General features: G+C 48.1%; 6 protein-coding genes and 1 long non-coding RNA gene across 16 annotated transcripts; 4 read left to right on the top strand and 3 right to left on the bottom strand.

Moving 5' to 3' along the window:
- Nucleotides 1-3,800: 3,800 nt before the first annotated feature.
- On the top strand, nt 3,801-20,857 carry LOC140117293 (uncharacterized). Of its 5 annotated transcripts, none has more exons than XM_072133836.1 (8): nt 3,801-3,898; nt 6,886-7,051; nt 7,596-7,754; nt 7,839-7,962; nt 17,504-17,592; nt 17,807-17,962; nt 18,037-18,163; nt 18,927-20,857. In XM_072133836.1, exons 2-8 carry the CDS (start codon nt 6,974-6,976, stop codon nt 20,771-20,773), a joined length of 2,580 nt encoding a protein of 859 aa, XP_071989937.1. In that variant the 5' UTR covers nt 3,801-3,898; nt 6,886-6,973; the 3' UTR covers nt 20,774-20,857. The 5 variants fall into 5 exon arrangements, with proteins under 5 accessions (XP_071989937.1, XP_071989939.1, XP_071989938.1 ...); XM_072133837.1 differs by lacking the exon at nt 3,801-3,898 and adding an exon at nt 3,972-4,100; XM_072133838.1 differs by lacking the exons at nt 17,504-17,592; nt 17,807-17,962; nt 18,037-18,163; nt 18,927-20,857 and adding an exon at nt 10,170-13,770.
- Nucleotides 20,858-23,736: 2,879 nt separating this feature from the next.
- LOC140117300 (uncharacterized) lies at nt 23,737-29,510 on the bottom strand. Its single transcript, XR_011853001.1, has 3 exons — nt 29,359-29,510; nt 26,493-26,616; nt 23,737-24,078 (listed from the first exon to the last, which is right to left on the bottom strand). It is a non-coding gene; the product is annotated as an uncharacterized lncRNA (long non-coding RNA).
- LOC140117296 (uncharacterized) lies at nt 29,442-49,313 on the top strand. Its single transcript, XM_072133849.1, has 9 exons — nt 29,442-29,594; nt 31,263-31,401; nt 31,483-31,656; nt 31,743-31,869; nt 36,417-36,517; nt 42,901-42,970; nt 43,969-44,066; nt 48,207-48,276; nt 48,425-49,313. Exons 2-9 carry the CDS (start codon nt 31,267-31,269, stop codon nt 49,192-49,194), a joined length of 1,545 nt encoding a protein of 514 aa, XP_071989950.1. The 5' UTR covers nt 29,442-29,594; nt 31,263-31,266; the 3' UTR covers nt 49,195-49,313.
- Nucleotides 49,314-63,472: 14,159 nt separating this feature from the next.
- LOC140117295 (uncharacterized) lies at nt 63,473-74,528 on the top strand. 3 transcript variants are annotated; one of them, XM_072133846.1, is made up of 10 exons: nt 63,473-63,668; nt 65,638-65,776; nt 65,858-66,031; nt 66,118-66,244; nt 67,410-67,511; nt 67,842-67,957; nt 68,885-68,954; nt 69,962-70,062; nt 71,602-71,671; nt 71,781-74,528. In XM_072133846.1, exons 2-10 carry the CDS (start codon nt 65,642-65,644, stop codon nt 72,710-72,712), a joined length of 1,827 nt encoding a protein of 608 aa, XP_071989947.1. In that variant the 5' UTR covers nt 63,473-63,668; nt 65,638-65,641; the 3' UTR covers nt 72,713-74,528. The 3 variants fall into 3 exon arrangements, with proteins under 3 accessions (XP_071989947.1, XP_071989949.1, XP_071989948.1); XM_072133847.1 differs by having other exon boundaries at nt 63,475-63,668; nt 67,857-67,957; XM_072133848.1 differs by lacking the exon at nt 67,410-67,511 and having other exon boundaries at nt 63,474-63,668; nt 67,857-67,957.
- A 90-nt stretch (nt 74,529-74,618) lies between these two features.
- On the bottom strand, nt 74,619-98,653 carry LOC140117294 (uncharacterized). 4 transcript variants are annotated; one of them, XM_072133841.1, is made up of 20 exons: nt 98,110-98,653; nt 97,557-97,692; nt 96,885-97,076; nt 96,554-96,653; nt 96,048-96,109; nt 95,726-95,804; nt 95,552-95,637; nt 92,693-92,792; nt 92,462-92,581; nt 92,287-92,372; nt 90,004-90,103; nt 89,773-89,892; nt 89,599-89,684; nt 77,874-77,973; nt 77,669-77,749; nt 77,521-77,582; nt 77,207-77,309; nt 77,041-77,126; nt 76,610-76,673; nt 74,619-76,343 (listed from the first exon to the last, which is right to left on the bottom strand). In XM_072133841.1, the coding sequence occupies exons 2-20, from the start codon at nt 97,680-97,682 to the stop codon at nt 75,826-75,828; spliced, it is 2,271 nt and encodes a 756-aa protein (XP_071989942.1). In that variant the 5' UTR covers nt 97,683-97,692; nt 98,110-98,653; the 3' UTR covers nt 74,619-75,825. The 4 variants fall into 4 exon arrangements, with proteins under 4 accessions (XP_071989942.1, XP_071989944.1, XP_071989946.1 ...); XM_072133843.1 differs by having other exon boundaries at nt 77,207-77,285; nt 98,110-98,652; XM_072133845.1 differs by lacking the exons at nt 76,610-76,673; nt 77,041-77,126; nt 77,207-77,309; ... (1 more) ...; nt 77,669-77,749; nt 77,874-77,973 and adding an exon at nt 88,936-89,005 and having other exon boundaries at nt 98,110-98,443.
- On the top strand, nt 98,365-116,886 carry DNAJB13 (DnaJ heat shock protein family (Hsp40) member B13). The gene is made up of 8 exons (XM_072133852.1): nt 98,365-98,605; nt 100,680-100,783; nt 101,039-101,200; nt 101,344-101,501; nt 105,036-105,149; nt 105,224-105,337; nt 106,131-106,207; nt 116,695-116,886. The coding sequence occupies exons 1-8, from the start codon at nt 98,538-98,540 to the stop codon at nt 116,855-116,857; spliced, it is 960 nt and encodes a 319-aa protein (XP_071989953.1). The 5' UTR covers nt 98,365-98,537; the 3' UTR covers nt 116,858-116,886.
- A 575-nt stretch (nt 116,887-117,461) lies between these two features.
- On the bottom strand, nt 117,462-124,944 carry LOC140117299 (dicarboxylate carrier UCP2). The gene is made up of 8 exons (XM_072133853.1): nt 124,812-124,944; nt 122,356-122,515; nt 121,390-121,616; nt 120,005-120,212; nt 119,608-119,802; nt 119,424-119,525; nt 118,483-118,663; nt 117,462-118,361 (listed from the first exon to the last, which is right to left on the bottom strand). The coding sequence occupies exons 3-8, from the start codon at nt 121,513-121,515 to the stop codon at nt 118,247-118,249; spliced, it is 927 nt and encodes a 308-aa protein (XP_071989954.1). The 5' UTR covers nt 121,516-121,616; nt 122,356-122,515; nt 124,812-124,944; the 3' UTR covers nt 117,462-118,246.
- Between the last annotated feature and the right edge of the window lie 5,609 nt (nt 124,945-130,553).

Raw genomic sequence — 130,553 nt, 5'->3', positions numbered from 1 at the left:
GACTGCCTGCCCTATGCCATGGCACATGATGCTGGATTCTGGTACTAATACTGGTTTGATTTTAATCCCGCGTCATACCATTAGGCTTCCTGAAGGTCATGCTTGATGTCAAGGGAGTTGCCTTACATGGTAGCTAAAAGAGGCAGGCTTGTCCCATCCTGGAAAACTTATTTGCATGTTTTCCCAGAATCCCCTAGTGAAGTGTCCATGGATATAAGTCTCCACCCTCTACGAGTGGCCTTAACTGGCAGTGACCAAAAGGAGAACTCGTACTTCTTGAAGAAGGAGACTAAGTTTATGTACATCATCCCTGTTTCCACGTGTGATCCCAGGCTGTCACTAACATCACTGGCCTCCTTTTCGCCATCTATCCAGGGATCCTACACTACAGGTACATCGGGAGTGCCGCAGGGGAAACCTCCACTACATTGCGGGCTTCCCCCTGACTGGAGTGGATAAGGCCTGTTCACTTAGACCAAGCTGACAAGACTAGTGCTAGGCCACACATTGAGCCAACCACTCACATACCGGAAGAAGCTGTGCGTGTGTATATAGTATACGGGTCGGAGCTGTGTGTGTGTATGTAGTATACGGTGCGGAGCTGTGTGTGTATACAGTATACGATACGGAGCTGTGTGTGTATATAGTATACGGTGCGGAGCTGTGTGTGTATATAGTATACGGTGCGGAGCTGTGTGTGTAGATAGTATACGGGTCAGAGCTGTGTGTGTACATAGTATACGGTGCGGAGCTGTGTGTGTGTATATAGTATACGGTGCAGAGCTCTGTGTATATATAGTATATGGTGCAGAGCTGTGTGTGTATATAGTATACGGGTCAGAGCTGTGTGTGTGTATGTAGTATACGGTGCGGAGCTGTGTGTGTATGTAGTATACGGTGCGGAGCTGTGTGTGTATGTAGTATACGGTGCGGAGCTGTGTGTGTATACAGTATACTATGCGGAGCTGTGTGTGTATATAGTATACGGTGCGGAGCTGTGTGTGTACATAGTATACCAGTGGTGGCGAACCTATGGCACGGGTGCCAGCTGTGGCACTCAGAGCCCTCTATATGGGCACCCTTGCCATCACCCCAGGGCAGGGTTTGCCAGACAGGACTCAAGGCCTTTTGCCGTCCCAGACAGCCCAGGACCCTAGAAGGAAGCTACAATGATAATCCAAACTTCTTCTTCTTCTTCTTTCTACTGTATTGGTGTCCTCAGGTGCCTATACAATTTAAACCTCTGAAAACTTAGGAGTAATAAGTTACTGCTTAAATTGTCGCATTGGCACTTTGTGAAAAATATGTGGTTTTCGGTTGTAGTTTGGGCACTTGGTGTCTAAAAGGTTTGCCATCACTGTAGTATACGGTGCGGAGCTGTGTGTGTGTATATAGTATATGGTGCAGAGCTCTGTGTATATATAGTATATGGTGCAGAGCTGTGTGTGTATATAGTATACGTTGCAGAGCTGTGTGTGTATATAGTATACGGTGCGGAGCTGTGTGTGTGTATATAGTATACGGTGCGGAGCTGTGTGTGTATGTAGTATACGGTGCGGAGCTGTGTGTATATATAGTATATGGTGCAGAGCTGTGTGTGTACATAGTATACGGTGCGGAGCTGTGTGTGTGTATATAGTATATGGTGCAGAGCTCTGTGTATATATAGTATATGGTGCAGAGCTGTGTGTGTATATAGTATACGGGTCGGAGCTGTGTGTGTGTGTATGTAGTATACGGTACGGAGCTGTGTGTGTATGTAGTATACGGTGCGGAGCTGTGTGTGTATACAGTATACGGTGCGGAGCTGTGTGTGTATATAGTATACGGTGCGGAGCTGTGTGTGCATACAGTATACGGTGTGGAGCTGTGTGTGTATATAGTATACGGTGCGGAGCTGTGTGTGTATAGTATACGGTGCGGAGCTGTGTGTGTATATATAGTATATGGTGCGGAGCTGTGTGTGTATATATAGTATACGGTGCGGAGCTGTGTGTGTATACAGTGTGGAGCTGTGTGTGTATATAGTATACAGTGCGGAGCTGTGTGTGTATACAGTATACTGTGCGGAGCTGTGTGTGTATACAGTATACAGTGTGGAGCTGTGTGTGTATATAGTATACAGTGCGGAGCTGTGTGTGTATACAGTATACTGTGCGGAGCTGTGTGTGTATACAGTATACAGTGTGGAGCTGTGTGTGTGTATATATATAGTATACGGTGCGGAGCTGTGTGTGTATACAGTATACGGTGCGGAGCTGTGTGTGTGTATAGTATACGGTGCGGAGCTGTGTGTGTGTATAGTATACGGTGCGGAGCTGTGTGTGTGTATAGTATACGGTGCGGAGCTGTGTGTGTGTATAGTATACGGTGCGGAGCTGTGTGTGTGTATAGTATACGGTGCGGAGCTGTGTGTGTGTATATAGTATACGGTGCGGAGCTGTGTGTGTGTATATAGTATACGGTGCGGAGCTGTGTGTGTGTATATAGTATACAGTGCGGAGCTGTGTGTGTGTATATAGTATACAGTGCGGAGCTGTGTGTGTGTATATAGTATACGTTGCAGAGCTGTGTGTGTATATAGTATACGGTGCGGAGCTGTGTGTGTATATAGTATACGTTGCGGAGCTGTGTGTGTATATAGTATACGTTGCGGAGCTGTGTGTGTGTATATAGTATACGGTGCGGAGCTGTGTGTGTGTATATAGTATACGGTGCGGAGCTGTGTGTGTGTATATAGTATACGGTGCGGAGCTGTGTGTGTGTATATAGTATACGGTGCGGAGCTGTGTGTGTGTATATAGTATACGGTGCGGAGCTGTGTGTGTATATAGTATACGGTGCGGAGCTGTGTGTGTGTATAGTATACGGTGCAGAGCTGTGTGTGTGTGTATACAGTATACGGTGCAGAGCTGTGTGTGTGTATACAGTATACGGTGCGGAGCTGTGTGTGTGTATATAGTATACGGTGCGGAGCTGTGTGTGTGTATATAGTATACGGTGCGGAGCTGTGTGTGTGTATATAGTATACGTTGCAGAGCTGTGTGTGTATATAGTATATGGTGCACAGCTGTGTGTGTATATAGTATACGGTGCGGAGCTGTGTGTGTATATAGTATACGTTGCAGAGCTGTGTGTGTATGTAGTATATGGTGCAGATCTGTGTGTGTATATAGTATATGGTGCGGAGCTGTGTGTGTGTATATAGTATACGGTGCGGAGCTGTGTGTGTGTATATAGTATACGGTGCGGAGCTGTGTGTGTGTATATAGTATACGTTGCAGAGCTGTGTGTGTATATAGTATACGGTGCGGAGCTGTGTGTGTGTATATAGTATACGTTGCAGAGCTGTGTGTGTATATAGTATATGGTGCACAGCTGTGTGTGTATATAGTATATGTTGCGGAGCTGTGTGTGTGTATATAGTATACGGTGCGGAGCTGTGTGTGTGTATATAGTATACAGTGCGGAGCTGTGTGTGTGTGTATATAGTATACGTTGCAGAGCTGTGTGTGTATATAGTATATGGTGCAGAGCTGTGTGTGTATATAGTATATGGTGCGGAGCTGTGTGTGTGTAGAGTATACAGTGCGGAGCTGTGTGTGTGTAGAGTATACAGTGCAGAGCTGTGTGTGTGTGTATATAGTATACGTTGCGGAGCTGTGTGTGTGTATACAGTATACGGTGCGGAGCTGTGTGTGTATATAGTATATGGTGCGGAGCTGTGTGTGTGTAGAGTATACAGTGCAGTGCTGTATGTATGAGCAGCACTGGCTCCACCCCTGTACCGTGGCCTGGGTCCTGACTCCTCCCACCACATGACAGATCACATGTCTATGACATCACCGCAGGTCCTTCTCCTTCTTCTACCCTCAGGTCCTGTCCTCCCCAGAGTTTGGTGAGTTTTTACCACTTGGGTTTCTGAAAATTTTGGTGCAATTTCTCATAATTGAGGTAAAATGTTACCGGAGTGTGTGACCCCAGGCTGCGCTCATTGTATCGTCTGCGGAGGCTGAAAGCGGCTGCCAAACCACATCCTGGCCGGTCGCTGCCTGAGCTCACCCCTCACTGACACCTCATTCACTCTCATCTAGACTCCGGTAACTCCCGAATAATCGTCTTCCACTCACTAATCTCTCTCCTCTACAGTCTATTCCTACTGCAGCAGCCAGGCTCCTGTCTTAGACCAAACGCTACACAGATGCCTCCAGTCTGTGCCAATCACTGCACTGGCTGCCCGTCTCCTTCCGTATTCACTTTAAAATAATAACCCTCATCCACAAAGCTCTGCATAATGCTGCACCTCCCTGTCTCTCTTCTCTTATCTTAGTCTATCGCCCAACCCCTGATCTTCCATCAGCCAGTGACATTAGATTATTCTCTTCCTTAATATAAGCCTTTCACGTCTCCAGGACTTCTCCCGCGCTGCACCAATTCTCTGGAATGCCCTTTCCCGGACTCTCAGACAAATACCTACCCTCCAAAGCTTCAAACATGCTCCTAAAACCCCTTTCTTTAGGCACCAGGCTCCAGGCTTCTCTGCACTATATATAACAGTGATGGCGAACCTATGGCACGGGTGCCAGAGGTGGCACTCAAAGCCTTTTCTATGGGCACCCCAGGAAAGAGTTCACCAAACACTGAATCTTCCTGCAGTCCCAGGCAAATTAAGAGATGCTGCTCCCAGTGCTATTCGACACTTCGTTGGCTGTTTGGAAGTGCATGAAAAGTTAGAAGGTTTTGACAGAACTGCATTATCTTTGGAGGTCTGGACCCGAACGTTCTTCTTTTACAGAGAGACCCTGGAGAGAAGCTACAATGATTATCTGAATTTGTCCTCCTTTTATCAACTGGTGGCCTCAGGCGGCTGATACAATTGAAAGATGTGAAAGAAGAGGTAGCAATAAGTTACTGTTTAAAATTTCATGCTGGCACTTCACGGTAAATAAGTGGATTTTGGTTGTAGTTTGGGCACTCTGTCTCCAAAGGGTTTGCCATCACTGGTATATAAGATGCGGCTGGTGGATGATTCACATTAGTTAGTTCTGTTTCCTTATAAAGAATGTCTGGACCATTATATAAGTTTGCTACATACAGGGGGGACCTGGCTGCTACATGCAGGGGGTGGGAGCTGTGCACGCTACATGCAGGGGGGGACCTGGCTGCTACATGCAAGGGGTGGGAGCTGTGCGTGCTACATACAGGGGGGACCTGGCTGCTACATGCAGGGGGTGGGAGCTGTGCGTGCTACATGCAGGGGGGGAGCTGGCTGCTACATGCAGGGGGTGGGAGCTGTGCACGCTACATGCAGGGGGGGGACCTGGCTGCTACATGCAGAGGGTGGGAGCTGTGCGTGCTACATGCAGGGGGGGAGCTGGCTGCTACATGCAGGGGGTGGGAGCTGTGCACGCTACATGCAGGGGGGGGACCTGGCTGCTACATGCAGGGGGTGGGAGCTGTGCGTGCTACATGCAGGGGGGGACCTGGCTGCTACATGCAGAGGGTGGGAGCTGTGCGTGCTACATGCAGGGGGGGACCTGGCTGCTACATCCAGGGGGTGGGAGCTGTGCGCGCTACATGCAGGGGGGGACCTGGCTGCTACATGCAGAGGGTGGGAGCTGTGCGTGCTACATGCAGGGGGGGACCTGGCTGCTACATGCAGAGGGTGGGAGCTGTGCACGCTACATGCAGGGGGGGGGACCTGGCTGCTACATGCAGGGGGGGGGGCTGTGCGCGCTACATGCAGGGGGGGACCTGGCTGCTACATGCAGGGGGGGGGGGGCTGTGCGCGCTACATGCAGGGGGGGACCTGGCTGCTACATGCAGGGGGTGGGAGCTGTGCGTGCTACATACAGGGGGGACCTGGCTGCTACATGCAGGTGGTGGGAGCTGTGTGCGCTACATGCAGGGGGGGACCTGGCTGCTACATGCAGGGGGGGACCTGGCTGCTACATGCAAGGGGGGGGGCTGTGCGCGCTACATGCAGGGGGGGACCTGGCTGCTACATGCAGAGGGTGGGAGCTGTGCGTGCTACATGCAGGGGGGGACATGGCTGCTACATGCAGGGGGTGGGAGCTGTGCGTGCTACATGCAGGGGGGACCTGGCTGCTACATGCAGGTGGTGGGAGCTGTGTGCGCTACATGCAGGGGGGGACCTGGCTGCTACATGCAGGTGGTGGGAGCTGTGTGCGCTACATGCAGGGGGGGACCTGGCTGCTACATGCAGGGGGTGGGAGCTGTGCGTGCTACATGCACGGGGGGGCCTGGCTGCTACATACAGGGGGGGACCTGGCTGCTACATGCAGGTGGTGGGAGCTGTGCGCGCTACATGCAGGGGGGGACCTGGCTGCTACATGCAGAGGGTGGGAGCTGTGCGTGCTACATGCAGGGGGGGGACCTGGCTGCTACATGCAGGGGGGGGGGCTGTGCGCGCTACATGCAGGGGGGGACCTGGCTGCTACATGCAGGGGGTGGGAGCTGTGCGTGCTACATGCAGGGGGGGACCTGGCTGCTACATGCAGGGGGTGGGAGCTGTGCGTGCTACATGCAGGGGGGGTTATCACTGCCACGGACCAGATCTCAGTCCCAAGTGCTACAATATTTACTCTCCTCTCCTGACACTGATTGTCCTGTTTCTTCTCCATTGTCTCATCCTCCATTGCTCTACTGTGTCCATGTGTATACATTTGTGTTCTGTTCAGGTGTTACCTTTTATTGGGTAACTAAAAAGAATGCTATCAACAACTGAAGACTCTCAAGTTTGATCCATTTGGATCTCGGTGTGACTTTCCCATAGGCTCCACAGCCTTTGTTGTGTTGGGAATATGTATTGATGTATAAGATGACGGCTTCACCAACCAGTGTCCTCCCCTTTATGATTTACAGCTCTGTCACTTCTAGAAGCTTCCAGGTGATCCAGTTTTCTCCTATTGTTATCTGAAACCCCTCTTCTTCTTCTTCTGAATGGCCGAGGATGGATGAAGACCGGATCAAGGTCACCCAAAGAATATTAAACCTCGCCTTAGAGATCATCTACCTGCTGACCGGGGAGGTGAATGGCTTTTTTTTGGATTTAAAGGGATATCCTGAGATATTTTTCTATGGAATATCTAGGCCTGGGTGACCAATAGCAGATTGTTAGGGGTCGAAGCCCCCATTGGAAGAGAGTGCACTGCAGTTTAATAGTTAATAGCTAATTCTTGCTTGTCTGATAGCTATTTCTCTTTACATGCAAACTTTGTTTGGCCAGATCTGTATGTAAGTCATAGAGAAGAGCAGACCCCAAGTTTAGGTTTGGCAACTTCGCCAAACCTGCACATATTGCTTATTGGGCAGCTTTATGCCCCTAGCAACTAGGTCCGGCTGTGATTGGCCAGGTAGGCACCTTGTGGACACACCTCGCCTAGTTGCTAGCTGTATAAAGCTGCCGATCAGAGGACGCCAAAACTAAAGTTCGGTCCCAAATTGGGCTCAAATCTAGCAAGTCAAAAATCTCCCATAGACTGTAGATATCTAGCTGAACCCCCCAATATGGTAGGTATAAACAATTTTTCTTTCCATATATATTGGAGGTTTAAGTGTCTTTCTATACACAGGATTATACAGTAGTGAAGAAGAAAGGCTGCGTGACCCCCAACAACCATTTTGATATAGGATCAAACGGGACCATCATTAAGTCTCCCCCTCACTCCATGATAAATAAGCCGGAGATCTTAGAGCTCACCAATAAGATCACTGAGCTGCTGAGCGGAGAGGTGAGCGCTGCCGGGAATGCTGGGACATTGTACAATAACACAAGGGAGGGGTCTGGGTGATGACTGTGTCATTGTGTGTGTCAGGTTCCTATAAGGTGTCAGGACGTCACTGTCTATTTCTCCATGGAGGAGTGGGAGTATATAGAAGGACACAAGGACCAGTACAAGGACGTCATGATTGAGGACCACCAGCCCCTTGCATCACGTGGTAAGGAGAGAAGGTTTAAGGGTCAAATGCTGGAGGGGTCTGGGGTAGAAGCAATGACTAGACATGGCCGTACTTTCAGATACTTGAATATTATGTAATAGAAGTGGTGACTGTATTTCTGGATTGTATTATACCGGGGTTATACAGTGGTTTTTTTAGGCCACATTCACTATTTGGTACAGTTATTGACAGTGGCGGATTATCATATGGGCAGTCGCCTGGGGCCCTCAGATCTCGGGGGGCCCACGACTGCTCCAAAATGCCCTAGCTTCACTGGCCACTCCGTGCTGTCTGTCTCCTTTCTTCCTGGCCACCACTTACCACACCCAGTACCTCTGCCACTTTAACCTTTTGCCCTTTCTGACATGTGATGTAACTGTACGTCACATCTCGGTTATGACATCATGCAGCCGGCAACGACTGCTGGTGTTAACCCCTTAACTGCCACCATTTTGAATCTGGCCGGAGCCCCCCCCTGATGTCATTGTTGGGCATCGACCCTTTGCTATGACAGCCAGGACCCTAACACCGGGTTCAGAGGTTGTCATAGGAGGAACTGTAAAAGATGCATTGAATTTACAATATACTGCAATAAGTCATCAGACTTCCTAGGGTTAAAAATAAAGTTCAAATAACCCGTTTCCCTAGCACCTAGAAACATGTTGGGCATGCCCGCGATCCAAAAAGGCCAATCTTTCAATATATAGAAACGGTTATTCTCAGCGGTGAACCCCGTAACGGAAAATAGCGTCCAAATGTATGAAACTGCCTTGTTAAAGTCACGCAGAAAACGAGCCCTTATACAGCTCTGTACACTGAAAAATAAAAAAAAATATGGATTTTTCAAGAAGGCCCCTCTGCAGCCGGCAGTGCCCCCTCCACACCCCTCCATTTGGTGGCATAAAGAGTAAAAGAATCGCAATTTCTGGCAGTTAACCATTAATTGCGATCATTTCAGGGCTTGTACACGAGACAACTGCTGTACAAGTCTGATAAATCTCCCTCATAGGATCTAAAATAAAGTGCAGAACCATGGATGGGCATTTATTTGGCCTAAAGTTATCTAGAAGTAAACCTGCTGGCCAGGGTGGCCTGTGGAAGAGGGGTGGCCAAGGTTGTTGAACAGCCCAGGGCCTATGTCTACTTAATCCACCACTGGTTTATGGTACAGTTTTTGGAGCAGAATAGGGGTTTTAAAAAAAAAAAAAGAAATAAAAAATCCCAACCAAAATTTCCAGCCTAAGAGAGATATTATATAGTTAGATTATGTTAATCAAGTCCGACCTATAGTCTTAGAGTGTTGACCTAGAGCAATGGTGGTGAACCTTTTAGAGACCGAGTGCCCAAACTACAACCAAGTCCCACTTATTTATCGCAAAGTGCCAACACAGAAATCTAATAAGTGATTTATGCTCCCTGCTCTGTCACAGCTTTCATTCATATCAGCCCCTGAAGACACCAATAATGCAGAAAATAGAAGAAATTTGGATGATCATTGTATATTCCCTCCAGGGTTCCATAAACAGGAAGAATTGTCAGGGCCGGAGCAGGAGCTACAATGATAATCCAGATCTGCCCACACCTTCCCACCCCTCCAGTAGTCACAGGTAGCGCTGTCACTTTAACATAGCTCTGTGCACATCAAGTCCTGGGCTGTCTGAGTCATCTCTGGTGATGGCCTGAGTGCCCACAGAAAGGGCTCTGAGTGCCACCTCTGGCACCCCTGCCATAGGTTCGCCACCACTGACCTAGAGGAAGGCAGATACATTAAACCATAACTGATTGAATTAGCTATTTGCATTGTCAAAGTACTTAAAGGAACGCTCCAGCAAAGCTGATTCATTGAATTATAAATATTGCAGAGCCTTAAGGGAGGAGCTTGACTAAAGTGACTTCTCCCTTCAGGCCCGGCACCATGTAATATGCAATGGCTTGGCTTTGCTGGAGTGTTCCTTTAACATACATGAAGACAAGTATGTGCTGCTGGCAGGAACAACCAGGTTGCAAAAATACCCACTGTCCCATATCAAGAGAGAAAAATCTCCTCCCGATTGCAGAGCGGTCAACCGTTCACCTCCACAAGACCGACAGACCAGTCCCAGACCGACATTCATTTTGAGATTAATTCTAATTCCGCTGATGCCGTTTCTTTTTGTTAAAAAAAAAAAAAAGTAACAAAATATATATATTTTTCTTCACCTCGACAGAACATTCTGCAGAAAACCTCGTGTTATCGCCAAATTGTGAAGCAGCAGATTGTGAAGACGTCACTACAAGGAAAGTAGTAGATCCAAGTGTTATAAATTACAGAGAAGATGAAGCCTTCGGAAAGGCTGAAGTGGAAGACGACGTCCTAGAGGATAAAGTGAAACGTGAAGATGAAGTAGGAGGTGATGTCATCCAGGAAGATGAAGACGTTGTGAAGTGTAAAGTAGAAGATGACGACATCGTGGAGTATAAAGTGGGAGATGGAGACGTCGTAGAGTACAAAGTAGGAGACAAGGTCAATGAAGATAAAGACATTGTGGATTGTAAAGTGGAAAATGACGGAACAGAGTATAAAGTAGAAGAGTATAGAGCGCGAGGCGAGGTCATTGAGAAACATGAAGACCTCATGGAGTATAAGGTAGAAGATGAAGACTTTGTAGAGTGTAAAGAAGAAGAGTATAGAGCGCAAGGCGAGGTCATTGAGAAACATGAAGACCTCATGGAGTATAAGGTAGAAGATGAAGACTTTGTAGAGTGTAAAGTAGAAGAGTATAGAGCGCGAGGCGAGGCCATTGAGAAACATGAAGACCTCATGGAGTATAAGGTAGAAGATGAAGACTTTGTAGAGTGTAAAGTAGAAGAGTATAGAGCGCGAGGCGAGGCCATTGATGAAGATGAAAACGTTTTGGAGTATGAAGTCGGGGATGAGGATGTGGAAGATGAAGACATTGGAGAGTATGAAGAGGAAGATCAGGATTTTGAAGAAGAGGAAGACGTCACAGAGGATGAAGACGCCTTAGAAGCTGAGGTAGAAGATGATTTGACGCAGAACTCCATTACCCCTAATATCCTTCTCAGTAAAAATCCCATATACTATCCCCCTCATCATGAGGAACTTCCCGCTGACCGATCACTGACGCTCCCCACTAGCATGTCTCACAAAAACGGTAAAAAGCTTAAATGTAGCGAATGTGGAAAAATGTTTCCGAAAAGATCAAAACTGTTTTTGCACATAAAAAGACACAAAATGAAGAAGCCGTACCCCTGCTCAGAATGCGGCAAAAGTTTTATGTACAGATCGGGTCTCGAGCAGCACGAGAGAAGCCACACAGGAGAGAGGCCGTATACCTGCGGGGAATGCGGCAGCCGATTTCTATCCAAATCAAATCTGGGGAAACATCAGAGAATTCACACAGGGGAGAAGCCATTTTCATGTTCAATCTGCGGGAGATGTTTTATGCTGAAGTCGGTACTTGTTAAACATGAGGAGATTCACACGGGGGAGAGGCCGTTCTCCTGTACGGAGTGCGGGAAGACTTTTAGGCTGAGATCGGTTCTCGTCAGGCATCACAGGATTCACACAGGGGAGCGGCCGCACATCTGTTCAGTCTGCGGGAAAAGTTTTAAGATTAAGTCGGATCTGGGTAGACATCAGAAAAGTCACAGCGGGGAGCGGCCGTACGAGTGCGCACAGTGCAAGAAGTGCTTCAAGATGAAAGCGGACTTGGCCGCTCATACGAGGATCCACACGCGGGGGAAGCCGTTCCCCTGTGCAGAATGCGGGAAAAGTTATATCTCCAAATTCAAGCTGAAGGAACATCAGAGAGTCCACACGGGGGAGAGGCCGTACTCGTGTCCCACCTGCGGGAAAAGTTTCACCAACAATTCCAACTTTAACGATCACCAGAAAACGCACAGCGGCCTGAAGCCGTTTTCGTGCGCCTTGTGCTGGAGAAGTTTCACCAATAAATCGCATCTTTCCAGACACGAGAGAATTCACACAGGAGAGAAGCCATATTCCTGCTCGGTGTGCGGCAAGTGTTTCAGGGACAAATGTAAACTGGTGAAACACGAGAAAGTTCACACAATCCAGGAGATAATCATTTTATGATGAGGTTGTGAGAACTAGGGGATTAAGGGGGATTGTTGGAGAATTCACACAGGAGAGAAGCCACTCCGATCGGCGGGAATGTAACAAGGGGATCAAAATCTGCAATTCGCATAGAAAAGGTCGGCACTGACAATAAAGCATTAAAGGGGTTTTCACACAAACTAAAGTTAGGCCCTATACACGGGATAGGGCCTAACTTGCTGATCAGTGGGGGACCCCCACAGATCATGAAAACAAGGGGTCTACTGTGGTCCCACAGATCACGAAAACAAGGGGTCTACTGTGGTCCCACGTACCTCCGTCGCACCACTCGTCGCTCTGTCAGATTAATGGAGCAGACGGCTGCACCTGACCGTTCTGCTCCATTAATCTCTATGGAGCTGATGGAGATCAGTGAGCGCTGCGCTCAGCAGCTCCATAGAGATTATTGGAGCAGAAAGATGGAGATCAGTGAGCGCTGCGCTCGGCAGTTCCATACAGGTTAATGGAGCAGAAAGGTCATGCGCAGACATCTGCTCTATTAGGCTGATGGACCAGTGAAACCCCCTTGTTTTCGCGATCTGTGGGGGTCTCCGCGCTGAGACCCCACTGATCATCAAGTTAGGTCCTATCCCGTGAATAGGGCCTCACTTTTGTCTGTGGGGAAAACCCCTTTAAATAGGGTGGATTATTTGGGGGATATTTACCTGGATTGACCAAACCTATTGTGACCGGAATCCATAATGGGAAAAATAGTTTGGATAGAAGAAAAAAAATAGAAACTGTGTTTAAAGGGAACCTGTCACAAGCTTTTTACCCCATTAAACTACAAGCCCCCCTGGGGTAGTGGATGAAATGTCCTTTTCTAGAATCCCCTCTATTATGTGAAATCTCACCTGCTTACCTATACCTCCAAAGTCATGTGACACTGAGTGGAGAAGAGTCATATTTTACCTGAGATGAGTCAAATTTAGAGGTTACAGGAAGAATTTCCGGTAATCGGACCCGTACTAGCAAATTGGCATACTACGGGTCCCAGGTTGGAGATAAGTTATAGAAAATATACACGAACAAAATGCATATTCTTAGAAAGGGGCCGAGGAGATGATTTAGGAATGCCGCTTTGTTTTTTTTTTTTTTGTTTTTTTGGTTTGCTGTTATTTCATGTGACAGGTGTCCTATAACACATCAATAAATAGAAATTTAGTAATGCCCTCTAGCTCATTATATAAGAATCTCATCTTTCAGATCACTTCTACAGAACCAGGTAAGACTAGGATCTTTAGCTGCAACTCACATTTCCAACCGCGGTTCTGTAGATCACAAAAACCACAATCCTGAAAGATGAGATTCTTATTTTTAATATGAAACCAGTTTTGAAGTGACTCTCCCTGTGCAATTTCTAAAATAGGACACATCTCTGGTAAAATATGACTCTTCTCCAGTAAAATATGACTCATCTCTGCTCGTTGTCGCATTGTTTTTTTTAATTTTTTTTAATAGGTAAACGGATGAAATTTCACATAAATAATTTCTAGAAAAAACATTTCGCCCACTACCGAGGGGGCAAGTAAAATCCGGTGACAGGTTCCCTTTCAATTCAAAGGCGTGAAGCGGAACAGAAATGTATGGTGAAAATGTATGGACAACCCATGTCGTGTTTTGTTTTTTTTTTTTATTTTATTTTATTTTCATAAAGCATTAACCAAATAAAATTTTATTTAAATAATAAATCCCTGCAGCTTCAGTTATTCAGCTTCTGGCGCAAAAATATATTTATTAGTAAAAAATAAATGTCATATATTCACTACATCTGCGTTCACATGGTTGTTGTTTTTCCATACGCTGTAAGGACATGTCGGATGGATTCCGGGGTTTCCTCACAACGTATGACACAGACGTACCCCACTGAGTGCTTATACAGTGGGATACGTTGCTGGATGACTCCGCCCCCTCTCGAGTTCGGGGGGGAGGAGTAAATAATAGCAGTAGCTGGCAATTGGCTGCTGCTGATGCATGGGGCGTTTCCCAGTGATGTCACTGTCCTTATATGGACAGTGACTTCCCCGGCTCCTCCCTCCTGGTCAGGGGGCGGGGCTCCTGGATGCAACTCTACTCTGCATCCGCTCCCCATCGGCTTCTATGGCCTATACACGGAGCGTATACCAAAAAACGTGATGTGAACCCGGCCTAACGTAACAATTATTTATTCTAAATCCAGCACGAAACGTTTCTGGTCACGTTCACACGTTGCGCTTAAATAGTTTTTTGTAACACGTTTCAAGTGCTTTGGGGAGGAGATTCTCCCAAACGCTTGGATTCGGGCTACAAAACACAATCCAGTCGGAATTTGGGAGGAGCTCGGTCTGGTAGCGTGTTTACATGTAAACAATGCAAAACACCGGCTGCTCGTTACCGTTAAAACACACATGCGATTGGGCTAAGCCCCTCCTTGTTCTGCCTAGACACACCCTCAGGCAGTAAAATGCGACAGCTGAGGAGAGATTTGTCTGGTCACATTGGGGGAGATTTATCATAAATCTCTTATAGCAGAACTGTTCTAGTTGCCCATGGCAACCAATCAGAGCTCAGCTTTCATTTTCCCACAGCTGTTATTAAAATGAAAGCTGAGCTCTGATTGGTTTCCATGGGCAACTACTTTTACCTCAGAAACTTGACGATAAATCTCCCTCATTGTGTTTTGTGAACGCAGATGTCAGCAGCATTAAAAAAATTAGGCAAATCTCTTCTCCCCTGCTCTTTCTGTCTCCTATCGTGTTTCAGGGTGCGTTTAAAGGTGCGTTCTCACGTGGAGCTAGTGTAGTGTTTACGAACGTCATGCTAGAGCCCAGAGTCGGGCCTTAGGGCGCGTTCACACGTTGCGTTATGACCTGCGTTTTCATTGCATTTGAAACGCATTACAACAACTGAGGAGAGGTGATTTGCCTGATTACATCACTGTTAACATTTCTGTTTCCAAACGCACCGTATCCGCGATGTTTACACATGTGTTAATATTAGGAGGGCTTGTAGCTGTCAGTGATCACGAGGCTCGGGGCTCCGCCCCCTTTTCTTCTGATCACATGACTATGACATCATCCCAGGTCCTTTAACTATTACAGCTCAACATCGAGTCCTGGCCGGGTATTTATGTTGCTGTTGTGTTATGTATGTGATACATATATATATCTATAGTCGCCTCCTTCAGGCTCTATTCACACCTGTCCGTTTTGTTTCAAATGTTGCAACAACAAAAAAAAGATACAAAACTGCAACGTGTGAATGCAGCCTTGTTTCTGTTTGGTTTTTGTGCGTTTCTTTGTAACTATTTTGTGAAATGGATACAATTGAAAATAGAAAGCGCATTCCGCATTTATGGCAGGTTTTCCATGGAAACCCTGCAAAGGGTTAAATTCATGGCACAAAACCACGACGTAATTGTAACACTGCTGATATTTGGGGGTAAAAAAAAAAAACATAACATATTGTTTAGCCCCAAATTTGGGCTTAATTTATAAGAGTGGGGTGGATGGCGCTATAAATATTAACCCGTTAATTACTCTATTACTTCAGAAATCCATAACTTTATTTTTGTTCTTATTCTGTAAGGGACAAGCGTACATTTTCACCGATGTGACATTTGGGGGCCGTACGACCTTTTGATTGCTGGTGCGGGGAAATTGTGAAAATTTGGCGATTCGTTAATTTGGATGCTATTAGGGGGTTCACGGGTGGGGAGCTGTAGGACGAGCATGTGTCCAATTGATCCAATCACTGCTATGGGAGTGTCAGAAATTGCTGAGAACTGTTCCGTCCATAAGGGCGCGTTCACATGTTGCGCTTTGGTTGCGTTTTCATTGCGTTTTAAAACGCATTACAACAGCTGAGATGAGGCGATTTGCCTAATTACATTACTGTTAACGTATGCGTTTTGTTAACACATGCGTTAACACATGTAAATAGTAATGTAATTAGGCAAATCTCCTCTCCTCAGCTGTTGTAATGCGTTTTAAAACGCAATGAAAGCGCAACGTGTGAACGCGCCCTAAGGCCTAAGGTGGATAATGTATGAGGACACAGCATTAGGAGAAACTGCTCTTCCTCTTTTTTTCACTCCTTTCCTGTTTCAAAAACTGCATCTGAAAAACTGAATGTGTGAACGCTCCCTGAGGGCGCGTTCACCTGTTGCGTTTTGGTCGCGTTTTCATTGTGTTTGAAACGCATATAAAACAGCTGATGAGAGGTGATTTGCCTAATTACATTACCGTTTACATTTGTAAACGCAATGATAACGGTGCGTTAACAAAACACATGCGTTAACATCGTGTTTACGATGCGTTTTGTAAACGGAAATGCTAACAGTGATGTCATTAGGCAAATCACCTCTCCTCAGCTGTTGTATATGCGTTTCAAACGCAATGAAAACGCAGGTCAAAACGCAACGTGTGAACGCGCCCTTAGGCCGGATTCCCATGTGGTGTTTTTGTTGTGTTTTTAAACCCATCCAAAACGCCAAAATGCATATGTGTTTCAGTAGCAGGACACCTACTCATCCTGCTGCTCCACCCATTAGTGAGAACAGGACTCTAGATCGCTGGGGGTCCTGTTCTCGTGATGGGGGTGGCAGCAGTCAGATTCTCACTGATCAGCTTGTTACATAACCTGCAAATTTGGTAAAACCTCTACAACATTTGTAGCACCATGCGGATCATTCTAGTGCGATTTTTGGGCTACAAAATACAATTTTACCTAAACAAATCCATAACATCCAGAAGCTTCCCAATCGCTTCATGAAAACCCTGTGGGAAACTCCGTCAGATGAGTCACATTTGCAAAATGGTTACAAAAATCGCACTAGAAATGCGCTTCTTGGTTTTACCCCAAACAAGATTGGTTTGTTACACCTTAGGTTTATGCAAAACCAATCTATGAGGGTCAGACTCCTGAGACAATGGGGTTCATGATCCCTCTAATGGATGGAGCGACACCGTGGACCATGCATCACGCGGGACCTAGGTAATAGGAACGGCCAGTCTTGTGATAACCAGCAGGTGAACCTTCACTACTCACCATGTTACCCCCTTTCCTGTGAATAAGGGAATACATAGTGTATAAGCCCTTTATAGATGTAGCTTGGAGTCACTCTATTGTGCAGGATGGTGGACACCACTGAAGATCATGGGTCTGGGGTCTGAATCGGACCAAGACCACATCATTATGGACCTTTTCTAGACTCATGTTTGCTTAGGCTTCATCCTATGTTCTAGTTACCTTCCAAAATCTTCATTGGCTTCCTATGAAGTTGACTCTGGTGGGTGTTGGGTGATCCAGGTGGTGACGTCTCTGTGCACCAGGGTCTCCATACTTTATTATTAGGTTCTACATCCAATGTGCCTCCTGTATAATTTACAGAACCAGAAGCCTCTCACTTGATTTCTTATATTCTCTTCCTTCTCCTGAAAGACTCTTCCAAGATGGATGAGAAGAGGAACGAAATCACCAAAAGTATATTGAACCTCACCCTGGAGATCCTCAACCTGTTGACCGGAGAGGTGAACGTATATTTCTATGATCTTCATTGGATATTTTAATATTTGGATATTTGGTCTTGTATAAGGGTTTTATAACCTTCTGAGTAAAGGAACGCAGAGGAGCTGAAGGGCAGGAGATGTATAGAGCAGCCATTTATATATTATAGTAACCAACACATCAATGGTAAGAGGTCTAAAGTATTTCAGGGCACTAAATGTCTCTCTCCATACACAGGATTACACAGTAGTGAAGAAGACATTAGTAGGAGACAATGTGACCCCCAACAGCCATCTCCAGCCTCCCATCACCAGGTCTCCACCGCTCTCCATGGTACAAGAGCAGAAGATCCTGGAGCTCACCGACAAGATCACCAAACTGCTGAGCCGAGAGGTAACACTAATAGGACATTGTACAATAACACAAGGGAGGGGTCTGGGTGATGACTGTGTCATTGTGGGTGTCAGGTTCCTATAAGGTGTCAGGACGTCGCTGTCTATTTCTCCATGGAGGAGTGGGAGTATATAGAAGGACACAAGGACCAGTACAAGGACATCATGATGGAGAAGGACCACCAGCTGCCGACATCACATGGTAAGGAATCTTCTGCCAGGAACTTTGTGTCCTGGCATCATGTGGACGTTACTGTGACACGTGCCACCTACATAACATGTACCCACCATCATGGCTGTAGTCTCTTTCAGTAGGACAAAACCCAGGCCACTTGTCCAAAACTGTCCGGTAACATGACAAAGAGTTTTTTTTTTTTTAAATCTAGTTTTATTGGCTGTGTCTCGTTTCACATTGTCTGGTTTGTACGATGAAATGTCATCGGTGTGTCTGCCAGATTCTACTTTCGGTCTAGGGCTGGAAATTTGGCCTTCACGCTGACCCAACTTTTGCCCCTGATCCTTCAGCACTCCCCTTTGCCTGGACAGTGTGACAGCCTGTGAAGCCACAGCACCAAGGGGCTCTGTTAATTCCCCCTCATTAGCATCATTTTTATAGTTGATTTTAGACGGAAGGAGATCATGGCTAACAAATATAAGAATAACAGTAGGTGCTCCTGGTTTATCATGATGGATTTTATGGTAGATTTCCTTTGTTACATATTATTTGTGAGAATACCCCTTTAAGATACAATAACGGGATAGGTCAAGAACAATTGATCGCTTATGGTCCCACCTCTGGGAATAGTAATCCACTGACCCTATGGATATATATACACTTACACTCTTTATTCAAGCCCATGATAGGCAAGGAAACTGATCCATTTATTTTTGAGGAACTAAAGTCACATGCAAAATTAAAAATTCCAAAAATCATAAAAGCCATTTTTTTTTTTTTTCCCCAACAGAAAATTCTCAACAAAACTTGGAGGAAAACGTCAGGTTATCGCTAAATTGTAAATTGGAAGCCGAAGATATTGTACATTACAAAGTGGTAGATGATGACATCATTGAGTGTCAAGTAGAAGATGAAAACGTCATAGAATGTAAAGTAGAAGATGAAAACGTCATAGAATGTAAAGTAGAAGATGAAAACGTCGTAGAATGTAAAGTAGAGGATGAAAACGTCATAGAATGTAAAGTAGAGGATGAAAACGTCATAGAATGTAAAGTAGAGGATGAAAACGTCATAGAATGTAAAGTAGAAGATGAAAACGTCATAGAATGTAAAGTAGAAGATAAAAACGTCGTAGAATGTAAAGTAGAAGATAAAAACGTCATAGAATGTAAAGTAGAAGACAAAAACGTCATAGAATGTAAAGTAGAGGATGAAAACGTCATAGAATATAAAGTAGAGGATGAAAACGTAATAGAATATAAAGTAGATGAAAACGTCATAGAATGTAAAGAAGAGTATGAAAACGTCATAGAATATAAAGTAGAGGATGAAAACGTCATAGAATGTAAAGTAGAGGATGAAAACGTCATAGAATATAAAGTAGAGGATGAAAACGTAATAGAATATAAAGTAGAGGATGAAAACGTCATAGAATGTAAAGTAGAGGATGAAAACGTCATAGAATATAAAGTAGAGGATGAAAACGTAATAGAATATAAAGTAGATGAAAACGTCATAGAATGTAAAGAAGAGTATGAAAACGTCATAGAATATAAAGTAGAGGATGAAAACGTCATAGAATGTAAAGTAGAGGATGAAAACGTCATAGAATATAAAGTAGAGGATGAAAACGTAATAGAATATAAAGTAGATGAAAACGTCATAGAATGTAAAGAAGAGTATGAAAACGTCATAGAATATAAAGTAGAGGATGAAAACGTCATAGAATGTAAAGTAGAGGATGAAAACGTCATAGAATATAAAGTAGAGGATGAAAACGTAATAGAATATAAAGTAGATGAAAACGTCATAGAATGTAAAGAAGAGTATGAAAACGTCATAGAATGTATAGTAGAGGATGAAAACGTCATAGAATGTATAGTGGAGGATGAAAACGTCATAAAGTATAGAATAGAAGATGAAGTCGTTGTGCTGCAATATTTAGGAGAGAACTGCATTAACGTTCAGCCAGGACATCACCGCTCTGGTCTGTCGTATTATACTCCAAATCACGCAGAACAGTCTCCAGACCAGCCACAAATTGTCGCCACGCGTACAGGTCCCAAGCAGGGTGAATGGTTTGAGTGCGGGGACTGTGATAAACAATTTACAAGAAGGTCCGATCTTTTTGCGCACATCACAAGTCACACAGGGGGGAATCCCTACTGCTGCTCCGAATGTGACAGATACTTCATCCACAAATCCACCTTTGATCTACACAAGAGAACCCACACAGGGGAGAAGCCATTCAGCTGTGTGGAATGTGGGAGTTGTTATACCTCAAAATACAATCTGGCTAAGCACGAGAGAATTCACACAGGGGAGAAGCCATATTCATGTTCCGAATGTGGAAAGCGTTTTATTACAAAGTTTAAACTTAAGGAACATCAGCGAGTTCACACGGGAGAAAAGCCGTACGCGTGTCCGGAGTGTGGGAAAACGTTTACACACAAATCCCATATTGTTAGACATCAGAGAAGCCACACAGGGGAGAAGCCATATTTATGTTTAGAGTGCGGGAAATTTTTCGCTGAAAGGTCAGGTCTTGCCAGACATGAAAGAACTCACAGGGCGGGGAGGTCGCTCTCACGATCGGATTGTGGGGACGTTATTATAAGTCCAGAAACGAGTCTTTAGGGTCAGTGGAGAATCCACACAGGAGAAAAGCCGTTTTAATGTTGTGTAGGTGAAAATTTTTGGTAATAAAAAATGAAAAATATTTCCTTTTTTTCCATTTTTTTTTTTTGCAGAAGGCTGTTTTTAAATACTGTAATGCTGCGTCTTTCAGCTTAAATGACCTATGATTTTTGTTCTATTGGTCTGTATGATAGTAGAGATACCAAATCACCCACTGGTTTACTTACGTTGCACGGTATTTTACACTTTCTGCCAAGTAATTTATTTAGGTGCTGCCTTTTTCCAGCAGTAACAGATTTTTAAAGCCATTTTCCATTGCTGGTGCTGGTCTAGGGCTTGTTTTTTGTGGGAAGGGCAGTATGTTACTTGATATCAGACTGAGGCAAACACAATGGGGCAAATTTACTTACCTGGTCCTGACGCGATCCCCCAACCGGATGGTCCGAGGAAGATTAAGTCTGGCGTGATTGACGAAGCTTGTGCGCCCGAGTGCCTGCATCCGTCGCTTCCCTGCCGAGGTCCGCCGGAGATTAACTTCTTCTTACCGGCGCTTGCAAGTGTGAGTCTTGTGACACAATTCACACGCTCAGTCCGAATCCATCCGGTTATCTGACAGCCCGCCCCCCGATTTGTGTTGCGTGCAAGCCGGCGCCGATGCGCCAAAATACGATCGAGTGCGCCAAAATCCCCTGTTAAATGCGGCGCAAAACAAAAATCTTCGGGAAACCCGACGAAAATGTGCTCCACGGACCCTTAGTAAATGAGCCCCAATATTTGAAACACATTTTACTACATTAATTTTTTCCCCAAAATATAAGCCCCCCAACCAACATTGAAAACCGAAAAATAAAACCGTTATTAGGCAAATATAAATGATGTACCATAATCATAGTGATTATATATATATATTATATATAGGGTAAGGTGAACAGCCCAAAAAATGCTATTTTAATTTCCGCTACTCCTAAAATCTCATCAATCCGCTATAAACGCCCCAGATTATGCATCTCATCCTGTAAAAAAAAAACAACAAGCCCTTAAATGTCCAAAATGCTTCAGCCTGTAAAGTGCAACAACACTGAAAATCGCCACATCCTTTAGTACGAGACTGACTGACGCATATATATATATATCAATCAGTTTATAGCCCAGGTATATTGTTACCAATGGAAAAGGCACCAAAACAGACCCCTCCTTAACAACCTTTGACCTTGGGGTTAGAGGCAAAAGGGAGCAGGATTTGCTCTGCCCCTTGTATTCTGCACAGTTTATATTTCTGCCTAAATTTTTAGAAAATAATGGGAGATCGTTGGGTGCAATATCCTCAGTTCACCCCTTTCAGGTCACTTTCATCAGATTTTACGCCACTACTGGTCCTTTCTGAAATGGTGTGTTCTAGAATTCCCTCTTTTATGTTAAATCTCATCTATTTACCCATTAAGTCATGTGACAAAAAAGAAGAGTCATATTTAGCCTGAGAAGAGTCATGTTTAGAGGCTCCAAGGGGAGTGTCACTTCAGATAGCGCTATCTTCCGTTCTATATCACCTAGAAACCTGCAGTTGGTGTCATATTAAAGATAAGTATCCCATCTTTCAGACCATATCAGGCTTCCGGCTCGGCAAACAGGTTACACACTGATGACACATGGAACACAGAAACAAAACATGGATGAGTCGTTTGCAGACTGAGAACAGCAAGTGGACGTTGCCGTAGAACGGATTGAAAAATAAACAAATTGAAATTAGATCGATCTTTTCAGACGCAGCCATACCTATCAAAATATAAAAAGTATAATAGTGATGGAAAATAGTGCCAGTTGTTCATATCACCACTTTTTTGCCATCCATAAAAACTTGGATTAAAATGTTGTTCAGTTCTAAATGGCGTCAATGAAAACGATATCTCATCCCGCAAAAAATTACACCGCATTGCGAATAATTATATATATATATATGGTTTGTGCAAGGACCGGAATGAAACTTCATCCTAATAGGTTCACATCCGTGATCGGTAGTTGTGGTTGTAGCATGACCGGTCGTCATGTTACGGAAGGCCACGAGCTCAGTGTGGATCTAAGGTCCTAGGAGCGTAGTCATGTTACAAGAAAGCTCCGCCCACTAGTGATGTCATCACAAGCAGCACCTATTATATGTTGCACTGCACCCTCTTCCCTGATCACATGATCATGACATCATCACAGGTCCTCAAACTATCACAGATTAGGAGCGGGTCCTGTCCGGGTATTTATGCTGCTGTTGTGCTGTGTATGTGATCACTGATAGATAATAGATAATATACATCACTCAGGGCTCTGTTCACACTTGCCTTCCGTTGCAGAACGCAGGGGACCAGGACGAGGGCGTGCAGCTACCAGGAGCTGCGCGCCGAAGATTAAATGGTAGGCGGAGTAACGTGGCTACTGGGGTGTGGAGTAGCCGCCACTAGTAGCCTCATGTCCGGCTACTCCACGCCCCAGTAGCCGCATAAAAAAATTTACCTATGCCTCCAATAAAGTTTTGTAAAAGACACCCGGGACGTGAGGATTAGCCCAAAAAAGGGTTATCCTCACGTCCCATCCATCCACCTACCACCCGATCTACCTTAATAGGTAGAATCGGGTTGGTAGGTGCCCTTTTAGTACATTTTCTGACAGTTTAACCCATTAAAAATCTAGGCCACTGTGTTTATTTAGCAGTAGTTTAGTGGCTACAGATGGTAACTGCTCCTTCACTACCAGTCGCCAGCAGTTGGTGGAGAATCTGGAATATAGCAATACAGTTCTATACCAGCAGGAATAGCTGTATATGCCGTATGTATAGGATGTTATCACTGGAAGCAACAATCTGATCCAAGATGGCAACAGGTTAACACCTGCGATCAGTGCAAGCAATATGCAGCAAACACCCTCCCGGTATAGAGAGGGCTCAGCCCGTCAGCCATATGCCGACATAATAGCACGGCGGTTTGCGGCATGGCAATCGCTAAGCATGGCACATTCCGGGAGGCCTAAGACTGCAGGAGATATTCTGGATTTACATGGCATCCGAGGATGTCGCCAATGAGATGACGCGTCCTCAGTATTTACATGGTGAACAGTCCGATGACCCGGCTTTGCAAACATCAGCAGATCTCTCCAGGCACCTGATGCTGGATTTACATGTAGCGTTTGTTTAGCGTTTTTAAAAACACAATGAAAAGACTGCGAGAGACCGGCCCGATCCGATTGCATGTGTTCCAGTGTACATGGATCTGGGGACGTTTTTTTTGTAGAGATATTTATTATTATCATTTCATATATACAGCCTAGAAAAACAACAAGTGCAAAAAAAACCTCATAAAACACAAAATAAATCAATAAAATAATTATTTTTTATATCTTCTTACTACCTTAGTAACAGTGCTGTACAATAAGATTTTTAAATAATACTGTATATACTTAAGTATAAGCCAAGACACTGGCTATATAGGCACCAGCTATATATACAGTGGGGGATGGGGTGGTTAAAGGTGGGGGGGGGGGGCAGGCGCTGGCTATATACTGGACTGGGGGCAGGCGCTGGCTATATACTGGACTGGGGGCAGGCGCTGGCTATATACTGGACTGGGGGCATGGGCGAGCGGGCTGGCTGGCTGACTATATACTGGGGACAAGGGCTGCTGGCTATATACTGGGGTGGGGGGGCCGATGGCTGGCAAAGCTATATACTGGTGCGCAGGGGGCTGGACAGCTATATACTGGTGCGCAGGGGGCTGGACAGCTATATACTGGTGCGCAGGGGGCTGGACAGCTATATACTGGTGCGCAGGGGGCTGGACAGCTATATACTGGTGCGCAGGGGGCTGGACAGCTATATACTGGTGCGCAGGGGGCTGGACAGCTATATACTGGTGCGCAGGGGGCTGGACAGCTATATACTGGTGCGCAGGGGGCTGGACAGCTATATACTGGTGCGCAGGGGGCTGGACAGCTATATACTGGTGCGCAGGGGGCTGGACAGCTATATACTGGTGCGCAGGGGGCTGGACAGCTATATACTGGTGCGCAGGGGGCTGGACAGCTATATACTGGTGCGCAGGGGGCTGGACAGCTATATACTGGTGCGCAGGGGGCTGGACAGCTATATACTGGTGCGCAGGGGGCTGGACAGCTATATACTGGTGCGCAGGGGGCTGGACAGCTATATACTGGTGCGCAGGGGGCTGGACAGCTATATACTGGTGCGCAGGGGGCTGGACAGCTATATACTGGTGCGCAGGGGGCTGGACAGCTATATACTGGTGCGCAGGGGGCTGGACAGCTATATACTGGTGCGCAGGGGGCTGGACAGCTATATACTGGTGCGCAGGGGGCTGGACAGCTATATACTGGTGCGCAGGGGGCTGGACAGCTATATACTGGTGCGCAGGGGGCTGGACAGCTATATACTGGTGCGCAGGGGGCTGGACAGCTATATACTGGTGCGCAGGGGGCTGGACAGCTATATACTGGTGCGCAGGGGGCTGGACAGCTATATACTGGTGCGCAGGGGGCTGGACAGCTATATACTGGTGCGCAGGGGGCTGGACAGCTATATACTGGTGCGCAGGGGGCTGGACAGCTATATACTGGTGCGCAGGGGGCTGGACAGCTATATACTGGTGCGCAGGGGGCTGGACAGCTATATACTGGTGCGCAGGGGGCTGGACAGCTATATACTGGTGCGCAGGGGGCTGGACAGCTATATACTGGTGCGCAGGGGGCTGGACAGCTATATACTGGTGCGCAGGGGGCTGGACAGCTATATACTGGTGCGCAGGGGGCTGGACAGCTATATACTGGTGCGCAGGGGGCTGGACAGCTATATACTGGTGCGCAGGGGGCTGGACAGCTATATACTGGTGCGCAGGGGGCTGGACAGCTATATACTGGTGCGCAGGGGGCTGGACAGCTATATACTGGTGCGCAGGGGGCTGGACAGCTATATACTGGTGCGCAGGGGGCTGGACAGCTATATACTGGTGCGCAGGGGGCTGGACAGCTATATACTGGTGCGCAGGGGGCTGGACAGCTATATACTGGTGCGCAGGGGGCTGGACAGCTATATACTGGTGCGCAGGGGGCTGGACAGCTATATACTGGTGCGCAGGGGGCTGGACAGCTATATACTGGTGCGCAGGGGGCTGGACAGCTATATACTGGTGCGCAGGGGGCTGGACAGCTATATACTGGTGCGCAGGGGGCTGGACAGCTATATACTGGTGCGCAGGGGGCTGTGACCAATACATTTCCCACCAACGGCTTTTACTCCAGTCAATAGGTTTTCCTAGTTTTTGTGTAAAAATTAGGGGCTTATACTCGAGTACATACGGTACATATTTTTAAAAATTTAGATAGTATTCTTAAAGGCTACATGAAAGTGTTTTTCTGGGATCAGCAATTACAGGTGCACAGGATCCTCTCCCCTCTAGTCACACTCAGAGGTCAGCAGAGACCAGAACCTCCATGCTGGAGCGGAGTGAGGACTGAGGTATTAGTGCTTTTATCTTTATACCATCAGAGGCGACTAACAAAAAAACTCCCCCCTCTTACCACCACAAGTGGAACTATCTGAGGGTGACGCACTGGGGCGGGGCGCAGGCACTGGGGCGGGGCGCAGGCACTGGGGCGGGGCGCAGGCACTGGGGCGGGGCGCAGGCACTGGGGCGGGGCGCGGGCTGGTTCAGCAGGGGCTCCTTACCCTGGTTATGCTGCTGCTTTATTAAACTTGGTGACTGCATTTTTTTCAACATTATTAAAAAATAAATAAATAACCATTTGACCATCGCAAATAAAACAAAAAAATCCTCAACGCAGTCACTGATCTGAAAGAGAAATATAAGAAAGGTTCATAAGAGCAAAGGACCAAAATATTTAAACTACCATAACCCCCATGGCCCCATCCTCTTTACACAGCCTGCACCCCCCCCCCCCCCAAGTCACACACAGCCTGCACCCCCACATGTCACACAGCCTGCACCCCCCCCAAGTCACACACAGCCAGCACCCCCCCCCCCAAGTCACACACAGCCTGCACCCCCCCCCCCCAAGTCACACACAGCCTGCACCCCCCCCCCAAGTCACACACAGCCTGCACCCCCCCCCCAAGTCACACACAGCCTGCACCCCCCCCCCCAAGTCACACACAGCCTGCACCCCCCCCCCAAGTCACACACAGCCTGCACCCCCCCCCCAAGTCACACACAGCCTGCACCCCCCCCCCCAAGTCACACACAGCCTGCACCCCCCCCCCAAGTCACACACAGCCTGCACCCCCCCCCCCAAGTCACACACAGCCTGCACCCCCCCCCCCCCAAGTCACACACAGCCTGCACCCCCCCCCCCCAAGTCACACACAGCCTGCACCCCCCCCCCAAGTCACACACAGCCTGCACCCCCCCCCCCAAGTCACACACAGCCTGCACCCCCCCCAAGTCACACACAGCCTGCACCCCCCCCAAGTCACACACAGCCTGCACCCCCCCCCCCAAGTCACACACAGCCTGCACCCCCCCCAAGTCACACACAGCCTGCACCCCCCCCCCAAGTCACACACAGCCTGCACCCCCCCCAAGTCACACACAGCCTGCACCCCCCCCCCAAGTCACACACAGCCTGCACCCCCCCCCCAAGTCACACACAGCCTGCACCCCCCCCCCAAGTCACACACAGCCTGCACCCCCCCCCAAGTCACACACAGCCTGCACCCCCCCCCAAGTCACACACAGCCTGCACCCCCCCCCCCCAAGTCACACACAGCCTGCACCCCCCCCCCCCAAGTCACACACAGCCTGCACCCCCCCCCCCAAGTCACACACAGCCTGCACCCCCCCCCCAAGTCACACACAGCCTGCACCCCCCCCCACCAAGTCACACACAGCCTGCACCCCCACATGTCACACACAGCCTGCACCCCCACATGTCACACACAGCCTGCACCCCCACATGTCACACACAGCCTGCACCCCCCCCCCAAGTCACACACAGCCTGCACCCCCCCCCCCAAGTCACACACAGCCTGCACGCACCCCCCCATGTCACACACATCCTGCACCCCCCCCCATGTCACACACATCCTGCACCCCCCCATGTCACACACATCCTGCACCCCCACATCCCCCCATGTCACACACATCCTGCACCCCCCCATGGCACACACAGCCTGCACCCCCACATCCCCCCATGTCACACACAGCCTGCACCCCCCCCCCCCCAAGTCACACACATCCTGCACCCCCACATCCCCCCATGTCACACACAGCCTGCACCCCCCCCCCAAGTCACACACATCCTGCACCCCCACATCCCCCCATGTCACACACATCCTGCACCCCCACATCCCCCCCATGTCACACACATCCTGCACCCCCACATCACCCCCAAGTCACACACAGCCTGCACCCCCCCCCAAGTCACACACAGCCTGCACCCCCCCCCCAAGTCACACACAGCCTGCACCCCCCCCCAAGTCACACACAGCCTGCACCCCCCCATGTCACACACATCCTGCACCCCCCCCATGTCACACACATCCTGCACCCCCCCCATGTCACACACATCCCACATCCCCCCCATGTCACACACATCCTGCACCCCCACATCCCCCCATGTCACACACAGCCTGCACCCCCCTCCTCCCCCCATGTCACACACATCCTGCACCCCCACATCCCCCCATGTCACACACATCCTGCACCCCCCACATCCCCCCATGTCACACACATCCTGCACCCCCACATCCCCCCATGTCACACACATCCTGCACCCCCACATCCCCCCATGTCACACACATCCTGCACCCCCACATCCCCCCATGTCACACACATCCTGCACCCCCACATCCCCCCATGTCACACACATCCTGCACCCCCACATCCCCCCATGTCACACACATCCTGCACCCCCACATCCCCCCATGTCACACACATCCTGCACCCCCACATCCCCCCATGTCACACACATCCTGCACCCCCACATCCCCCCATGTCACACACATCCTGCACCCCCACAATCCCCCATGTCACACACATCCTGCACCCCCACATCCCCCCATGTCACACACATCCTGCACCCCCACATCCCCCCATGTCACACACATCCTGCACCCCCACATCCCCCCATGTCACACACATCCTGCACCCCCCACATCCCCCCATGTCACACACATCCTGCACCCCCCACATCCCCCCATGTCACACACATCCTGCACCCCCCACATCCCCCCATGTCACACACATCCTGCACCCCCCACATCCCCCCATGTCACACACATCCTGCACCCCCCACATCCCCCCATGTCACACACATCCTGCACCCCCACATCCCCCCATGTCACACACATCCTGCACCCCCCACATCCCCCCATGTCACACACATCCTGCACCCCCACATCCCCCCATGTCACACACATCCTGCACCCCCACATCCCCCCATCCCCCCATGTCACACACATCCTGCACCCCCACATCCCCCCATCCCCCCATGTCACACACATCCTGCACCCCCACATCCCCCCATGTCACACACATCCTGCAAGCCCACATGTCACACTGCTGCCTCTTCCTTACCTCTCCTCCTTGGCAGCACATGGCTGCTGCTGCCGCCTCTCCCCGGATCTCCAGGCTTCCTGTGTATACTCTAAAGTTGCTCCTCCCACACAAGAGCCCGGTCACATGATCATGACGTCATCAGAGGTCCTTTAGACCACCAGGAAATAGCATCTACCGTGCTCACAGTCCTACCGATTCCCTGCCTCTACTCATCCTCCGCCGCAGCAGCTTTTCTTGTATTTATTGTCCGGCTGGTAAGTGTCGCCAGAGTGCACAATCAGTGAGTGACGGGCGCCATTTTCTTGGTGGGTTATACATTTTATCTAAAATTTGTGGTGACCCAACCTCCCTCCCCTAGACCATCACCTACACATCCCCCCATAACAGTGTCACCTACACATCCCCCCATAACAGTGTCACCTACACATCCCCCCATAACAGTGTCACCTACACATCCCCCCATAACAGTGTCATCTACACATCCCCCCATAACAGTGTCACCTACACATCCCCCATAACAGTGTCATCTACACATCCCCCCATAACAGTGTCACATACACATCCCCCATAACAGTGTCACCTACACCCCCCCCCATAACAGTGTCACCTACACATCCCCCCATAACAGTGTCATCTACACATCCCCCCATAACAGTGTCGCCTACACATCCCCCCATAACAGTGTCGCCTACACATCCCCCCATAACAGTGTCACCTACACATCCCCCCATAACAGTGTCACCTACACATCCCCCCATAACAGTGTCGCCTACACATCCCCCCATAACAGTGTCACCTACACATCCCCCCATAACAGTGTCACCTACACATCCCCCCATAACAGTGTCATCTACACATCCCCCCATAACAGTGTCATCTACACATCCCCCCATAACAGTGTCACCTACACATCCCCCCATAACAGTGTCATCTACACATCCCCCATAACAGCGTCACCTACACATCTCCCCCATAACAGTGTCATCTACACATCCCCCCCATAACAGTGTCACCTACACATCCCCCCCATAACAGTGTCACCTACACATCCCCCCATAACAGTGTCACCTACACATCCCCCCATAACAGTGTCACCTACACATCCCCCCATAACAGTGTCGCCTACACATCCCCCCATAACAGTGTCGCCTACACATCCCCCCATAACAGTGTCGCCTACACATCCCCCCATGACAGTGTCACCTACACATCCCCCCATAACAGTGTCATCTACACATCCCCCCATAACAGTGTCATCTACACATCCCCCCATAACAGTGTCACCTACACATCCCCCCATAACAGTGTCATCTACACATCCCCCATAACAGTGTCATCTACACATCCCCCCATAACAGTGTCACCTACACATCCCCCATAACAGTGTCACCTACACATCCCCCCATAACAGTGTCACCTACACATCCCCCCATAACAGTGTCATCTACACATCCCCCCCATAACAGTGTCACCTACACATCCCCCCCCATAACAGTGTCATCTACACATCCCCCATAACAGTGTCATCTACACATCCCCCCATAACAGTGTCACCTACACATCCCCCCCATAACAGTGTCACCTACACATCCCCCCCCATAACAGTGTCACCCACACCTCCCCCATAAGAGTCACCTACACATCCCCCCCATAAGTGTCATCTACACATCCCCCATAACAGTGTCACCCACACCTCCCCCATAAGAGTCACCTACACATCCCCCCATAAGTGTCATCTACACATCCCCCCATAAGTGTCATCTACACATCCCCCATAACAGTGTCACCTACACATCCCCCCATAACAGTGTCATCTACACCTCCCCCCATCATAAGTGTCACCCCCCCCATCATAAGTGTCACCCCCCCCCCCCCCCCCCCATCATATTAGTGTCATCTTATTTCCGTCTCCCTCCCCCCAGGATCATGCCCGTCTGTACGGATCACTCCCGGATATCAGACTTCTTACATCGGTCGCTGATGATGCACAAGGACAAGATGGAGGTGACGGAGAAGATCCTGAACCTCACCCTGGAGATCATCTTCCTGCTGACAGGAGAGGTGAGGGAGAAGTCTGCGGGTCACATGACCTCAGCACATCAGACAGTCATGGAGATCTCACAGATTTCTGTCTCCATTCAGGATCTTGTCCTCAGCAAGAAGCAGGAGGAGGGATCCGCAGACGGCTGCCAGGAATGTTTATCAGAGGGACCCACCATGGATCAGACTGCAAGGGAGGATCATCCAGAACCTGAGGAGCCCAAAGAGGAAGAGACCCCAGAACCTCCAGAGACCACCCACAGCGCAGCTCAGGAGGTGCCACATTGTCTGCCCTGCACCCACCAATGTGATTGTACAGTGATAATTACAGGGACTGGATCCGTGTCTTCTGATTGTCGCAGGTTCCCGTGCGATGTGAGGATGTCGCTGTCTTCTTCTCCATGGAGGAGTGGGAATACCTGGAAGAGCATAAGGAGCAGTACCAGGACGTGGTATCACAAGAGAATAACACATCTCCTGCACCTCCTGGTATGAAATAACTACTGTCCCTAATATTATACCGTATTATACTCCAGAGCTGCACTCACTATTCTGCTGCTGGTGCAGTCACTGTGTACATACATGACATTACTTACCCTGTACTGATCCTGAGTTACATCCTGTATTATACCCCAGAGCTGCACTCACTATTCTGCTGCTGGTGCAGTCACTGTGTACATACATAACATTACTTATACTGTACTGATCATGAGTTACACCCTGAATTATAGTCCAGAGCTGCACTCACTATTCTGCTGCTGCTGCTGCAGTCACTGTGTAATAATAATAATAATAATAATAATCTTTATTTATATAGCGCCATCAAATTCCGTAGCGCTTTACAAATCATAGGGGACATATACAACTATATTACATTACAAAGAACAAACAGTCATATAGAACAATAGGAGTGAGGGCCCTGCTCACAAGAGCTTACAGACTATGAGGATGAGGGGGTGACACAAGAGGTTGTGTAATGGTCCAGCCATTCTTTATAAGGGAACAATATAAAATAATTTAATAAATAATTTACTAAACAACGATGTTGCTGCTTGAACCAGCCATCAGCCGCCATCTTATTTACAGGGTCCTAGGTGAAAAAGACTGCAGAGAAGCCTGGAGCTTGGTGTATATCTGCTGTTTGCCAGATAACAGATAGGATAGTACATAGGATGAATTAGTAAAGGGAGAGGTGACATTTCATGCAGTTAGCGAGTGTGATAGGCTTGCCTAAAGAGATGGGTTTTAAGAGCACGTTTGAAGCTTTGGAGGGTAGGCATTAGTCTCAGAGTCTGAGGAAGGGCATTCCAGAGAATTGGTGCAACTCGGGAGAAGTCCTGGATACGTGCATGGGAGGTTCGAATTAAGGTAGAGATTAATCTAATGTCACTGGCAGATCGAAGAGCACGGGAAGGGCGATAGACTGAGAAGAGAGAGGAGAGATAGGGAGGTGCAGCATTATACAGAGCTTTGTGGATGAGGGTTATTATCTTAAAGTGAATACGGAAGGAGACAGGCAGCCAGTGCAGTGAGTGGCACAAACTGGAGGCATCCGTGTAGCGTTTGGCCTGAAAGACGAGCCTGGCTGCTGCATTAAGAATAGATTGAAGAAGAGAGAGTTTAGTGAGTGGAAGACCAATTAGTAGGGAGTTACAGTAGTCTAGTCGAGAGTGAATAAGTGCAACAATTAGCATTTTAGAAGTTTCAAATGTCAGAAATGGACGGATTCTGGAGATGTTTCTGAGATGCATCCGGCAAGAGCGAGCAAGAGATTGAATATATGGTAAAAAGGAGAGGTCAGAGTCCAGCACAACCCCAAGACAGCGGCCTGCTGCCTCGGTGCTATAGTGATCCCACAGACCGAGATGGAGAGGTCAGGGGTGGTTTGGTTAGTAGATGGTGGAAAGACAAGAAGTTCAGTCTTAGAAAGATTAAGTTTCAAGAAGAGAGAGGACATGATGTTAGAGACAGCAGAGAGACAGTCACTAGTGTTCTGGATTAAGGCAGGAGTGATGTTACGTGCAGAAGTATATAGCTGGGTGTCATCAGCATAAAGATGATACTGGAAACCAAATCTGCTGATGGTTTGTCCAATGGGGGCAGTATAGAGAGAGAAGAGAAGAGGACCCAGGACTGAGCCCTGAGGAACCCCGACACTGAGAGGAAGATGAGTAGAGAAAGATCCAGAAAAGGAGACACTGAAAGTGCGGTCAGAGAGATAGGAAGAAAACCAGGAGAGTGCAGTGCCCTTTAGGCCAATGGAGTGAAGCATCCTAAGGAGGAGCTGGTGGTCCACAGTATCGAACGCTGCCGATAGATCCAGGAGAATGAGGAGAGAATAGTCACCTTGGGATTTTGCAGTGAGGAGATCATTGGAGACTTTAGAAAGAGCAGTTTCAGTGGACTGCATAGAGCGGAAACCAGATTGTAGGGGGTCAAGGAGGGAGTTAGCTGAGAGATAGCGGGTTAGTCGAGAATAGACCAGGCGTTCCAGGAGTTTGGAGATGAAAGGGAGGTTAGAAACTGGTCGGTAGTTAGTAGCATTGGACGGTTCCAGTGAAGGTTTCTTTAGTAAAGGGGTAACAATAGTATGCTTGAAAGAAGAGGGGACGACCCCAGAAGAGAGAGAGAGATTGAAAATTTTAGTTAGGTGAGAAGTGACTGCTGGGGAGAGAGACTGTACCAGATGTGAGGGGATGGGGTCACTGATGCAGGTAGTGGGGCGAGCAGAGGAAAGGAGCCTAGACACTTCTTCCTCTGTGACTGGCTCAAAGGAAGAGAGTGAACAAGATAAGGTATGGGAGGGAAGGGGATTGGAAGGGTGAGTGGATTGAGCAATTATTTCCTGGCGGATACAATCAATTTTGTCCTTAAAATAGGCGGCCAGATCTTCAGCCCCAAGGTCTGTGACAGGTGGCTGCACCTTGGGTGTTAGTAAGGAGTGAAGGGTATCAAAGAGCCTTTTGGGGTTGTTAGAGAGAGAGGATATGAGATTAGTAAAATAGACCTGTTTAGCGAGGTGGAGGGCAGAGTTATACGTTTTTAGCATAAATTTGAAGTGTAGAAAGTCTGCAGATGTGCGCGATTTTCTCCACAGACGTTCAGCAATCCTGGAGCACTGCCGAAGGAAACGAGTTTGTTCAGTGTGCCAAGGTTGCCTGCGTGTGTGTTGTATACTCCAGAGCTGCACTCACTATTCTGCTGCTGGTGCAGTCACTGTGTACATACATGACATTACTTATCCTGTACTGATCCTGAGTTACATCCTGTATTATACCCCAGAGCTGCACTCACTATTCTGCTGCTGGTGCAGTCACTGTGTACATACATGACATTACTTATCCTGTACTGATCCTGAGTTACATCCTGTATTATACTCCAGAGCTGCACTCACTATTCTGCTGCTGGTGCAGTCAATGTGTATATACATGACATTTCTTATCCTGTACTGATCCTGAGTTACATCCTGTATTATACTCCAGAGCTGCACTCACTATTCTGCTGCTGGTGCAGTCACTGTGTACATACATGACATTACTTATCCTGTACTGATCCTGAGTTACATCCTGCATTATACTCCAGAGCTGCACTCACTATTCTGCTGCTGGTGCAGTCACTGTGTACATACATGGCATTACTTATCCTGTACTGATCCTGAGTTACATCCTGTATTATACCCCAGAGCTGCACTCACTATTCTGCTGCTGGTGCAGTCACTGTGTACATACATGACATTACTTATCCTGTACTGATCCTGAGTTACATCCTGTATTATACTCCAGAGCTGCACTCACTATTCTGCTGCTGGTGCAGTCACTGTGTACATACATGACATTACTTATCCTGTATTGATCCTGAGTTACATCCTGTATTATACTCCAGAGCTGCACTCACTATTCTGCTGCTGGTGCAGTCACTGTGTACATACATGACATTACTTATCCTGTACTGATCCTGAGTTACATCCTGTATTATACTCCAGAGCTGCACTCACTATTCTGCTGCTGGTGCAGTCACTGTGTACATACATGACATTACTTATCCTGTACTGATCCTGAGTTACATCCTGTATTATACCCCAGAGCTGCACTCACTATTCTGCTGCTGGTGCAGTCACTGTGCACATACATGACATTACTTATCCTGTACTGATCCTGAGTTACATCCTGTATTATACCCCAGAGCTGCACTCACTATTCTGCTGCTGGTGCAGTCACTGTGTACATACATGACATTACTTATCCTGTACTGATCCTGAGTTACATCCTGTATTATACTCCAGAGCTGCACTCACTATTCTGCTGCTGGTGCAGTCACAGTGTACATACATGACATTACTTATCCTGTACTGATCCTGAGTTACATCCTGTATTATACCCCAGAGCTGCACTCACTATTCTGCTGCTGGTGCAGTTACTGTGTACATACATGACATTACTTATGCTGTGTAGCACATAGTAAAGCAGGATGAATGTATATAATGTATATAACTTTCCCCTGTTATTATGTTATGTTATGATTCCTTATTATCTAGTCTCGAGCAGCACAAATCTGATCTGAGATGCGCAGCATGGGGCGTCTGTGGCCATTGTGAAAACTTTAAAAACTAAAATCAATATAGTCTGTTTTCTATAGATTAGTTCCAAAATTCAGTTTGTTGAGTTCCGAGCTGGTCTAGTGTGCCACAGGTTTAATATTATTCTACCACCAATCTTCACAGCATGTCGTAAAGTGCGATGCAAAACCTTCAATGCACCTGACCTGTGAGCTCCCACTAGTGGCCATTTTGCAATTTTATTTTACTCATTACTGCCAAAAAACTGTGTACACTATTCATTTTTATGCATTAATGATGTCTGAAGGGCAGAGTATTTTCCACGGATTTCTACATTTTTAAAAAGCCATTTTGTGGGAGGAGCTAGAATTCAAGAGCCTCATCACATTTTGGAGAACTGTACTAATGTGTTCCAATTAGTTACTGATGTCCTAACTCCCAGGTTCCTTACATCACATTTTGTATATGCTCATACATGCAGGTGGAAATATATCTACAAACAACCCCGAAATTTGTATGAGCCCCCTTATTCCTGAAAGAGGATTCCTGGAAGAGAGTCCAACGCTGACATCAGAATATCAGGTACCAGAACCCTCTCTCGAAATCCAATTCTCCTTTGTGCTTATGTGAATGAATGTTTCTGCTAGACTCTTTTGCATCTGTTAAGAGTCAAGGAGGCGGGGCTATCTTGACATGTTAAACCTTTCAGTGCCCACAGCGGGGTGCAGTTATACTCTGTCGCTACCTTTTGTCCCCAGGTATAATAACTAATGTTTCCATAGTCTTTAGTAATCTTAGTGGACACTAGAGATGGGCGAACATGCTCGTCCGAGCTTGATGCTCGGTCGAGCATTAGCGTACTCGAAACTGCTCGTTGCTCGGACGAATACTTCGCCCGCTCGAGAAAATGGCATCTCCCGCCGTTTTGCTTTTTGGCGGCCAGAAACAGAGCCAATCACAAGCCAGGAGACTCTGCACTCCACCCAGCATGACGTGGTACCCTTACACGTCGATAGCAGTGGTTGGCTGGCCAGATCAGGTGACCCTGGGATAGACTAGCCGCTGCCCGCGCTGCTCGGATCATTCTGTGTCTGGATGCCGCTAGGGAGAGAGCTGCTGCTGGTCAGGGAAAGCGTTAGGGTGTTCTATTAGCTTACTGTTAGGCAGGAGTGATTCTCCAAGAACCCAACAGCCCTTCTTAGGGCTACAATAACGTTATACTTTTTTTTTTTTATTTGCAGCTAGTACCATATTGTGAGGAATTTGCAGGGGGACTTGCTACCGTTGTGTTTAGCTCTTAGTGACACACATATCCACCTCAAACACCAAAGTGGGAAAATTTATTAGGGGTTTGATTTCAATTAGGCACAGTCTGCCATTTCCTTTTTATTTTACGTTTATTTTTTTAATAACTCAGCGTCATCTCATCTGGCATAGTAGTGTGCTTTCATACTTGGCTAGAAAATAGCCATAGGAGAATCCAAACAGCTTACTTACGCCTACAGTAGCGTTATATATATTTGATTTCTGGTTGATCTGCTGGTGGCTGTACTTGCTGCAGTGCATCTACTAGCAAATTGTGAGCAATTTGTAGTGAGACTTGCGACCGCTGTGTTTTGCGCTTAGTGACGCACATATCCATTGCAAAGACCGAAGTGGGAAAATTTAGTAGGGGTTGGATTTCAATTAGGCACAGTCTGCCATTTTTCCTTTTTTATTTTACGTTTATTTTGTTTCATAACTCTGCGTCATCTCATCTGGCATAGTAGTGTGCTTTCATACTTGGCTAGAAAATAGCCATAGCAATAGGATAGCATCGTTTGGTTTTAAAAACTAAAAAACACAAAAAAAAACAAAAAAACACAAAAAAAAGTTAAAAAAAAATTAAAGTTATAACTCTCATTTTAAAAATGTTTCACCCGAGGGCTAGGGGTAGAGGACGAGGGCGGGGACGTGGGCGTCCAACTACTGCAGGGGTCAGAGGCCGTGGTCCTGGGTGGGGTGAGACACCACCTGCTGATGAGGGAGGAGGGGAACGCCGCAGAGCTACACTCCCTAGGTTCATGTCTGAAGTTACTGGGACTCGTGGTAGAGCACTGTTGAGGCCAGAACAGTGCGAACAGGTGATGTCGTGGATTGCTGACAATGCTTCGAGCAATTTGTCCACCACCAGTCAGTCTTCCACGCAGTCCACCCATGTCACCGAAATCGGCACTCCTCCAGCTCCTGCACCTCAGCCTCCTCCCCCCCAGTCTGCCCCCTCCAAGGAAAATTTGGCATTTGAACCGGCATACTCTGAGGAACTGTTTTCTGGACCCTTCCCACAGTCACAAACCACTTGTCCGGTTGCTGCTGAGCAATTTTCCGATGCCCAGGTTTTCCACCAGTCACAGTCTGTGGGTGATGATGACCTTCTTGACGTAGTGGAAGAAGTGTGTAAAGAGGTGTCCGACGATGAGGAGACATGGTTGTCAGACAGTGGGGAAGTTGTTGTCAGGGCAGGAAGTCCGAGGGGGGAGCAGACTGAGGGATCGGAGGATGATGAGGTGACAGACCCAAGCTGGGTTGATAGGCCGGGTGAACACAGTGCTTCTGAGACAGAGGAGAGTCCTCGACCAGAACAGGTTGGAAGAGGCAGTGGTGGGGCCAGACGGAGAGGCAGGGCCAGAGCTGGTGGATCAGCGCCAAATGTGTCAATTAGTGAAGCTCTTGCGGCGAGGGCTAGATCTTCAGAAGTCTGGAGGTTCTTTAAGGAAACACCGGATGACCGACGGACTGTGGTGTGCAACATTTGCCAAACCAGGATCAGCAGGGGTTCCACCACTACTAGCTTAACTACCACCAGTATGCGCAGGCATATGAATGCTAAACACCCCACTCAGTGGCAACAAGCCTGTTCACCTCCGGCCGTGCACACCACTGCTCCTTCCCCTGTGTCAGCTGATAGTCAGCCCCCTGCCCAGGACCCTGCCACAAAAACCCCATCGTCGCCTCCACGATCCTCCACAGCATCCACCAGCGTTCAGCTCTCCATACCCCAGACGCTGGAGCGGAAACGCAAATATAGTGCAACCCACCCGCACGCCCAAGCCCTTAATGTGCACATCTCCAGATTGCTTAGCCTGGAGATGCTGCCCTATAGGCTAGTAGAGACCGAGGCCTTTCGCAACCTCATGGCGGCGGCCGCCCCTCGGTATTCGGTCCCCAGCCGCCACTACTTTTCCCGATGTGCCGTCCCAGCCCTGCACCAGCACGTGTCAGACAACATCATCCGGGCAGGGCCACTATATATCGCTGACGGCACATTGGGTTAACTTGGTGGAGGCTGGGACCGAGTCTGACCCTGCGGCTGGTCATATACTGCCGACGCCGAGGATTGCGGGGCCTACCTCGGTCCAGGTGTTTCAGGCCTACTATGCCTCCTCCTCCTCCCACCCCTCCTCCACCTCCTCCTCCTCCGAATTACCATCCGTGGGCATGGCGCCATCAGTCGGTAGCTCTAGGCACAGCAGCAGTGCCGTCGCTAAGCGACAGCAGGCGGTGCTCAAACTGCTGAGCCTAGGCGATAAAAGGCACACCGCCCAAGAGCTATTACAGGGCATCACGGCGCAGACTGATCTGTGGCTGGCACCGCTGAACCTGAAGCCAGGCATGGTTGTGTGTGACAACGGCCGTAACCTGGTGGCGGCTCTGCAACTCGGCAGACTGACACATGAGCCATGCCTGGCCCATGTGTTAAATCTGATAGTTCAGCGTTTCCTCAAGACATACCCCAATCTGTCTGATTTGCTCACGAAGGTGCGCCGCATCTGTGCGCATTTCAGGAAGTCCAGCACAGATGCTGCCACTCTCAGGGCAGCGCAGCGCCGCCTCCAACTGCCCGCTCACCGACTGTTGTGCGCCGTGCCCACGAGGTGGAATTCAACACTGACCATGTTATCCAGAGTTTACCAGCAGCGCCGAGCCATTGTAGACTGCCAGATGTCAACTTCCACCAGAACTGGTAGTCAGGTCAGTCAGCTTCCTCAAGTCTACAATGAGGAGTGGACGTGGATGTCTGATATCTGTCAGGTGCTGAGTAACTTTGAGGAGTCAACACAGATGGTCAGTGGCGATGCCGCCATCATCAGCCTCACCATCCCGCTGCTTGGCCTGTTGAAAAACTCTCTGGTCAGCATGAAGTCGGAAGCTTTGCGCTCGTCACAAGAGACGGGGGAAGAAGATTCCCTTGTTGATAGCCAAAGCACCCTCAGGTCTGTTTCTCAGCGCATATCGGAGGAGGTGGAGGTGGAGGAGGATGAGGAGGAAGAGGAGGAGAATGTTGGCGAGACACAAGAGGGGAGCATTGCTCAGACCTTCACTGTTCAGCGTGTATGGGCAGAAGAAGAGGAGTTGGAGGAGTTGGAGGAGGAGGAAATGGGCAGTCAGGCCAGTGAGGGGAGTGAATTCTTACGCGTTGGGACTCTGGCGCATATGGCAGATTTCATGCTAGGCTGCCTATCCCGTGACCCTCGCGTTCAAAGAATTTATTCCAGCACCGATTACTGGGTGTTCACTCTCCTGGACCCACGGTACAAGCAAAATCTTTCCACTCTCATCCCTGCAGAGGAAAGGAGTGTGAGAATGCATGAATACCAGCAGGCCCTGGTGCACAAGCTGAAACAGTATTTCCCTTCTGACAGCGCTAGCGGCAGAGTGCGTAGTTCTGCGGGACAAGTAGCGAGGGAGAGTAGGCGAGCAGGCAGCTTGTCCAGCACTGGCAGGGGTACGCTTTACAAGGCTTTTGCCAGCTTTATGTCACCCCAGCAAGACACTGTCACCTGTCCCCAGTCTCGGCAGAGTAGGGCTGATCTTTACAGAAAGATGGTGAGGGAGTACGTAGCTGACCATACCATCGTCCTAAATGATCACACAGCTCCCTACAACTACTGGGTTTCAAAGCTGGACATGTGGCACGAACTGGCGCTGTACGCCTTGGAGGTTCTTGCCTGCCCTGCCGCTAGCGTCTTGTCCGAGCGGGTTTTCAGTGCAGCTGGTGGCATCATCACCGATAAGCGTACACGCCTGTCGACTGACAGCGCTGACAGGCTGACGCTTATTAAGATGAATAAAGGCTGGATTTCTCAGAATTTCCAATCTCCACCAGGTGAAGGAAGCTCAACCTGAATAATTTATCCACTCCTCCTCCTCCTCATTTTCCTCCTTCTCCTCCTCTTTGTACACTAAAGCAGAGGAAACTGGCTATTTTTTGACAGGGCCCACTGGCTCTAGCTATAGTACTTTATGCATTTAATTTTTCTGGAGGGCCACCTACCCGGTCCTCTGTTTTAAACAATTTTTGGGAGTGCCACATACAGGCACTCAATCTATTAAATTTTTCTGGAGGGCCACCTACCTGCTCCTCTGGTTTGAAAACTTTTTTGGATTGCCACATACAGGCACTCAATCTATTCCATTTTACTGGAGGGCCACCTACCTGCTCCTCTGGTTTGAAAAGTTTTTTGGACTGCCACATACAGGCACTCAATCTATTTCATTTTTCTGGAAGGCCACCTACCCGCTCCTCTGGTTTGAAAACTTTTTTGGACTGCCACATACAGGCACTATCCAAATTAAATTGTTTCCATAGCAGCCTCCACACGTTGTCTCCATTGCTACCTCCAAAAGTCGTCCATATAGCTGCCTCCATACATCGTCCCCTTATCAAACGAGGTGTGTCAGGCAGAAATTTGGGTTGTTTTCATGGATTCCACATCAAAGTTGTTAACTTTGTCGCCACCCTGCTGTGTTATCCACAAAATATACTGGCAAACTTTTATCATTTACCAATATTATTTCAGCGCTTCTTGCGCATCTGTTTACATTCCCCTCACCCGCCATATCCTAAACTTATAAGAACGCTACTACACTTGATCTTATACAAAAGGTTCTTAGAAGTGCTGTTTGGGGAGTAGCCTAGAGACAGGGGCTTGGATTGGCAAAAGCTCGCCTGGCAGCGGAGCGCCAGCTCCATCCCAAGATCCAACTAACATAGTTTTAACTGCAGGACCTTTAATCTACTACTAGTTCACTGCCTCCATACATGGTCCCCTTATCAAACGAGCTGTGTCAGGCAGAATTTTGGGTTGTTTTCATGGCTTCCATGTTAACTTTGTCGCCACCCTGCTGTGTAATCCACAAAATATACTGGCAAACTTTTATCATGTACCGATATTATTTGAGCGCTTCTTGCTCACCTCCTTTGGTTCCTCTCTGCCACCCATTGGTTTGAAGCCTGAGTCCATTTAGGGTATGTCGCCATGACACTCTCTAGCCTGCTGCCGCTGCCTCTGCATGCCGTCCCCTATAGTGTCAGGGTCAATTATTGCATGTTTTAGATACTATCTAGCTTCATTCTGTCACTCTTTCATGGCCATGCTGTTGCCCATAATTTTGGCATAATGGTGCGATTAAGCAGCCTCAGAGGCATCCATGCATGCTGCCCCTGCTGTTTCCTGTCCATTTCCGTGGTGTTTCCATCCTTTTCTGAGGTTCCCAGGTGTTTGGCCAAGCTTCCCTGTGCAGAGCCTTGGTTCCCTTGAAAAATGCTCGAGTCTCCCATTGACTTCAATGGGGCTCGTTATTCGAGACGAGCACTCGAGCATCGGGAAAAGTTCGTCTCGAATAACGAGTACCCGAGCATTTTAGTGCTCGCTCATCTCTAGTGGACACATATATTTAAAGGGGCTATTAAAGGGGTTTGGAACAATGTCCTTTAAAAATATGTCCCAGGTCTTCAGTCATATTCCACTCTCCTTCTCACTTTCCTGAGTCTTTGTGTAAGACAACTGGCTGCAGCAGGAGCCTCTCCAAACTCCTTTGCAGTAGGACACAGATTGACAAGCACCGCCTTCTTGAATAGGCCACACCCAATTGCCAATCCCAAAAGGCTACACAGACAGTAAGCTTCTTGTTCTATGTGACAGACTGATCCAGTAGAAGTGGTACCATCACCCCAGTGTAAGGAGGAAGACATCCCAGTGGAGATCAGCACAGGTAAGAGATCACCATAAAATGTAAATATAGCGGGGAAATATCCAATAATCCAGAATATTCCATCATTTCATATTTTATCCAGTAAATAATCTTGACATTACTTTTTAAGACCGAACATCCAATAATACAGAATATATTCAAATTAGTGCGAGAATATGACTATTTACGTCCAATAATCCAGAATATTTAATAATCTGACACGTGAGGTCTCATCTATGTCAGATTACATGTTCAGTAAAACCAGAATGTTTGATAATCTGAAATGTATAAGGTCCTATTTATGTAACACGATAATAATTTATGTCCAATAATCCAGAATATTTAATAATTTGACACCTATGAGGTCCCATTGATATCCAATTGTAGTAATGAAAGTCTAGTAATCCAGAATATCTGCTAATTCATCATCCGTCATGTCAAATTATAGAAATGAACTTCTCATCATGCAGAATATTTAACAATACTGTCCTAATAATACTGGATTATTAGAAGTTTTCTGATTTGCCTTCCCCCTGGTGGAAATGATTGACCCAGAGGACCAAATATCTGAGATATGGAGGGAAACTAATGGGCCCTTTAATATATCTATTATAATACAAAAATTTGTAAAAAAAATTGGCCTTGTTGCATAAAGCAACCAATCACAGCGCAGCTCTCATTTTCTTGCAGCGGAATATGTAATGAAAGCTGAACTCCGATTGGTTGCTGTGATCAAGAGGTTCCATCTTTCTTCAGGCATCTATTTGTAGCCCATAGCAACCAATCACAGCGCTGATTTCATTTCATGTTCCGCTCATGAAAAAAGAAAGCTGTGCTGTGATTGGTAGCTACGAGATGCTAAAAGTTTCAGGAATCCTCTGACTGAAAAATGATCTGGGAAGAGCTCATCTTTTACACGGTCTTTAAAAATGAAAGCTGCCTTCTGATTGGTTGCTCTGGGGAAAACATACAGGTCTACTTTTAGGCAGTTTTAATGTATTTTCCCATATTTTTCACAGATGTCCATCTTTTTATGAAGACCCCAGAAATGAGGAGGAGCCCTGTCTGTTTCCAGGAGGAAAATGAAGATAATGGGGTGATCCCGCAGGAATATCCGGTACTAGGATCATCTCTAGTCTTAAAGGGAACCTCCTTTTTGCAACTGCAACCTATAGGGAATCTGCCACCAGAATTGATCCCATTAAACTACTAGCCCCCCCTCAGGTGGGGGATGAAATGACCATTCAGACGCCTCAGGCTTTATGCTCGTGATTCTGTGATATAACGAACATTTAGATAGATGTTGGAAATGTAAGGTCCGGATAAAAATCCAGTTTCCTCCTATTTTTATAACTTTCTGCATCTCTGGTTTTGTAGCTCACAGAGATTCTTATCTTAAACATGACACCAGCAGCAGGTTTCTATGTGCTATAGAACCAAAGATAGAGGCCCTGAAGTGACTCTTTTTCTCTGGAGCCTCTTAACTTGACTCATCTTAGGTAAAATGTGACTCTTCTCTGCTCATTGTTACATGACTCTGGGAAAGATTTTTTTGGTGAGATTTCACACAAAAAAAGGGAATTCTACAAAGGACATCCCCTACTTGAGGGGGCGGGTAGTTTAATGGGGTAAAATCTGGTGACAGGTTTCCTTTAACACCTTAGTTAAACGTGATGTTGCTATACCTCATGGTATTGTTAAGGATGGATGAAGAGGGCTCACAGGTATAATAAAGCAGACCCCCACCATTAACACTTGCAATCAGTGCTGGGATGGTTGTTAACCCTTAAAATGCTGCCAGCAAAGCCCCCTGTGGCATTTAAAGGCAACATACCATCCAAGACCATCCTGATAAACCAGGGACACTTGCTCATAGATCCAGGCACTAGGTGACTGTGGTCTTCTTATATATGTAATCCAGGGCCTCCTTTCTTCTTAAATCAACTTTTAAAAGTATGCTCATAAGTCAGAAGTGCTCTGGGGGTGTTACCAGAACTCCTTACAGTGTGGAGAAGCACTTCCTCCCTTAGGCTGAATTCGGCAATGACCGCACAGTGCTATCCTATTTTTCCCCGTGCTACGGCGCTGTGCACCATATATCTCTATGGAGAGGGGAGGGGGTTCACCCATCCTCCTCTCCATCACTACAGCCCGGCGAGCATACGTTCATGTGAATGCAGCCTTACAGTGTGCAGGAGCCCTTACAGCAGGCAGAGGGAGGAGAGAGTGCTGGAGGCATATGTGCACTGAGATTTTGGCTTGTATTGTCACTTGTATTGACGTCTTTGGGGAGCGACAAACCATTCCCATGACAGCCTGGAGTCTTTGTGAGACTCCTGGACCGGTCAATTAAAGAGATCTGTAACGGTTTGTCGGTGGCACACTGTAACATATCTATAGCAATATTGCCATATACTGCAATACTGTAGTACTGCAATGTATGAACAATTAGACCCCCAAATGTACTTCAACCCTCTGAGGTCTGACCGTTCCTACTTTATACTGCAACACAAATTTAAACAAAATAAATAAATAAAATGACCTAAAACTATCTATAAAATCATATGTTGGCTATCGCTGCGTTCCAAAATATCAAAATGTAAAAACGATTCTTGCCGATTAGCAGTGATCTTACTGACCCAAAGAATAAAAGGATAAAACTATTGGCATAAATGCTTATTTTTTTGGTCAATTTCACTGCATTTGGAAGTACAGTTATAGTAGGGTATTTAGGGGGTTTATTCATTATATGGGGTTAAGAAATATCGAGGGGTGGGGGGTGCCCAAGTGTAGCAGACTTGGATATAGGTTTATATGACTAGCGGGGGCTGCATGGTCATTTCATTAATGTGGAAGGCTGCTGCAAGGAATTTCATTACTGTGGGGGGGTCTGCGGCAGGGGGCATTTCATTACTGGGGAAGGATGCTGCGGATCATTTCATTACTTGAGGGTTGCATGGGCATTTCATTACTGGGGGGGTCTGCGGCAGGGGGCATTTCATTACTGGGGAAGGATGCTGCGGATCATTTCATTACTTGAGGGTTGCATGGGCATTTCATTACTAGGGGGGGGTCTGCGGCAGGGGGCATTTCATTACTGGGGAAGGATGCTGCGGATCATTTCATTACTTGAGGGTTGCATGGGCATTTCATTACTGGGGGGGTCTGCGGCAGGGGGCATTTCATTACTGGGGAAGGATGCTGCGGATCATTTCATTACTTGAGGGTTGCATGGGCATTTCATTACTAGGGGGGGGGGGGTCTGCGGCAGGGGGCATTTCATTACTGGGGAAGGATGCTGCGGATCATTTCATTACTTGAGGCTTGCATGGGCATTTCATTACTAGGGGGGGGGCTGCGGCAGGGGGCATTTCATTACTGGGGAAGGATGCTGCGGATCATTTCATTACTTGAGGGTTGCATGGGTATTTCATTACTAGGGGGGGGGGGTCTGCGGCAGGGGGCATTTCATTACTAGGGGGGTCTGCGGCAGGGGGCATTTCATTACTGGGGAAGGATGCTGCGGATCATTTCATTACTTGAGGGTTGCATGGGCATTTCATTACTGGGGGGGGTCTGCGGCAGGGGGCATTTCATTACTGGGGAAGGATGCTGCGGATCATTTCATTACTTGAGGGTTGCATGGGCATTTCATTACTAGGGGGGGGGGGTCTGCGGCAGGGGGCATTTCATTACTGGGGAAGGATGCTGCGGATCATTTCATTACTTGAGGGTTGCATGGGCATTTCATTACTAGGGGGGGTCTGCGGCAGGGGGCATTTCATTACTGGGGAAGGATGCTGCGGATTATTTCATTACTTGAGGGTTGCATGGGCATTTCATTACTAGGGGAATCTGCTGCAGAGCATGTTATTACTGGGGAAGGATGCTGCGGATTATTTCATTACTTGAGGGTTGCATGGGCATTTCATTACTAGGGGGGGTCTGCGGCAGGGGGCATTTCATTACTGGGGAAGGATGCTGCGGATCATTTCATTACTTGAGGGTTGCATGGGCATTTCATTACTGGGGGGGGTCTGCGGCAGGGGGCATTTCATTACTGGGGAAGGATGCTGCGGATCATTTCATTACTTGAGGGTTGCATGGGCATTTCATTACTGGGGGGGGTCTGCGGCAGGGGGCATTTCATTACTGGGGAAGGATGCTGCGGATCATTTCATTACTTGAGGGTTGCATGGGCATTTCATTACTAGGGGGGGGGGTCTGCGGCAGGGGGCATTTCATTACTAGGGGGGTCTGCGGCAGGGGGCATTTCATTACTGGGGAAGGATGCTGCGGATCATTTCATTACTTGAGGGTTGCATGGGCATTTCATTACTGGGGGGGGTCTGCGGCAGGGGGCATTTCATTACTGGGGAAGGATGCTGCGGATCATTTCATTACTTGAGGGTTGCATGGGCATTTCATTACTAGGGGGGGTCTGCGGCAGGGGGCATTTCATTACTGGGGAAGGATGCTGCGGATCATTTCATTACTTGAGGGTTGCATGGGCATTTCATTACTAGGGGGGGTCTGCGGCAGGGGGCATTTCATTACTGGGGAAGGATGCTGCGGATCATTTCATTACTTGAGGGTTGCATGGGCATTTCATTACTAGGGGGGGGGGGGTCTGCGGCAGGGGGCATTTCATTACTGGGGAAGGATGCCGGGGGCATTTCATTACTGGGGAAGGATGCTGCGGATCATTTCATTACTTGAGGGTTGCATGGGCATTTCATTACTGGGGGGGGTCTGCGGCAGGGGGCATTTCATTACTGGGGAAGGATGCTGCGGATCATTTCATTACTTGAGGGTTGCATGGGCATTTCATTACTAGGGGGGGGGGTCTGCGGCAGGGGGCATTTCATTACTGGGGAAGGATGCTGCGGATCATTTCATTACTTGAGGGTTGCATGGGCATTTCATTACTAGGGGGGGTCTGCGGCAGGGGGCATTTCATTACTGGGGAAGGATGCTGCGGATTATTTCATTACTTGAGGGTTGCATGGGCATTTCATTACTAGAGGAATCTGCTGCAGAGCATGTTATTACTGGGGAGGGAGGATGGATGGGTTATTTCTTTACTGGGGGAGGCTTTGACCAATGCATTTCCCACCCTCGATAGATTCTCTGTTAGCAGTGGGGGGGGGGGGGGGGGCGTCTGAGATTATGGCATTTGGGGTACAATACTTGTGGGTTTAATGCACTCAGAAGGTCACATACATGTAGGATGATTGTGAGTCGTCTTGTGTTACAGGTCACAGCTGGACACAACATGGAGCCCGACTGGTGCAAGAAGGAACCACAACCTATAGAAATCAGCGCAGGTGAGTCACCTCCAATGTATACAGGGCTGGGCGCCTCAGTGCGGATGGGAACCTCCATAGTTCCTACAAGGCTCCCTATAAACTCCTGGCCACTTTCTGTGTGCCCCAATATTGTGTGTTCACCTTCTAACCTGTGAATCTATTACAGATCTACCAACCAGCTGGAAAGTACAACCTGACCCCCACCACATGCTAATACCTCATCAGCATAAAAACTGGTTGGACCCAAGTCACCTGGAAAGTGGTGTCCCCAATGAGAGCCCCCTTAAAATGCCAATGGCTAAACCAAAGACTGTTGTGAATGCGGTAACCTGGAGGAGCAGCACAGACCTACCGCATGTTTTTTGGCAAAAACCTCAAGTAGCTGCGTCCTCCAGAAATGGAATTGACCCGATCTCTCAGCGGAGGACGCATCATGAGACGTTCCACTGCGCCTCGTGTCAGCAGAGCTTCATGGATCGGTCCGCCCTGGTGCTCCACGAATGGACATTTCACTCTCACGAAGCCAAAATGGGGGAATCGCAAACTAAACATGAGGCAAAGGAAGAAAGACCGTTCTCGTGTATGGAGTGCGGGAAGTTGTTCAAGAAGAAGTCAAGTCTCGTCAAGCATCAGAGAATCCACACGGGCGCCTTCACCTGTCCGGACTGCGGGAAGTGTCTCTCGGACAAGACGGGTCTCACCGTACACCGGAGAACTCACACAGGAGAGAAGCCCTATGTGTGTCTTGAGTGCGGGCGACGTTTTACCGATAACTCCCATCTTGTAAGACATAAGAGAAGCCACACAGGGGAGAAGCCATATTCGTGTATAAAATGCGGGAAATGTTTCAGCGACAAATCAAATCTTGTCAAACATGAGAGAACTCACAGAGCGGATAAGTCGCTCTCATATCGGATTGTGGGAAACATGTTATAGTCCAGAAACAAGTCTTCTGGGTCATTGGAGAATTCACACAGGAGGGGAGCAGTTCTGATGTGTGAATACATGGAAAATGTTTATAAAGAAATAAAATATAGAAAAATATTTATTTTTAATATGGCGATGCTTTTGTGTCATTGTTTGGTATTTGTCTATGTTTTCCGTGTTTTGCATCATATGGTATCAATGACACATGGGTGGGAAATTGCGCAGACACAACATATTGTCCCAAAACCCCCCCCAAAAAAACCCATAATTTACTTGGGGTAGCCATTGTTAGGGATTTTTATGCAGGGCCCCAACAGCCCTCTTGACTTTTGTAAGGTGAGTCCTAATTAACCCTTTCATGATTGAACATAAGGACCAAGACATACACGTCAATCTCTTAGTCAAGATCTTCTCTCCTTTAATAATCAAAATGCATAATATATATCAGACAGAAGAGTCATCAAAGGGGTGTGAATAGTATACTGCAAAGCTATTGGTCATCAGCACATTCTGGGAAAAAAGTGAATTAATTGTGCTCAGTTCTCAGAGACCTTGTACACAGATATTGTTTATACTAAGAAGAAGATAAGTGGCTCCAGAATCATATTATTATGCAGCTTCGAGGACAGACTGGCTTCTCATTACATGTCACAGGGTATTAGCTGACAGGCGAGCAAACAGGTTACATAAAATGAAGTTTGAATCATGACATTAACTTGACAATGGTCAGGGAACATGGCCGCTGTATCTAAGATGGCGGACAGTAGTCAAGATGGCGTCCGAAACCAGTGCGACCTCCTTAACAATTCCCCCCTTTTGAGCTTTGCTGGCCTGTAACTCCATCCTGAGCGACCTCCTCAAGCTCCAGGTACCCACAGGTAGGCTAAGCCCGTACCTGCTGGACTTGTTAACTCTTCACCAGATCCCCTGGAGGCTGGTCACTCAGGGGTTACAGGCCTGCACACTCACATCACATCACTGAGTTCCCATAGTCCATAGGTTTGTAAACAGGCAGCATCATCCTCCGCTCCGGGCACTTCTCCTGACGGCCATCTGGGACATGGTGGACTTGATGAGGGGGACCACACAGCACGCAATAAGTGACAAGAGCAAAATCACAATCCCCAATATTACCCCCACTTACAGGAAACCCTTCCAATCCCCCAACCACAAAGTGAAGGGCAAAGTGTCCACCCCAGAGTTTCTCTTGAGGTCCCTGGACAGTCCTTCAATCTTTTCACGAGCATGGGTAATGGATCCATAGGGGGCGATGTCATCTGGGATGTATATGCGACAAGCCACTCCCACCATCTTACAGACTCCTCCCTTCTCAGCAAGGGTCATGTCCAAAGCCGTGCGGTTCTGGGAAGCATCTCCGGTATAATTCACAAATCTCTGTTGATTACAATAAAAAAACAGTTACCCAACCAACATCTTTGCTCATAGCTCTCTGGGGAATAATGGACTCTAGTCCTGTCCATATCTGATTGTGGGCCTTGTACTCATCTGGGACCCCCCTTGGTGCTCCCACTGTATCTATATAAACGTTGTCATCTAGGTGCTTCTCTCAGACCTCCAGAATCCTTTGGGATTCTCTACCTTTTCTTATGTGTCTGATCAACCTTATCCCTGGGGATCACGAGGAAGGAATACACAAGTGTTATCACCGTACACTCACCTTCCCAGGCTCTAGGCCTGACCTGACTCTCCTATCCCCACAAATCCTGTACACATCAGACACTGCTAATACAGGGTTACCTGTGCTGTCAATGTTAAAGAAGGTCATTGTCTTGTTGCACCAACCGTAGGTAAAGTCTCCTACCCTGGGGGCATCCTGGTCACCCCTATAGATACAGTGATAGTCATGGTTGGGGTGTCCCTGAGCATACAGTCAGTCAGAAGAGACCAGCTAGCAAGAAGTAAGTTTGCAATAGAAAGTGTGGAAGCGTGCTGACTTCCCTCTATCTTCACAGACGTGGCACTGGTCAGCAGGACTTGGAAAGGACCATCGTAGCGAGGCTCCAGACTCTCTCCCTGGTGTCTCTTTACCACCACGTAGTCTCCAGGCTTCAGGTTATGCATCCTGAGGTCTCTGTCTGCATCTGAAAAAGGAATCAGAAACACTTTTGCCGACCTTTTTCAAGGCCTGGCTCAACTGTGCGGCATATTCCACCTGGTTTCCTGCCATCAGCTATAGGGTCTATGGGAAGTAGGGGCCTAGTCTGGGTGCACAGCCAAAAAGTACTTCAAAGGGGACAATCCCATCTTTCTGGTGGGTGTGGTCCTAACTGAATGGTGGGCAGCAGGAAAGCACTCACGCCATGGTTTCCCTGTTACTTCCATGGCCTCCTGGATCTCTAACTTAAGAGTGCCGTTTAGTCTTTCAATCCCACCACTAACTTGGGGATGCTAAGGGGTGTTCAGGGCCTGTTCTACACCCAGGAGGGACAAGGTTTCAGGTCTTTACCTGTCCAGTGAAGTGGGTTCTGCGATTGGACTCTATGGTCTCTGGAAGTCCAAACCTGCAGAAAAATCTCACTCACCAACTTCTTGGCTGCAGCTCTGGCAGTAGCCTTGGTCATGGGAGAAGCTTCTGGCCACCCTGGAAAGAGATCAATGCACACAAGCACGTATTCCTACGCACCACTTTTTGGTAGCTGGATAAAATCCATCTGCAGTCTCTGGAAGGGATACAGCAGCTTGGGTGTCACCTTCTGTGGGGTCTTTACCACCTTACCCGGGCTGTGGCGGGCACAGACTATAAAGGCTTTCACTAGTCTAGTGACAGGGGTAGTAATGCCCGGGCAAACCACTGATGGTTTATGAGCACTAGCATGGCCATTTTTGATGTGTATGTTTCCGTAGGCTACTTGACTTACTGTCGGGTGCAGGGCTCTGGCCAGGCACACCCTCTCTCCCAGCATCCAGGTCCCATCGGCATCTGGGCTCCAGCTTTCCTCCACACTTCCTTCACTTCTGATGACTCTCGGGCCACCAGGGACTGGAACACCTGTGGATCAAACTTTTAGCTCAGAACTCACCGCTGAGACTTCAGGACAGTCTCTGGGCTCCATCTGTGCAGCTGCCTTCGCCATCCCGTCAGCCACATACTTGCCCTTGGCTTGTGGAGTTACCAGATTGTGTGTGGTTTAACTTTTATTATCCTCACCTCTTATGGAAGTAAGAGAGCATCCATGAGCTCTTTAACCAGCGTGCCATGCTTAGAGGGGGTCCCTGCAGAGGTGAGGAAATCTCTAGCCTTCCATATGGGTTCATAGTCGTGTTTAGACCCCAGAACTATACCTTGAGTATAGACGTTCGCCCTTTTACCTTTCACCAGCTGTAGCGCTTCCCTGAGTGCCGTCACTTCACCTCCTGCGCTGACCTGTGTGGAGGGAGTGGTTCTGCTTGTACTACCTCATGTGCGCCACTGACCACTGTATATCCGGTGTAGAACCGTCTGTCTTCTCCTGCAGACCTGGAGCCATCTATGAGAAAAAACTCAACATCTGGGTTAATCACCCTTCTCTCCCCCCTCTCTGAATCCTGGAATACTGGTGACAGAATGAAGGATTCAGAGCTGTGCACCTTATCAGTGTGACGGGGGATCAGGAGTGCACACTGGAGTCTGAGCTGTCTGGCCTTTGCTCACATGCTTGGGCTGTACTTGGGTGAGGACACTGTGTAAGGTATGTGGGGTTTGCACAGTAACTGAGTGATCTAGGGTCTAGGATCAGCTCACTGGTCTTGCTGAGTAGATTGCTGGCTGCAGCTACTGAGACATGAGGGGCTCCCCTCACGACTGAGTCTAACCGGGCCTAATAGTGGGCCACTGGGGAGGCCACCACATTCCTGGGCTAGGAGACCTGTCTCCTAGATACTCAGTGTAAAATAAAATAAAAGGTCTGGTTCAGTGGCATGTGCCTAGGGCCGGGGCAGACAGGGTTTGCCAGCTTAAGGCTATGGAATGCATCAATTGCCTCCTGACTAAGGGCAAATGGGGAAGAGGCAATGCAGTCAGAAAGGGGCAGCATCAGGCTGGGGGCAGCAGACCTTATCCCAGGCCTGCAGGAGCTGGCTAGTCCTAGAAACATGTGGAGAGCCTTAGGGCCTCAGGACAGGGGCACATTCTGGACTGCCAGCTTCCTTTCCTCTGTCAGGTATCAGCCTGTGGCTGAGAAGCAGTGGCCTAGGAAGACCACCTTCTCCTGGCAGTACTGGAGTTTGTCTCTGGGAACTTTGCAACCCTTCTGGAACAGAAAACACATAAGGTCAAAAAATGCATCCTGGCAAACAAAAACAGTAGGTCCTCCGCATACTGAAAGGAGAACATCCAGTAAGGGGCTAGTCTCCCAGTCTACTCCCTGTAGGGCCGTGGGGTATTGGCTGGGTGAGTTTTACCCCCCTTGTGGGAATCTACATCAGGTATACTGGAATACTGAACTGGTAAAGGAAAATAGGTCCTGGCAATCTTCATGTAGGGGCACAGAGAGGAAAACATTTGCCAAATCAATAACAGTGAATAATATGTCACTCTCAGGGACTGCTGCCAGTTTGGGCTAGGGACCACTGGGCTTCAGTACACTCATTGGCAGCTTGGAGGTCATGGACCATGCTACATGTATCCGGCTGTTCTTTCTGAGTCTTTTCTTGACCGGGAATGGGCTAAAATCATCATCGGACTAGCAGAGGAGAGATCTACAATGAAAGGCGATAACTCTGTCTGGGGGGGCTGTTCAGAAGGGGGACTGTTCTCGCTAACATCCTTGTCCGTAACCACCCCCCTTGTCTTGCCCTGTGGGGGCCGTCTCTGCCACTCACTACAGTAATGTCTCCTCCCCGCAACGCCCACTTGGGTTGGTCGGTTGAGACTTCCGGAGATGTTGTCAATCTCACTTCGGCGTGGTCTGTGAAACATCCTCTATTCCCTCTGTATGTCAATGTGTCAGAGTCCCTCCACCACATCTCCAGCCCAGTGTTCTGTGCTTCCTATAAAGTTCTGGCCAGACTCCAACGTCTCAATAAAATCCAGGTACACTTAAGATGGTTTTTAATCAAAAAGGAACAAAAGTCAGTCATAGGCTCTGTAATACTGTTGGGGGGGCTCATTCTTGCTTAGTCTGTTCATGGGGTACACAGGAGGACATCACATCATACTGTATTCTTGTTCCACAACCAAATACATTCCTTCAAGTCTTTTTTAGATTGTCAGGGAGAAGTCTAAGCGCAGCGATCTGCCCCCTTCTGTAAACAACTTCAGCTTACTGTAGCGTCAAGGTCAGAACAGAACACAAAGTGATAACACAGCTCAGACAGAGCCCTAGATTTTTGGAGAACTTCAGCGTCAAGGCCATGTACATGTCTTCACAAAACAAAACGCAGCTCCAACAGCCCCCACCCTTTTGTTAACCCCTTAAATGCCAGAAAGCAGGTACCGGAGACATTGTAACACTTTTTATAGTAATTTTTCTCTAATTGTCGGGATCAATAAATTTTAATAATACTCAAACAACCTCCATCCCTCACTCCAAGACCCCTAGCAGACACCTCAAGCATGGTCAGCTGTTTTCCTACAAAGCCCCACAACAGCTTTTATGGCTGCCAACAGCAATCAACTTCCATCGACTTGAAGGGAATATAACTTAAAATGGCCGCCACTGAAAAATAAACTGACTTAAGATGGCCGCCACTGAAGAATGGTAGGGCGTGTCATCTTCTCTAACCACCAGATACAGGGGTGGAGTCTGGATTACAGGGGCCATTTTTCACTCCAAGGAAAATATAATAAAATCTCTTTTTCTCAAATTCTTTCCACATCAAAAACTTTGAAATGTCCCTTATCGCCTGTCTCTTTCTTCATTGGGCACTCTGAAGGATTCCTGTCACTCTGTCCTGGTCCGTCCGTCAAAGTCAGAGGCTATAAGTGTCTGTTTCCAAATCTGATCAAGTTTTCTCACTTGTACAATCATCAGATCATCTGACACATCCCAAAACCTTCAAACCTTCAATATCACTTTTCATTTCAACACAAAACTACCAGCCCTTATGTCCGATCATGTCAACTTGCACGTTTCCATCAGTCCTACTTCACTCAACAACCTTCTGTCTCTGTGCATCTTTCCCCTTCATGTGGGACACAATCTGAGTAGCTTTTCTAGGTCCGCACCCTTGGCTTACTTTACTTTGCTTACTTCCCATCACAAATGTCTACAACTGCAACACTGCCAAACCTGTCCCCCACAGATACAACGAATCCGACACCTTGTGTGACCGACCCCAAAGAAACTAGATACCAGACTTCCACAGAGGACTCTTTACCAAGTCTCCCTTATTGACTCTTAACCAAATCAACTCTCTTTACTGAACTACTCTCTCCTTGACTCTTTACCAAGTCATCTCTCTTACTGACTCTTTACCAAGTCACTACTAGTTCTTACAGTCATCCACAAAGTCGTTCAGACTCCAAAATGAAGCTAAAGGCACACTTGATCAGAGTGGGTCTCCGCTGCACGTGCACAAATTGAGCTCTATACCTCTATGGGCAACCCTATTGACACTAGTCAAACAGTACTATAGACACTATGATAATCTGACAATCACAACAAAGTATCTCCTACTTTAGCAGTGCAGACCTCTAAGGGCTACTCCCTCCCGTCCCACAGTTTCAGCTAACATCACAGACTGTCTGACCATCCGTCACTGTCTGTCTCTGTCCATCACCTTACAAAGTGGTTCTTTGCCAAAAACTATGAGCTTAGGTTACAGTGAACAACAGTGGCAAATACATAACACAGAGACAGACTTACCCGGTCCGTCCAACTAGTGAACCAGAAGTGACAAATCAAGGTAGACAAGAAAAAATTAATATCTTACCCTAAGAGCGCTCTGGTCAGTTCTGTTCACCAAGCCGGCGGGGACTCTTCACGGAGGCTGTCTTGGTGCTGTTGTTGTTTACTCCTAAACCCACCCAGATGGACGCCAAATATTGTTAGGGATTTTTATGCAGGGCCCCAACAGCCCTCTTGACTTTTGTAAGGTGAGTCCTAATTAACCCTTTCATGATTGAACATAAGGACCAAGACATACACGTCAATTTCTTAGTCAAGATCTTCTCCCCTTTAATAATCAAAATGCATAATATATATCAGACAGAAGAGTCATCAAAGGGGTGTGAATAGTATACTGCAAAGCTATTGGACATCAGCACATTCTGGGAAAAAAGTGAATTAATTGTGCTCAGTTCTCAGAGACCTTGTACACAGATATTGTTTATACTAATGCTGAGAAGGAGATGATAAGTGGCTCCAGAATCATATTATTATGCAGCATCGAGGACAGACTGGCTTCTCATTACATGTCAAAGGGTATTAGCTGACAGGCCAGCAAACATGTTACATAAAATGAAGTTTGAATCATGACATTAACTTGACAATGGTTAGGGAACATGGCCGCTGTATCTAAGATGGCGGACAGTAGTCAAGATGGCGTCCGAAACCAGTGCGACCTCCTTAACACCATATATATCAGGAGCAGTAACTTTTTTCATTGTCTTACTAATAAAGTTAGTTAGGGGCTTGTTTTTTGTGGTAGTAGTGGTATTTTATTTATATGGAGGGAACAATTGTTGGTGATGTCTGAGAAGGCAGAGCAGCTCTGCTATTCCTGTAGATAATCTCGGGCCTTCTGATAAACCTTCACCTACTACTTGGGCCTCAGTATTGCAAAAACTTCATATCCCATGATGCAATGCAACAAAGTCCAAAGCTTAATGGGATCTTGCCCTCATATCACTGGGAACCCACCTCATGAATACAAGCATTTCTACGTACACAATCCTCTACTCTATTCACAACCAGAGCTGCAAACTGAAGTTCAGTGTCTGGTCAGGGTGCAGACTGCTCCTATGTACAGTGTTCACACTGGGGAAAAAGAATAGGAAAAACACTGTGTATTAATAATCCTCCTGCAGCAGTTGTACTGTGTAATAATAATCCTCCTGCAGCAGTTGTACTGTGTAATAATAATCCTCCTGCAACAGTTATACTGTGTAATAATAATCCTCCTGCAGCAGTTGTACTGTGTAATAATAATCCCCCTGCAGCAGGTGTACTGTGTAATAATAATCCTCCTGCAGCAGTTGTACTGTGTATTAATAATCCTCCTGCAGCAGGTGTACTGTGTAATAATAATCCTCCTGCAGCAGTTGTACTGTGTATAATAATCCTCCTGCAACAGTTATACTGTGTAATAATAATCCTCCTGCAGCAGTTGTACTGTGTAATAATAACCCCCCGGCAGCAGTTGTACTGTGTATTAATAATCCTCCTGCAGCAGTTGTACTGTGTAATAATAATCCCCCGGCAGCAGTTGTACTGTGTAATAATAACCCCCCGGCAGCAGTTGTACTGTGTAATAATAATCCCCCTGCAGCAGTTGTACTGTGTAATAATAATCCCCGGCAGCAGTTGTACTGTGCATTAATAATCCTCCTGCAGCAGTTGTACTGTGTAATAATAATCCCCCGGCAGCAGTTGTACTGTGTAATAATAACCCCCCTGCAGCAGTTGTACTGTGTAATAATAATCCCCCTGCAGCAGTTGTACTGTGTAATAATAATCCCCTGCAGCAGTTGTACTGTGTAATAATAATCCCCTGCAGCAGTTGTACTGTGTAATAATAATCCCCTGCAGCAGTTGTACTGTGTAATAATAATCCCCCTGCAGCAGTTGTACTGTGTAATAATAATCCCCTGCAGCAGTTGTACTGTGTAATAATAATCCCCCTGCAGCAGTTGTACTGTGTAATAATAATCCCCTGCAGCAGTTGTACTGTGTATTAATAATCCCCCTGCAGCAGTTGTACTGTGTAATAATAATCCCCCTGCAGCAGTTGTACTGTGTAATAATAATCCCCTGCAGCAGTTGTACTGTGTAATAATAACCCCCCTGCAGCAGGTGTACTGTGTAATAATAATCCCCCTGCAGCAGTTGTACTGTGTAATAATAATCCTCCTGCAGCAGTTGTACTGTGTAATAATAATCCCCCTGCAGCAGTTGTACTGTGTAATAATAATCTCCCTGCAGCAGTTGTACTGTGTAATAATAATCCCCCTGCAGCAGTTGTACTGTGTAATAATAATCGACTGCAGCAGTTGTACTGTGTAATAATAATCCTCCTGCAGCAGGTGTACTGTGTAATAATAATCCCCCTGCAGCAGTTGTACTGTGTAATAATAATCCCTCTGCAGCAGTTGTACTGTGTAATAATAATCTCCCTGCAGCAGTTGTACTGTGTAATAATAATCCCCCTGCAGCAGTTGTACTGTGTAATAATAATCGACTGCAGCAGTTGTACTGTGTAATAATAATCCTCCTGCAGCAGTTGTACTGTGTATTAATAATCCCCCTGCAGCAGTTGTACTGTGTAATAATAATCCCCCGGCAGCAGTTGTACTGTGTAATAATAATCCCCCTGCAGCAGTTGTACTGTGTAATAATAATCCTCCTGCAGCAGTTGTACTGTGTAATAATAATCCCCCTGCAGCAGTTGTACTGTGTAATAATAATCCCCTGCAGCAGTTATACTGTGTAATAATAATCCCCTGCAGCAGTTATACTGTGTAATAATAATCCCCCTGCAGCAGTAGTACTGTGTATTAATAATCCTCCTGCAGCAGGTGTACTGTGTAATAATAATCTCCCTGCAGCAGTTGTACTGTGTAATAATAATCCCTCTGCAGCAGTTGTACTGTGTAATAATAATCCCTCTGCAGCAGTTGTACTGTGTAATAATAATCCCCCTGCAGCAGTTGTACTGTGTAATAATAATCCTCCTGCAGCAGTTATACTGTGTAATAATAATCCCCCTGCAGCAGTTGTACTGTGTATTAATAATCCTCCTGCAGCAGGTGTACTGTGTAATAATAATCCTCCTGCAGCAGTTATACTGTGTAATAATAATCCCCCGGCAGCAGTTGTACTGTGTAATAATAACCCCCCTGCAGCAGTTGTACTGTGTAATAATAACCCCCCTGCAGCAGTTGTACTGTGTAATAATAATCCCCCTGCAGCAGTTGTACTGTGTAATAATAATCCCCTGCAGCAGTTGCACTGTGTAATAATAATCCCCCTGCAGCAGGTGTACTGTGTAATAATAATCCTCCTGCAGCAGTAGTACTGTGTAATAATAATCCCCCTGCAGCAGTTGTACTGTGTATAATAATCCTCCTGCAGCAGTTGTACTGTGTAATAATAATCCCCCTGCAGCAGTTGTACTGTGTATTAATAATCCCCCTGCAGCAGTTGTACTGTGTAATAATAATCCCCCGGCAGCAGTTGTACTGTGTAATAATAATCCCCCTGCAGCAGTTGTACTGTGTAATAATAATCCTCCTGCAGCAGTTGTACTGTGTAATAATAATCTCCCTGCAGCAGTTGTACTGTGTAATAATAATCCTCCTGCAGCAGTTGTACTGTGTAATAATAATCCCCCTGCAGCAGTTGTACTGTGTAATAATAATCTCCCTGCAGCAGTTGTACTGTGTAATAATAATCTCCCTGCAGCAGTTGTACTGTGTAATAATAATCCTCCTGCAGCAGTTGTACTGTGTAATAATAATCCCTCTGCAGCAGTTGTACTGTGTAATAATAAACCCCCTGCAGCAGTTGTACTGTGTAATAATAATCCCTCTGCAGCAGTTGTACTATGTAATAATAATCCCCCTGCAGCAGTTGTACTGTGTAATAATAATCCCTCTGCAGCAGTTGTACTGTGTAATAATAACCCCCCTGCAGCAGTTATACTGTGTAATAATAATCCCTCTGCAGCAGTTGTACTGTGTAATAATAATCCCCCTGCAGCAGTTGTACTGTGTAATAATAATCCTCCTGCAGCAGTTATACTGTGTAATAATAATCCCTCTGCAGCAGTTGTACTGTGTAATAATAATCCCCCTGCAGTAGGTGTACTGTGTAATAATAATCCTCCTGCAGCAGTTGTACTGTGTATAATAATCCCCCTGCAGCAGTTGTACTGTGTAATAATAATCCCTCTGCAGCAGTTGTACTGTGTAATAATAATCCCCCTGCAGCAGGTGTACTGTGTAATAATAATCCCCCTGCAGCAGGTGTACTATGTAATAATAATCCCCCTGCAGCAGTTGTACTGTGTATAATAATCCCCCTGCAGCAGTTGTACTGTGTAATAATAATCCTCCTGCAGCAGTTGTACTGTGTAATAATAATCTCCCTGCAGCAGTTGTACTGTGTAATAATAATCCTCCTGCAGCAGTTGTACTGTGTAATAATAATCCCCCTGCAGCAGTTGTACTGTGTAATAATAATCTCCCTGCAGCAGTTGTACTGTGTAATAATAATCTCCCTGCAGCAGTTGTACTGTGTAATAATAATCCTCCTGCAGCAGTTGTACTGTGTAATAATAATCCCTCTGCAGCAGTTGTACTGTGTAATAATAATCCCCCTGCAGCAGTTGTACTGTGTAATAATAAACCCCCTGCATCAGTTGTACTGTGTAATAATAATCCCTCTGCAGCAGTTGTACTATGTAATAATAATCCCCCTGCAGCAGTTGTACTGTGTAATAATAATCCCTCTGCAGCAGTTGTACTGTGTAATAATAACCCCCCTGCAGCAGTTATACTGTGTAATAATAATCCCTCTGCAGCAGTTGTACTGTGTAATAATAATCCTCCTGCAGCAGTTGTACTGTGTAATAATAATCCTCCTGCAGCAGTTATACTGTGTAATAATAATCCCTCTGCAGCAGTTGTACTGTGTAATAATAATCCCCCTGCAGCAGGTGTACTGTGTAATAATAATCCTCCTGCAGCAGTTGTACTGTGTATAATAATCCCCCTGCAGCAGTTGTACTGTGTAATAATAATCCCCCTGCAGCAGTTGTACTGTGTATAATAATCCCCCTGCAGCAGGTGTACTGTGTAATAATAATCCCCCTGCAGCAGTTATACTGTGTAATAATAATCCTCCTGCAGCAGGTGTACTGTGTAATAATAATCCCCCTGCAGCAGGTGTACTGTGTAATAATAATCTCCCTGCAGCAGTTGTACTGTGTAATAATAATCCCCCTGCAGCAGTTGTACTGTGTAATAATAATCCCCCTGCAGCAGTTGTACTGTGTAATAATAATCTCCCTGCAGCAGTTGTACTGTGTAATAATAATCTCCCTGCAGCAGTTGTACTGTGTAATAATAATCTCCCTGCAGCAGTTGTACTGTGTAATAATAATCCCCCTGCAGCAGTTGTACTGTGTAATAATAATCCCCTGCAGCAGTTGTACTGTGTAATAATAATCCCCCTGCAGCAGTTGTACTGTGTAATAATAATCTCCCTGCAGCAGTTGTACTGTGTAATAATAATCCCCCTGCAGCAGTTGTACTGTGTAATAATAATCTCCCTGCAGCAGTTGTACTGTGTAATAATAATCTCCCTGCAGCAGTTGTACTGTGTAATAATAATCCCCCTGCAGCAGTTGTACTGTGTAATAATAATCTCCCTGCAGCAGTTGTACTGTGTAATAATAATCTCCCTGCAGCAGTTGTACTGTGTAATAATAATCTCCCTGCAGCAGTTGTACTGTGTAATAATAATCCCCCTGCAGCAGTTGTACTGTGTAATAATAATCCCCTGCAGCAGTTGTACTGTGTAATAATAATCCCCCTGCAGCAGTTGTACTGTGTAATAATAATCTCCCTGCAGCAGTTGTACTGTGTAATAATAATCCCTCTGCAGCAGTTGTACTGTGTAATAATAATCCTCCTGCAGCAGTTGTACTGTGTAATAATAATCCTCCTGCAGCAGTTATACTGTGTAATAATAATCCCTCTGCAGCAGTTGTACTGTGTAATAATAATCCCCCTGCAGCAGGTGTACTGTGTAATAATAATCCTCCTGCAGCAGTTGTACTGTGTATAATAATCCCCCTGCAGCAGTTGTACTGTGTAATAATAATCCCCCTGCAGCAGGTGTACTGTGTAATAATAATCCCCCTGCAGCAGTTATACTGTGTAATAATAATCCTCCTGCAGCAGGTGTACTGTGTAATAATAATCCCCCTGCAGCAGGTGTACTGTGTAATAATAATCTCCCTGCAGCAGTTGTACTGTGTAATAATAATCCCCCTGCAGCAGTTGTACTGTGTAATAATAATCCCCCTGCAGCAGTTGTACTGTGTAATAATAATCTCCCTGCAGCAGTTGTACTGTGTAATAATAATCTCCCTGCAGCAGTTGTACTGTGTAATAATAATCTCCCTGCAGCAGTTGTACTGTGTAATAATAATCCCCCTGCAGCAGTTGTACTGTGTAATAATAATCCCCTGCAGCAGTTGTACTGTGTAATAATAATCCCCCTGCAGCAGTTGTACTGTGTAATAATAATCTCCCTGCAGCAGTTGTACTGTGTAATAATAATCCCCCTGCAGCAGTTGTACTGTGTAATAATAATCTCCCTGCAGCAGTTGTACTGTGTAATAATAATCTCCCTGCAGCAGTTGTACTGTGTAATAATAATCCCCCTGCAGCAGTTGTACTGTGTAATAATAATCCCCCTGCAGCAGTTGTACTGTGTAATAATAATCCCCCTGCAGCAGGTGTACTGTGTAATAATAATCCTCCTGCAGCAGTTGTACTGTGTAATAATAATCCCCCTGCAGCAGGTGTACTGTGTAATAATAATCCCCCTGCAGCAGTTGTACTGTGTATTAATAATCCTCCTGCAGCAGTTATACTGTGTAATAATAATCCTCCTGCAGCAGTTGTACTGTGTAATAATAATCCCCCTGCAGCAGTTGTACTGTGTAATAATAATCCCCCTGCAGCAGTTATACTGTGTAATAATAATCTCCCTGCAGCAGTTGTACTGTGTAATAATAATCCCCCTGCAGCAGTTGTACTGTGTAATAATAATCCCCCTGCAGCAGTTGTACTGTGTAATAATAATCTCCCTGCAGCAGTTGTACTGTGTAATAATAATCCCCCTGCAGCAGTTGTACTGTGTATTATTAACCAACATCCATAAGGAAACTACAAGCTGTAGTAAAAACTGAACTGTCCTTTATACACTAGAAGAGATATGGAAGTTGTAATGTGTAATTATTAATATCCACAAGAATAACAAAATCGATCACTTAAAATATGTAAATACATATATTACACAGAGTAGTTTCTCTGCGATGTCTGATAACTACAATCCTGTACAGAACACATCGCTGCATGGTCGCTGAGTGATGACGATGAGATCACGTGACACGGCAGTGATAACGTACCAGGGTGTTGCTCAGGTCTCATTGTACGGAAATATGTTGTGGTCGCGGACAGATGACGCCGGGATCACGTGACATAACAACCAGCTGACGTACTAGAGATTCCTGCCGTGGTCACCGTGCTGCTGATCCGCCAGTTCTGGTCATAGTCCGTCGCATCTAATCGTGTATCCGTAACCCGGCCGGTAAGTGTCGCCACAGTGCATATTCGGGAAAGTCAGACGCCATTTTGTTGGTGGGTTATAAGAGCCTACTGGTTACCTAAATCCTACCTCCCCCCCCATTACAGTGTCAACTACACCACCCCCCATCATAAGTGTCACCCACACCTCTCCCCCTCATAACAGTGTCATCTATACATCCCCCATCATAAGTGTCATCTACACCTCCCCCCCCCATCATAAGTGTCACCCACACCTCCCTCCATCATGTGTCACCCCCCCATCATAAGTGTCACCCACACCTCCCCCCCATCATAAGTGTCACCCACACCTCCCCCCCATCATAAGTGTCACCCACACCTCCCCCCCATCATAAGTGTCACCCACACCTCCCCCCCCATCATAAGTGTCACCCACACCTCCCCCCCATCATAAGTGTCATCTACACCTCCCCCCATCATAAGTGTCACCCACACCTCCCCCCCCATCATAAGTGTCACCCACACCTCCCCCCCCATCATAAGTGTCACCCACACCTCCCCCCCATCATAAGTGTCACCCACACCTCCCCCCCATCATAAGTGTCACCCACACCTCTCCCCCTCATAAGTGTCATCTATACATCCCCCATCATAAGTGTCATCTACACCTCCTCCCCATCATAAGTGTCACCCACACCTCCCTCCATCATGTGTCACCCCCCCATCATAAGTGTCACCCACACCTCCCCCCCCATCATAAGTGTCACCCACACCTCCCCCCCCCCATCATAAGTGTCACCCACACCTCCCCCCCATCATGTGTCACCCCCCCCCATCATAAGTGTCACCCACACCTCCCCCCCATCATAAGTGTCACCCACACCTCCCCCCCCATCATAAGTGTCACACACACCTCACCCCCCATCATAAGTGTCACCCACACCTCCCTCCATCATGTGTCACCCCCCCATCATAAGTGTCACCCACACCTCCCCCCCCATCATAAGTGTCACCCACACCTCCCCCCCCCATCATAAGTGTCACCCACACCTCCCCCCATCATAAGTGTCACCCACACCTCCCCCCATCATAAGTGTCACCCACACCTCCCCCCCCCATCATAAGTGTCACCCACACCTCCCCCCATCATAAGTGTCACCCACACCTCCCCCCCATCATAAGTGTCACCCACACCTCCCCCCATCATGTGTCACCCCCCCCCATCATAAGTGTCACCCACACCTCCCCCCCATCATAAGTGTCACCCACACCTCCCCCCCCATCATAAGTGTCACACACACCTCCCCCCCCATCATAAGTGTCACCCACACCTCCCTCCATCATGTGTCACCCCCCCATCATAAGTGTCACCCACACCTCCCCCCCCATCATAAGTGTCACCCACACCTCCCCCCCCCATCATAAGTGTCACCCACACCTCCCCCCCATCATGTGTCACCCCCCCCATCATAAGTGTCACCCACACCTCCCCCCATCATAAGTGTCACCCACACCTCCCCCCCATCATAAGTGTCACCCACACCTCCCCCCCATCATAAGTGTCACCCACACCTCCCCCCATCATGTGTCACCCCCCCCCATCATAAGTGTCACCCACACCTCCCCCCCCATCATAAGTGTCACCCACACCTCCCCCCCCCATCATAAGTGTCACCCACACCTCCCTCCATCATTTGTCACCCCCCCCATCATAAGTGTCATCCACACCTCCCCCCCCATCATAAGTGTCACCCACACCCCCCCCCCCATCATAAGTGTCACCCACACCCCCCCCCCCATCATAAGTGTCACCCACACCCCCCCCCCATCATAAGTGTCACCCACACCTCCCCCCCCCCATCATGTGTCACCTCCCCCCCCATCATAAGTGTCACCCACACCTCCCCCCCCATCATAAGTGTCACCCACACCTCCCCCCCATCATAAGTGTCACCCCCCCCCCCCCCCCCCATCATATTAGTGTCATCTTATTTCCGTCTCCCTCCCCCCAGGATCATGCCTGTCTGTACGGATCACTCCCGGATATCAGACTTCTTACATCGGTCGCTGATGATGCACAAGGACAAGATGGAGGTTACGGAGAAGATCCTGAACCTCACCCTGGAGATCATCTTCCTGCTGACAGGAGAGGTGAGGGAGAAGTCTGCGGGTCACATGACCTCAGCACATCAGACAGTCATGGAGATCTCACAGATTTCTGTCTCCATTCAGGATCTTGTCCTCAGCAAGAAGCAGGAGGAGGGATCCGCAGACGGCTGCCAGGAATGTTTATCAGGGGGACCCACCATGGATCAGACTGCAAGGGAGGATCATCCAGAACCTGAGGAGCCCAAAGAGGAAGAGACCCCAGAACCTCCAGAGACCACCCACAGCGCAGCTCAGGAGGTGCCATATTGTCTGCCCTGCACCCACCAACGTGATTGTACAGTGATAATTACAGGGACTGGATCCGTGTCTTCTGATTGTCGCAGGTTCCCGTGCGATGTGAGGACGTCGCTGTCTTCTTCTCCATGGAGGAGTGGGAATACCTGGAAGAGCATAAGGAGCAGTACCAGGACGTGGTATCACAAGAGAATCACACATCTCCTGCACCTCCTGGTATGAAATAATTACTGTCCCTAATATTATACCGTATTATACTCCAGAGCTGCACTCACTATTCTGCTGCTGGTGCAGTCACTGTGTACATACATGACATTACTTATCCTGTACTGATCCTGAGTTACATGCTGTATTATACTCCAGAGCTGCACTCACTATTCTGCTGCTGGTGCAGTCACTGTGTACATACATGACATTACTTATCCTGTACTGATCCTGAGTTACATGCTGTATTATACTGCAGAGCTGCACTCACTATTCTGCTGCTGGTGCAGTCACTGTGTACATACATGACATTACTTATCCCGTACTGATCCTGAGTTACATCCTGTATTATACTCCAGAGCTGCACTCACTATTCTGCTGCTGGAGCACTGTACTGATCCTGAGTTACATCCTATATTATACTCCAGCGCTGCACTCACTATTCTGCTGCTGGTGCAGTCACTGTGTACATACATGACATTACTTATCCTGTACTGATCCTGAGTTACATTCTGTATTATACTCCAGAGCTGCAGCCACTATTCTGCTGCTGGTGCAGTCACTGTGTACATACATGACATTACTTATCCTGTACTGATCCGGAGTTACATCCTGTATTATACTCCAGAGCTGCATTCACTAGTCTGCTGCTGGTGCAGTCACTGTGTTCATACATGACATTACTTATCCTGTTCTGATCCTGAGTTACATCCTGTATTATACTCCAGAGCTGCACTCACTATTCTGCTGCTGGTGCAGTCACTGTGTACATACATGACATTACTTATCCTGTTCTGATCCTCAGTTACATCCTGTATTATACTCCACAGCTGCACTCAGTGTTCTGCTGGTGGAGTTACTGTGTACATACATGGCATTACTTATCCTCTACTGATCCTGAGTTACATCCTGTATTATACTCCAGAGCTGCACTCACTATTCTGCTGCTGGAGCAGTCACTGTGTACATACATGACATTACTTATCCTGTACTGATCCTGAGTTACATCCTGTATTATACTCCACAGCTGCACCCAGTGTTCTGCTGGTGGAGTTACTGTGTACATACATGACATTACTTATCCTGTACTGATCCTGAGTTACATCCTGTATTATACTCCACAGCTGCACCCAGTGTTCTGCTGGTGGAGTTACTGTGTACACAAATTTTTTCTTAGACTTTGACACTGTCAGTGCTGTAGACATGAATGCGGAGGAGGGTGGAGAGCAGAATAACATGTTGGTAGATGTGACCACAGCTGCTGACACATCCATCACAGGTAAGTGATCTGCCAACATTCAGATAGAATTCAGGCCATACAATGAGATGCGCAGCATAGAACATCCATAGACATGGACATCATATGAAAACACCCATACTTTTAATTTAATTTTTTTACTTATCAATACTGAAATAAGCTGTACAGTATACATTATCAATGTTTAAGGTACGGTGCATTTTCTAGGGATTTCTAGATCTCTTTGTTAATACAGTGCAATTAGCTATTTTGTTGGAGCTAGAATTCAAGAGTCTTTATCGTTTCACATCTTCAGGAACTGTACTGATGTCATATCTACAGGGTCTCTCTAGGAATTTTTTTTTTTTAAAGTCCATTTCCATGCAGGTGGACATATTCCTACAAAAGCCCCTGAATGCTGTACAAGCCCACTGACACCTCAAAAATGCATACAGGAAGAGAGTCTGAAGCCGACATCGACAAATAAGGTACCGGAACCTGCTCTGCCCACCCACAGATCCAGTTCTGCTGTCATTCTCCCTCTGTGCCTATGTGAATGAAAGTTTATGCAGCTTAGGCAGCCATTAAATGAAATTTACCATTTCAGAAACGTATCTTGTTTAATTCCTGAGCCGAGTGGTTTGGCTCAAAAAACAATAATAAAATATTGGGACCTTGGGAAAGCTGAGTAAGGCTGGCTGCAGTACATAAAGACATTACACTGAGCTTCCTGAGCTGGATGACTCATACACAGCAGCTGGGGGATGGTGCAGCAATTGATTACTTCTGCCTGTCAGGGACACCACGTGAATACAGCATTCTGCGTAATAATGGTAAGAGAAGAAGCACCGGAGCCAGGCACAGAAGCAACTGAGCCTCATTATCATAATTGTATAATTACCACTCAGTTTAGGGATTTAACAAGATATGTTTCTGCATCAGTGTAGCTACAGCATTCTCAAGGTATGTTTGGTTCATAATGCATAAAAACAAATGGTTTCATTTAACAGTCCCCGGAGGCAGGAGAAGGCCTTGCATGTAAACCCTTTCGGTGTCCATTTGGGGTGCTGTTGTATTGCGTTGTTTCATTTAGTACTAACTTGTGTTTTCAATGGTCCTTACAACGTGTATTCTGGGTAATAATGAGGATTCAAAGGAGATTTAGAAATTTTCCTTAATAATAATCTTTAATCTGATCAATATGTCACATATGTTCAGCCATGTTACTCCTCCCCTCCTTGCACTCACTATTCTGTCTCTTGTTGTAAGACAACTGTCTGCAGCAGGCATCTCTCCCTTTTGCTGTGCAGTAGGACACAATGATTGATAATCTTCGCCTCCTCAGTCCCCACTCAACCGATCTCTGCTTGATAAGGCTGTACATATAATAAGTAAAGTCTTGTTCTATGTGACAGGCTGATCCAGTAGAACTGGTACCACCGCCCCAGTGTAAGGAAGAAGACATCCCAGTGGAGATCAGCACAGGTAAGAGATCTCCATGAAATGTAATCTGTCCAATAATCCAGAATATTCCATAGTGATTTGATATTTTATCTAGCATATCTATCAATTTAAAAACCTGGACATCCAAAAATCAAATAATCTGACACCTATAAACTTCCAATGATATCAGATTATACCGGTAGTATTTGGAGTCCAATAATCCAGAAAATCTAATAACCGGACACCTTTGAGGTCCAGATTGTAGTAATTCATGTCTCATAATCTGACACCGAGAAGGTCCCGGGATGTTCATACCAGATTATGGTAATGAGCTTCTAGTAATTCACACTTTGTGACAATCTGACACCAATGAGGTCTTATTGATATCAAATTATTGACATTCCCAATATCCAGAATAACTAATAATCTGACATTTGTGAGGCCGAGTTATTTTTATTTATGTTGAATAATCAATAATTAGCTGATTGGTATGTGTTGGGTTACTTATAGTTTAATGAATCTGCGTGACTGAAATGTTCTCCTTGTATCCCACTGCAGCCAATGACAGCACCAGTTTGACTTCATATTCTGCTCTTGGATGTGATGTGCTGTGATTGGTAGCTATGGGTTACCTATAGTTTAATGAATCTGCCTTTCTGAAATGTTGTTCTTGTATCCTAGTGCAGCCAATGACAGTGATGATTTCATTTCATATTCTGCTCTTGGAAAATGAAAGCTGTGCTGTGATTGGTAGCTATGGGTTTACCTATAGTTTAATGAATCTGCCTGACTGAAATGTTGTCCTTGTATCGCACTGCAGCCAATGACAGCGCCAGTTTGATTTCATTTTCTGCTCTTGGAAAATGAAAGCTGTGCTGTGATTGGTAGCTATGGATTACATATAGGTTAATGAATCTACCTTACTGAAATATTGCTATTGTACTCCAAGGCAACCAGAGTGAAACTTCAATTTCTTACAGTGCTCTGAAAAAATTAAAGCTGCCCTATGATTGGATGCTTTTAGTTTTAATGAATGTTCCCTTTTGTAGGTGGGTGTCCTTCTATTAACACTCCAGAAATGAGGGGGAGCCCTGCCTGTTCGCAGGACGGTGTAAAAGGAGACAACACGGTGATCGTGCAAGAATATCTGGTAATAGGACCATCTTTGGCCTCTTCTAAACAAGGGACCTGTCAGATTATGCAGCGCTGCACAGAGTTTGTCAAATTGGTCCCTGTCCCCAATGGGGCTCACAATCTAATCATCCTACCAGTATGTTTTGGAGTGTGAGAGGACCCGGAGGAAACCCACGTAAACACGGAGAGAACATACAAACTCTTTGCAGATGTTGACCCTGGGATTTGAACCCAGGACCCCAGCGCTGCAAGGCTGTAATGCTAACGTCATACTGAGCTTGTATTTGGCGCACCATGACATTCCCCAACGTGATAGAGATTGCACAGGCCCTGCTTCTGATCTCTGCAGGAGGCTGGCTGTATGTGACATTGTCGCGATCCCGACTGTTTAACCCTTTAGGTGATGGGGTCACCTCTTCACGAGGTGATCGGCATCCTTGTGCCGGGTACAGGGTGCCGATCATCTCCACAGCAACCCTGGTGTCCAGTGAAGGACCGCAGGGCTGCCTTGTCTGATTGCAGAGTGGGACAAAAAAATATAATTACTGATCGCCTTAATAGAAATAAATAAACACAACAAAATTTTTGTGCATCCAACGAAACAAAAAAACGCCTTAAAAAATTGATCAAAAAGTCGCTGACTTTTTGGCGTTTAGACTACCTGTAATGATGAGTATAACATTTAAAAATCAGAAAATTGCTAATTTTTCAAAACTTTCACCAAAAAAATTTCAACTAAATATAGCATTAAAGTGAAGTGCAACATGTAATGAATGTAACAGTCTGAAAAGAAACTTGGTAAAATAAAGTGTTTCAAATTTATAACTGCTTTTTGTGAGACATGGAAAATTTGAAAAATTGGGCTGTATCCTAAAGGTAAAAATTAGCTGTGTCCTTAAAGAAAATCAACCATTTTATTTCATGCATTATGAACTAAACATACCTTGAATATGCTGTAGCTACACTGATGCAGAAACATATCTTGTTTATTCCCTGAACTGAGTGGTTTTGCTGAAAAAAAAAATTCTAAAATTATAATTAAGCTCTGTCAGGCTTTTCCTCTCACATTAGTTATGCACTGCAACAGAGAATGATGTAATCACTGTGTTATCCCTGAGAGGCAGAGGTAATCAATCGCTGCAGCATCCCCCAGCTGCTATGTATGAGTGATCCAGCTCAGGTTCATTAGTCCTGTCTGGACTGTTCAAAAAGCTCCATGTGTTTAACAATGGCAGGCTGAAGCAATCCAGCTTTCCCAAGGTCCTGAATGTTATAATTGTTTTTTCAGCAAAACCACTCAGTTCAGGGAATAAACAAGATATGTTTCTGCATCAGTGTAGCTAAAGCATTATTAAGGTATGTTTGGTTCATAACGCATGAAGTAAAATGGTAGATTTCCTTCAAGGAGTTAAATGGGATGTTTTATATTAAAATTCTGTGAGCAGTGGGGAGGGGTCAGAAAATAATACATTTGGGGTACAATACTTGAAGGCGCTGAGCTTAGACTCTATCGGGCCATACACGCAGGATCATTGTGAGTCGTCTTGTGTTACAGGTCACAGCTGGACACAACATGGAGCCCGACTGGTGCAAGAAGGAACCACAACCTATAGAAATCTGTGCAGGTGAGTAAAGAAACCCTTCTTTCATAGTGATGTGACTTTGTTGCTACAGGGGTCGCTGTAAAGTACTGGCCATTTGATGTGTGCTCCAATATTGTGTGTTCTATTACAGATCTACCGACCAGCTGGAAACTGCAACCTGACGCCCCCCACATGTTTATACCTCATCAGCATAAAAGCGGATTAGACCTAAGTATCCTAGAGGACAGTATTCCCAGTGAGAGCCCCCCTAAAATGGTAATAGCTAAACCCAAGACCATTGTGAATGAGTTACCAACCTGGAGGTGCGGTACAGAGCTACCACATGTTTTTTGGCAAAAACCTCAACTACCTGACCCCTCCAGAAGCCTAATACAGTACGGAGACGGGTCCATGGACTTAACGCCACTGGTGGATATCTCCATGGCGCATAAATGCCGACAATGTGGGCAGAACTTCCGAAATGAGACGGACCTGATCTCTCACCAGAGGACACACAAAAAAATGTTTCACTGCACCCAATGTCAACAGAGTTTCATGGATAAGTCCGCCCTGGTGGTCCACGAGTGGACTTTTCACTTTCACGTATCCAAAACAGGGGAATCGCAACCAAAACGCGCGGCAAAGGAAGAAAAGCCGTTCTCGTGCATGGAATGTGGGAAGTCGTTCATGAAGAAGTCAAGTCTTGTCAAGCATCAGAGGATCCACACGGGCGCCTTCGCCTGTCCGGACTGCGGGAAGTGTCTCTCGGACAAGACGGGTCTCATCATACACCGGAGGACTCACACAGGAGAGAAGCCCTATTCGTGTTCTGAGTGTGGGAGACGGTTCACGCAGAGGTGTCACCTCATCACCCATCAGAGCGTCCACACGGGAAAGGAATTGTTTCCTTGCATTGATTGTGGAAAGTGTTTCTCGGTAAGATCTGTCCTGGAAGCTCATCAGGCATTTCATAAGCAACACAAGGCCTTTGTCTGCCTGGACTGTGGAAAGAGCTTCCTGCAGAGGTCCGCCCTTATGGTCCATAGCAAAATTCATGTAAAGGATTTCACTGCAATGTCCTGATTCTAGTGGGGAACGCAGAATGATACGTTATAATAAATTATCAGGACAGGAGATAGAAATGTAACGCTCATAGCGTATTATCTATATCAGGGGTGCGCAACCCATACGAGGGCTGCATTGTCTTATAACCAGCAGCTTCTACTGTACAGCACAAAATATCACCCCCAAAACACAGGAGTACTGCACACAGGAACACATCAGAAATGCAGCACAAAATACTTCACCAGAAGCAAATAAAACTACCCCCACACTGCAGCACTGAGTATCATTCCATAAATATTAAACAATACAGACCCCAGACCGGACAATGAATAATTATAGAGACCCGTGACCTAGCAATCCATGATAAAACTGACCCCAGAGCAGATAATGAATATTTCTACTAATAATAATGGTGCAGACCCCAGGCTATGTGATAAAGCCCAGAGAATACATAATAATACGGACCCCAGCCCAGACAATACATAATAATACGGACCCCAGCCCAGACAATACATAATAATACGGACCCCAGCCCAGACAATACATAATTATACGGACCCCAGCCCAGGCAATACATAATAATACGGACCCCAGCCCAGGCAATACATAATAATAGGGACCCCAGCCCAGACAATACATAATAATACGGACCCCAGCCCAGGCAATACATAATAATACGGACCCCAGCCCAAACAATACATAATAATACGGACCCCAGCCCAGACAATACATAATAATACGGACCCCAGCCCAGGCAATACATAATAATACGGACCCCAGCCCAGGCAATACATAATAATACGGACCCCAGCCCAGGCAATACATAATAATACGGACCCCAGCCCAGGCAATACATAATAATACGGACCACAGCCCAGGCAATACATAATAATACGGACCCCAGCCCAGACAATACATAATAATACGGACCCCAGCCCAGACAGTACATAATAATACGGACCCCAGCCCAGACAATACATAATAATACGGACCCCAGCCCAGACAATACATAATAATACGGACCCCAGCCCAGACAGTACATAATAATACGGACCCCCTGACCAGACAATTTATAATAACTAAACAGACCACCAGACAATACTGGAAAATATTGTAGCAGAAGATGAGCTATTAGAAAGTATTGGGGCCTATATCTTGTGCACCCCTGGTCTATACAGGATACAATAGTAGCAGATGCTCAGCAGTGACAAAGTATACGGGTTGTGAGTGTTTTTATCCTCTGGAGGAAATGAAAACATGTCTTGTTGACAGCAAGCAGAGATCTTGATAATGGTAAGGAAATAAAAGTCTATAAGAAAGTGACAAAACCTTTTATCATACAGAGGTCTCATTCCATTATTCTCCTAACCGACAATACAAGATGATATGTGGTAAGACCTGGGGTCTAGTCCTGGTGTAACGTGATGATACAACAAGTCTGACAGTCTGTGCGCTCTGTCTGTGTATTACGCTGCACACACTTTCTCTTATATGGAATTAAACATGGAATTTGTCTCGGTGGATACGGCCGCTGTCCTGCCGGTGATGTTACAGGACCGTGTCTACATTGTAACAGCATGAGGATAAATATATTCTTAGATTCCTCCAGTCAGAACGCGGTCATGTGACTCCCAATGCTCCCATCAAATTTTAGGGCGTAGCTTTCAGCACCGTCACCAGCGCCAAACTCATTCATTCTTTCATTTTTGTGGCTTTACTGATTCTGATGTAGTTGATATTTTTTCCTGTAGTCATTACCAATCAATGTAATTATTTTTAGGTCTCTAGTGTCAGGTGGGCGGGGCCAGGCTGTCCTGCTCCTGCCCAGGAGGGGAGACCGTGTAAGGGGTCACGATATGATAACCAGGTTCTCAACGATTAGGTGGGAAGGGAAGACAAGAGACACAGACGTAGAAGAAGAACCTATGGCCCAAAAATAATTTTATTCACTGAGAAATGTTCAATGTAATCCGGTTGTTTTTGAGCTTGGAAACGATGTCAGAAGTGAAGGAGGAAATGGCTGCTTATTAAAGGGGTTGCCCAAGATAACTGATCTTGGGGGGCGTAGTGAGGTGCAGGGTGGGCATGTGCTCCATCACCCCAGTTATTCCTTGTGGCTCTGCTGGATAAGCACAAGGCGCATGGTGACTCGTCCGATTTAGTCGTTCAGAGGAATAGGACCCTTACTGTCCAGCTGTGCCCCCCACCCATTGATGGTTGCCTCCAAAACTGGGGATAGGAGATAATTTAGCTTGGGACAACCCCGTGAAGGTTTATTGATTTCTGTTGTAATGTAATGATCACGGGTGTGCATAATTTTGGTTTTACATTCTGACAGAATCAGGGGCATGAAATAAGATCAAAGGGTTTTTTTCTTTTTTTTCCACAAAATAAGTTAGGCCCCATCCACAGGATAGAGCTTAACTTGCTGATTGGTCGGGGTCCCAGTGATGAGACCCTCACAAATCACAAAAAGGGGGCGTCCGATGTACCCCCATCAGACCCCTCGTTGCTCCGCGGGATAGGTGTAGCAGCTGGTCACGCATGGCCTGGCTGCCTCAATAATTTCTATGGAGCAGTACTCAGCAAGTTAGGCCCACCGGGGACCACAAACGGCAGAACTTTAACTCTGGTCAGACATGACGCTGCATGATAGTTTCCAAGGAACCAATCTGAAGTTTGTGGCCTCTGCTCTAGGGATCCTGTGTGTCCACGACTCACCATTATGACGCAGTCATCACTTATATTATCTAAAGATGAACCGACACTGTGAGAATACAGGACTACACAGCCCAGAAGTCATCCTGTGAAAGTAAAAGAAGTCCTCATTTCATTACTGCAGAGAACTGTGCAGCCGTACAAAAGACACAGTTCTCTTTGGCCCCCAGGAGAGGTGAGTAACCACAGGACCCCATGTATTGACCCCTACACTGCCCTCCGGCTCTATAAAGGGGCAGCAGAATTATTATTTTCTATATGGAGTATCACATTTCTACATACACAGTGACATCATTTGCTGCTATAAGGTACAATCTAATTTTCATCCACCCATAAAAAAAATGGTTCCTTCCACAACGAGCAGAGATACAAATGAGGGTCATCATAAATAAGAGGCAAATGGTGGGGACTGTCTATATAAAGTGATGCAATATTCTTTGGTGCCGGACGAGGTTGGAGCTCTGGGAGAAGCGGCGCCCGCACTGAGAGCACACGAAGGGCTGCTCCCCGGTGTGAATGCGCTGATGCTTGACAAGGCTGGACCTCTGGACAAAGCTCCTGGCACATTCTGTGCAGTTGAAGGGTTTCTCTCCAGAATGGATCCGCTGATGAGCCACCAGCGCAGAACGTTCTGCGAAACACCTGCCGCACACGGGACACGAGAACGGCTTCTCCCCGGTGTGCTTCCTCTTGTGCGACAGGAGCCGCGAGCGCTGGTTAAAGGATTTGCCGCAGAAGGTGCAGCTGTAGGTTCTCTCCTCCGCGTGGTATCGCCTATGATCGGCGTAAGTCGTCTCCGAAGCGAAACGAACTCCGCAGATGGAGCAGGAGAAAGGATTATTTGTACTGGGGGATTTCGGATGAACAGCTGGGTCCGGGGGACGGGGGAAATGATCCTGCGAGCAATGGCTGAGGGAGGAGATGGCGGAACCTGTAGGAATATTCATAAAAGATCCGTTCACTGCGGGAATCATTTACTTTACTAGAACATAAAAACAGCTATAGATAAAAGCCTTTACATTACACATCTGTATGATTACTAATAAAGATGCCCAGGTCCCCCAATATCTGTGGTATAGAGGTGATCAATATGGACTCTTCTCCTACCCCCATTCTACCTGAATATTGCATTCTCAATACGCAATAACAGATATCTGCCCAAGCCAGTTGACCCCCCCACCTACAATTCCATGTTACCTGAGGTCATGTAGTCAGGAGCAGCTTCCTCCTCACTCGGCTGGTGGAGCGTCCTGACATCAGGCTGTAATACAGGACGAGTGTTATCAGTGAGCGTATGGATACAGGACCTGTGCTATCATTGACAGTATGGATACAGGACCCGTGTTATCAGTGACAGTATGGATACAGGACCCGTGTTATCAGTGACAGTATGGATACAGGACCTGTGCTATCATTGACAGTATGGATACAGGACCTGTGTTATTGGTGACTGTATGGATACAGGACACGCGCTAAGTGACAGTATGGATACAGGATGCATGTTATCGGTGACAGTATGGATACAGGACCTGTGCTATCAGTGACAGTATGGATACAGGACCCGTGTTATCAGCGAATGTAAGGATACAGGACCCGTGTTCACCACGTATAATGTGATGTCTCTGTACCTGATACTCTTGCGCAGTTGTCTCACTCTCTTCCTCTATGAAGTCCTCAAGACATTGATCCTGGTGATGTGTGATATCATCTCCCCCTGAAAGATATGAAGGGGCAAAAATAAGAGCCTGACCCCCTATGTGTGGACAACGTCCAATGCTTCTTATCCGTCCTTACCTGCCCCAACGTCCCCAGGAACTGCCGAGTCTTCCTCCTCCTTACACTGATGGAAGGTCCCGTCCCCTGACAGCGGAGCCTGCCCCATGCACAGAGGGGAATTCTATAATAAAACATTATCACACAGCATAGACGGGTCCTGGAGTGAACGCTACATCAGAGGAGGTCTGACCACTGGGACCCCTGCAAGCATGAGAACGGGGGTCCCGACTCGTGAGAAGGATTCTCAGGACCCCCATATTCATGATCAGTGTGGACCCCCACTTATCCAGCAGTTACTCTGTATACATTGAATACCCCTTGTGTCTACATACCTGGCCCTGAGAACACTCGGGGGTCCGGCACTTCCTCGGGGGGCTTCCTTCGCTCTGTGCAGCTGTGAAGATAACACATTGATGATGACCAGATATCAATAGCAAACAGAAGCCGCCACTATCCCGCACAGCAGAGCCGATCACTGACCTGATACGTAATGTGGGGTCGGGTCTGTAGTGTCCTGATGACCTTTGACACTAGACTCAAACATCCTCATCAGAGAAGAATCTCCTCGGGACAAAGAAGAAACCACATTTTTGGTGTTACAGGGGCGCCCCCTATTAAAGGTGAAGGTCTGACGTGTGAATATTTTTGATACTATTCCCCCCTATAACTACAACCAGGTACACACCAGCTGAGCGCAGCTCCGGAGCACCGACCTCCACAGCCCCCTGCTGATCCGCTGAGTGGTCCCACACGCAGACTTCAGACTCCTCTGACTTTATGGGAAGCTACAAAACAGGAGAACTGGGGATAAGTGACCATCATCTACACACAGCATCCAATACAAGGGGCCAGACCGGATACTATTCACAGCTGAGGGTTCGTTTCACTATAGATGCACCTATCAAAGTCCTACGCTGATAGTTTGTTACAATGTATCGGTGCAGGTAAAGTATTTCAGTCTGGAATTCTGGCTATATATTTGACTCAATACAACTGTAACAAACCCTCAGCTGTGTCAAGTATGTAAAGAGTTTTACTGAAAGATAAGTCACCTTTTGGGTGTCTCTATGCAGATTCCTGCCAGGTTCTGGGATCCTTGGGGGAGGATCGTCTTCCGTTAGAGAGGAATCCCCGGATATCAGACCCTGGACCTCGCTGCACTCGTCTGACACATGACGCCCCCTCTGCTCTGACGCACAGAGGTCTGCAGATCTTCTCACTACCACATAATCCTAAAACACAGAGAATTGTAGTGACCATGCAGACTGCAGCCAGTGTTATGTATTGTCCCTGGAGAGATGTGTAATCACACCTTTGTGTATATTGTTTGTAGCAGCAGGACTGTGATATATGGTTTATTATTCCAGGATTGTAGTTTCTGGAGGTGTAATGGAGGTGTGTCCTAACAATGCTGTGCTCTGGGTAGCCATTGACAGGTATGGGTCCCAGAGAGATATTTAATCCACTTTTGTTTATGTAATTGGTAGCAGAAGGACTGTGATATAGGGTTAACTATTCCAGGATTGTAGCTTCTCCAGTCATACTGGGGAGGTGTGCTTACACTTCTGTGCTCTCAGCAGCCAGTGTTATGTATTGTCCCTGGAGAGATGTGTAATCACACCTTTGTGTATATTGTTAGTAGCAGCAGGACTGTGATATATAGTGTACTATTCCAGGACTGTAGCTTCTCCCAGGCATTTACTAATACTGCTTTGATCTGTATCCGTTGGAATATGCAGTCCACGCCAGTGATATTGAAAGATAGGAAGGAGTACCATTTTTGGGGCAGAAATGCCTCGCCCTTGGGAGCCGACTCTGGGGGGAGGGTTGTGGGGGATATTTTGTATTTTTGTTCTTTCTCTTGTTATGGCATTTTGTATGCTTAAGGATTTATAATGTGGACATTATCCTTAGGTCTTGTACTTCAGGACTGTGATATAATATAGGCCATGTACATGCCTCCTTGGAATGTCCATATGACCGACTGTATTGATACGTTTATGTATGTATTTGTTTAAACTAAAAAAACAATAAAAATAAGTCTGATTCAAAAAGAATATGCAGCCTGAAAGCTCCTTCCCTCTGCTTTGAGTATATCACAGTCCTGCTGCTACTAAAACATTCCCAGGGATATGATTACACATCTCTCCAGGGAAAATACATAATACTGGCTGCACAGACCACAGCAGTGTGAGGACATGCCCCCAGCAGCTACAACCCTGTAATATAAATTCACATTTCACAGTCCTGCTGCTACTAACAACACACATAAAGGTCTTATCTCTCCAGGGATAATACATAACACTTGGAATATAAATCAGATGACTCTTCCCGGCGCCCCTCACCTCTCCGGTCAGCAGGCAGATGATCTCCAGGGTCAGGTTTAGGAGTTTGTCGATGATCACATCTTTGTTCCTGTCAATCATGAGCGAGTGACGGACGTGATCCATGAAGGGAATCTCCATGCTCATTGCTCGTTGTCTGCCGAGAGTGAAAAAGAAATTATACATCGATTAATAAACCAATATCATCCGTTACCGCAACATGTGAGGTCATCAGCCAATGACATCATCAGACACAGGCAGACCAAGTCACTGATTTCGAGGGCGTCTACAAAAGTCAAACATTTTACACCCAGAAGACGTTTTAGGGTAATAGAAGATATTTTAGGGTCATACATCTGTGTTTCTGGCTCCAGATTTACAATATTTGTGTATTTAGTCCATATATCTCTCTGGATAACACAGAATCAGACAAGTGAGAATGGTGTGGGAAGCCCCACCCACTGTAAACTGCTCAGCCAATCACGGCAGAGAATATTTTGTAACCCCCCCCCCCCCCCGTCCTCATTGGTGAAGCCCCCTAATGGGTCATTCTCCCTGATGCAATGTATAGTGACTATCCTGGGAGGGTCTAGACATCTCCCACCATACAGTATACAATGTGCAATGCCCCTTCCCATAACTCTTCATACCGTGATCCTGGGCGGCGAGAAGAATCCGCAGCTCATAGACACCCGATCACATTAGCATCGCCTATTTACACTATCACTGCGTTATGTGTGCAAAGGATTATGGGAATTGTAGTCAATTTTGAATTGAAATCCAAGGAAACTGCGTAACGATAAAACTACGTTTCCCAAAATCTTCATGAAAGTGAAAATGGGGCTTCAACAAAATGGCCGCCGCCTGATCGTAAACTACGTGGCGCAGGCAAGATGGATGCCATTCAGCAGGAATCCTGCAGGGCGCTGCTGACATCTTCTGGCAGTTGGTGAAATTGCAAGATAGGAGGTCACCAAGGTAACGGGATTGTTATTTGACCCAGAGTGCACCGCGGCCGGGCGTCCTTAGTAACGTAGAGAGAGACGATACGGACATCATGGGGCAGGATTATTACTCGGTGTTAGAAATAACCCGCAGCGCAGGAAATGCTGACATCAAGAAGGCGTAAGTGACCATAGATAGATGGACTACTACTCCCAGGAGATCACCAGAGTTGTGGTCTTGCTTCAGCTACATAACCGTATAATAATAATCTCCCAGGTCTAAACGGGGCGCAGGGCATGCTGGGAGTTGTAGTTTTGTATAAGGAGCATCAGAGATACCAAGGGATGCTGGGAGTTGTAGTTTTGTATGATAAGGAGCATCAGAGATACCAAGGGATGCTGAGAATTGTAGTTTTATAACATCTAGAAAATTAAAGGTACCAGGGTATGCTGGGAGTTATAGTTCTGAAAGATATGTAGCATCAACGGTACCAGGGCATGCTGGGAGTTGTAGTTTTTTATGATAGGGAGCATAATAGATACCAAGGGATGCTGGGAGTTGTAGTTTTGTATGATAAGGAGCATCAGAGATACCAAGGGATGCTGGGAGTTGTAGGCATTTCATAAGCAACACAAGGCCTTTGTCTGCCTGGACTGTGGAAAGAGCTTCCTGCAGAGGTCCGCCCTTATGGTCCATAGCAAAATTCATGTAAAGGATTTCACTGCAATGTCCTGATTCTAGTGGGGAACGCAGAATGATACGTTATAACAAATTATCAGAACAGGAGATAGAAATGTAATGCTCATAGCGTATTATCTATATCAGGGGTGCGCAACCCATACGAGGGCTGCATTGTCTTATAACCAGCAGCTTCTACTGTACAGCACAAAATATCACCCCCAAAACACAGGAGTACTGCACACAGGAACACATCAGAAATGCAGCACAAAATACTTCACCAGAAGCAAATAAAACTACCCCCACACTGCAGCACTGAGTATCATTCCATAAATATTAAACAATACAGACCCCAGACCGGACAATGAATAATTATAGAGACCCGTGACCGAGCAATCCATGATAAAACTGACCCCAGAGCAGATAATGAATATTTCTACTAATAATAACGGTGCAGACCCCAGGCTATGTGATAAAGCCCAGACAATACATAATAATACGGACCCCAGCCCAGACAATACATAATAATACGGGCCCCAAGCCCAGACAATACATAATAATACGGGCCCCAAGCCCAGACGATACATAATAATACAGACCCCAGCCCAGGCAATACATAATAATTCGGATCCCACCAGACAATACATAATAATACAGACCCCAGCCCAGGCAATACATAATAATACGGACCCCAGCCCAGGCAATACATAATAATACGGACCCCAGCCCAGGCAATACATAATAATACGGACCCCAGCCCAGGCAATACATAATAATACGGACCCCAGCCCAGACAATACATAATAATACGGACCCCAGCCCAGACAATACATAATAATACGGACCCCAGCCCAGGCAATACATAATAATACGGACCCCAGCCCAGGCAATACATAATAATACGGGTCCCAGCCCAGACAATACATAATAATACGGACCCCAGCCCAGGCAATACATAATAATACAGACCACAGCCCAGGCAATACATAATAATACAGACCACAGCCCAGGCAATACATAATAATACAGACCCCAGCCCAGACAATACATAATAATACGGACCCCAGCCCAGGCAATACATAATAATACAGACCCCAGCCCAGGCAATACATAATAATTCGGATCCCACCAGACAATACATAATAATACAGACCCCAGCCCAGGCAATACATAATAATTCGGATCCCACCAGACAATACATAATAATACAGACCCCAGCCCAGGCAATACATAATAATACGGACCCCAGCCCAGGCAATACATAATAATTCGGATCCCACCAGACAATACATAATAATACAGACCCCAGCCCAGGCAATACATAATAATACGGGTCCCAGCCCAGACAATACATAATAATACGGACCCCAGCCCAGGCAATACATAATAATACAGACCCCAGCCCAGGCAATACATAATAATACGGACCCCAGCCCAGGCAATACATAATAATTCGGATCCCACCAGACAATACATAATAATACAGACCCCAGCCCAGGCAATACATAATAATACGGACCCCAGCCCAGGCAATACATAATAATTCGGATCCCACCAGACAATACATAATAATACAGACCCCAGCCCAGGCAATACATAATAATACGGGTCCCAGCCCAGACAATACATAATAATACGGACCCCAGCCCAGGCAATACATAATAATACGGGTCCCAGCCCAGACAATACATAATAATACGGACCCCAGCCCAGGCAATACATAATAATACGGACCCCAGCCCAGGCAATACATAATAATACGGACCCCAGCCCAGGCAATACATAATAATACAGACCACAGCCCAGGCAATACATAATAATACAGACCCCAGCCCAGGCAATACATAATAATACAGACCCCAGCCCAGACAATACATAATAATACGGACCCCAGCCCAGGCAATACATAATAATACAGACCCCAGCCCAGGCAATACATAATAATACGGACCTCAGCCCAGGCAATACATAATAATTCGGATCCCACCAGACAATACATAATAATACAGACCCCAGCCCAGACAATACATAATAATACGGACCCCAGCCCAGACAATACATAATAATACGGACCCCAGCCCAGGCAATACATAATAATACGGACCCCAGCCCAGACAATACATAATAATACGGACCCCAGCCCAGACAATACATAATAATACGGACCCCAGCCCAGACAATACATAATAATACAGACCCCAGCCCAGACAATACATAATAATACAGACCACAGCCCAGACAATACATAATAATACGGGTCCCAGCCCAGACAATACATAATAATACGGGCCCCAAGCCCAGACAATACATAATAATACAGACCACAGCCCAGACAATACATAATAATACGGGTCCCAGCCCAGGCAATACATAATAATACGGACCTCAGCCCAGGCAATACATAATAATTCGGATCCCACCAGACAATACATAATAATACAGACCCCAGCCCAGACAATACATAATAATACGGACCCCAGCCCAGACAATACATAATAATACGGACCCCAGCCCAGGCAATACATAATAATACGGACCCCAGCCCAGACAATACATAATAATACGGACCCCAGCCCAGACAATACATAATAATACGGACCCCAGCCCAGACAATACATAATAATACAGACCCCAGCCCAGACAATACATAATAATACAGACCACAGCCCAGACAATACATAATAATACGGGTCCCAGCCCAGACAATACATAATAATACGGGCCCCAAGCCCAGACAATACATAATAATACAGACCACAGCCCAGACAATACATAATAATACGGGTCCCAGCCCAGACAATACATAATAATACGGGCCCCAAGCCCAGGCAATACATAATAATTCGGATCCCACCAGACAATACATAATAATACGGACCCCAGCCCAGACAATACATAATAATACGGATCACAGCCCAGACAATACATAACAATAATACGGACCCCCTGACCAGACAGTTTATAATAACTAAACAGACCACCAGACAATACATAATAATACGGACCCCAGCCCAGGCAATACATAATAATACGGACCCCAGCCCAGGCAATACATAATAATACGGACCCCAGCCCAGGCAATACATAATAATACGGACCCCAGCCCAGGCAATACATAATAATACGGACCCCAGCCCAGACAATACATAATAATTCGGACCCCACCAGACAATACATAATAATACGGACCCCAGCCCAGACAATACATAATAATACGGATCACAGCCCAGACAATACATAACAATAATACGGACCCCCTGACCAGACAGTTTATAATAACTAAACAGACCACCAGACAATACATAATAATACGGACCCCAGCCCAGACAATACATAATAATACGGACCCCAGCCCAGACAATACATAATAATTCGGACCCCACCAGACAATACATAATAATACGGACCCCAGCCCAGACAATACATAATAATACGGATCACAGCCCAGACAATACATAACAATAATACGGACCCCCTGACCAGACAGTTTATAATAACTAAACAGACCACCAGACAATACATAATAATACGGACCCCAGCCCAGGCAATACATAATAATACGGACCCCAGCCCAGGCAATACATAATAATACGGACCCCAGCCCAGGCAATACATAATAATACGGACCCCAGCCCAGACAATACATAATAATTCGGATCCCACCAGACAATACTGGAAAATATTGTAGCAGAAGATGAGCTATTAGAAAGTATTGGGGCCTGTATGTTGTGCACCCCTGGTCTATACAGGATACAATAGTAGCAGATGCTCAGCAGTGACAAAGTATAGGGGTTGTGAGTGTTTCATCCTCTGGAGGAAATGAAAACATGTCTTGTTGACAGCAAGCAGAGATCTTGATAATGGTAAGGAAATAAAAGTCTATAAGAAAGTGACAAAACCTTTTATCATACAGAGGTCTCATTCCATTATTTAGATTTCTCCCAACCAGCAACAAGATGATATGTGGTGAGACTGGTCCTGGTGTTCAGGGTGTAAGAGATCATTATCTGACACAATCAGGGGCATGAAATAAGATCAAAGGGTTTTTTTTTCACAAAAAAAAGTTAGGCCCCATCCACAGAATAGGCTGATTGGTCGGGTTGATGAGACCCTTATAAATCACAAAAATGGGGCGTCCCATGTACCCCCATCGGACGCCTCGTTGCTCTGCGGGATAAGTGTAGCAGCTGGTCAGGCATAGCCGGGCTGCCCCATTCATCTCTATGGAGCTGATGGAGATTGCTGAGCGCTGTACTCAGCAAGCAAGGCCCACCAGGGACCACAAACAGCTGAACTCCATTAACTCTGGTCAGACATGATGCTGCATGATAGATTACAAGGAACTACTCTGAAGGTTTGCGGCCTCTGCTCCAGGGATCCTGGGTGTCCACGACTCATCATTATGACGCAGTTATCACTTATATTATCTAAAGATGAACCGACACTGTGAGAATACATGACTACACAGCCCAGAAGTCATCCTGTGAAAGTAAAAGAAGTCCTCATTTCACGACTGCAGAGAACTGTGCAGCCGTACAAAAGACACAGTTCTCTCTATCACCTCTATTATCAGAGCAGAAAGCTTAACCATTCATTTTTTTTTTCAAATACTTTTTATTTAGTTTTAATACATGAACAACATACAGCACTTTCTGTTGCATAGTAAATACAATTACAGTGTCCGTGTTTCCATTTTCCTGGATGGTAGATGGAGCATTATCTCTCTAATAAAGCTTCTTATACAGAGGTCTATTTGTGTTCTCGTCCTCTCTGTATATGTTACAGGTTAAGAATTTATCCTGTAATTGTAGAGCCGTCATATTTTATCCATACGAGTACAAACAGTGGCCTTTTCAGACACGTTTTTAACCGGACTTTCGGGAGGGAAGGTAAGTATGGGGGTGGGGCTGGTGAGCTGTGAGCCTATCACGGTCTCTCTTATTCCCGTTAACGTTTTTCAGTCAGGTTAGATCATGGGTGATAATATTTTTTGTTGGTGTGCATAGTCTCTGACTGTCGCGCTCCTGGTATGTTGTTAGGCTTGTGGTGCTCACCGTATGAATGGGGTGGGGTCGGGTTAGGAGGGGGTAGGATAACAAAAACATATTAACATTTATACATTTAAACATTCGCATTCCTTTACTCATAATGTAGGGACTTATGTTAACTCGCGACTATTGGAGGGCTATAAATCAACCTGTGCATAGAGGTAAACCAAGCGTCCAACAAAGCTGATGCTTAGCGGTCGCGTCGTTAGGGTTAGGTTATAGTCCCAGGACTCTTCAGCGGTCGTTCCAATGTTTTTCGAGGCGTTTTCCTTGTTGAGGTGTTCATTGCTGGGTCTGTTGTGATGTTCCATGTTTTCAGGATTTCTCTTCCTGCTTATTGGGATGATAGAGATGTATCTTGGTGGGGAAGCCCCCTCTGTAGGGTAAGTAGTTGTGATGGGTATGTATTCTCTCCTGGCCTGTAGCGTGGCTGCAGACAGGTCTGTGTATAGATGGATGTTGTCGTGTGGTTGTGGCAGGGTTTGCAGTTTCCGTGATTGGAAGTATGTGAGCCTGGTCAGCGCGTCTCTGGGCACTGTTTCAGGGAGATTCGGGTGGTTTTGGCACGCGGTGCACTGTCTAGACATAGTTGGTAGTCTGCCAGGTCTGGTAGAAGTGTATTAGTTAGTTTCTGCACATAGTTTCGAGCAGGTTTTCAGGGACTCCTCTGAGCTTGACGTTATTACGTCTACTGCGATCTTGGATCAGCTTTGCCTTCATTATTGAGATTTTTTCCTCTGTTTCTGTGTGTGCATCTACCAATGCATTATGTGCTGTAGTAAAGGTTGTCGTTCTTTTTTCAGTTTCGGAGACTCTGTCCCCTGGGTCGGTAACTGTTGTTTGCAGCGGAGTGATTAGCGGTGTCAGATCTTTATGCATAGAGATGCGCAGAGCCAGGAGCAGATCTTTAAGAAGGGATTCAGACACAGTTTTATCAGAAATCTGGCGAATGCATCCTGAGAGTCTGATGTGATGTCAGGCATGTCAGTGTCCTCCTCCTGTATGTCAGTGAGCTCTCCATCCTGCAGTTTCTGCTCGGCAGGGCTGATTGTAGGAGAGTTGTATGCTGAGTTAGAGGTGCTAAAAGCTGATTGCAGATGGGGAGTGACTTGGGCTCCTTTCTGACTGCTCCGGCCTTATAAGGCTGGTTTGTGTGCTCCCACGTGTAGTGTGGGATGGCACCATTTTGGGTTCCCTCTGGGCTGCATTAGTGGCGCTGCGTGTGGGCGCTGAGGTAAGGCTTTTTCTGACCTGGCCTTCATTGCTGGCGTCCTCTCCCCGGGCTGAGGGATCCTCATATTTGCTGGCTGCGCTGTGGGAGCGGTGGTGGTGAGGGCTGCTGTAGCGGAGAGTCGGCGCCATTTTTATTTCTCCCATGCGCTGCTGAGCCTCCCTGCTTCCTGTCGGCTTCTCTAGCCGTTCTCTTCCTGCCGGCTGCTTGCATATCGAGTCCCCCGAGGTCTGGGTGTCGGTATTTGTTATCTGGCAGGTAGTCCCTGCAGTAATTCTAGTTGTGGGTGAGCTTTGGGCATGAAGCTACTCTCCTATGCGGCTATGCAGCTCGGCGGCTTAACCATGCCCCCAACGATTCATTTTGTTTGACCCCCAGGAGAGGTGAGTAACCACAGGACCCCATGTATTGACCCCTACACTGCTCGCCGGTTCTATAAAGGGGCAGCAGAGTTATTATTTTCTATATGGAGTATCACATTTCTACATACACAGTGACATCATTTGCTGCTACAAGGCTACAATCTAATTTTCATCCACCCATAAAAAAAATGGTTCCTTCCACAACGAGCAGAGATACAAATGAGGGTCATCATAAATAAGAGGCAAATGGGAGGAACTGTCTATATAAAATGGTGCAATAGTCTTTGGTGCCGGACGAGGTTGGAGCCCTGAGAGAAGCGGCGCCCGCACTGAGAGCACACGAAGGGCTGCTCCCCGGTGTGAATGCGCTGATGCTTGACCAGGTTGGACTTCTGGACAAAGCTCCTGGGGCATTGGGTGCACTTGTAGGGTTTCTCTCCAGAATGGATCCGCTGATGAGCCACCAGCGCAGAACGTTCCGCGAAACACCTGCCGCACACGGGACACGAGAACGGCTTCTCCCCGGTGTGCTTCCTCTTGTGCGTCAGGAGCCGCCAGTGCTGGTTAAAGGATTTGCCGCAGAAGGTGCAGCTGTAGGTTCTCTCCTCCGCGTGGGAACGCCTATGAGCAGCAAACGTAGTCTCCGAAGCGAAACGAACTCCGCAGATGGAGCAGGAGAAAGGATTATTTGTACTGGGGGATTTCGGATGAACAGCTGGGTCCGGGGGACGGGGGAAATGATCCTGCGAGCAATGGTGGAGGGAGGAGATGGCAGAGCCTGTAGGAATATTCATAAGAGACTCGTTCACTGCGGGAATCATTTACTTTACTAGAACATAATAACAGCTATAGATAAAAGCCTTTACATTACACATCTGTATGATTACTAATAAAGATGCCCAGGTCCCCCAATATCTATGGTATAGAGGTGATCACTATGGCCTCTCCTGATGCCTCTGTACAGGAGGTCGCAGGGTCAGGCTATTCATGTACATCATGAGTCCCATCTCTTACACCACCCAGTGTATCCCCCAAATCAGGAGTTCTCAGACCCCCATTCTATCTGGATGTAGCATTCTTAATACGTGTAGAGGCGCCCCCCCTATAACAGATATCTGCCCAAGCCAGTTACCCCCCCCAACCTATAATTCCATGTTACCTGAGGTCATGTAGTCAGGAGCGGCCTCCTCCTTACACGGCAGATGGAGCGTCCCATCCCTGACATCAGGCTGTAATACAGGACGCATGTTATCGGTGACAGTATGGATACAGGACCCGTGTTATCGGTGACAGTATGGATACAGGAGCCGTGTTATCGGTGACAGTATGGATACAGGAGCCGTGTTATCGGTGACAGTATGGATACAGGAGCCGTGTTATCGGTGACAGCATGGATACAGGAGCCGTGTTATCGGTGACAGCATGGATACAGGAGCCGTGTTATCGGTGACAGCATGGATAGAGGACCCGTGTTATCAGTGACAGCATGGATAGAGGACCCGTGTTATCAGTGACAGTGCGGATAGAGGACCCGTGTTATCAGTGACAGTATGGATACAGGACCCGTGTTATCAGTGACAGTATGGATACAGGACCCGTGTTATCAGTGACAGTATGGATACAGGACCCGTGTTATCAGTGACAGCATGGATAGAGGACCCGTGTTATCAGTGACAGCATGGATAGAGGACCCGTGTTATCAGTGACAGTATGGATACAGGACCCGTGTTATCAGTGACAGTATGGATACAGGACCCGTGTTATCAGTGACAGTATGGATACAGGACCCGTGTTCACCACGTATAATGTGATGTCTCTGTACCTGATACTCTTGCGCAGTCATCTCACTGTCTTCCTCTATAAAGTCCTCAAGACATTGATCCTGGTGATGTGTGATATCATCTCCCCCTGAAAGATATGAAGGGGCACAAAGTGCAAAAATAAGAGCCTGCCCCCTATGTGTGGACAACGCCCAATGCTTCTTATCCGTCCTTACCTGCCCCAACGTCTCCAGGAACGGCCGAGTCTTCCTCCTCCTTACACTGATGGAAGGTCCTGTCCTGATTGGTTACATTGGTCACATGACTGGAAGCAGCAACACAGATGAACGGCCCCTCTGCAGAAATGGGGGAGGGTCAATTTGGTCTGGGCCCCCCTTAAAGGTGAAGGTCTGACGTGTGAATATTTTTGATACTATTCCCCCCTATAACTACGACCAGGTACACACCAGCTGAGCGCAGCTCCGGAGCACCGACCTCCGCAGCCCCCCGCTGATCCGCTGAGTGGTCCCACACGCAGACTTCAGCCTCCTCTGACTTTATGGAATGCTACAAAACAGGAGAACTGGGGATAAGTGACCATCATCTACACACTGCATCCAATACAAGGGGCCAGACCGGATACTATTCACAGCTGAGGGTTCGTTTCACTATAGATGCACCTATCAATGTCGTACGCTGATAGTTTGTTACAATGTATCAGCGCAGGTAAAGTATTTCAGTCTGAAATTCTGGCTATATACAGGACCCGTGTTATCGGTGACTGTATGTTCTCCCTGGTAAAGGACTTTTAATTGCTTTTATTTCTCATTTTTGACATTCAATAAACTAAATTTCAGATTTTTTCCATAACATCTGTCTTTTTGTCTGTTTAAACTTGATCAGTGACAGCATGGATAGAGGACCCGTGTTATCAGTGAGAGTATGGATACAGGACCCGTGTTATCAGTGACAGTATGGATACAGGACCCGTGTTATCAGTGACAGCATGGATAGAGGACCCGTGTTATCAGTGACAGTATGGATACAGGACCCGTGTTATCAGTGACAGTATGGATACAGGACCCGTGTTATCAGTGACAGTATGGATACAGGACCCGTGTTATCAGTGACAGCATGGATAGAGGACCCGTGTTATCAGTGACAGCATGGATAGAGGACCCGTGTTATCGGTGACAGCATGGATACAGGACCCGTGTTATCAGTGAGAGTATGGATAGAGGACCCGTGTTATCAGTGACAGTATGGATAGAGGACAAGTGTTATCAGTGACAGTATGGATAGAGGACCCGTGTTATCAGTGACAGCATGGATACAGGACCCGTGTTATCAGTGACAGCATGGATAGAGGACCCGTGTTATCAGTGACAGTATGGATAGAGGACAAGTGTTATCAGTGACAGTATGGATAGAGGACCCGTGTTATCGGTGACAGCATGGATACAGGACCCGTGTTATCAGTGACAGCATGGATAGAGGACCCGTGTTATCAGTGACAGTATGGATAGAGGACAAGTGTTATCAGTGACAGTATGGATAGAGGACCCGTGTTATCAGTGACAGCATGGATACAGGACCCGTGTTATCAGTGACAGCATGGATAGAGGACCCGTGTTATCAGTGACAGTATGGATACAGGACCCGTGTTATCAGTGACAGCATGGATACAGGACCCGTGTTATCAGTGACAGCATGGATACAGGAGCCGTGTTATCGGTGACAGCATGGATACAGGAGCCGTGTTATCGGTGACAGCATGGATACAGGAGCCGTGTTATCAGTGACAGCGCGGATACAGGAGCCGTGTTATCGGTGACAGCATGGATACAGGACCCGTGTTATCGGTGACAGCATGGATACAGGACCCGTGTTATCGGTGACAGCATGGATACAGGACCCGTGTTATCGGTGACAGCATGCATAGAGGACCCGTGTTATCAGTGACAGCATGCATAGAGGACCCGTGTTATCAGTGACAGCATGGATAGAGGACCCGTGTTATCAGTGACAGTATGGATACAGGACCCGTGTTATCAGTGACAGCATGGATACAGGACCCGTGTTATCAGTGACAGCATGGATAGAGGACCCGTGTTATCAGTGACAGCATGCATAGAGGACCCGTGTTATCAGTGACAGCATGGATAGAGGACCCGTGTTATCAGTGACAGCATGGATAGAGGACCCGTGTTATCAGTGACAGCATGGATAGAGGACCCGTGTTATCAGTGACAGCATGGATAGAGGACCCGTGTTATCAGTGACAGCATGGATAGAGGACCCGTGTTATCGGTGACAGCATGGATACAGGAGCCGTGTTATCGGTGACAGCATGGATACAGGAGCCGTGTTATCGGTGACAGCATGGATACAGGAGCCGTGTTATCAGTGACAGCATGGATACAGGACCCGTGTTATCAGTGACAGTGCGGATACAGGAGCCGTGTTATCGGTGACAGCATGGATACAGGACCCGTGTTATCGGTGACAGCATGGATACAGGACCCGTGTTATCGGTGACAGCATGCATAGAGGACCCGTGTTATCAGTGACAGCATGCATAGAGGACCCGTGTTATCAGTGACAGCATGGATAGAGGACCCGTGTTATCAGTGACAGTATGGATACAGGACCCGTGTTATCAGTGACAGCATGGATACAGGACCCGTGTTATCAGTGACAGTATGGATACAGGACCCGTGTTCACCACGTATAATGTGATGTCTCTGTACCTGATACTCTTGCGCAGTCGTCTCACTCTCTTCCTCTATAAAGTCCTCAAGACATTGATCCTGGTGATGTGTGATATCATCTCCCCCTGAAAGATATGAAGGGGCACAAAGTGCAAAAATAAGAGCCTGACCCCCTAAGTGTGGACAACGCCCAATGCTTCTTATCCGTCCTTACCTGCCCCAACGTCTCCAGGAACGGCCGAGTCTTCCTCCTCCTTACACTGATGGAAGGTCCTGTCCTGATTGGTTACATTGGTCACATGACTGGAAGCAGCAACACAGATGAACGGCCCCTCTGCAGAAATGGGGGAGGGTCAATTTGGTCTGGGCCCCCCTTAAAGGTGAAGGTCTGACGTGTGAATATTTTTGATACTATTCCCCCCTATAACTACGACCAGGTACACACCAGCTGAGCGCAGCTCCGGAGCACCGACCTCCGCAGCCCCCCGCTGATCCGCTGAGTGGTCCCACACGCAGACTTCAGCCTCCTCTGACTTTATGGGATGCTACAAAACAGGAGAAATGGGGCTAAGTGACCATCATCTACACACTGCATCCAATACAAGGGGCCAGACCGGATACTATTCACAGCTGAGGGTTTGTTTCACTATAGATGCACCTATCAATGTCGTACGCTGATAGTTTGTTACAATGTATCAGCGCAGGTAAAGTATTTCAGTCTGAAATTCTGGCTATATACAGGACCCGTGTTATCGGTGACTGTATGTTCTCCCTGGTAAAGGACTTTTAATTGCTTTTATTTCTCATTTTTGACATTCAATAAACTAAATTTCAGATTTTTTCCATAACATCTGTCTTTTTGTCTGTTTAAACTTGATCAGTGACAGCATGGATAGAGGACCCGTGTTATCAGTGACAGCATGGATACAGGACCCGTGTTATCAGTGACAGCATGGATAGAGGACCCGTGTTATCAGTGACAGCATGGATACAGGACCCGTGTTATCAGTGACAGCATGGATAGAGGACCCGTGTTATCAGTGACAGCATGGATAGAGGACCCGTGTTATCAGTGACAGTATGGATAGAGGACCCGTGTTATCAGTGACAGCATGGATAGAGGACCCGTGTTATCAGTGACAGCATGGATAGAGGACAAGTGTTATCGGTGACAGCATGGATAGAGGACCCGTGTTATCAGTGACAGCATGGATAGAGGACCCGTGTTATCGGTGACAGCATGGATACAGGACCCGTGTTATCAGTGACAGCATGGATAGAGGACCCGTGTTATCAGTGACAGCATGGATAGAGGACCCGTGTTATCAGTGACAGCATGGATAGAGGACCCGTGTTATCAGTGACAGCATGGATAGAGGACCCGTGTTATCAGTGACAGTATGGATAGAGGACCCGTGTTATCAGTGACAGTATGGATAGAGGACCCGTGTTATCAGTGACAGCATGGATAGAGGACCCGTGTTATCGGTGACAGCATGGATAGAGGACCCGTGTTATCGGTGACAGCATGGATAGAGGACCCGTGTTATCGGTGACAGCATGGATAGAGGACCCGTGTTATCGGTGACAGCATGGATAGAGGACCCGTGTTATCGGTGACAGCATGGATAGAGGACCCGTGTTATCGGTGACAGCATGGATAGAGGACCCGTGTTATCGGTGACAGCATGGATAGAGGACCCGTGTTATCAGTGACAGCATGGATAGAGGACCCGTGTTATCGGTGACAGCATGGATAGAGGACCCGTGTTATCGGTGACAGCATGGATACAGGACCCGTGTTATCAGTGACAGCATGGATAGAGGACCCGTGTTATCAGTGACAGTATGGATAGAGGACCCGTGTTATCAGTGACAGTATGGATAGAGGACCCGTGTTATCAGTGACAGCATGGATAGAGGACCCATGTTATCAGTGACAGTATGGATAGAGGACAAGTGTTATCGGTGACAGCATGGATAGAGGACCCGTGTTATCAGTGACAGCATGGATAGAGGACCCGTGTTATCAGTGACAGCATGGATAGAGGACCCGTGTTATCGGTGACAGCATGGATACAGGACCCGTGTTATCAGTGACAGCATGGATAGAGGACCCGTGTTATCGGTGACAGCATGGATAGAGGACCCGTGTTATCGGTGACAGCATGGATAGAGGACCCGTGTTATCGGTGACAGCATGGATAGAGGACCCGTGTTATCGGTGACAGCATGGATAGAGGACCCGTGTTATCGGTGACAGCATGGATAGAGGACCCGTGTTATCGGTGACAGCATGGATAGAGGACCCGTGTTATCGGTGACAGCATGGATAGAGGACCCGTGTTATCGGTGACAGCATGGATAGAGGACCCGTGTTATCGGTGACAGCATGGATAGAGGACCCGTGTTATCGGTGACAGCATGGATAGAGGACCCGTGTTATCGGTGACAGCATGGATAGAGGACCCGTGTTATCGGTGACAGCATGGATAGAGGACCCGTGTTATCAGTGACAGCATGGATAGAGGACCCGTGTTATCGGTGACAGCATGGATAGAGGACCCGTGTTATCGGTGACAGCATGGATAGAGGACCCGTGTTATCGGTGACAGCATGGATAGAGGACCCGTGTTATCGGTGACAGCATGGATAGAGGACCCGTGTTATCGGTGACAGCATGGATAGAGGACCTGTGTTATCAGTGACAGTATGGATACAGGACCCGTGTTATCAGTGACAGCATGCATAGAGGACCTGTGTTATCAGTGACAGTATGGATACAGGACCCGTGTTATCAGTGACAGTATGGATACAGGACCCGTGTTATCAGTGACAGTATGGATACAGGACCCGTGTTATCAGTGACAGTATGGATACAGGACCCGTGTTATCAGTGACAGTATGGATACAGGACCCGTGTTATCAGTGACAGTATGGATACAGGACCCGTGTTATCGGTGACAGCATGGATAGAGGACCTGTGATATCAGTGACAGTATGGATACAGGACCCGTGTTATCAGTGACAGTATGGATAGAGGACCCGTGTTATCAGTGACAGTATGGATACAGGACCCGTGTTATCAGTGACCGTATGGATAGAGGACCCGTGTTATCAGTGACAGTATGGATAGAGGACCCGTGTTATCAGTGACAGTATGGATACAGGACCCGTGTTATCAGTGACAGTATGGATACAGGACCCGTGTTATCAGTGACAGCATGGATACAGGACCCGTGTTATCAGTGATAGTATGGATAGAGGACCCGTGTTCACCACGTATAATGTGATGTCTCTGTACCTGATACTCTTGCGCAGTCATCTCACTGTCTTCCTCTATAAAGTCCTCAAGACATTGATCCTGGTGATGTGTGATATCATCTCCCCCTGAAAGATATGAAGGGGCACAAAGTGCAAAAATAAGAGCCTGCCCCCTATGTGTGGACAACGTCCAATGCTTCTTATCCGTCCTTACCTGCCCCAACGTCCCCAGGAACGGCCGAGTCTTCCTCCTCCTTACACTGATGGAAGGTCCTGTCCCCTGACGGCGGAGCCTGCCCCATGCACAGAGGGGAATTATATGTATAAGTTATATAATAAGAGGTATACTGTATATCAGAACCTGGAGTGAACGCTACATCAGAGGAGGTCTGACCACTGGGACCCCTGCAAGCATGAGAACGGGGGTCCAGACTTCTGAGAAGGGTTCTCAGGACCCCCATATTCATGATCAGCGTGGACCCCCACTTATCTAGCAGTTATTCTGTATACATTGAATACCCCTTGTGTCTACATACCTGGCCCTGAGAACACTCGGGGGTCCGGCACTTCCTCGGGGGGCTTCCTTCTCTGTGTGCAGCTGTGAAGATAACACATTGATGATGACACCAGATATCAATAGCTCACAGAAGCCGATCACTGATATGTATTGTGGGGTCGGGTCTGTAGTGTCCCGATGACCTTTGACACTCGCCTCAAACATCCTCATCAGGGAAGAATCTCCCCGGGACAAAGAAGAAACCACATTTTTGGTGTTATAGGGGCGCCCCGTCTCCCCGTTGCTAATATTACACTTTCAGTCATGTGACGACTGCAGCCAATCACTGAGCTTGGTGTTCATGTGAGTAAGAAACGTTCTGATTGGTTACATTGGTCACATGACTGGAAGCAGCAACACAGATGAACGGCCCCTCTGCAGAAATGGGGGAGGGTCAATATGGTCTGGGACCCCCTTAAAGGTGAAGGTCTGACGTGTGAATATTTTTGATACTATTCCCCCCTATAACTACGACCAGGTACACACCAGCTGAGCGCAGCTCCGGAGCACCGACCTCCACAGCCCCCCGCTGATCCGCTGAGTGGTCCCACACGCAGACTTCAGCCTCCTCTGACTTTATGGGAAGCTACAGAACAGGAGAACTGGGGATAAGTGACCATCATCTACACACAGCATCCAATACAAGGGCCCAGACCGGATACTATTCACAGCTGAGAGTTCGTTTCACTGTTACAATGTATTGGTGCAGGTAAAGTATTTCAATCTGGAATTCTGGCTATATATCTGACTCAATACAACTGTAACAAACCCTCAGCTGTGTCAAGTATGTAAAGAGTTTTACTGAAAGATAAGTCACCTTTTGGGTGTCTCTATGCAGATTCCTGCCAGGTTCTGGGATCCTTGGGGGAGGATTGTCTTCTGTTAGAGGAGGAGAAGGAGAGGAATCCCCGGATATCAGACCCTGGACCTCGCTGCACCCGTCTGACACATGACGCCCCCTCTGCTCTGACACACAGAGGTCTGCAGATCTTCTCACTACCACATAATCCTAAAACACAGAGAACTGTAGTGACCATGCAGACTGCAGCCAGTGTTATGTATTGTCCCTGGAGAGATGTGTAATCACACCTTTGTGTATATTGTTAGTAGCAGCAGGACAGTGATTTATGAATGTTATATTCCAGGACTGTAGCTTCTCCCAGGTATTTTCTAACACTGCTTTGATCTGTATCCGTTGGAATATGTAGTCTGAAAGCTCCTTCCCTCTGATTTGAGTATATCACAGTCCTGCTGCTACTAAAACATTCCCAGGGATAGGATTACACATCTCTCCAGGGAAAATACATAACATTGGCTGCAGAGAGCAGAGCAGTGTGAGGACATGCCCGCAGCAGCTACAACCCTGTAATATAAATCCATATTTCACAGTCCTGCTGCTACTAACAACACACATAAAGGTCTTATCTCTCCAGGGATAATACATAACACTTGGAATATAAATCAGATGACTCTTCCCGGCGCCCCTCACCTCTCCGGTCAGCAGGCAGATGATCTCCAGGGTCAGGTTTAGGAGTTTGTCGATGATCACATCTTTGTTCTTGTCAATCATGAGCGAGTGACGGACGTGATCCATGAAGGGAATCTCCATGCTCATTACTCGTTGTCTGCCGAGAGTGAAAAAGAAATTATACATCGATTAATAAACCAATATCATCCCTGACCGCGAAATGTGAGGTCATCGGCCAATGACATCATCAGACACAGGCAGACCAAGTCACTGATTTCGAGGGCGTCTACAAAAGTCAAACATTTTACACCCAGAAGACGTTTTAGGGTAATAGAAGATATTTTAGGGTCATACATCTGTGTTTCTGGCTCCAGATTTACAATATTTGTTTGTAAATTACACCCCCCCCCCCAATTGCACCTAAAAAATCCTCAAAACCCTTTCTGCTAACCAACATTTCAGTTATTATTACATATTCTCCCTCCTCACAAATAATTATTACATATACAATAAGCCCCTTTTACAAATGATTGATTTAAAAAAAAAAACAACAACAAAAAAAACCTGTACTCGCCTCTGGCAGCGGGTCCTGCGTCTTCTTTCTTTCACCGGCGGCCAGCCAGGAAGGGGTGCGCGGCCACGTCCCTCCAGTTAATCACTGTGTTATGTGTGCAAAGGATTATGGGAATTGTAGTCAATTCTGGATTGATATCCAAAGAAAGTGGGTAACAATAAAACTACATTTCCCAAAATCTGCACGTAAGTAAAAATTAGGCTTCAACAAAATGGCCGCCGCCTGATCGTAAAACTAGGTGACACAGGCAAAATGGACGCCATTCCGTAGGAATCCTGCAGGGCGCTGCTGACATCTTCTGGCAGTTAATGGAATTGCAAGATAGGAGGTCATGTTGTGAAGCACCAGGGTAACGGGATTGTTTTTTGACCCAGAGTGCACCGCGGCCGGGCGTCCTTAGTAACGTAGAGAGAGACGATACGGACATCATGGGGCAGGATTATTACTCGGTGTTAGAAATAACCCGCAGCGCAGGGGATGCTGACATCAAGAAGGCGTAAGTGACCATAGATGGATGGACTACTACTCCCAGGAGATCACCGGAGTTGTGGTCTTACTACAGCTACATAACCGTATAATAATAATAACCTCCTAGGTCTTAACGGGGCGCAGGGCAGTTGTAGTTTTGTATGATAGGGAGCATCAGAGATACCAGGGCATGCTGGGAGTTGTAGTTTTGTATGATAGGGAGCATCAGAGATACCAAGGGATGCTGGGAGTTGTAGTTTTGTATGATAGGGAGCATCAGAGATACCAGGGCATGCTGGGAGTTGTAGTTTTGTATAATAAGGAGCATCAGAGATACCAGGGCATGCTGGGAGTTGTAGTTTTGTATGATAGGGAGCATCAGAGAAACCAAGGGATGCTGGGAGTTGTAGTTTTGTATGATAGGGAGCATCAGAGATACCAGGGCATGCTGGGAGTTGTAGTTTTGAATGATAGGGAGCATCAGAGATACCAGGGCATGCTGGGAGTTGTAGTTTTATATGATAGGGAGCATCAGAGATACCAGGGCATGTTGGGAGTTGTAGTTTTGTATGATAGGGAGCATCAGAGATACCAGGGCATGCTGGGAGTTGTAGTTTTGTATGATAGGGAGCATCAGAGATACCAAGGGATGCTGGGAGTTGTAGTTTTGTATGATAGGGAGCATCAGAGATACCAGGGCATGCTGGGAGTTGTAGTTTTGTATAATAAGGAGCATCAGAGATACCAGGGCATGCTGGGAGTTGTAGTTTTGTATGATAGTGAGCATCAGAGAAACCAAGGGATGCTGGGAGTTGTAGTTTTGTATGATAGGGAGCATCAGAGATACCAGGGCATGCTGGGAGTTGTAGTTTAATATGATAGGGAGCATCAGAGATACCAGGGCATGTTGGGAGTTGTAGTTTTGTATGATAGGGAGCATCAGAGATACCAGGGCATGCTGAGAATTGTAGTTTTTGTGTCACCCCTCATCCTCATAGACTGTAAGCTCCTGTGTCACCCCCTCATCCTCATAGACTGTAAGCTCTTGTGTCACCCCCTCCTCCTCATAGACTGTAAGTTCTTGTGTCACCCCCTCATCCTCATAGACTGTAAGCTCTTGTGTCACCCCCTCATCCTCATAGACTGTAAGCTCTTGTGTCACCTCCTCATCCTCATAGACTGTAAGCTCTTGTGTCACCCCCTCATCCTCATAGACTGTAAGCTCTTGTGTCACCCCCTCCTCCTCATAGACTGTAAGTTCTTGTGTCACCCCCTCATCCTCATAGACTGTAAGCTCTTGTGTCACCCCCTCATCCTCATAGACTGTAAGCTCTTGTGTCACCTCCTCATCCTCATAGACTGTAAGCTCTTGTGTCACCCCCTCATCCTCATAGACTGTAAGCTCTTGTGTCACCCCCTCCTCCTCATAGACTGTAAGCTCTTGTGTCACCCCCTCATCCTCATAGACTGTAAGCTCTTGTGTCACCCCCTCATCCTCATAGACTGTAAGCTCTTGTGTCACCCCCCCTCCTCATAGACTGTAAGCTCTTGTGTCACCCCCTCATCCTCATAGACTGTAAGCTCTTGTGCCCCCCCTCATCCTCATAGACTGTAAGTTCTTGTGTCACCCCCTCATCCTCATAGACTGTAAGCTCTTGTGTCACCCTCATCCTCATAGACTGTAAGCTCTTGTGTCACCCCCTCATCCTCATAGACTGTAAGCTCCTGTGTCACCCCCTCATCCTCATAGACTGTAAGCTCTTGTGTCCCCCCTCATCCTCATACACTGTAAGCTCTTGTGTCACCCCCTCATCCTCATAGACTGTAAGCTCTTGTGTCACCTCCTCATCCTCATAGACTGTAAGCTCTTGTGTCACCCCCTCATCCTCATAGACTGTAAGCTCTTGTGTCACCCCTCATCCTCATAGACTGTAAGCTCCTGTGTCACCCCCTCATCCTCATAGACTGTAAGCTCTTGTGTCATCCCTCATCCTCCTCATCCTCATAGACATGGAGCACCAGAGGTATCAGAGCATGCTGGGAGTTGTAGTTTTCTGTACTCCTGTGATGTGATCAGATGTCCTCTGTTTTTCTGGGTCCAGGTATCGGAAACTTGCGCTGAAGTATCATCCATTGAAAAACAAGGAGGCCTCCGCCCCGCACCGCTTCCGGCAGATCGCCGAGGCCTACGACGTGCTCAGCGACCGTGAGTAAAGATATAGAAGGCAGTGTTATTTCTCACAGCTTAGGGTTTGTTACAGTTCCATCCAGGGTATATGGCGCTCTGTAAGGTAAGGGATACATTGTATCTATGCTGTTACACTGTAACAAACTCTCAGGACAGGACATGGATTTGTCCTGATGATTGGCTTATTTTCGAACACACCGTAACAAACCCTCAGCTGTGGTGAGTATTAGGTGGGCATAAGAAAATAAAACATCACATCTTATCTCTGAGCAGTCAGGAAGAAGGCGACGTATGACAAGTTTGGAGAGGAGGGTCTGAAAGGCGGGATCCCAGCGGAGTTTGGGGGTCTTGATGCCTGGACCTCAGGGTACGTGTATCATGGGAATCCTGACAAGACCTTCAAGGAGTTTTTCGGGGGAGACAATCCATTTGCAGGTAAGATGAAGCTGAATATGGGTTGGGGAGGGGTTAATACATATTTGGGGACCATTGTCAGTATATGAGGGCACCATGCTGGGGGTTGTAGTACGTGTGGGGATCCATCCTCTCTACAATTATTTTACTGCCTTCCTCTGCAGATTTCTTCACACCAGACGGGTCTGAGGTGAACACAGGATTTGGGGGGCTGAGAGGAAGAGGAGTCAAGAAACAGGACCCTCCGATCGAGAGGGATCTCTACCTGTCCCTGGAGGACTTGTACTTTGGATGCACAAAAAAGATCAAAATTTCCCGGAGGGTAAGGAGCGAGGCTGACCTGCAGAGGATATAATGACTCAGACTCTCAGGACCGGGCTGATCAGGCACCTAGTCCCTCATTCAGATGCCCTGGCTCAGACACCTGCTCCCTCACTGAGACACCATGGCTCAGGCACCTGCTCCCTCATTGAGGCACCCTGTCTCAGGCACCTGCTCCCTCATTCAGACACTGTAGCTAAGGCACCTGCTCACTCACAGAGACACCATGGCTCAGGCAGCTGCTCCCTCATACAGACACCCTGGCTCAGGCACCTGCTCCCTCACTGAGACACCTTTGCTCAGGCACCTGCTCCCTCATTCAGAAACCCTGGCTCAGGCACCTGCTCCCTCATTCAGACACTGTAGCTAAGGCACCTGCTCACTCACAGAGACACCATGGCTCAGGCAGCTACTCCCTCATACAGACACCCTGGCTCAGGCACCTGCTCCCTCACTGAGACACCTTTGCTCAGGCACCTGCTCCCTCATTCAGAAACCCTGGCTCAGGCACCTGCTCCCTCATTGAGACACCCTGTCTCAGGCAGCTGCTCCCTCATTCAGACACCCTGGCTCAGGCATCTCCTCCCTCATTCAGACACCCTGGCTCAGGCAGCTGCTCCCTCATTCAGACACCCTAGCTCAGACACCTGCTCCCTCACTGAGACACCCTGGCTCAGGCACCTGCTCCGTCCCTGAGACACCCTGACTCAGGCACCTGTTCCCTCACTGAGACAAACTGGCTCAGGCACCTGCTTCCTCAATCAGACACCTGCTCCCTCATTCAGACACCCTGGCTCAGGCACCTCCTCCATCATTGAGACACCATAGCTCAGGCACCTGCTCCCTCACAGAGACACCATGGCTCAGGCAACTGCTCCCTCACACAGACACCCTGGCTCAGGCACCTGCTCCCTCACTGAGACACCTTGGCTCAGGAACTTGCTCCCTCATTCAGAAACCCTGGCTCAGGCAACTGCTCCCTCATTGAGACCCCCTGTCTCAGGCAGCTGCTCCCTCATTCAGACACCATGGCTCAGGCATCTCCTCCCTCATTGAGACACCCTGGCTCAGGCAGCTGCTCCCTCATTCAGACACCATGGCTCAGGCATCTCCTCTCTCATTGAGACACCCTGGCTCAGGCACCTGCTCTGTCCCTGACACACCCTGGCTCAGGCACCTGTTCCCTCACTGAGACAAACTGGCTCAGGCACCTGCTCCCTCACTGAGACACCCTGGCTCAGGCACCTGCTCCCTCACTGAGACACCCTGGCTCAGGCACTTGCTCCCTCACTGCGACAACTGGGCTCAGGCACCTGCTTCCTCACTGAGACACCCTGACTCAGGCACCTGCTCCCTCATTCAGACACCCTGGCTCAGGCACCTGCTTCTTCACTGAGACAACCTGGCTCAGGCACCTGCTCCCTAATTCAGAGACTCTGGCTATGACACCTGCTCCCTCACTGAGACAACCGGGCTCAGACACCTGCTCTCTCATTCAGACAACTGGGCTCAGACACCTGCTCTCTCACTGAGACACCCTGGCTCAGGCACCTGCTCCCTCACTGAGACAACCGGGCTCAGACACCTACTCCCTCATTCAGACACCGTAGCTCAGGCAGCTGCTCCCTCACTGAGACAACCGGGCTCAGGCAGCTGCTCCCTCATTGAGACAACTGGGCATAGACACCTGATCCTTCACTGAGACACCGTGGCTCAGGCACCTGCTCCCTCACTGAGACACCGTGGCTCAGGCACCTGCTCCCTCACTGAGACACTGTGGCTCAGGCACCTGCTCCCTCATTCAGACACCCTGGCTCAGGCACTTGCTCCCTCATTAAGACACCCTGGCTCAGGCACCTGCTCCCTCACTGAGACACCTTTGCTCAGGCACCTGCTCCCTCATTCAGAAACCCTGTCTCAGGCACCTGCTCCCTCATTGAGACACCCTGTCTCAGGCAGCTGCTCCCTCATTCAGACACCCTGGCTCAGGCATCTCCTCCCTCATTCAGACACCCTGGCTCAGGCAGCTGCTCCCTCATTCAGACACCCTGGCTCAGGCATCTCCTCCCTCATTCAGACACCCTGGCTCAGGCAGCTGCTCCCTCATTCAGACACCCTAGCTCAGACACCTGCTCCCTCACTGAGACACCCTGGCTCAGGCACCTGCTCCGTCCCTGAGACACCCTGGCTCAGGCACCTCCTCCATCATTGAGACACCATAGCTCAGGCACCTGCTCCCTCACAGAGACACCATGGCTCAGGCAACTGCTCCCTCACACAGACACCCTGGCTCAGGCACCTGCTCCCTCACTGAGACACCTTGGCTCAGGAACTTGCTCCCTCATTCAGAAACCCTGGCTCAGGCAACTGCTCCCTCATTGAGACCCCCTGTCTCAGGCAGCTGCTCCCTCATTCAGACACCATGGCTCAGGCATCTCCTCCCTCATTGAGACACCCTGGCTCAGGCAGCTGCTCCCTCATTCAGACACCATGGCTCAGGCATCTCCTCCCTCATTGAGACACCCTGGCTCAGGCACCTGCTCTGTCCCTGACACACCCTGGCTCAGGCACCTGTTCCCTCACTGAGACAAACTGGCTCAGGCACTTGCTCCCTCACTGAGACACCCTGGCTCAGGCACCTGCTCCCTCACTGAGACACCCTGGCTCAGGCACTTGCTCCCTCACTGCGACAACTGGGCTCAGGCACCTGCTTCCTCACTGAGACACCCTGACTCAGGCACCTGCTCCCTCATTCAGACACCCTGGCTCAGGCACCTGCTTCTTCACTGAGACAACCTGGCTCAGGCACCTGCTCCCTAATTCAGAGACTCTGGCTATGACACCTGCTCCCTCACTGAGACAACCGGGCTCAGACACCTGCTCCCTTATTCAGACACCCTGGCTCAGGTACCTGCTCCCTCACTGAGACACTGTGGCTCAGGCACCTGCTCCCTCACTGAGACAACCGGGCTCAGACACCTACTCCCTCATTCAGACACCGTAGCTCAGGCAGCTGTTCCCTCACTGAGACAACCGGGCTCAGGCAGCTGCTCCCTCATTGAGACAACTGGGCTCAGACACCTGATCCTTCACTGAGACACCCTAGCTCAGGCACCTGCTCCCTCACTGAGACACCGTGGCTCAGGCACCTGCTCCCTCACTGAGACACTGTGGCTCAGGCACCTGCTCCCTCATTCAGACACCCTGGCTCAGGCACTTGCTCCCTCATTAAGACACCCTGGCTTAGGCACCTGCTCCCTCACTGAGATAACCTGGCTCAGGTACCTGCTATCTCATTTAGATACTAAGGTTCACGCACCTGCTCTCTCACCCAGACATAGGGCCAGCAACTTTCTCCCTACTCTTACATGGGACCAGGCATCTGCTCTTTCACCAGGACCGTACCCATCCCCCTATACACTACAGGTCAGACACTTGTACTACACACCAGGGCTGGACACTTTGTAGGAGGAGCCTAATAAGGGGGAGGAGCCTGGGCACACACATTTTATGTACATGTCTCTGTAACCCACAGGTCATGAATGAAGACGGCCACACGTCCAGCATCCGAGACAAGATCCTCTCCATAGACGTCCACCCCGGATGGAAAGCGGGAACCAGAATCACGTTCCCTAATGAGGCCGACCAGGTGACGAGCCAAAACGTCTCTGCTGTTACCCTTACACTGCATGTCCCTAACCACTAACTAAATTCTGTCTTTAGGGCCCGAACATCATCCCAGCAGACATTGTATTTATCGTCAAGGAGAAGCCCCACCCCCGCTTTGTCAGACAAGGGGACGACCTCATCTACACGGCCAACATCCAACTTGGAAAGGTAAAAAAATTAGCCAAGGTGTCAAATATACACATTATTACACTCCATAGGCTGCTCTCATCTATTGCGCTTGCTCTGGGGTTTCCATGGTAGCAAGAAAAGAGACTGCCTACACTTCCTGTCATGTGACAGGAAGTCTACCATAGCAACCCCAGAGCAAGCAGAATATATACACAGGGAGGATGGAAACACTATGGGGCACATTTACTTACCCGGTCCGTTCGCGATCCAGCGGCGCGTTCTCTGCACTGGATTCGGGTCCGGCCGGGATTCATCAAAGCAGTTCCTCCGACGTCCACCAGGTGGCGCTGCTGCGCTGAAGTTCGCTGGAATGCCTCGAAATATACCGGCCTATCCAGGATGAAGGTGAGTGAAATTTTCGCGACACAATTTTTTTTAAAAAATGCGGCGGTTTTTCCGAATACGTCGGGTTTTCGTTCGGCCACGCCCCCCGATTTCCGTCGCGTGCATACCGGCGCCGATGCGCCAAATTCCGATCGCGTGCGCCAAAAACCCGGGGCAATTCAGGTACAATCGGCGCAAATCGGAAATATTCGGGTAACACGTCGGGAAAACGCGAATCGGGCCCTTAGTAAATGACCCCCTATGTGATTGGGGGCTTAGTATTAGGAATATGGGTCTCCTCTATCTGGATAGTCAAAATATCCCACAGTGGGTGTGGCTTGTATATATTATATAGGGGATGTGTGTCAGTATATAATCAGGGAGTTATACATTACCTTACACTGGCCAGCAGGGGGCACACTTACCCATAATGCTCTGTATTTTCCAGGCTCTGACCGGTTGTACTGTGGAAGTGGTGACATTGGATGAAAGGATATTGAATATTCCCATCAATGACATTGTGCAGTGAGTATTAACCCCGTCTCTGCTGGTGGATGGGGTAAAAGCACTCCCCCCCCCCCCCATGTGACAAGTGGAGTCTAAATCTATGATATAATCCAGGCTACCTGATATCTGCTGCCATTGATGCCCAATTAAAGGGGTTTTATGTTGAAGTTGTTGCAGGGTCTAGTTATAGGGACTCGAGCCCTGATGTCATGTAGGTGTCAAGGGGTAAACTGTGCTCTACAAGGCCCCCAACCCTCCTTTATTAGGTTTCTTAGGTAGTCAGATACATACTAAGTGTTAGGGCACAGAGCAAACACATTTAGTGACTCCCCAGTGAACTGTCTTGCTGCTGGTCAGAGATTGAGCCATGTACTAGAGGGGCACAGGCTGCACTGGTGGCTGTGGGGCCTTGCATTTAGCCATGTACTAGAGGGGCACAGGCTGCACTGGTGGCTGTGGGACCTTGCATTTAGCCATGTACTAGAGGGGCACAGGCTGCACTGGTGGCTGTGGGGCCTTGCATTTAGCCATGTACTGGGGGGCACAGGCTGCACTGGTGGCTGTGGGGCCTTGCATTGAGCCATGTACTGGGGGGGCACAGGATGCACTGGTGGCTGTGGGGCCTTGCATTTAGCCATGTACTAGAGGGGCACAGGCTGCACTGGTGGCTGTGGGACCTTGCATTTAGCCATGTACTAGAGGGGCACAGGCTGCACTGGTGGCTGTGGGGCCTTGCATTTAGCCATGTACTAGAGGGGCACAGGCTGCACTGGTGGCTGTGGGGCCTTGCATTTAGCCATGTACTAGAGGGGCACAGGCTGCAATGGTGGCTGTGGGACCTTGCATTGAGCCATGTACTGGGGGGGCACAGGATGCACTGGTGGCTGTGGGGCCTTGCATTTAGCCATGTACTAGAGGGGCACAGGCTGCACTGGTGGCTGTGGGACCTTGCATTTAGCCATGTACTAGAGGGGCACAGGCTGCACTGGTGGCTGTGGGGCCTTGCATTTAGCCATGTACTAGAGGGGCACAGGCTGCACTGGTGGCTGTGGGGCCTTGCATTTAGCCATGTACTGGGGGGCACAGGCTGCACTGGTGGCTGTGGGGCCTTGCATTGAGCCATGTACTAGAGGGGCACAGGCTGCACTGGTGGCTGTGGGACCTTGCATTTAGCCATGTACTAGAGGGGCACAGGCTGCACTGGTGGCTGTGGGACCTTGCATTTAGCCATGTACTAGAGGGGCACAGGCTGCACTGGTGGCTGTGGGACCTTGCATTGAGCCATGTACTAGAGGGGCACAGGATGCACTGGTGGCTGTGGGTCCTTGCATTGAGCCATGTACTAGAGGGGCACAGGCTGCACTGGTGGATGTGGGACCTTGCATTTAGCCATGTACTAGAGGGGCACAGGCTGCACTGGTGGCTGTGGGACCTTGCATTGAGCCATGTACTAGAGGGACACAGGCTGCACTGGTGGATGTGGTGCCTTGTATTTAGCCATGTACTAGAGGGGCACAGGCTGCACTGGTGGCTGTGGGGCCTTGCATTGAGCCATGTACTGGGGGGCACAGGCTGCACTGGTGGCTGTGGGGCCTTGCATTTAGCCATGTACTAGAGGGGCACAGGCTGCACTGGTGGCTGTGGGACCTTGCATTTAGCCATGTACTAGAGGGGCACAGGCTGCACTGGTGGCTGTGGGACCTTGCATTTAGCCATGTACTGGGGGGCACAGGCTGCACTGGTGGCTGTGGGGCCTTGCATTTAGCCATGTACTAGAGGGGCACAGGCTGCACTGGTGGCTGTGGGACCTTGCATTTAGCCATGTACTAGAGGGGCACAGGCTGCACTGGTGGCTGTGGGACCTTGCATTGAGCCATGTACTAGAGGGGCACAGGCTGCACTGGTGGCTGTGGGACCTTGCATTTAGCCATGTACTAGAGGGGCACAGGCTGCACTGGTGGCTGTGGGACCTTGCATTGAGCCATGTACTGGGGGGGCACAGGATGCACTGGTGGCTGTGGGATCTTGTATTTAGCCATGTACTAGAGGGGCACAGGCTGCACTGGTGGCTGTGGGACCTTGCATTTAGCCATGTACTGGGGGGCACAGGATGCACTGGTGGCTATGGGACCTTGCATTTAGCCATGTACTAGAGGGGCACAGGCTGCACTGGTGGCTGTGGGGCCTTGCATTGAGCCATGTACTAGAGGGGCACAGGCTGCACTGGTGGCTGTGGGGCCTTGCATTTAGCCATGTACTAGAGGGGCACAGGCTGCACTGGTGGATGTGGGATCTTGCATTTAGCCATGTACTAGAGGGGCACAGGCTGCACTGGTGGATGTGGGATCTTGCATTTAGCCATGTACTAGAGGGGCACAGGCTGCACTGGTGGCTGTGGGGCCTTGCATTTAGCCATGTACTAGAGGGGCACAGGCTGCACTGGTGGCTGTGGGACCTTGCATTTAGCCATGTACTAGAGGGGCACAGGCTGCACTGGTGGCTGTGGGGCCTTGCATTTAGCCATGTACTAGAGGGGCACAGGCTGCACTGGTGGCTGTGGGACCTTGCATTTAGCCATGTACTAGAGGGGCACAGGCTGCACTGGTGGCTGTGGGGCCTTGCATTTAGCCATGTACTAGAGGGGCACAGGCTGCCCTGGTGGCTGTGGGGCCTTGTATTTAGCCATGTACTGGGGGGCACAGGCTGCACTGGTGGCTGTGGGACCTTGCATTTAGCCATGTACTAGAGGGGCACAGGCTGCACTGGTGGCTGTGGGGCCTTGCATTTAGCCATGTACTAGAGGGGCACAGGCTGCACTGCTGGCTGTGGGACCTTGCATTTAGCCATGTACTGGGGGGCACAGGCTGCACTGGTGGCTGTGGGACCTTGCATTTAGCCATGTACTAGAGGGGCACAGGCTGCACTGGTGGCTGTTGGGCCTTGCATTTAGCCATGTACTAGAGGGGCACAGGCTGCACTGGTGGCTGTGGGACCTTGCATTTAGCCATGTACTAGAGGGGCACAGGCTGCACTGGTGGATGTGGTGCCTTGCATTTAGCCATGTACTAGAGGGGCACAGGCTGCACTGGTGGCTGTGGGGCCTTGCATTTAGCCATGTACTAGAGGGGCACAGGCTGCACTGGTGGCTGTGGGACCTTGCATTTAGCCATGTACTGGGGGGCACAGGCTGCACTGGTGGCTGTGGGGCCTTGCATTTAGCCATGTACTAGAGGGGCACAGGCTGCACTGGTGGCTGTGGGACCTTGCATTGAGCCATGTACTGGGGGGACACAGGCTGCACTGGTGGCTGTGGGATCTTGCATTTAGCCATGTACTAGAGGGGCACAGGCTGCACTGGTGGCTGTGGGATCTTGCATTTAGCCATGTACTAGAGGGGCACAGGCTGCACTGGTGGCTGTGGGACCTTGCATTTAGCCATGTACTGGGGGGGCACAGGCTGCACTGGTGGCTGTGGGACCTTGCATTTAGCCATGTACTAGAGGGGCACAGGCTGCACTGGTGGCTGTGGGACCTTGCATTTAGCCATGTACTAGAGGGGCACAGGCTGCACTGGTGGCTGTGGGACCTTGCATTTAGCCATGTACTAGAAGGGCACAGGCTGCACTGGTGGCTGTGGGACCTTGCATTTAGCCATGTACTGGGTGGCACAGGCTGCACTGGTGGCTGTGGGACCTTGCATTTAGCCATGTACTAGAGGGGCACAGGCTGCACTGGTGGATGTGGTGCCTTGCATTTAGCCATGTACTAGAGGGGCACAGGCTGCACTGGTGGCTTTGGGGCCTTGCATTTAGCCATGTACTGGGTGGCACAGGCTGCACTGGTGGCTGTGGGACCTTGCATTTAGCCATGTACTAGAGGGGCACAGGCTGCACTGGTGGATGTGGTGCCTTGCATTTAGCCATGTACTGGGGGGGCACAGGATGCACTGGTGGCTGTGGGACCTTGCATTTAGCCATGTACTAGAGGGGCACAGGCTGCACTGGTGGCTGTGGGGCCTTGCATTTAGCCATGTACTGGGGGGCACAGGCTGCACTGGTGGCTGTGGGACCTTGCATTTAGCCATGTACTAGAGGGGCACAGGCTGCACTGGTGGCTGTGGGACCTTGCATTTAGCCATGTACTGGGGGGCACAGGCTGCACTGGTGGCTGTGGGGCCTTGCATTTAGCCATGTACTAGAGGGGCACAGGCTGCACTGGTGGCTGTGGGACCTTGCATTGAGCCATGTACTGGGGGGACACAGGCTGCACTGGTGGCTGTGGGATCTTGCATTTAGCCATGTACTAGAGGGGCACAGGCTGCACTGGTGGCTGTGGGGTCTTGCATTTAGCCATGTACTAGAGGGGCACAGGCTGCACTGGTGGCTGTTGGACCTTGCATTTAGCCATGTACTGGGGGGGCACAGGCTGCACTGGTGGCTGTGGGACCTTGCATTTAGCCATGTACTAGAGGGGCACAGGCTGCACTGGTGGCTGTGGGACCTTGCATTTAGCCATGTACTAGAGGGGCACAGGCTGCACTGGTGGCTGTGGGACCTTGCATTTAGCCATGTACTAGAGGGGCACAGGCTGCACTGGTGGCTGTGGGGCCTTGCATTTAGCCATGTACTGGGGGGCACAGGCTGCACTGGTGGCTGTGGGGCCTTGCATTTAGCCATGTACTGGGGGGCACAGGCTGCACTGGTGGCTGTGGGACCTTGCATTTAGCCATGTACTAGAGGGGCACAGGCTGCACTGGTGGATGTGGTGCCTTGCATTTAGCCATATACTGGGGGGGCACAGGATGCACTGGTGGCTGTGGGATCTTGCATTTAGCCATGTACTGGGGGACACAGGCTGCACTGGTGGCTGTGGGGCCCTGCATTGAGCCATGTACTAGAGGGGCACAGGCTGCTCTGGTGGCTGTGGGGCATTGCATTGAGCCATGTACTAGAGGGGCACAGGCTGCACTGGTGGCTGTGGTGCCTTGCATTTAGCCATGTACTGGGGGGCACAGGCTGCACTGGTGGCTGTGGGACCTTGCATTTAGCCATGTACTAGAGGGACACAGGCTGCACTGGTGGCTGTGGGACCTTGCATTTAGCCATGTACTGGGGGGGCACAGGATGCACTGGTGGCTGTGGGACCTTGCATTTAGCCATGTACTGGGGAGCACAGGCTGCACTGGTGGCTGTGGGACCTTGCATTTAGCCATGTACTGGGGGGGGCACAGGATGCACTGGTGGCTGTGGGACCTTGCATTTAGCCATGTACTAGAAGGGCACAGGCTGCACTGGTGGCTGTGGGGCCTTGCATTTAGCCATGTACTAGAGGGGCACAGGCTGCACTGGTGGCTGTGGGGTCTTGTATTTAGGCATGTACTAGAGGGGCACAGGCTGCACTGGTGGATGTGGGACCTTGCATTGAGCCATGTACTAGAGGGGCACAGGCTGCACTGGTGGCTGTGGGGCCTTGCATTTAGCCATGTACTGGGGGGGCACAGGATGCACTGGTGGCTGTGGGACCTTGCATTTAGCCATATACTAGAGGGGCACAGGCTGCACTGGTGGCTGTGGGACCTTGCATTTAGCCATGTACTGGGGGGGCACAGGATGCACTGGTGGCTGTGGGACCTTGCATTTAGCCATGTACTAGAGGGGCACAGGCTGCACTGGTGGATGTGGGACCTTGCATTTAGCCATGTACTGGGGGGGCACAGGATGCACTGGTGGCTGTGGGGCCTTGCATTTAGCCATGTACTAGAGGGACACAGGCTGCACTGGTGGCTGTGGGACCTTGCATTTAGCCATGTACTAGAGGGGCACAGGCTGCACTGGTGGCTGTGGGGCCTTGCATTTAGCCATGTACTGGGGGGGCACAGGCTGCACTGGTGGCTGTGGGACCTTGCATTTAGCCATGTACTGGGGAGCACAGGCTGCACTGGTGGCTGTGGGACCTTGCATTTAGCCATGTACTAGAGGGGCACAGGCTGCACTGGTGGATGTGGTGCCTTGCATTTAGCCATGTACTGGGGGGGCACAGGATGCACTGGTGGCTGTGGGACCTTGCATTTAGCCATGTACTGGGGGTGCACAGGCTGCACTGGTGGCTGTGGGACCTTGCATTGAGCCATGTACTAGAGGGGCACAGGCTGCACTGGTGGCTGTGGGGCCTTGCATTGAGCCATGTACTAGAGGGGCACAGGCTGCACTGGTGGCTGTGGGGCCTTGCATTTAGCCATGTACTAGAAGGGCACAGGCTGCACTGGTGGCTGTGGGGCCCTGCATTTAGCCATGTACTAGAGGGGCACAGGATGCACTGGTGGCTGTGGGACCTTGCATTTTGCCATGTACTAGAAGGGCACAGGCTGCACTGGTGGCTGTGGGGCCTTGCATTGAGCCATGTACTAGAGGGGCACAGGCTGCACTGGTGGCTGTGGGACCTTGCATTTAGCCATGTACTGGGGGGGCACAGGATGCACTGGTGGATGTGGTGCCTTGCATTTAGCCATGTACTGGGGGGGCACAGGATGCACTGGTGGCTGTGGGACCTTGCATTTAGCCATGTACTAGAGGGGCACAGGATGCACTGGTGGCTGTGGGACCTTGCATTTAGCCATGTACTAGAGGGGCACAGGCTGCACTGGTGGCTGTGGGATCTTGCATTAAGCCATGTACTGGGGGGCACAGGCTGCACTGGTGGCTGTGGGACCTTGCATTTAGCCATGTACTAGAGAGGCACAGGCTGCACTGGTGGCTGTGGGACCTTGCATTTAGCCATGTACTGGGGGGCACAGGCTGCACTGGTGGCTGTGGGACCTTGCATTTAGCCATGTACTAGAGGGGCACAGGCTGCACTGGTGGCTGTGGGGCCTTGCATTTAGCCATGTACTAGAGGGGCACAGGCTGCACTGGTGGATGCGGTGCCTTGCATTTAGCCATGTACTGGGGGGCACAGGCTGCACTGGTGGCTGTGGGACCTTGCATTTAGCCATGTACTAGAGAGGCACAGGCTGCACTGGTGGCTGTGGGACCTTGCATTTAGCCATGTACTGGGGGGCACAGGCTGCACTGGTGGCTGTGGGACCTTGCATTTAGCCATGTACTAGAGGGGCACAGGCTGCACTGGTGGCTGTGGGGCCTTGCATTTAGCCATGTACTAGAGGGGCACAGGCTGCACTGGTGGATGCGGTGCCTTGCATTTAGCCATGTACTGGGGGGGCACAGGCTGCACTGGTGGCTGTGGGACCTTGCATTTAGCCATGTACTAGAGGGGCACAGGCTGCACTGGTGGCTGTGGGACCTTGCATTTAGCCATGTACTAGAGGGGCACAGGCTGCACTGGTGGATGTGGTGCCTTGCATTTAGCCATGTACTGGGGGGGCACAGGATGCACTGGTGGCTGTGGGATCTTGCATTTAGCCATGTACTAGAGGGGCACAGGCTGCACTGGTGGCTGTGGGATCTTGCATTTAGCCATGTACTAGAGGGGCACAGGCTGCACTGGTGGATGTGGGGCATTGCATTTAGCCATGTACTGGGGGGGCACAGGCTGCACTGGTGGCTGTGGGACCTTGCATTTAGCCATGTACTGGGGGGCACAGGCTGCACTGGTGGATGTGGTGCCTTGCATTTAGCCATGTACTGGGGGGGGGCACAGGATGCACTGGTGGCTGTGGGACCTTGCATTGAGCCATGTACTAGAGGGGCACAGGCTGCACTGGTGGCTGTGGGGCCTTGCATTGAGCCATGTACTAGAGGGGCACAGGCTGCACTGGTGGATGTGGGGCATTGCATTTAGCCATGTACTGGGGGGGCACAGGCTGCACTGGTGGCTGTGGGACCTTGCATTTAGCTATGTACTGGGGGGCACAGGCTGCACTGGTGGCTGTGGGACCTTGCATTTAGCCATGTACTAGAGGGGCACAGGCTGCACTGGTGGCTGTGGGGCCTTGCATTGAGCCATGTACTGGAGGGGCACAGGCTGCACTGGTGGATGTGGGACCTTGCATTTAGCCATGTACTAGGGGGGCACAGGCTGCACTGGTGGCTGTGGGGCCTTGCATTTAGCCATGTACTAGAGGGGCACAGGCTGCACTGGTGGCTGTGGGGCCTTGCATTTAGCCATGTACTAGAGGGGCACAGGCTGCACTGGTGGCTGTGGGACCTTGCATTTAGCCATGTACTAGAGGGGCACAGGCTGCACTGGTGGCTGTGGGACCTTGCATTTAGCCATGTACTAGAGGGGCACAGGCTGCACTGGTGGCTGTGGGGCCTTGCATTGAGCCATGTACTAGAGGGGCACAGGCTGCACTGGTGGCTGTGGGACCTTGCATTTAGCCATGTACTAGAGGGGCACAGGCTGCACTGGTGGCTGTGGGGCCTTGCATTTAGCCATGTACTAGAGGGGCACAGGCTGCACTGGTGGCTGTGGGACCTTGCATTTAGCCATGTACTAGAGGGGCACAGGCTGCACTGGTGGCTGTGGGGCCTTGCATTTAGCCATGTACTAGAGGGGCACAGGCTGCACTGGTGGCTGTGGGGCCTTGCATTTAGCCATGTACTAGAGGGGCACAGGCTGCACTGGTGGCTGTGGGACCTTGCATTTAGCCATGTACTGGGGGGCACAGGATGCACTGGTGGCTGTGGGACCTTGCATTTAGCCATGTACTAGGGGGGCACAGGCTGCACTGGTGGCTGTGGGACCTTGCATTTAGCCATGTACTAGATGGACACAGGCTGCACTGGTGGCTGTGGAGCCTTGCATGGAGCCATGTACTAGAGGGACACAGGCTGCACTGGTGGCTGTGGGATCTTGCATTTAGCCATGTACTAGAGGGGCACAGGCTGCACTGGTGGCTGTGGGATCTTGCATTTAGCCATGTACTAGAGGGGCACAGGCTGCACTGGTGGCTGTGGGGCCTTGCATGGAGCCATGTACTAGAGGGGCACAGGCTGCACTGGTGGCTGTGGGATCTTGCATTTAGCCATGTACTAGAGGGGCACAGGCTGCACTGGTGGCTGTGGGGCCTTGCATTTAGCCATGTACTAGAGGGGCACAGGCTGCACTGGTGGCTGTGGGACCTTGCATTTAGCCATGTACTAGAGGGGCACAGGCTGCACTGGTGGCTGTGGGGCCTTGCATTTAGCCATGTACTAGAGGGGCACAGGCTGCACTGGTGGCTGTGGGGCCTTGCATTTAGCCATGTACTAGAGGGGCACAGGCTGCACTGGTGGCTGTGGGACCTTGCATTTAGCCATGTACTGGGGGGCACAGGATGCACTGGTGGCTGTGGGACCTTGCATTTAGCCATGTACTAGGGGGGCACAGGCTGCACTGGTGGCTGTGGGACCTTGCATTTAGCCATGTACTAGATGGACACAGGCTGCACTGGTGGCTGTGGAGCCTTGCATGGAGCCATGTACTAGAGGGACACAGGCTGCACTGGTGGCTGTGGGATCTTGCATTTAGCCATGTACTAGAGGGGCACAGGCTGCACTGGTGGCTGTGGGATCTTGCATTTAGCCATGTACTAGAGGGGCACAGGCTGCACTGGTGGCTGTGGGGCCTTGCATGGAGCCATGTACTAGAGGGGCACAGGCTGCACTGGTGGCTGTGGGATCTTGCATTTAGCCATGTACTAGAGGGGCACAGGCTGCACTGGTGGCTGTGGGGCCTTGCATGGAGCCATGTACTAGAGGGGCACAGGCTGCACTGGTGGCTGTGGGATCTTGCATTTAGCCATGTACTAGAGGGGCACAGGCTGCACTGGTGGCTGTGGGGCCTTGCATGGAGCCATGTACTAGAGGGACACAGGCTGCACTGGTGGCTGTGGGATCTTGCATTTAGCCATGTACTAGAGGGGCACAGGCTGCACTGGTGGCTGTGGGATCTTGCATTTAGCCATGTACTAGAGGGGCACAGGCTGCACTGGTGGCTGTGGGGCCTTGCATGGAGCCATGTACTAGAGGGGCACAGGCTGCACTGGTGGCTGTGGGATCTTGCATTTAGCCATGTACTAGAGGGGCACAGGCTGCACTGGTGGCTGTGGGGCCTTGCATGGAGCCATGTACTAGAGGGGCACAGGCTGCACTGGTGGCTGTGGGATCTTGCATTTAGCCATGTACTAGAGGGGCACAGGCTGCACTGGTGGCTGTGGGGCCTTGCATGGAGCCATGTACTAGAGGGGCACAGGCTGCACTGGTGGCTGTGGGATCTTGCATTTAGCCATGTACTAGATGGACACAGGCTGCACTGGTGGCTGTGGGGCCCTGCATTGAGCCGTGTACAGGGGGGTGGGGGCGCGGCGCAACGGGACACTGATCGCTATGGGACCTCAGGTTACTGAAGTTTGTCTAAAAAGGATTTTCCCTGGACATTGCAGTGTTGTACCACCATCCTTTATTTAGGGGGTTGGACCCAAACTCCTCCATAAATCAGCATTCGGTTACTTACCTGCACCCCAATTATGGAAGTCATTAACCCCAGACCTTGTTTCTTCCCATCAGCCCCAAGTACAGCAAGCTGGTCCCTGGGGAGGGGATGCGGACCTCCAGCGACCTCTCTGTGAAGGGCGACCTCATCCTACAGTTCGATATCCAGTTTCCAGAACACCTGACGCCACAGAAGAAGCAGCTGCTACGGAAAGCCCTGCTGTCCCCGGACCTCTGATAATAAAGACACCCACACATTGCCTATAACACCGGTGTGAGGGTCTTACCCTGGGGGAGGGGGGTGGGAGTCAGAGAGCATTGCACCATTAAAGGGATTGGTCATACAGCTCATTAGAGGCAAGAACAGCAGAGCTAAGGGGGGGGGGGGGGGGGGGGAGTTTACCCCTGCACTCTGTGGCTGGTAGACCCCCTTTTGGCCACTTCTTCCACTCAGGGGAGGTTTGGTCTCAGATGGCAACATATCCAAACTTCTACCTTCGCTACAGTTAACTACAGCCACCTTCTAGAAACAGCGCCACCCTTACCCATAGGGCATGTCTGGTATTGCAGCTCCTCCACATTCATGTAAATATGCTGCAATACTTCACATGTACTGAGGCCCCGTTTTTAAACCAGCTATTAAAAATATGCATTTTAGCATTTCCTGGAAAGCTGGGTGACGAACCCTGCATGGTAGGTCATGTTGCTTACTCCTACGAGTTACCCAGCTTTCCCAGGAAGAGATAAGCGTCCAATATTAGCTACACATCATCACCACATACAGCACTCGCTGCAGTTTCGCTTCTCTGTCTCATATGTAAATAAGGCGCGATGCTCTGCAGTTTGTGCAAGGTCTTTATTTTTAGATCATGCAAAGTCATCCATACAAAAAAGACAAAGACAGGATAAAAACTGGGGGAAGGGGGTGGGGTGGGGTGACTTTTGGTCTGTGCGGGGGAGGGGAGAGCGCCAGATGAGACGCAGTGGTCAGCACCTTCTGGAATGTGACAGTCACAAGAGAAAAACCATAAAATAAGAAGCAGAAGTTGGCTTGCAGCTTGGGTTGCGATTGGAGAGACTGAAAAAAACTGCTCCATCAGTTCCAATCTACATTAGGATAAACAGAATTATAGATAAAAGTGCTTCTTACTCTAGTCACCACCAAAGCTGCGTTCACAAATTCTACTTGCTGCCACCACCAGACAATGAGGGATATGCATTTGGGCAGAACTGCAGATAAATCAAATCTGCAAGTATGAATGCAGCTTTGGAGGTGACTGGAGTATAAAGATTTAATTTTACTCTACCAGTTGGGCAATAACTGAAAAACCATCTCAATTCTCAGAATCTGAGCAGATAAACACAGGTTTGTGATTAAAATCAAGAAAAAAGATCAGTTTAAAAGAGGACAAGCTTTTCTTAAAGGAGAAGACTATAGGTTACGGCGTCCGCTCCATGAGAGAGCGGAAAGTTACTTTTTTTGTTTATTTTTTTTTTAATAGACTTTTAACCCTTAAAACGTGTAAGAAACTAAAGGAAGGAGCGGATGTAAACATTACTACGAGAGGTAGAGACAGGTCGGGGTACGACACAAAGGCCGCAGAGCGTTGCGCCCCCTACATCAGCGTCAGAATGGAGCCTCCCAGGAGACGCGGGCGGACATCATGGCCCTCTTCAGCTGCTCGTAGGTCACAAACATCACAACGTTCCAGGAGCCCAGCCTCAGGAAGGACGGCATGAACCTGTACCGGGAGAGAGGGGGGAAAGGTTACTAGGAGAACTTCACCTTTAAGAGATTCCAAATCTTTAAATTCAACATAAATTCCCCCACTAGGGGCGCCGTTCTGTGGCAGCAGGACTTACCCCTTGTAGAAGGCCCGGGGCCCCTCCTTCCGCAGCATGGTGAGGGCACAGTTCAGGGCACTTTGGTACTGTCCCTTGGCAGAGTTCATGTATCTTGTCTTCACTACATCGACGGGGGAAGCGATCACCGTGGTGCAGAAACCAGCGCCGAACGCAGAGGTGAAGTGACAAGGGAGGGTGTCTGCAAGAGCGGAGGGGACAGGGGTGAGCCACGGCTGCGTCATGTATAGCACCAACATATAACGGAGCGAGGTGAGCCGCAGCAAGTCTCCATCTGATTCATAGACCATCAGCAGGTGGGACCATACGGACTACACAGTGTACAGTATGGTCCCTGTAGAGAGGTGTAATCTGACCTTTGCGTAGGGTATTAGTAGCAGCAGGACTGTGATATATGGATTTATATTCCAGGATTGTAGCTTCTCCAAGTGCACTGCAGGCAGGTCCTCACACTGCTGTGCTCTGTGCTTTCTGCAGCCAGTGTAGAATTATTACCCATGTGCAAGTTTGTAGCCGCAGGACTGAAATGTGCATCTATATATTCGGATCACAACTTCTCCCAAGTGCCCTGTGGGCATGTCCTCACACTGCTGTATGTTGAACTGATTGACATGCCCACAGTGCACTTGGAAAGTTAGAATCCTGGAATATAAATCCATCTTCACAGTCCTGCTGCTACTAATACGTAAAGGCATCCTTACACATCTCCAGGAACAAGTCAGCAATTGCCATTTTCAAGCTCTCTGGTTGCAGTCAGTGAATGGAAACCTTAATGGTTCATCTGGTGATTACCCTCTCTCATGGTCATGCAGTGATAATCCCCCTTGTATTACAGGCCACGGACCATCATGTGACCAGGACACACACATGGACCATTGTCTATTCAGTGACAGCAACCAGAGTTCTTCAGATCAATCTATACGCAACTAATCCACACTCACCACTCATAAGGTTGGAGTTCAGGAGGGCGTCCTTGATGAGGTCATAGGTCACCAGCTCGGTGCAGTTCACCAGGGCGTTTCGGGTGATGTTAGGGGCGGTGCCTGAAAAATGAACATTTTTTTTTTAATCCTCCTGCTGGGAGTAAAATATAGATGTAATAAAGACTTTGTCTTGAGCACTGACCTTTCCAGAGGCCGCGCATCCCCTCCTCCCTGGCGATGGTCTTGTAGGCGTCCATTGTTCCCTTGTATCTCCTGGCGCTGGAGACGTTGGCCTGAGCCTGGAAGCGGACCTTCACCACGTCCGTGGGCTGAGCGATGGCCACTGCCATGGCCCCGGTGGTGCAGCCGGCCAGGAGTCTGCTCCCGATTCCAACATCTGCAGGATAAAAGGGGCGGGCAATGAAAAACTACATCTCCCATAATGCAATGCAGCCACACACTGGGGCTTATAATGGGGCCCTCTTCCCATATCAGGGGGGATAGTGCAATATAAATGGGGCATATTTTGCATTAGGGTTTTGTACAGATTTGGATGTGACTAGAGTATAATCGCCCACACCCTGGTGCAGGCTACTTACGTTCCGATCCTTTGGTGTAGAATTGCTTGACAGAGTCATAGAGTCCGATACGGACGGACGCGAAACTCATCTGTCGCTGGAGACCTGCCACCAGCCCATTGTAAAGGCTCCGGGGTCCTTCTGTCTTGACCATGGTGGAGATGGTCCCGAAGACCCCCTTATACTGGGCAGACTTCACATTGACCGGGGTCTTGGTCTCTCCTTGGATCTACATAGGGGAAGGTACATATAGCTACAGACATCTCAACAGGGACCTACAACCACTGAATGGATCATAACCACCCAGCTTTCCCACAAATGGATACTGCCTGCACTAATTAGCACCCAGCTTTTCTGGGGTACAGCATATTATCTAGTAAAGTGGGAATACAAAACTATGGCTAGGTAGATAACTATAACTGTCAAGCAACTTTCCCCAATATGGATGATTAGTTAGGCCGTCAGCCATGGTAAGGGTTGGCACCCAGCTTTTCTGGGACCAGAATGGCATATTATATAGTAAGCTGTGAGAACCAAACAAATAGGTGTCTAGACAGCAGTTTAACTTGCCTTCACCAAGCTTTCCTAAAATGGATAACTAAGCATTATACCCCTATAATGAGATATTATCCAGCTTTTCTGGGTTTGGAATGGCAGAATATCTAGTAAAGTTAGGCAAGCATCTGCCAACACTTAATGGATCTGCAATTGTTGCCATCACCTAATTTTCCAACTAAGTGATAATATTTGTGCATTACGGTCCCAGTAGAGGGTGGGCACCCAGCTTTTCTGGGAGTTCAGAATCTTACATTGTCAGTTACATAGGGGGACTATCCTGCTATGACTGGTCAGAAATCTGTAAACAGTAAAGGGATCGGTTATTGTTGCCATCACCCAGCTTTCCCAGAAAATGGATAAGCCAATTTATAGTCCCATTGGGTTTTGGTACTTTTTTAGGCTCCAGAATGGCAGTTTAGTGCATGCATATCTGGAAACATTGGGAGATCTGTAAATTGTGTCCATCACCCAGATTTCCCAGGAATAACACTGCTAATTCCATACTTCATCTACAATGCATTTAGCTTGCTTATGGTTCAGAAATTGTTGCAATCACCCAGCTTTGCCAGTAGAAGATATACTGGAATTCTGTTATACAATATTGTTTATGTTGGCACCCAGCTTTTCTGATATGCAAGGCTAGTAATACACTTGATGGATCTTTAATCACCCAGCTTTCTCGTGGAACATATACAATAATACTGTATAACAATTCCAGTAGATGTTGGCACCCAACTTTTCTGAGGCTTGTAATAGATTATCTGATAGGTCAGGCTAGTAATAACTCTTGAGGGATCTGTAATCACCCAGCTTTCTCAGGAACAGACAACCACCAAGTGAGGACTCACCTGGAGCCGGACTTTCGCGGTGTCCAGAGGGAAGGTGAACAGGTCGGCGATACACGCCGCTGTACCTGCGCCAATGAACTTCACTGCGGCGGTCGGGGGGACATCGGTGGGTTTGAATCCAACCATCTTGAAGTTTTATTGGATGTTATTAACCGAAACGAAGAAGACTGGACGTCCTGCGGGGGGCGTTGTAGTGATAAGACAAGGCAAATCAACTCTGCCGGAATCTAAAGGGTTACAGAAACAAATTTAAATTTTGTTTGTTTATTTATAAAGTTACAATGTGTCTTTTATTTGATACATTTTATTAACAAGTTTAATTCAGTTTTTTCCACATTATGCTCCATTATCTGCAGAACATGCAGCCTCAGCTAATCCCCTGCCCCCAGCCTCAGCACCCGCACCCCCTGCCTGCGCCACAACCTTTCACCTACATCCTGTTTGGGGCCATAGTTCAGCAAGGAACAGTCTGTCTCACAGTTATCTCCTGTATAGACATCTCCAGGCGTCGGGTTACATGTCCTGAGGCTGCAGATTATTACTCCCACACTTGTGTTATCTATGAAAAGGGAGCGAGGAGCAGAACGGGAGGGGCCCGACAGGTGCAAATCAGGAGGCGAAAACAGGATCAGGTAGCAACCAGTCTGTTTCGGTTGCTGTCACTAAGTATTATATGTAATTAGTACAATAAAGGCTTTAACAGTTTCTTAAAGGGCTCTCCAAGAATTTGTTTGGTCCCTTCAGATGTAGCCACATCCATAAGTTATGGGTCTAAATTGCGGCCCAGTTCTTTACAAGTGACCAGTGCAATACCAAGACCAGCCACTATACTATATACGGCGCCAGTGATTTGTGTTCACTGGGTAGAAAGGGCCGAGGATGCATGTGTACGTGGGAGTCAGGAAGAATAGCCAATGACTTGATTCCTAATACAGTTGAACATGTTGAGCTTTACAGATACCTCACCTTTAAGTATTCCAGCGGGAGTGGAGACAGATGTGAAGATCAGGCTTCCCTGAAGGCGTCGCGCCCGTCGGATTTACCACTGGCAGTGGGGACACGATACCCTTTACTTTCCATAGAAAATTGGTGGTAAAGACGATGATGTGTAATCATAATACTTATACTGCAAGAGAAGAGACATCGGGAAGTCAGAAAATATCCAACGGAATGAGGAAAATTGTAACATCACAAAAAGACTAAAAATATAACAAAGAAAAGCATAATATATACATAAAATACAGTAACATTAGTATAGGGCCCCATATGGCGTCATCTTCTGTCTATGGGGCAGCACTATTACTATAGGGCACTATATGGCGTCATCTTCTGTCTACAGGGCAGTAGTATTACTATAGGGCACTATATGGCGTCATCTTCTGTCTACAGGGCAGTAGTATTACTATATGGCAGTGATGGCAAACCTTTTAGACACTGAGTGCCCAAACTTCAACCAAAACCCCAAAATTTTCCGCAAAGTGCCAAAGCCACAATTTAAGCAGTAACTTATTACTCCCTGCTCTGTCACAGGTTTAAATTGTAAACCTGTAACAGTATAAAGAAGGAGAAGAAGTTTGGATTATCATTGTAGCTTCCTTCTAGGGTCCTGGGCTGCCTGGGACTGCAAAAGGCTCTGAGTCCTGTCTGGCAAACCCTGCCCTGTGGGAATGGCAAGGGTGCCCATATAGAGGGCTCTGAGTGCCACCTCTGGGACCCGTGCCATAGGTTCGCCACCACTGCTATATGGCATCATCTTCTGTCTACGGGGCAGCACTATTACTATAGGGCACCATATGGCATCATCTTCTGTCTATGGGGCAGCACTATTACTATAGGGCACCATATGGCATCATCTTCTGTCTATGGGGCAGCACTATTACTATAGGGCACCATATGGCATCATCTTCTGTCTATGGGGCAGCACTATTACTATAGGGCACCATCTTCTGTCTACGGGGCAGCAGTATTACTATAGGGCACCATATGGCGTCATTTTCTGTCTATGGGGCAGCACTATTACTATAGAGCACTATATGGCGTCATTTTCTGTCTATGGGGCAGCACTATTACTATAGAGCACTATATGGCGTCATTTTCTGTCTATGGGGCAGCACTATTACTATAGAGCACTATATGGCGTCATTTTCTGTCTATGGGGCAGCACTATTACTATAGAGCACTATATGGCGTCATTTTCTGTCTATGGGGCAGTGACTCAACTTCCTCTATAATGCAGGGAACTTTGAAGGCGATAACGCAACTACCGTGGGCGTTCAGAGATTAAGACTTCACTACAGAGAAGGACGTAACAGTTACGGGAATAATGTGGGTTACAGTCACTGGGTGATGTCCTTGGGGTGGGAGGGGGACCGGCAAGCGTCACACATTGTAGCTACTACAGTCGGTCCAGGAGACTACAGTCCATGGCTGATTGTACATAGTGATGCTAAAATTTAATGCGCTCCTCAGTATTTTTCTGTGGGATGTGTAGACCCCCCTATGGTTACATAGGACAGAGCACCCCCACCCGCTAGTATGAATGACGCCTTATAATCGCTCCCACACTATTATCTTCTAGGACTGGATTGGACTGGTTCTGGGCACCATTATCCTCTTTCACTCCACCCTCAGGGATGAAAGAAGAAGACAAAGAGCAGACAAGGGATTCCACATCTCCAGGAGCCACCGGCCAACAGATGTGCAATTAGCATTAAGATAATAATGACTTTAACCCCCTGTATCCCCCTCCCCCAATATCTGCACCTAGAAGCTAAAATATGAGGGAGGAGGAGCAGCCAGATACCGGGTATAGCTATAGGATCTATTACTTAAAATAGAAAGAGAGCTACCCCCATTGCCTCCCAGTCATCACCCAGCTTTCTTTGGTACCCGAATGCTAAGTCTCTTTAGGCCATGATAGAAACAGGGAGATCCATCACTATAGAACTAGATAAACCTACCCTTCCGCCATCCGGGAAAAGCTGGGTGACTATATTATAAGTCATCACCAAACTTTCCAAAAGTTGGATAGTTGGATAATAGGCTTAAAGGTGAGGTATTAAAATGGGAACCAATAGATAAGGAAATCATAAACTGGGGGTCCAAAGACTTCCAAGAACAAAGGGGGCCACAGAACCAAACACCAAGGATGGAGATGAAGAGATAAACACCATCAGATATCAGAGATCTCCCCCAGAGACTATTGCAGCAGGTGATTTGGGATATGGGACCCTGACCCAATGAGCTACTTCAATAAACATTTACAAATTAAAACAATTGCCATAAAATCTGTAAGAACTTTACAAAAATCTGTCAAATAAATTCAAATGAAAACTGCACCAAGGTTATAACTCCCCCCCCCCCCCCCAAAACACAAGAAGTAACAATGTATCATCTAATAATCTCATATAGAGGAAACTTACCAGGAAGAGAAGAGAAGAAAGGGGGGAAGATCTGGTGGAGGGTCAGAGCTGGGGGGAGGCAGAGGTGACAATACAGGGGGGTGAGAAGAGCTTGTCCTCAGCTGCTGGAGAATTGGCTGAGTCAGAGAAGCGGCTCTGCAGCTTTATATAGTCTGGAGGAGGGGGGAGGGACAGTGCTCACCCCTCCCTGCACCCTCCTGCCCTATTATCACCCTAGACTCCCCCCACCCCCTCTTCCCCATTATAATCCTGCACCCCAACCCCCATCATAGTCCTACAGCCTCACTGTACACTCAGCAATAATCCATGATATCTCCCTATTATTCACTGTATTATAATATATGTAACCAACATGTGCCAGTTATTAACCCTAATATCAATGTCCTGTATTCTGATGTACCCCTTTATAGCCCCCACCCCCCACACAGAGAGCCCTGCACCCTCCATCTTCCCAATTACCCTTTAAATAATCATCCTGTTCCCTCAGCTAGATGATTACCCAACCCCCCCCCCCCCCATCATGTCCCTGCACCTCTTTGCCTGCTGGGTGATCCCTGCACCCCCTCATCATGTCCCAGCACCCAACACCCTTCATCATGACCCTGCACCCCCATTCCTGCTGGGTGATCCCTGCACCCCCTCATCATGTCCCTTCACCCAACACCCTCAATCATGACCCTGCACCCCCATTCCTGCTGGATGATCCCTGTACCCCCTCATCATGTCCCTGCACCCAACACCCTCAATCATGACCCTGCACCCCCTTATCATGTCCCTGCACCCCCATTCCTGCTGGGTGATCCCTGTACCCCTTCATCATGACCCTGCACCCCCATTCCTGCTGGATGATCCCTGTACCCCCTCATCATGTCCCTGCACCCAACACCCTCAATCATGACCCTGCACCCCCATTCCTGCTGGATGATCCCTGTACCCCCTCATCATGTCCCTGCACCCAACACCCTCAATCATGACCCTGCACCCCCTTATCATGTCCCTGCACCCCCATTCCTGCTGGGTGATCCCTGTACCCCTTCATCATGACCCTGCACCCCCATTCCTGCTGGATGATCCCTGTACCCCCTCATCATGTCCCTGCACCCAACACCCTCAATCATGACCCTGCACCCCCTTATCATGTCCCTGCACCCCCATTCCTGCTGGATGATCCCTGTAGCCCCTCATCATGTCCCTGCACCCCCTTATCATGTCCCTGCACCCCACTGTTACCTCCATGCAGCAGGTGGCTGTATAACTGATATTATGTCATTTCCAGGACCAGATGCAATGAACTAGGAAACTATGAGGACTGGTAGAACTACAAGGCTCAGCATAACATATCAGGGCTAACAAGATGCAGATCCAAGACATATGATTGGTGATGTCACATGCAATACATGAAATACCTGACATTATGTACACAGCAGATTCCTAATAGTAGCCGATGTGGGAGATGCAGGGACAACGGTGTCCAGCAGGGGGCAGGAGGAGTCTCCTGTGGTATCATGGTCAAAGCCACCTGCGTCCATTGTGCACATGAAGGTGACTGTAAGTGTTAGGGGAGGAACAGGACACAATGGGGACATGTATCTTTAGTTTGATCAGGTTTTTTTCTATTCTTTTTCAGTTTTTTTTTTAGTTTTTGGGACTTTTTAGGTGCATTTTTGCACCAATGCCGGGTCTAAAGCAGTTATCCGGTGGTTATGTCTGTTGCAGTGTTCCGAAATGTATCTCTTCTAGACTGATTTTTTTCTTTATGACTAAAAAGTCACAAAAAATAAAAAAACCTGAGACAAAGAAAAAAAAAACAGACAAGTATCACAACGGCAAATTCAGAAAAATGCATAAATACAGAGCGCAGCTACAGTATCCGACCCCAGCAACTTTACAAAGGAAAACAAATGATACGTGTGCCCAGTGAGGTGCCCAATAACACAGTGAGAAAGTTTAGTGTCTCAGTCCCTGGTGTCTGATGGATTTGTACGCTGGTCCCCGGGATGTCTAATGGATTTGTACCCTGGTCCCCGGGATGTCTGATGGATTTGTACTCTGGTCCCCGGGGTGTCTAATGGATTTGTACCCTGGTCCCCGGGATGTCTGATGGATTTGTACTCTGGTCCCCGGGGTGTCTAATGGATTTGTACCCTGGTCCCTGGTGTCTGATGGATTTGTACCCTGGTCCACGGGGTGTCTGATGGATTTGTACCCTGGTCCCCAGGATGTCTAATGGATTTGTACCCTGGTCCCCGGGGTGCCTAATGGATTTGTACCCTGGTCTCCGGTGTCTGATGGATTTGTACCCTGGTCCACGGGGTGTCTAATGGATTTGTACCCTGGTCCACGGGGTGTCTAATAGATTTGTACCCTGGTCTCTGGTGTTCTTGTACCCTGGTGTCTGATGGATTTTTACCCTGGTCCCTGGTGTCTGATGGATTTGTACCCTGGTCCCTGGTGTCTGATGGATTTATATCCTGGCCCCTGGTGTCTGATGGATTTGTACCCTGGTCCCTGGTGTCTAGTGTTCTTGTACCCTGATCCCTGGTTGCTGATGCATTCTTACTCTGGTTCTTGGTGTCTAATGAATTGGTACCCTGGTCCCTGGTGTCTGATGGATTTGTACCCTGGTCCCTGGTGTCTGATGGATTTGCACCCTGGTCCCTGGTGTCTGATGGATTTGCACCCTGGTCCCTGGTGCCTGATGTATTTGTACCCTGGTCCCTGGTGTCTAATGATGTTTTACCTTTGTCCCTTGTTCCATAGTGTTTAATAGATTTGTACCCAGTCCCTGGTGGCCAATGGTTTTGTACAGTGGTCCTGGATGTCTAATGGATTTGTACCCCGGTCCCTGGTGTTTAGTGTTTCTATAACCAGTGATGACCTGATGAGTTCAGCGTCTCCCCAGTCTGCAGCAGGGAGATAATTCCCATCTTCTCAGTGGTTTTTTTTGGATTTGTCAGGAAAGGGCACAGAGATGCCACCCCCTTCCCCCTCCCGATGTGACTCTTCCATCCCCCATGTCTAGTCTGATTCAACGTCTACAGAGGTCACAATAGGATGAGGGACCAGCAGGGAGGTCACAGCCTCAGGACAGGGCGTCATGTCCTGATCACCCACAGGTGTCCTGCTTACTAAGGACTTAGTCCTTAGTAATCATCTAGAATCACTGGATGTGGCGGTGATGGGGTTAATTAGCCTGGTGCAATGTGTCCTGTACCTTACACCCTGCTCCATAATTCATCTCCAGCTCCTCTCCCATTGGAGGAGGGGGACAGCACCCCCCGCCTGAGCAGCCAATAGCAGAGCAGGGACAGAGTCCTGTCTCACCAGGTCCGGGATGGCGCACAGTTACTGTAAACATCTTATGTAACTCTTACATCACTGCACTTTAACCCTATATAAACCAGGCAGTGACAGCACAGGGTTAATAACAAGGATATTCACAACCACCCGATTAGTGATGACTCTGAAATTCTTAGGTGTAAAGTGTGGAAAATGTTACACATCTACTTGTTTTGGACTTCACCTTTAAGAACATTTTTGAATGGGACTGTCCCACATCCAGATTCTGATCAGCAGCTTGTTAAAATCCAGGAACCAGTTCATCTGACTCATTGCCCCCCTTTTTGATTTGGATAGGGGTAAACCCCTTTAAGCCTTTGCTCAGTAGCCCCCTTCATGCTTGTGGAAAGGGGGTAAGTTGTGATTTAGGAACATTCCCTTTAAGGTTTAGCTCAGTATCTCCCTCCCTGTGTGTATATAGGAGGTAATTTGTGGTTGAGGGACAATCCCTTTAAGGGTTCGTTCAGTAGCCTCTTACTGCTTGTAAATAGGAGGTAACATGTGATTGAGGGACAATCCCTTTAAGGGTTCGTTCAGTAGCCCCTTCTTGCTTGCTGATAGTTAGTAAGTAATGCTTTAGGGACATCCTATTTAATGATTTGCAAAGTAGTTCCCTTTCTGCTGGTGAATAAGTGGTAAGTTGTAAATGATGGACATCCCCTTTAAGGCTTATCTCAGTACCCCACTTCCTTCTTGTGGTTAGGGGGTTAAACTATAAATGAGGACATCCCCTTTAAGGCTCATCTATTACCATCTCAGCAGGGCTCCGCTCCCTGTATGCACAGCTCTTTTGTGGTGACATAAAGCTCAGGTGAGGATGTGTAGGTGGGGCGCAGTTTACTGTAAATATGTGACCCCCTCGCAATTGTAAGGCGTATTATAGCGGCCACTGAGATGTAAATGGTTACAGACAAGAAGGGGGGATCGTGTCCATAGCCACCAGTCAGACACTATATGGACATTATATGGTTTTATTATTCTGATAATGTATGGCACCATTACATTAACACGTCAATGCTATATCATGGGCAGTGGATGGCAGTATTATTCTATGACTCTAGACTGCGTACTGTTTGGCGCTGTTACATTAGCACATTGATGCTTTGATTCATGTTGTATCATGGTAGGATTATTTAGGGCACTGTATGGCAGTATTTTTCTGTTGCTGTATGGTGCCATAATATTAGCACGTTACAATAGAGCTCTCACCGTGGCATAATTTGGGCACTTTATATTGGTATTATATTTGTGCATGTTATTATACAATGTGTCACATTTCTGCATCATGATATAATATAATATATAATTAACACTGTATGTGGGTATTATGTTGGCACCGCATGGTGCTGTTTTATTAGTATGTTAGATCAGTACATTCTGGCACGCTATGGGCACTGTATAGCAGTATTATTTTGCTATGCTATGTGCAGTTATATCATGGCACTGTATAGCAGTATTATTTTTTTTAGTATTATTTTAGTCCTGCATATTACTGTTATGTCATGGCACTGCATAGCAGTATTATTTTAGTCCTGTATAGTGCTGTCATATCTTGGCACACTATGGGCACTGTATAGCAGTATTATTTTAGTCCTGCATAGTGTTGTTATATCATGTCACACTATGGACATTGTATAGCAGTATTATATTAGTCCTGCATAGTGCTGTTATATTATGGCACACTATGGGCACTGTATAGCAGTATTATTTTAGTCCTGCATAGTGTTGTTATATCATGTCACACTATGGACACTGTATAGCAGTATTATATTAGTCCTGCATAGTGCTGTTATATTATGGCACACTATGGGCACTGTATAGCAGTATTATTTTAGTACTGTATAGTGCTGTTATATCATGGCACACTATGGGCACTGTATAGCGGTATTATTTTAGTCCTGCATAGTGCTCTTATATCATGGCACTGTATAGCAGTATTATTTTAGTCCTGCATAGTGCTCTTATATCATGGCATACTATGGACACTGTATAGCAGTATTATTTTAGTCCTGCATAGTGCTCTTATATCATGGCGCACTATGGGTACTGTATAGCAGTATTATTTTAGTCCTGCATAGTGCTGTTATATCATGTCACACTATGGACACTATATAGCAGTATTATATTAGTCCTGCATAGTGCTGTTATATTATGGCACACTATGGGCACTGTATAGCAGTATTATTTTAGTCCTGCATAGTGTTGTTATATCATGTCACACTATGGACACTGTATAGCAGTATTATATTAGTCCTGCATAGTGTTATTATATCATGTCACACTATGGGCACTGTATAGCAGTATTATTTTAGTCCTGCATAGTGTTGTTACATCATGGCACACTATGGGCACTGTATAGCGGTATTATTTTAGTCCTGCATAGTGCTGTTATATCATGGCGCA

This window comes from Engystomops pustulosus, chromosome 2 (assembly GCF_040894005.1).
Source record: "Engystomops pustulosus chromosome 2, aEngPut4.maternal, whole genome shotgun sequence".
Lineage (NCBI taxonomy): Eukaryota > Metazoa > Chordata > Amphibia > Anura > Leptodactylidae > Engystomops > Engystomops pustulosus.
The sequence above is the reverse complement of the archived record's forward strand: the minus strand, read 5'-3'. Positions and strand labels throughout refer to the sequence as shown.

Bases quoted from the DNA above. Each gene is read 5' to 3' on its own strand.
- LOC140117293 (XM_072133836.1), top strand. From the start codon at position 6,974: ATGGATGAAGACCGGATCAAGGTCACCCAAAGAATATTAAACCTCGCC. The intron at 7,963-17,503 runs GTAAGGAGAGAA...TTCTCCTGAAAG, and splicing joins CCAGCCCCTTGCATCACGTG to ACTCTTCCAAGATGGATGAG. The intron at 17,963-18,036 runs GTAACACTAATA...TGTGGGTGTCAG, and splicing joins CCAAACTGCTGAGCCGAGAG to GTTCCTATAAGGTGTCAGGA.
- LOC140117296 (XM_072133849.1), top strand. From the start codon at position 31,267: ATGCCCGTCTGTACGGATCACTCCCGGATATCAGACTTCTTACATCGG. The intron at 31,870-36,416 runs GTATGAAATAAC...TCATACATGCAG, and splicing joins CACATCTCCTGCACCTCCTG to GTGGAAATATATCTACAAAC. The intron at 44,067-48,206 runs GTACTAGGATCA...CTTGTGTTACAG, and splicing joins TGATCCCGCAGGAATATCCG to GTCACAGCTGGACACAACAT.
- LOC140117295 (XM_072133846.1), top strand. From the start codon at position 65,642: ATGCCTGTCTGTACGGATCACTCCCGGATATCAGACTTCTTACATCGG. The intron at 65,777-65,857 runs GTGAGGGAGAAG...GTCTCCATTCAG, and splicing joins TCTTCCTGCTGACAGGAGAG to GATCTTGTCCTCAGCAAGAA. The intron at 67,512-67,841 runs GTAAGTGATCTG...TTTTTTTTAAAG, and splicing joins TGCTGACACATCCATCACAG to TCCATTTCCATGCAGGTGGA.
- LOC140117294 (XM_072133841.1), bottom strand. From the start codon at position 97,682: ATGAGCATGGAGATTCCCTTCATGGATCACGTCCGTCACTCGCTCATG. The intron at 77,974-89,598 runs GTACAGAGACAT...CCTGTTTTGTAG, and splicing joins TGACTGCGCAAGAGTATCAG to CTTCCCATAAAGTCAGAGGA. The intron at 77,750-77,873 runs GTGTGTACCTGG...TGTCCCGAGGAG, and splicing joins TCCGGAGCTGCGCTCAGCTG to ATTCTTCTCTGATGAGGATG.
- DNAJB13 (XM_072133852.1), top strand. From the start codon at position 98,538: ATGGGGCAGGATTATTACTCGGTGTTAGAAATAACCCGCAGCGCAGGG. The intron at 100,784-101,038 runs GTGAGTAAAGAT...ATCTCTGAGCAG, and splicing joins CTACGACGTGCTCAGCGACC to TCAGGAAGAAGGCGACGTAT. The intron at 101,502-105,035 runs GTAAGGAGCGAG...TGTAACCCACAG, and splicing joins AGATCAAAATTTCCCGGAGG to GTCATGAATGAAGACGGCCA.
- LOC140117299 (XM_072133853.1), bottom strand. From the start codon at position 121,515: ATGGTTGGATTCAAACCCACCGATGTCCCCCCGACCGCCGCAGTGAAG. The intron at 120,213-121,389 runs GTGAGTCCTCAC...TCCCCTATGTAG, and splicing joins CCGCGAAAGTCCGGCTCCAG to ATCCAAGGAGAGACCAAGAC. The intron at 118,664-119,423 runs GTGAGTGTGGAT...CCGCTCTTGCAG, and splicing joins GAACTCCAACCTTATGAGTG to ACACCCTCCCTTGTCACTTC.